At 44.7% G+C, this 140834-nt stretch overlaps 3 protein-coding genes, 1 non-coding gene and 1 pseudogene across 9 annotated transcripts; 1 reads left to right on the top strand and 4 right to left on the bottom strand.

The window, feature by feature from the left end:
- Positions 1–24549: 24549 nt before the first annotated feature.
- MPPE1 (metallophosphoesterase 1) lies at positions 24550–38746 on the top strand. Of its 5 annotated transcripts, none has more exons than XM_070420679.1 (10): positions 24661–24742; positions 28905–29300; positions 30765–30873; positions 32710–32813; positions 33674–33748; positions 35363–35471; positions 35615–35686; positions 35776–35898; positions 36473–36613; positions 37640–38746. In XM_070420679.1, the coding sequence occupies exons 2-10, from the start codon at positions 29020–29022 to the stop codon at positions 37820–37822; spliced, it is 1197 nt and encodes a 398-aa protein (XP_070276780.1). In that variant the 5' UTR covers positions 24661–24742; positions 28905–29019; the 3' UTR covers positions 37823–38746. The 5 variants fall into 5 exon arrangements, with proteins under 5 accessions (XP_070276784.1, XP_070276780.1, XP_070276783.1 ...); XM_070420681.1 differs by lacking the exon at positions 24661–24742 and adding an exon at positions 24768–25177; XM_070420680.1 differs by lacking the exon at positions 24661–24742 and adding an exon at positions 25357–25543.
- On the bottom strand, positions 36594–137781 carry GNAL (G protein subunit alpha L). 2 transcript variants are annotated; one of them, XM_070420677.1, is made up of 12 exons: positions 137316–137781; positions 113021–113093; positions 112078–112132; positions 111809–111928; positions 66078–66175; positions 48924–48978; positions 47365–47438; positions 46711–46769; positions 46254–46374; positions 44023–44153; positions 41220–41287; positions 36594–40853 (listed from the first exon to the last, which is right to left on the bottom strand). In XM_070420677.1, the coding sequence occupies exons 1-12, from the start codon at positions 137641–137643 to the stop codon at positions 40707–40709; spliced, it is 1329 nt and encodes a 442-aa protein (XP_070276778.1). In that variant the 5' UTR covers positions 137644–137781; the 3' UTR covers positions 36594–40706. The 2 variants fall into 2 exon arrangements, with proteins under 2 accessions (XP_070276778.1, XP_070276779.1); XM_070420678.1 differs by lacking the exon at positions 137316–137781 and adding an exon at positions 113293–113759.
- On the bottom strand, positions 54164–56754 carry CHMP1B (charged multivesicular body protein 1B). The gene has a single exon (XM_070420676.1). It carries the CDS (start codon positions 56617–56619, stop codon positions 56020–56022), a length of 600 nt encoding a protein of 199 aa, XP_070276777.1. The 5' UTR covers positions 56620–56754; the 3' UTR covers positions 54164–56019.
- LOC139014280 (glutamine--fructose-6-phosphate aminotransferase [isomerizing] 1 pseudogene) lies at positions 66881–77966 on the bottom strand (annotated as a pseudogene).
- Positions 115194–115297, bottom strand: LOC139014731 (U6 spliceosomal RNA). The gene has a single exon (XR_011472289.1). It is a non-coding gene; the product is annotated as a U6 spliceosomal RNA (small nuclear RNA).
- Positions 137782–140834: the final 3053 nt, after the last annotated feature.

The following is a 140834-nucleotide window of genomic DNA, read 5'->3' as shown; positions in this document are numbered from 1 at the left end:
TCGGTAATGAGGTTGACCTTTTCCACCTTGGATCCTTGAACGCTGCGGAACCCCGGTGCCACCTAAACATAAACAAACAAAAAGCATTTCCCGAGAGAGGGACACACTCCGAGGTGTCCAGGAATTTAATTTCATAAGCTGCTGTGCCTACTACTGCTTTATAAAAGATGCTGACCCACATAAAATTATTCTGCAGTGCCATGTCTGAAAGCCTAGAGAACAATGGGAGTTTGTACAGGAAACTTGATGGGGTATCTTTTACCCAATTAACCTAATGATGGGATTAAATGTTTTTAGCTTTTGTCCATGAGCACTGTACGTTAAATAAAGTTTCACAATACTCATTGTAGAGAGACTGTAGGTGTATGGTATGAGACAAAAAGAACAAGGAGGAATTAGGAATCCAGAGCTGGGTAGGGCTTTCATCTCTTCCTCTGCCTTGCCCAGTATTCTAGTCCCACAGCTCCAGGATTGCCTCAGCTCCAACCATAGACCAGTTTGGGGCAGCTGGGGGCATGCGAGTCTACACCATCATTTTTGTTCACCTTTTTCATTATTTTCAAGATAGGAAGCTGGACTTCTAAAAATATTTAATTAAGACTGTGCTCTGAAATACATGCAGTTGTTGATTTTCATGGCAGTTTTTCATTCGAGATTACCAAGCAGAATTAGAAGTCATGAAATTTCTCTTTGGCCTCTTTTCAGTTCCCCTTTCTGGTCAGCTCTCCCCTCACCCCTACTTTCCACCTGGATCAATCTGAAAGCTCAGGTGTATCTTTAGATAAACTCTTATTCCAGATCTCAGCCTATCTAAAAAATCTAGAGAGAAAGCCTTCATAACTTCTTTGTCTAACTTCCAACTATCTTAAGGCAGAGTCATGTGGTTTTTATCAGTATGATATTTGGAGCCATCCAGATTTTCTTAAGTTAAAACATTGGCTTCAGTTCTTCCTTGTGTGGATTTGAGCAAGTTACAAATATCCTCTTTGCCTCAGTTTCCTCAACTGTAAAAACATTTTTTAAAAAAATATATTTTATTGATTTTTGACAGTGAGGAAGGGAGAGTGATAGAGAGTTAGAAACACTGATGAGAGAGAAATATCGATCAGCTGCCTCCTGCACACCTCCTACTGGGGATGTGCCCGCAACCAAGGTACATGCCCTTGACTGGAATCGAACCCGGGACCTTTCAGTCCACAGGCCGACGCCCTATCCACTGAGCCAAACCGGCTAGGGCTGTAAAAACATTTTTTGGTAAGTGTTATATGGGTTAATATACATGTGCTTTGTGCTTGTGTGTTTACTAATGTTACTAAAAGCTTGCTCACCACCAATGTTGCCTCCAGGGATCAGCATACAGCATGGCACATAATAGGTGCTTAATAAATGTCTGAATCATTGAATATTGAAGTCAGCTTTTTCTAACGGATTATCCAGGTTTCTCCTGCTTCAGTGATGATTCTTCATGGCAACATAAAATATTCTTCACCACCAGTCCGTACATTGCCTCTTTAATGCAGGAAGCCACGTTAACTTTGGTAAGCCCCCAGAGTTCGGTGCCCTGCCTCAAAAGACTTCCTACCTGGGCCTGCTCACCCCTCCTCCAAGGGTGAAGCCTCGGTGGGCACGCGGGTCACCAGGAAGAGGTAGCAAGGTGCCTGCACAGGGTCCCTTGTCTCCTGTGTCTTGCCCTTTATATCCTTTTAAATCTGGGAGCCCCTCCCCTCATGTCCTTTCTGGAACAAAGCAAAGTCTAAATAAACAAAATGTCAAATGAAGTTTTTCCTTTTTTCTACCTACTTCTCTGGCTTCCCAGTTACTTTGAAATCAGTGTCCAGAGCCAAGTTGGACATTTGCTGAGCTTTTTTTTTTTCCCCCCCATCTCATTTAATCCCTCGAAGTGGGCCCAGGACCATTCTTAACCTCATATGTGGAAAGTTGGTGTCATGGACTAATTTGTGTCACCCCCAAAATTCATGTTGAACCCAAACCCCCAGGTACCTCATTATGTGACCATTATCTGGAGAGAGGCCTGTTAAAGAGACAACAGACTGACGAATCTCTGAGGGAAGCGGGGAGGGAGAGAGATTAACCAAAGAACTTATGTTGGGGTCCAACCCCAACAGGTCCAGTGGTTCCCAAAGGTGTGGACGGAGTCGGCGAAGAAGGAATGACACAGAGACAGTGTTCAGTTGATCTTTATTCTCCTGTTACATCTGTATTTATACCATTTGATTTTAATCCTATCCATTCTATTCCAAAGGTTAGGACGTTTGTTTTTTTTAAAATATATTTTATTAATTTTTTACAGAGAGGAAGGGAGAGTGATAGAGAGTTAGAAACATTGATGAGAGAGAAATATCGATCAGCTGCCTCCTGCACACCTCCTACTGGGGATGTGCCCGTAACCAAGGGACATGCCCTTGACCAGAATCGAACCTGGGACCCTTCAGTCCACAGGCCTACGCTCTATCCACTGAGCCAAACCGGTTTAGGCATGGGCGTTTGTTATCTCCATTCCAAGGTCACTACTCTATTGTTTTGTTAAGCTATAAGGAAGTAACTGAAGGAGATTATCCTAGCTTAAGCGTGATTGTTCGTAGTTAAAGTGATTAACTACCCGCCTGGCACTTAGTTAGGGGTTTTACTGATTCCCTTCCTTAGTCCTGTTAATCCCTAACTCCAGGGAAAAATCCCCACCTGGGGAAACAACCTTTCCCGGAGAGGGGACCTTGGTTAAAACACATAGCTCTAAGAAGGGGAGCAAACATATTAAGAACAGTATGCCATATACCCCAGGTCCCTTGAAACATATGCTGTGCAGATGTTTCTTCCCTGCAGCAACTGTGTCAAGCAGCAAAGATGGACCGGCTTCCGGCAAACTTACATACATAAATACATAACCCATGGACACAGACAATATTTCGGTGAAGGCCTGGGGAGAGGCAGAATAGGGGTAGAGGGGGCCCATGGGGGGGGGGGGGGGAGGGGATATCTGTAATACTTTTAACAATAAAGATACATTTTTAAAAAGGGAAAATGGATGAACCCAGTTCTATATGAATGGTGGTGTCCCTATAAGAGGACAGAATTGGACACAGTCACAGGAAGGAGGAGGAGGTCATCTGCAAGACAAGGTGGGAGGCCTCAGGAGAAGCCAAACCTGAGGACACCTGGATTTTGGACTTCTAGCCTCCAGAACTGTGAGAAAATACATTTGTGTCGCTTAAGTCCCCAGTCTGTAGTACTTTGTCCTGGCGGCTCTAACAAACTGATATAGGTGGGAGCCAGAGACGTTTGCCTCATGCATTCCTATGTTTAGGGTTATTAGGAGCTCTTCTCAGTAAAGGGCATCAGGGACTATAGATCTCCAGAACAGAACAGTAGAGGGAACCCTTCTGCCCGCAACCTGGCGGTTACTCAGAGTTACTTACGCAATAGAGTCAGGCAGCACCACAACTTCTCACAGTCAGACGGGTAACTACCAGCAAGGGCTCTGTATTTCAGTACCACCCAACACTCTGTGCACAGCCCTGCAACAAAGAACTATTCCAGGAGTCCTTGCAAGAAGCTCTGTCCCAACAGAATTGTCTCTAAAACACAGTCTCTGCGGAGTTATTTCTCCTTCTCATTTATTTCCACTGTAAAACGGAAGATGCCTTTTCCTACTCTGGAAAAAAACTCCCAAGTCACTATCTCTCATTGAGGAAAGAATTCATGTGGTGGTCATTACCTGGCCAGCTGAGTGTGACTGTACCAGATACTCCCTGAGAATTCACATGGCGCGTTGGCTTTCAGAACATTGCAACACTTTTCTGGAACTCCTATTTCTTCTTCTCTATGCCCTCCACTCACTCCTACCATGACCCCACAGTCATAGATAGGTCCTGGAGACGACGAAATTGTACTTCAATGACTGGTGCCACCTTCATTCTGTCAAACTCTAACCTGCAAGGTCTCAGTCCTACAAAATTATTTATAATATATAGATCCTACTGATACCATTGTGATAAATTGGTTATTAATAATAGGAAAGGAGCAAAGGGGAAAGCCAGACAGGATAAGTGTGGCCATTCGGGCAGCTTCACCAGGAAGCTGCAACTTTGCACTCCCTGGGAAACCACTGGTCCATTCCCTGCAGATTACTCGGGGGAGGGACTGGACATAAGGGAGATGGACACATGCACAGTGAGTTGGGGTGACATAGGGAAGGTGCCTGTCAGTCAAACGTGGGAACAGATATCATTGGCCAGAAGGGGCAGGGCCACTGCAAGCCTGTGAAAACTTGGGGATACATAATTCCCCAAACAAAGGAGCTCTTGGCTTTCGGCTGTCTTCTGGCTCCCTGGCTTTCGCCCGTGTGGCCCACAGCCATGTGGACCCCACACACAATGGACCAATGAACTGCAGTGGGAAACACAAACGAAGCTCGCCTGATCCCGAATTGGATTGTGCCCTAACATGGCGTGAAGGCTCTGGACAGCAGCTTTAACTCTTGCCCTATTAAAGTCACTGATACACTCCTTCTGTGGCAGGACAGGAAAATGGAACCTTGGAAACTCAAGGGTGTAATAAAGCTTTCGACAATACCCCATCCTCCTGTGGGGACCTCCGGAAATTCTTATTCCAGCAGCAGCACCCCAAGAAACCCACTTCCCCCAGCAACAGGCGAGAGACGAAGAGATCTCCCCACCAATAACACCACCAGAAAGGGGCCCAGGCTTCCTAAAATATTAATTCTTTCAGTATTCCCAGTTCCATGCATCGGAAACTCTTCATGATGACGCTTATTAAATGAATGATACAGAGCAGATGAAATTTCATAATCTATAGACTCAGAGGTATACAACATGCAACTAACTCCCTTTACTGGTATTTCCCCATAACTGAATTCTCTTTTTAGCTTCCCCTCCAGCATGATAACAGAAAACGCAATCAATTTATTTCCAAGACAACTCAGACATCGCAATGATTTTCAGACATTTCAAGTTTAAAATTCAATCAATTCGGGTTTGAGCTGCCCCCCTCCCCCCAGGTGGGTCCACACAAAAGGGACTGGGCCTTGGAAGAGGACATTGCCCCTGGGACCCTGCTCTGTTCTGCACTGGCAGATGCTGAGGCGAGACCTGCGGGGCCAGGCTCCTGCAGTCACCTGAGCAGCCCGGGCCATCCCGGTTGGGATACTGACTGAGCAGCATGCTGGTTTCTTCCTCAGCCCTCAAGGGCACCGCAGTTCAGGGATGAGCCCTTGCAGCAGCCCCGTGGCTTTGGGAGGCTCCCCCTGGGGGACTCCCAGCCTGGTCCTGTCAGCTTGGACGTTTTCTACTTGGCTGCTGCTCCTTCCCCAGGAGGATTACATTCACTTAATTAACAAGCTCTCAAATAATCATAATACGATTCACTTTTAATAGTGATCGTTAAAAATTGCTGTTTTGAATGAACTGAAAACTGAATCATCAAATATTAATTTTTAGGACCAAAGTCAGCTCTGAATAATTTTCCCTCTGCACACAAACGTCCTTGAGGACACAAAACAATTTGTTGACTCATACAACTTTCCCTTCCAAGCACATTTCTCTTGGGGCGATGGCTGGGGCGGAGGTGGGGGGCGGGGGGAGGGGGGCATCACTGAGACCTGAGACAGAACACAAAGTATATAGAGATGTCTCTTTTATTTCCATATAGGCCAGCTCTATCAAGGTTGTTTATAAAGTTATATTCTACAAAGTCAATCCCACTTCATGTTTATATCATCAGTACTGTTCTCGTGTCATCTGCATTCCAGAACTTAATTTGCCTTTGGTTTGGCTATCTGCAATGCTTTCTAACATTCCTAACACGTCATACAGTTCACATCGGTATACCGTTTTATTAACCTTGTGTTCTACAACACTGGATTTCGAATACTTTTATAATGAAAGGTGAAGACTTGTGGAAACAGTGCAAAAAGAGAAAGGGGGCACCGTCTATTGCTCCCTAAATCTCAGGAGAAAGAAACAAGGGGCTGCATTCTGACTCAGTATTTATTGTTAAAGTTAAGCCAGAGTATGATGCTCTAGAGCAGCGGTTCTCAACCTGTGGGTCGCGACCCCTCTGGGGGTCGAACGACCCTTTCACAGGGGTTGCCTAAGACCCTCGGAAAACACATATATAATTACATATTGTCTTTGTGATTAATCACTATGCTTTCATTATGTTCAATTTGTAACAATGAAATTGGGGGTCACCACAACATGAGGAACTGTATTAAAGGGTCGCGGCATTAGGAAGGTTGAGAACCACTGCTCTAGAGAGAATGAGACAATAATAATGGCAATCTTTCTTCAGTTCAGAGCAAAGACAGAATCAACCCTCGGGAGGGGTGGAGCACGGTCAGGGAAGGCTTCATAAGGAGGGGAGAGTCGGTGTCCACAAAGAGAAAAGGAAAGAGAGCAGAGGAAACATCCCAGGCAATGCCGAACGGATAGGCAGGAATAGATTCCACAAGCGGAACTCAGCAACTCGAGCTGCCGAGCTGTTTGGTTCCCTTATTTCAATGTTCTCAAGCAGGTGGCGTGTCCCTCAGGGGGGCTGTGGCAATGTCTGGGGAAATTCGGGAAGGGCTCCTCACATCTCTTGGAAGGAGGCCAAGGATACTGCTGCTAAACATCCCACATGCACAGGATGTCCCCCTCCGAACAAAGAAGTATTCAGCCCAAAATGTTAACAATGCTGACTTGGGGAAATCATGGTTTGCTTTACCTCTAGTCTGAGGACAAGACTGTGCAATTTTTCCAGACCTGACCACGGACAATTGCAGTTTTACTGGCAGGCCGCCCGGAGGGTGGGGTCTGCTCTCCCCATGGGAGACTGGCTACATGGCCAGTGCACACGTTTTTTGCAGTCAAGGCCTCAGACACCACACCCACCCCTCTCCCCCACCCCAGCCATGCTCTGAGGTGCAACTGCAGGCCTGCCCTAGGCTCCTCCATGCCCAGGCCTCCTTTTGTGGGGGAGGCATCTCCAATGAGACCTTTCTCAGGGCATCTGCCAAGATCACCTTGTTTGGGGGCTTGAAGACACTTTTCTCCTTTCTGACTCGCTATTCGGCACTTTTCCACTCCTGCCCTCCCCCTCAGCCTCCCCAGCCCCCAGGTCCTGGCAACTCAGCTCTTTCCAACTGGGCTCTAGACCTACTCACATTATGTAATTATTTTTTTTCTTTGTCTTTGAATTATCTTAGAATTGAGTGAACAAAAGCATGCATCAATTTTCCAGATGACAAACCCAAGAGAGGTAATTCCCAGCGGGTGATAGAATAAGGCGTAAAGGAATTGTGTGGACAGCATGGCAAAGAAATGTAACTGGGGTCAATGTAAGCGTCTCCATTTAGGCCTAAAAGCGTACCTTACAAGTGTGGAGTGGGCGCCTGCAGTTGACTAGCAGTTGTAGGGACGGGCACACCGGAATGTGATGATTCCCTGCTAATTGGAGCTGGGTCAGTTATAATGTAGTTGTATTCTGTCTGGGCTGGTCACCCAGAGTAACTTGGTCAGTTCTTGGCGTGCTCTAAAATGCTATTTCCTTGAATCTGTGATGAAAGGCATTTCAAAGTGTACCATGCACACACATGACACAAAATTTCATGAGAACCTGTACTGTCAGTTCTCCTTCTGGCCCAGGCACCCGTCTCCCATTTGCCCTCTCCAGAGGCAATGACTGTTTGCACTGCATTCTGTAGGGGTGGTCACTTTCAAACCAGAATATGAACAAGGAAACAATTGGGTTAATTGAGGATGCTTATCATCCTAGCCAGTTTGGCTCAGTGGATAGAGCGTCACCCTGCAGACCAAAGGGTTCTGGGTTCGATTCCAGTCAAGGGCACCCAACTTGGTTACAGGCTCCTCCCCAGCCTGACACTGGTTGGAACATGTGCAGGCGGCAACCAATCGATGTGTTTCTCTCACATCCATGTTTCTCCCTGTCTTTCCCTCTCCCCAAAGATCAATGGGAAAAATATCCTTGGGTGAGGATTAACAACAATAACAACAACAAAAATTAAACAAAAAAAAAGGGATGATTAACCTGGAGAAGAAAGACTTCTCAACATGGTGGAGAATGGGCTGATGTGAAGAATTCTCAGGGAGAGAGACCAGGACAGAGGTGGGTTGCGATGGCTCTAATGGAAGCCTACAGGCCCCTCACTTGCACAGGGCTCTTCAAAGTCTTCAACCTAATTTCATGTTCATAACTGTTATTATTAATTTTTTTTTTCTGAAGGAGAGCTCCTCAAATTGAGTAAGATTAGCTCCACTAATTCCCCACTCACCCCTGAGCTAGAATTAGTCTACATAACTCCTTGGGACAAAACCAGGACTAATAGTAGAAAAGATGGTAACCTGCCTTGGCCGGTTTGGCTCAGTGGATAGAGCGTTGGCCTGCAGACTGAAGGGTCCCAGGTTCAATTCCAGTCAAGGGCATGTACCTTGGTTGCACACACATCCCCAATAAGGAGGTGTGCAGGAGGCAGCTGATCGATGTTTCTCTCTCATCAGTGTTTCTAACTCTCTATCCCTCTCCCTTCCTCTCTGTAAAAAATCAATAAAAATATATATATTTTTAAAAAAGAATATACAAATCAAAAGTCTTTAAAAGGAAGGTGAAAATACTGGACTTAAAAAAATTTCTGAGTCTATAGAATAATGTTCCTTTCATTTAGTAATCAAATATATTGGGTAGCTTTTCAGTAAGCTTTATGCTCTGGGAGTTTGAAAGTCTCTCCATGAGATGAATAACACACAGAGAAAATACTTGTGTTGAGAATTGGAGGTGTTTTTATATTTGGAAGTTTTTCCCCTACATGCTCTTTAGAAAAGATGATTATTCTTTTTTTTTTTTTTTTTTTTAAAAAGATCTTTTTATTGGTTTCAGAGAGAGGAAGGGAGAGGGAGAGAGAGATAGAAACATCAATGATGAGAGAGAACCATTGATTGGCCGCTCCTGAATGCCCCACACTGGAGATCAGGCCCTCAACCCGGACACGTGCCTGGACCGGGAATCAAACCGTGACCTCCTGGTTCATAGGTCGAGGCTCAACCACTGAGCCACGCTGGCCAAGCAAGATGATTATTCTTTTATGGAAGATAGAAACAGCAACATAATACTAAGTTTCCTCCTACGAGAGCACAGCAGTCCAAACGGAGGATGCGTCTCCTTGCTGAAGCAGGGCATCGGTCCTCTCATAGCTCTTCCCCGGGGAAGAGAAGGGCTCAGATGAGGTCTTTGGGCTCATGACTGGCCCTGTGACAACTTTGGAGGCTAAAATAACATTGGTTTATCATTTGAAGGCACATTAACCAAGGGGTACGGATGCTTTAAAGAGAACAAGGCACCTGACTGGTTTGGCTCAGTGGATAGAGCATTGGCCTGGGGACTGAAGGGTCCCAGGTTCGATTCCGGTCAAGGGCATGTACCTTGGTTGCAGGGCACATCCCTAGTAGGGGGTGTGCAGGAGGCAGCTGATTGATGTTTCTCTCTCATCGATGTTTCCAACTCTATCCCTCTCCCTTCCTCTCTGTAAAAAAAATCAATAAAATATATATTTTTTTTAAAAAAAAGAGAGAACGAGGCTGCTGCTTTGCTCGGGAAAGGGGCCAGGAGGGTCAGGGCTCTTCGGGAGGAGGCAGAGGGAGAGGGCTGTCCTGACCATGGCGGGCAGCGTGGTGATGGACTTGGGCTGGTTTGAAGGTAGCAGCCTCGGCTCACAGTCCAAAGCAGACGTGACCAGGAGCAAGACGGACAGCCTGTTCTCCGGGCCATGATTCCCAGCTGGGGTCTAGTCTGTCCCAGCTGGACTTGGTTGGTCGGTTGTCAGGAGGACATTCCGAGAAAAGGGAAGTGTGTGGAAGGCCGCCTGCCCTGTTTATTGGAATTCCAACTTAGGGGAGACTTAGGGGAGTGTCGAAGGTGGTGCCCCTAATTACTCCTTGACCTTTTCAAACAAGCCTGTGCATATGCAGCCCCCGGGTGTTTACTGGAATCCTCATGCCTAATCCCTAGATGCCCTTGCCTAGAGGACAATGTAAACACATGTGTCCTCCCAAGATTACTCACCTACTGATTGTCTCTAAAGATAAAAATTCCAATAAAGGCTAACGAGGCAGGATTAGAGGCTGCCTGGCTGCTGTCAATCAGGTCTTCCCTTAGCCTTCCCGTTCACTGTGAGACTGCGTGGGAGTAATCAGTTCATCCTCCGTTCAGGGGCTACACTGGCATTTACACCCCCAGGAGGGCAATATGGACAACTCCACGAGATTTTCATTCAACTGCCTGTATTTCATGTTAAAAATGTCTTCATCAATGTCATGTCTTTTCTTCATTTTGGTGTTGAAATGTTATTTCTCCCCTGGCTGGTTTGGCCTATGGACTGAAGGGTCCCAGGTTCGATTCTGGTCAAGGACACATGCCCGGATTGTGGGCTCGATCCCCAGTAGGGGGTGTGCAGGAGGCAGCCGATCAATGATTCTCATCATTGATGTTTCTACCTCTCTCCCTCTCCCTTCCTCTCTGAAATCAATAAAAATATATTTTAAAAAATATTATTTCTGTAATAAAGTAATTGCAATGGGAGATGGCAGGGTTTTTCCCCCTGCTTACTTGGCCATATAAATGGTTGACAAATCTATGTAGGTTATCAAAATAAAATATTTTTGAGACATTGCCGGGGTATGGAAAGAAGAAGTTTGGGAACTATGGTAAAGAGCGCAGGATATATCAAGTATATCTTTCTGCTTTTTTTTCTTTCTTTTTTAAAATATATTTTTATTGATTTCAGAAAGGAAGGGAGAGGGAGAGAGAGATAGAAACATCAATGATGACAGAGAATCATTGATCGGCTGCCTCTTGCATGCCCCCTACTGGGGACTGAGCCCACAGCCCAGGCAGGTGCCCTTTGACCAGAATCGAACCTGGAACCCTTCAGTCCACAGGCTGTCGCTCTGTCCACTGAGCCAAATTGGCTAGGGCTCTGCTTTCTTGATTGTAAGAAATGTCCAAACCTGTAGTGAATTTTTATAAGTTTATTTGGGCCAAACTGTTGATAATTGCCAGGAAGCAAAAATCTCCAGGAACTGAAAAAGTGCTCCTGAGAATGGCAGTTTTGTAGCTTATTTTATAAATTAGACTCAAAGGAGAAGACGTAATGAGCACTACACGAAACCCATGGCTGGTAATGAAGTGGGTGGGAGGAAGCAAATGGGGGAAATCTCGGGGCCTGGATAAAAAGTAAAATGGAAGGACACTTCTTTTAATTAGCGGGTACAGGATCGTTAATAATTAACATTTACAGCCGAAACCGGTTTGGCTCAGTGGATAGAGCGTCGGCCTGCGGACTGAAAGGTCCCAGGTTCGATTCTGGTCAAGGGCATGTACCTGGGTTGCGGGCACATCCCAGTAGGAGATGTGCAGGAGGCAGCTGATCGGTTTCTCTCTCATCGATGTTTCTAACTCTCTATCTCTCTCCCTTCCTCTCTGTAAAAAATCAATAAAATATATGTATAAAAAAATAATTAACATTTACAGCACACAGAGATGGTACGTGGGAACAAGATAACCATGAGGGTTTGTGTGGGCTCCTGCTCTGGTGCAGGGGGTTGTGCCCTGAAGGGTCTGGATAAAGGGGATTCCTCTGACATTTCAAAGGAATGTTATCTCAGATGCAAAAAGACCACAGACCGGCTCACTTAAGGCAAAGACTGACCTGTGTCAAGGAAGCTACAGGCTTGGAATGTGACTACCCACCACGACCAGCTTTTACTTAGGAATTTTAACGTTCAGACCATCCTATGTGGTTGCTTTCGGTCTCTGAGTTTGTAAGGGCCGACATGCAGGCCTCCCTTGAGCTCGTCAGGTTTAGCATGTGGCTCCTTTTCACCCACAATAATGTGAATAATCTTGCATGGCATGAAATCCAAAAGGTCAAAAAGGGTATGCACGAAACGCCTTCCTCCCACCCCATTTTCCAGTCACCCAGTTCTCCTTCCTAAAGAAAAAACATTGTTAACTGTTTTAAACCAAACAGACTTTCTGACATCTGTGAGATCTTGGCTTGGTGGTGGTGGTGGAGTGTGTGTTTGGGGGTGGGGTGGGGGGGGAAGAGGGGGGCTTGGGAGGGGGATGGAGGGGAGGGAACAGCTGCAAGGTTCTTCCTGAGAACCACAGAGCTGGTCCCAGGGGCGGGCTGTCCAAGACAGCTGCAGAGGAGAAGGGCCCAGGGCCACCACAGTCCACGCCAGCAGCTGACACTAACCCCCGTCCCCCACCCCCATGGGTAACAGATTGGGGGCAGGCTTCAGGGCCCTTGGCCACTAAGGAGTAAGCCTCTAGGCAGTTCGGCCCAAAGGAGGGCACCGGGCCATTGTCAGTCCTGGGAAAGGGGACAGCAAGGGGCCCAAGAGGGAAGAGGGACAGCCTTTCCCCGGGAGAGCCTGCTAGGCAAGCAGCATGGGCCAGGTCTGGGAGGAAGAGAGCTGGGCCTGGTGGCGGCTGCCCCTCCAGACAGTCCTCTCCCAAGGAACTTTGGGGACATCCTCTCCCCGAGATCTGGGGTGGTACCCGCACACCCTCACCCTCAGCCTCGGGTGTATGGGGACCGTCCTCTCCCTGCCACATTGCCACAGAATAGCAAGGGGCAGACAAGAGCAGGGCTATGGCCCATGCCTCGTCCTTTTATTTGGGGTTCTTCAGGAGGGGAGATTTAAAAATAGCCTGGCTGACACCTGGCCCCTGTTGCTCAGTGGTTAGAGCCTCCCCTCCCCAGCTCCCACTCCCCCCAGGGGTCTCAGGTTCCACTCTGATCCCTACCCTGATTGGGGCGCCTGCAGGAGGCAACCAAGTGATGTGAGAGTCACATGGATGTTTCTCTTTCCCCCTCCCTTCCTCCCTTTTACTCTCTCTAAAAATCAATGGAAAAAATATCCTCGAAAGGGTGAGGACTAATAAAAACAGCCCTGCTGACGAGTGGAGAGTCATATAAAGTGCTGCTTTTTATAAAAGGCGGTGCCTGCCTGCTCCAGTGTGAGCCCGGAGACGGAGCGGGCTGGATACGGAGGGTCAGTGGGCTCCTTTGTTGACCTCTCCGGGCGCGGTCTGAAGTGGGGCAAAGGTCGCCAGTGCAAAGCAGGGCCCACGCCCTGCCCAGCCTGGTGTTTGTTCCTGAGTCTGAAGATCAGCGGAGGCCTTTCATTTGAAAGATAAAGGAGAAAACAGATTTTTCTGGGGGAGGGCGGGGGGCGGGGGTAAGAAGACAGAATTTTTAATAAGAGGATTATTTTTCCCTTGAAGAGTGTACACTTTCACGTGGGTCATCTTTTGAACTTCCCTTTGTTAAACAAGAAATTCCACCAAATGATCTGTTTCATAGATGCATCTGTCATCTGGTGTCAAATGAGGAGCTATTTTAATGCACGAGTTTTACAGTTTATTTTGAAGCTGATCATCAGGTCACAGATATCTATGGACTCCTAGATCACCCTTAGCTATGTCATTTGTGGGGTATAAAATAATAAAATTGGGTTTTGGGTCCTCAGGTGTATCATCTAGTTGGGAAGACAAAACTAGCACGAGCACGTGTGATGTCATGCACGCCACGGAAAGATTCCAAATAGCTCAGTGTTAACTGTGAAATCAGATGACCATGTGTCTAGGACTTCAGAGAAAGAACGAGATCAACGGGGGAAAAGGAATCCGGGAAATGGTCCAAGAAGAGGCCTGTTTGCGAGTTTAGATAAGGTTTCAGCAAGTGCTCGCTGGGTTACGCTGAATCAAAGCTCCAGGAATCTTTGTTGCCATCTGTAACCTGAAGGCTGGGTGTTGACCGCAGGCTATGTCCACGCGGCCGTACAACCATTAGCCAGGTTAACACACACAGTGGCACGCACACCGGAAGCTCCCCTGGGCGCCTCCCGCTCAGGTCACTACTATCCGAATAGTAACCCCATGTGTTCATTTACTTTGCTTTTGAACGTTACATAGTATTTACTCTTTGTGCCAGCCATCAAGCTATAGCCTCTCAGCTCACACCCACTGTCTAGTCCTGTGATGGCGAACCTATGACACGCGTGTCAGAGGTGACACTCGAACTCATTTTTTTGGTTGATTTTTCTTTGTTAAATGGCATTTAAATATATAAAATAAATATCAAAAATATAAGTCTTTGTTTTACTATGGTTGCAAATATAAAAAAATTTCTATATGTGACACGGCACCAGAGTTAAGTTAGGGTTTTTCAAAATGCTGACACGCCGAGCTCAAATGGTTTGCCATCACTGGTCTAGTCTCTGCCTCTGGGTGAGGGCAGGAGTGAGACCCCCAGCCCTGTGTCTGTGCCATCTGCTCCCCTAAACTCGGCCAGGAGAATCTAGAGAGAATCTGCCTTTTGAAGAAGAAGGAAGGGACTTGCTTCTTCCTGCCAGCTTCCTGTTGGCTCCCTTTTCTCCTGAGCTACGCTTCTTCCCCATCCCCATCCCTACCCTCACTCCCTACTCCCCAACCAGTGGCAATGCCTTTCCGCAGCTGCAGTTGAGTGAGTCTGTAACTTTTTAGGACTTGGGGAGCCAGACTCAGCACATCCCAAGCTGCCTGTCCCAACACAAGAGAGCTGGGCCCAGGAAGGAGGGTAGCATTCCAAGAAGAGACCTCACCCACCTCTAAGCTTCTAAATTTCAGGAATTCTAACGTTATTAGTTTGTTCCCCACCCGACGGGGAACAAACTACCTCCCCATACCTCTTTTTGGCTTGTAGTCATCTAGTTAAAATCTTTATACCTAGTTAACAATTGTTTATGTTACAGTCTCTCTATTGGAACAACTGGTGTGGTTTTGCTCTTTTTATTGGATCCTGACTGTAGAATTATTCAGGGTTAATTCTTTTGTGGCTGGCTTCTTTCATTCATCACATCAGTGAGACTGTTGTAGTATTACACGTAGCTATAGTTCATGAATTCTCACTGCTGTTTAGCACTCCACGGTGTGGCCACGCCACCATCCATTTACCCAGCTCCTGTTAGTAAATATTTAGATTTGCTGTGACTATTCTTGCACACGAGTTCTGATGCATGTGTGTATACATTTCTGTGTATCTTGGAAGGGGAATGCTTGCAATACAGGGTATGTAGATATTCAACTTTATTAGATTGTGCCATATGGTTTTACAGAATGGTTGCACCAATTACACACCCACCGGCCGTGGAATGAATGTTTCCATTGCCCACATTGTAAACAGTTCTTGACATGTCAAACTTTTAAATTTTGGCTATTCTGCTGTATGTGTGGTAGTATCTCATCGTATTACATTTATTTCTGTATAACAAATTAGCCCCAAGTTTGATGGCTTAAAAACGTTCTTACCTCTGGGTTTCTGTGAGCCACCAGTTCTTTGGGAGTGAGTTAGCTGGGCTGTTCTGCTCAGGATCTTTCACGCACTCAGCTCTTGGCAGGAGGCCTCAGTTCCTTGCCTTGTGGGCCGCTGCCTGATTGATCCCAGAGGGGGAGTGAGGGAAAGCTATAGGGCCTTGGCCAGCTGAGTCACAGAAGCCTCAGGCTTCCATCTGCTTTGTTCTTGCTGTTGGTAGACTGTCTACGGAGGGTGGGCGGGTGGAATTAGGCTCCATGTTTTGAAGGGAGAAGTCTACAGTATCCCTTATCCCTGGGGGGACATGTTCCAAGACCCCAGTGGATGCCTGAAGCCATGAATAGTACCAAACCCTATGTATACTGTACTATGTTTTTTCCTATACCTACATATCTATGATAAAGTTCGATTTATAAATTGGGCACAGTAAGAAATTAACAACATTAAATAATAATATAGAACAATTATAACAATACTAGAGGCCCGGTGCACAAAATTCATGTGGGGGGGGGGGGGGGGGAGAGGGTCCCCTCAGCCCAGCCTGTATACTCTCCAATCTGGGATCCCTCAGGGAACATCCCTCTCACACTCTGGCTCCTAACTGCTCACCTGCCTGCCTGATTGCCCCTAACTGCCCCCCCCCCCCCCCCCGCTGGCCTGGTTGCCCCAAACTGCCCCCACCCCGCCAGCCTGGTCACCCCTCACTGCCTGCCCGCTGGTCTGGTTGCCCCTTACTGCCCGCCCCCCCCCGCTGGCCTGATCACCCCCAACTGCTACCCCCTGCCGGCCTGGTCGCCCCATGTAGCCTGTTGTTCGGTCATTACTGTGAGGGCGCCCCGACCAATTTGCATATTGTCCTTTTATTAGTATAGATACTGTAATAAAAGTGATGTGAATGTGGTCTCTCTTAAAATAATATACTGTGCTCACCTTTTCATTTAAAGGAAGCACTTGACAGCTTCTCCTGGCATATCACTACTCTTAAGGCTTTGGGGCTACAATTAATTAAAATAAGAGTAACATGAACACAAGCACTGCTATACAGACAGTCGATCTGATAACCAAATAGGCTACCCAGTGACTAATGGGCGAGGAACATATATATAGCCTGGACACACTGGAAAAAAAGAGGAGTCTTGTCCCAGGTAGGACAGAGCTAGAAGGCCTGAGATTTCGTCACACTACTCAAAATGGTGTGCAATTTAAAACTTATAAACAGTTTATTCCTGGACTTTTCCATTTAATACTTTTGGATCACAATTGATCGTGGGTAACAAAAACTTCAGAAAGCAAACTCTTGGACCTGAGGCATACTGTATCAAGGAATTTGTGGACTTAACTTAAATCTGTTGCATACATTATGGTTTTCATTTATAGCTGATTACTAACAAAACTGAGACCTTCCATTTGAGTATAATCTGGTGAAATGTCCAAACCTCTTGACCATTTTTCTTTTTGTTTTTTTAAAATTTTATTTATTTATTTTAGAGATAAAGGGAGAGAGAGAAATATCAACGATGAGAGAGAATCATTGATCAGCTGCCTCCTGCACATCCCCTACTGGGGATCAAGCCTGCAACCCCAGGCATGTGCCCTGCTGGGGAATCAAACCATGACCTCCTGGTTCATAGGTTGATGCTCAACCACTGAGCCATGCCGACTGGGTCTTGTTATTGTTTTTAAAAATTAATTTGTAGAACTTCTTTGGCTATTCTGGACATAAGCTCTTTGTCAGAATTATGTGCTGACATTATCTACTCAATCGTGGGTAATTTCTCTTTTATACCTTCCAATGTTTTTTCAATTTACGTATATTACTTTTATATTTTAAAGTATCTTTGAAAACAAAGTTTTAGTGGCAGATGGACAGTGAGAGCGGTCTGCAGAGTTCAAGTATCAGTGGGCGTGAGGGAAGGAGACAGCCGGTGCTGGCAGGCAGCTAGTCACTGGGAATCAGTCACTGACCTGGACATTCCAAACTCTTGTTTCTTTGGGAACTTAAGAAGCCGTAATTAATCAGGTTCTATTTTCTGTCCCAGATTGTGGAGATGATCCCAAGGATAACCTATTATGTTCCCTCCCTTCCCAAAGAAGCTTCCCTCTTTCCCAGAGATGTAAAGACTTTCAGTTCTATTGTTTGCTTGCTCATAAAAAAGGCATAGCTCAGAGCAGCGGTCGCTAAATGGTGGTCTGTGGACCACTAGTGGTTCGTGAGGTCGAAAGGTTGGCGACCACTGGTTTAAGGAAACCTTTGGAGCAGAAGTCGCCAGCCGGTGGTCCGTGGACCACTGGTGGTCCGTGAGGTCGAAAGGTTGGCGACCGCTGGCCTAGAGCTCAAGATGTGAGTAGGAGCACTATATTTATCTGTAAGTAACTATATTTATCTGAGATCAGCAGAAACATCTCAATAATCTCTAATCAATGTCCCCTTTTCAGTGGTTTCTTTCAGAATTGGTTTATCTTTGTTGTTGTTAATTCTCACACGAGGATATTTTTCTGTTGATTCTTAGAGAGAGTGGAAGGGAGGGGGAGAGACACAGAGAGAGAAACATGGATGTGAGAGAGACACATTGATTGCTTGCCTCTCGCACGTGATCCGACTGGACGGGGGGATCCAGCCTGCAACCCAGGCATGTGCCCTTAACCAGAATCGAACTCAGGAGCCTTCAGTCTGTGGGCCAACATTCTATCCACTGAGCCAAACAGGCTAGGGCCAGAATCGGTTTAACTTTGTTATAGGAAAGCTTTGTCCATTATGAGCCCTTCACCAATTATCCTATCAGATAATAAAAATGTTTTCCGATATTCGAATTCTTGGTTCTTTGTTGTCCTTTAGGACTTAACCTAAAACTCTGTCCTGGAAGAATTCTTAATTTTTTCAAAGCCCCAAATAATGTGAACGAAATATTATCGTTGAGGTCAATGTGCGTTTTTAAACAGTTTAACAGGGGTAATAAATTAAAAAGCCTGCAGATTTTGTCTTTCCTACTTAGCGTCTCCTGGAACCCCACTGAACAATTTCTTTCCTAACCTCGCCCCTGACCTGGCCAGGATCGACGTTTTCAGCCACCACATGAAGAGGAAACCTTTTGATACTAAATGGGTCACAATGTGAGGTCTCCTCACAGCAGAGGGCCGCTTGCGCCATCTGCTGGGGACAGTGATAGACCTATTCCTTCATGAAGTAATTGGCCCGAGTCCTTAATTCACTACCTCATCAGCTTCAGTATTTCTGAGTGACAATTACATACCTTGAGACACTCTGTCTTTTATTTTTTATTTATTTTAACATATATTTTATTGATTTTTTACAGAGAGGAAGGGAGAGGGATAGAGAATTAGAAACATCGATGAGAGAGAAAAACATCGATCAGCTGCCTCCTGCACACCCCATACTGGGGATGTGCCCGAAACCAAGGTATATTACCTTGATTGGAATCGAACCTGGGACCCTTCAGTCTGCAGGCCGGTGCTCTATCCACTGAGCCAAACCAGTTAGGGCGACACTCTGTCTTTGGGATTATGTTTCAGATAAAAGCAAAGTATAATTTATCCTGGAGATAAAAATAAGTTTAACTCAAAATATGCAGTTATCCCAGCCATTACCTGTTCTGACCCCCAAAGGATGTCCTAAGGAAGGGCTAAGATAGTAGGTATAGCTGGAAAACAGCTAATTTCTTCAGAGCAATCATAGAGGTGTATTCAAGTGTTTCCACCAAAGCATTTTCTTTCCTTCCTCCCAATTTCTCCTTCCTTCCTTCCTTCCTCCCTCCCTCCCTCCCTCCCTCCCTCCCTTCCTCCCTTCCTTCCTTCCTTCCTTCCTTCCTTCCTTCCTTCCTTCCTTCCTTCCTTCCCCTTTCTCTCTCCCTCTCTCCCTCTCTCTCCCTCTCTCTCCCTCCTCCTCCTTCTTTTTCTCTCTCCCTCCTTCCCTCCCTCCCTCCCTCCCTCCCTCCCTCCCTCCCTCTCCTTTCTCTTTTCCCCCCTCCCCTTAATTAAAGAAAATGATCTGAGACTCTGCTATGCATCCAGAGCAAACACCATGAGTTAAATAGTTCTATGTATAGTCTCATATTGGCAAACTTCCCAGGCTTCAAAATCATGGCCAGACTATGATATGCACTGAGGAAACACAACTGGCAAGTAACTCGGTGATCTAGGCTCTAGGGCAGGGGTGGGCAAACTTTTTGACTCGAGGGCCACAATGGGTTCTTAAACTGGACCGGAGGGCCGGAACAAAAGCATGGATGGAGTGTTTGTGTGAACTAATATAAATTCAAAGTAAACATCATTACATAAAAGGGTACGGTCTTTTTTTTTTAAGTTTTATTCATTTCAAACGGGCCGGATCCGGCCCTCGGGCCATAGTTTGCCCACAGCTGCTCTAGGGTCTTGGTGCTGGGCTCAGGAAACCCTGTTATTAGCCATGCTGTTGGCCCTCCGCTCCCTAGAGACAGACAGGGCCAATCAAGGACCTGGCTTGGAGATTCACAACGTGGCCCTGATGACTTGCTAACAATACCAGCTATTTATCTGACCACTATTTAGCCTGCAGAAATACTGAGCCCCTGAACTCTATACTCTCAGCTGGATTCCTGCTGCCCCCCTCACCCCAGACCTTTGCCCCAAATCTGCACTCCTCTCTGTCCCCACCCCTCCCCTGAGAGCACCCTTCCTGTGTGGGGGTCTGGATGGCTGGCCTTCTCAGCCTGGCCTTCTCCGTTCCCACTCGTGGGCCCTAGCCAGACCCTGCCCATGGGTGGACTCCATTTGCTCTGTGCTCCCTCTGACTCTGAAAGAGCTGGGAAAGCTTCTCAGCTTGTAAGAACCCAAGTGATTGCATTGGACCCACTGGGATAATCCAGAATAATCTCACCTCAAGGTCCTGGACCTTCAGCACATGCACAAAGTCCCTTCTGCCATTTAAGGTGACTTATTCACAGGTCCAGAGATTAGGATGGGACATTTTGGTGTGCTGTCCCTCCAGGGAGCACGCTCATGCCTCTTCCTTCCCCCTCCTCACTTCCCCCCTCCCCGCCCAGGTGAGGTACCTTTGCCTTTCTCTCTCCTAAGCTCCAAGGGTCCTCCTTTTGCCTCTGTAACTTTTTTCCTGAGCCTACACCGCCCAGCTGGTTCACTTCTACTACATCTATAACTTTAAGTAAACTTTCCCTTACCATTTGATTTCTGAGCTCTGAATTCTTTCTTTGCTGAACTCAAGAATTGAGGTCCAATTTTGCTGCCAACACCGCCGGTGACAATAGAACGTGTTGGAGACAGAACTATTTTGTTATACAGAGGTGCTGCTCATTCCTCTTACTGTCACAGTCTCTATCTAGTTCTCTACCGATGAACATGTTGGTCTGATTCTTTTTTATTTATTTATTAAATCTTTATTGTTCAGATTATTACATTTGTTCCTCTTTTTTTCCCCCCATAACTCCCCTCCTTCCAGCTCCCACCCCACCCTCCGCCCTCACTCCCCACCCACTGTCCTCATCCATAGGTGCACGATTTTTGTCCAGTTTCTTCCCGCATCTCCCACACCCCTTTCCTCCTCAAGAATAGTCAGTCCATTCCCTTTCTATGTCCCTGATTCATTATAATCACCAGTTCATTCTGTACATCAGGTTATTTATTCACTTGATTCTTAGATTCACTTGTTGATAGATGCATATTTGTTGTTCATAATTTGTATCTTTACCTTTTTCTTCTTCTTCCTCTTCTTAAAAAGGATACCTTTCAGCATTTCATATAATACTGGTTTGGTGGTGATGAACTCCTTTAGCTTTTCCTTATCTGTGAAGCTCTTTATCTGACCTTCAATTCTGAATGATAGCTTTGCTGGGTAAAGTAATCTTGGTTGTAGGTTCTTGCTATTCATCACTTTAGATATTTCTTGCCACTCCCTTCTGGCCTGCAAAGTTTCTGTTGAGAAATCAGCTGACAGTCGTATGGGTATTCCCTTGTAGGTAATTGAGTTTCTTTCTCTTGCTGCTTTTAAGATTCTCTCTTTGTTTTTTGCTCTGGGCATTTTAATTATGATGTGTCTTGGTGTGGTCCTCTTTGGATTCCTTTTGTTTGGGGTTCTCTGCACTTCCTGGACCTGTAAGTCTATTTCTTTCACCAGGTGGGGGAAGTTTTCTGTCATTATTTCTTCAAATAGGTTTTCAATATCTTGCTCTCTCTCATCTTCTGGTACCCCTATAATTCTGATGTTGGTACGTTTGAAGCTGTCCCAGAGGCTCCTTACACTATCTTCGTATTTTTGGGTTCTTTTTTCATTTTGCTTTTCCGGTTGGGTGTTTTTTGCTTCTTCGCATTTCAAATCTTTGACTTGATTCTTGCGCTCCTCTGGTCTGCTGATGGGAGTCTGTATAATATTCTTTATTTCAGTCAGTGTATGCTTACTTTCTAGATGGTCCTTTATTACACCATCGAGGGTCTCATTAGATTTCCTGTACATCTCATCAAGTTTATCGACAGACTCTAGAAGCCTCTTGAGAGACCTCAAAAGTGTGGTTCTGAACTCAATATCCTCTCTTGATAGTTTTGCCCTGTTTCTTTGTCTCCGAATTTTTTACGCTTTCTTGGTACACCCCCTAGTGGTCTTTGTGTGCAGTCTTGTTGTAGTTAAGCCTTGATTGTTGTAGTTAATACTAGAGGGATTTGACCTCCAGGCGGACTGGCTGTGATAATCAGCTGTGTCTGCAGTGGAAGAACTTGTGTCCTCTAGGGAGGTGCTAATTTAGCCTTTGCCTGAGGCTATCCTGCAAATGCCTCTGTGCAGGGGTTGGGCGGGGCGGGTCCCACGGGATCAACAGGGCGGAGGAGGGAGCAGTTATGGCTGCTCTCAGTCTGTCCCCAGGGGCTCTGCCTCTCTGTCCCAGCAACCGCTGCAAACCTCAGAGGGACCGTAGCCAGACAGTCCCGCTTCTCCCGTTTGAGTCTGGGTCCCTAGAGACTCGCCCGGATCTGGAGCTCAGAGTCTGAGGCTCCCTCCGGATTGAAACAGTCAACCGCGCCCTCAGCCACCAGCCCACGCTGCGTGCACTCCGCACCTTAGTATTTTACTTCAGCACTGCGCCTCCTCTGAAGTTCCTAGTTGTAGAACTTCCACTCAGCCAGCCTTCCTGTGGTTCTGGGTGATGTCCATTCCGTCTTTTAGTTGTATTTTTTTTTTAATATTTTTTTATTTTATTGATTTTTCACAGAGAGGAAGGGAGAGAGATAGAGAGTCAGAAACATCGATGAGAGAGAAACATCGACCAGCTGCCTCCTGCACATCTCCCACTGGGGACGTGCCCGCAACCCAGGTACATGCCCCTGACCGGAATCGAACCCGGGACCTCCCAGTCCGCAGGCCGACGCTCTATCCACTGAGCCAAACCGGTTTCCGCTTTAGTTGTATTTTTGAAGTTGTTGTTCGAGGCAGCAAACTCCGGCGTTAACCTATGCCGCTATCTTGGTTTTTTTTTGGTCTGATTCTTTTAAACAAACAACACTGAACAAACACTCTTCTTAGGGTAAGTAACCATAAGTGACATTTCTGAGTCATAGACTGTTCCCTTTTTTGGTTTCAATAGATAGGGACAGATCTCCCTTCAAAGTGGTGGTACCAATTTTCACTCACCCCCACAGCCTCAACAAGTTCTTTGGATTCCCCAACCCCACCCACTGCCCTTGTCCAGGGACAACGCACTCAGCCTTGTGGCAACGTCTTTTAACAGGGCTCCAGTCCTCACCTGTGCATATCCACTCTGCAGTCAAAAGAGCTAATCCGGCCACTGGCTAATTAATATTTCTCAGGGGCATCCCATTGCTTTATGAATAAAATCCATGTCCTTAGAATAAACTTGAAGGCGTCTCTTGCTTTGGCCTCACCTCATTTCCAGTCCCTTCCCACATGCCCACGTGTACCATTGTCTCCAGGCATATCGCAAGCTTCCAGTTTGGTCTGGAATGTTCTTCCTGCTCCACATTCTTTCCCTATATCTGGGAAATTCCTTTCTCCTTCAAGGCTTAACAAACAAACAAGCCCACATATATTAACAACATTTTGCTAATATTGTTTTTTTTTCCCCTGGAGTATTAAAACAAATTTTAGAAATCATATAATTTGCCTGTAAACACTTTAGTATGTTTCTCTAATATTTAAAAAAACCAACAAAAAATCCAGGACCACAAGAGCATTATTATAGCAAAATTCTTTAGTTCATCTAGTATCCATTCCATGTCCAAGTGTCCCAGGCTTTTAAAAAATGTTTTTCTTTCTTTAAACACACACACACACACACACACACACACACACACACAAAAAAAAACTAGTTTATCTTAATTATAACCCAAACTAGGCCCACAAACTGCATTTGGCTAATGTGTCTGTCTCTCAAGCCTGCCTTATCACAGATCTCCTCCCACCCTCCTTCCTTTGCTTCTGATGCTATTTATTGAATAAAGAAATTGGGTCATTTGGTCTGTAGGATTTCCCACATTCTGGATCGGCTGATTGCTTCCTGGTGGGGTACCATAATATGTTCATTTGGTCACTACATTTCCTTAAGCTTGTAGTTAATTATAGGCTTAACTGGGCTTACCTTTCTTTTTCCTTTTCTTTTTTAGTTCGTGGGGATACATTAGAAGTGAGGCTGCATACTTCCTATTGCATATCAATGTGCACGTAGAGTCTGGTTGTCCCAGTTTTGGTGATGTTAACATTGTTCATCTGGACATATTTGAAAATATTACGATATTCTTAATTAATAAAGTAATTACCTTTTACTGTTTACTCACCATATGTCAGGCGTTTTGCTGGTTGCTTTATGATTTTCTCACATTGCATCTTAGTACATTAACTATACTCATAGATGTGCAAAAACATGCCAGCCCTGGTTGGTTGGAAGACTCTGAATTACTGCTCTGATCTGCAGTTTACTTCTTGTAACACAATGATTCCTGCTGACTTATTTTGAGGATTATTTGAGATAATGAATGTGAAAGAACTTTGAAAAGTAGGTGGGGCTATGCTATACTGTTACAACATTAGTAACATGAGTTAAAGGAAAACAGAAAGAAACCCCAGAATAGTCCCTGTGACCGTCTCATTTGTTCATCACACTTTTCTTGAAGGCACTTTGCCAGGCCCTGAAGTCGGACCTCCAGGAGCGCGGTGTAGCGGGCGGAAGGCAGAGGGAGCTAGCGGTCAGAGGGACAACGCCACAATGAGGCCAGAGCAACTCGCTTCCCGCGATCCGCTCCAGTGGGTGCCAGCGATCCCAAGGACAACGCCACAATGAGGCCAGAGCTACTCGCCTCCCCGAGAGGGCTGCTCCCGGGGACCCGCACACAGTCCGCCAGGTGCGCCTAGGGCCGCGGTGGTTCTTAGCCCGCGGAGCCGGCCTGCTGGAGCTCTGCAGGGAGCGCGGCTCGGCTAGACGCGGAGGGCGGAGCGCACTGCCCGCGGGAGCCGCCTCTCCCGTCCGAGCCGAGGTCGTACATTAAAGAAAGGATCACTCCAGCCTCCGCGGCTGCCTGGCTAGATCAGGGGGGCCGAGCGCGCCGTTTCCCGGCCTGGCCGGAGGCAATCTTGCGTCCTAGCGGCCTTTCCGTGCCCAAGTGACCTCTCCTCCGTGCGCTCCCTACGCTTTTCTGGGGGGTTGCTCTTGTCCTGGGCCTGCACCCGTTTGCAGCGACTTCCCAGGGGTTCGGATGAGCGGCCGGACTCAGGACTCAGCCTAGAAGACATGTAAGGATGGCAGCGGGGACCAGTCGTTGAGGAAGGAGCAGCCGCGTGTATGTGTTGTTTTTCTTTGGATCTATCGTTGGAGTTGCCAAAGGAGCCCGGACTGTGCTTCCCTCCCCCGGGGTCGCAGGCCAGCCAGCTCTGCCAGCAAAGCCAGCGGGGTCCGGAGCCCCAGTTCCAGAACGTGGGTGCCGGGCGGGCGGGCCGGGGCGGGTTTTTCCGCCTTTTGAGGTTGCAGGGGCGGGGTTCCAGGGCGCCGGTCACACGCCCGGCCACGTTGCGGAACAGGAAGCGTCGGGGATGCTCGGCGGGTTTCAGAGGACAGGGGAAATGTCGGGGTCCGGCTCGCCTTGGGTGCTGGGCTTTCCGGTCTGCATTGTGTCGTGCTGAGCGCCGGTGCAAGTGGGATTTTACAGGTATCCTCGTAACCGTGTGATAATATTTATGCTTCTAGAATCTAGGCTAATTGCTATGTCTTGTTTCTGCAAACTGGGACCTCCCTGCCCTTTTAAGGTTGCAAGTTAATCTATTAGAAAAACACACACACACCCACAGTATTAGTTATTTGCTGGGAAATCACTATTGCTTAAGTAAGGCCCGTGTTATTAAATCGTAGGGGTTTCTCACTTCTTAGTTTATGATATAGATAGAAAAAACATTTGTTTTAAAATACCATTTAAGATAGAAATTTTAACCACAAATAGCCCTTGACGACATTGTGGTAATAATATACTTAAGATAAACCAGCAAACACGAAAAAATTACAGGTCAGTGCATAGTAAACATTTAAAAAATATGTTTTTATTGATTTTTAGAGAGAGGGAGAGGGAGAGAAACGCGGATGACTGCCTCCTGCCCGCCCCCTCTCAGGGATTGAGCCCTTATCCCAGGCATGTGCACAGACTGCAATCAGCAACTGCTTTGTGCACTGGAGGAAGCTCAACCAACTGAGCCACACCGGCCAGAATGTAAACATTTTTTTAATGCTTTGGAGTGGGTGAGGGAAGGAATTTAAATATTCAACAATTTTGAAGTTAAAAATCAGTCAATAGATAAAATATTTTGCTCTCTAGTATGGATTGCAGCTACTATTCTTATGTGTTGGGCAGTACAGAACAATGCTGCACACGTGTCTTACAATTACAGGGTGGGGGGAAATTAGGTTTATAGTCCTGAGAATGGAAAACATTTTATTCTTATATTATTATTTATAGGATTATTTTTCATACGAACAAGTGTAAACCTACTTTTGCCCCATCCTGTAAAAAAAAACACACACACACATATTCGCTCAATATATAATTTAAAAGACCCATTCTTGAACAATAGCATAATATCAGTAATTTTTCTTTAGCTACGTGCTTCTCAGATTTTTTTTAAAAACTTTCATTGTTGGTTAGGCTCATTGTCTGTGTGCCACCGAGCAGCAGTCATGTACCTTCTAAGAAGTGGTGCATTTTCTACTTTAAAAAAAATAAAAAATCCTCCGCCGGCAGACTGAAAGGTCCCAGGTTCGATTCCGGTCAAGGGCATGTACCTTGGTTGCGGGCACATCCCCAGTGAGGAGTGTGCAGGAGGCAGCTGATCGATGTTTCTCTCTCATCATCGATGTTTCTAACTCTCTATCCCCCTCCCTTCCTCTCTGTAAAAAATCAATAAAATATATTTTAAAAAAAATCCTCACCTGAGGACATGTTTGGAGAGAGGAAAGGAGAGAGAAACATCCATGTGAGCTACACCGGCTGGGCTACATTCTATGGGTTTTAACAATGTATAATGACTATTATAACAATGTATATCCACTGTTATACTATCATCCTAAAAATACTTTGTGTTCTACCTGTTCATCCCCCTTCTCTTCCCTCCCAATCCCCTACCCCTGCCCCCAATCCCTGGCAATCATTGATCTTTTTACTGTCTTCATAGTCTTGCTTTTTCCAGAATGTCATATAGGAGGAATCATACAGTATGCAGGCTTTTCGCATTAGCTTCTTTCCCTTAGTAATGTGTATTTAAGGGCCTTCCATGCTTCCTTCATGACTTGATAGCTCTTTTTTTTTTTTTTTTTTTTTTTTTTTTTTTTTTTTTTTTAGCATTGAATAATAGTTTATTGTCTGGATGTAACAGTGTTTATCCATTCACCTGCTAAAGGACATCTTGGTTGCTTCCAAGTTTTGGCAATTATGAATAAACCTGCTGTACATATCTGTGTGCAGGTTTTTGTGTGGATAGAAGCTTTAAACTCATTTGGGTAAATATCAAGCAGCACAATTGCTGGGTCATAGGGTAAGTGTTTGTTTAGTTTTATAAGAAACTGCCAAATTGTGTTCCAAAGTGGCTGTACCATTTTGCATTCCCACTAACAATGAATGAGAGTTGATGTTGCCAGTCTTTTGGATTTGGGCCATTTTAATAGGTATGTAGTGACATCTTATTTTAATTTACATTTCCCCGATGACATATAATGTGGAACATCTTTTCATATACTTATTTGGAAAGGTGGCTGTTAAGGTCTTTGGCCCATTTTTAGTTTACTTTTAATTTTTATTTTTTACCCAGCTACATTGAGGGACAATTGACAAATAAAATTGTATATATTTAAAATATACAATGTGATGATTTGTGATTGTGAAATGATTACCACAATTAGGTTAATTAACACATCCATCATCTCACATAGTTAGCTTTTTTGATGTAGTGACAATACTTAAGATTTATCCTCTTACTTTTGCCCAGACTTCTGGCACTGCTCGCAGAGCTGGAGTGCTCTGTAGCCTCCAGGTCACCGTCCATTTGAAAATGCTTGTCTTGAGCATTAGCTGAGCAACCTTCAGTAGAATGCCACCTCTGTAGCCTATCCCAGGCCATCCTTTTATTAACCTTTCTCGTCAGAGGTGTCAAAAATAGATGCTTTCTTTATAGGATGCAAAGTCCATCTATGACTCAGATGAATCCATAAACATTTAAAGTTCCCTTAGAGAACCACTGCACATACATGTCTTATTACGGAAGGCCACCCAGAGTTTCAAGGCTGATATGCAGATGAAAAGCCCATATTGTGAAAGTATGTATAATCTGAATGCAGTATTCAGAGATGGTGGCTCTGTCAGACCCTGTCCCCTGAGCCCAGAGCGAGGGAAAGGCATTGCTTGGGTCTCTGAAGCACACTGTGTGTGAATGGTCACTTTTTTGTGTGGAAAGAGTGTAGAAAAATTCACACCAACACATTACAAAGGGCTTATGACCTATTGGTTTAAGGTCCTGGAGGGGTGACTCCTTTTAGGAGTCAAATTACACTTCAATAATATCTGTGGACTTTCCGTTATGTCTGCTATCTAAAGCATCCATCTGACTGATTTTTGTTTAATGATTTCCAAAGTAGTGGTAAAGTTTCATCAGCTGAGTGGGCAGCAATTCTACTAGCGTTATTCTGGCCTACCTGGTTATCAGTAATCAGACATATTATCATTGTAAGAGTAGAGGACTATTTGTTCAGTTGGGAATGTAGATCGAATTCTGACTCCTTAGTTCATTAAAAAAATTTTCCTTTTATTGACTTCAGAGAGGAAGGGAGAGGGAGAGAGAGATAGAAACATCAATGATGAGAGAGAATCATTGATTAGCAGCCTCCTGCAACCCAGGCATGTGCCCTTGACCAGAATCAAACCTGGGACCCTTCAGTCTGCAGGCCGACGCTCTACCCACTGAGCCAAACCAGCCAGGGCTCATTAGTTCTTAATGCAGAACCATAACCCAATCCTTTCCCTTTCCCTGTAGGTTCATGGCTAAGACCTGGACATCGTCTGCACCTTCCCCGGGATTCGACAGTTTCCTCGTGGTGACTCCTTGTTGGGTCTGACTCGTGGTTGCTGGCAGCTCCTGGGCCGGAGAAATGGCTGCTTTCCGATTTGGGTTTGGAAGGCTGAATTTTCATCTGTTGAAGAGAAGGAGTTTCTTGCTGTTGAAACTCATAGCTTTTGTCTGTTCCGTGCTTCTGTTTTGTGAATTTTTAATCTATTACTTAGTGATCCTTCGGTGTAATTGGCCCGAGGTGAAAACTCCAGCCCATGGTGGGGAACAAGAGACTCTCGAACCTGTCCTGAAAGCCATGTTTTTGGCCGATACCCACTTGCTTGGGGAATTAAGAGGCCACTGGCTAGACAAATTACGGAGGTAGGAGCTAACATCAGGAATCTTTCTGAAATTCTGTAGGCAAAAAGGTATAGTGCTCTCCCCACTGGCAAGGCTGAGTAGCTTCAGGATTATTCATTATTTTCCTCTCAAAGGAAAACATGGGGCAGTAGACTTCTCCTTGAGCTTACTATTTACTGAGCATCTGTTATATACAAGGAACCAGAGTCTGGAAGGGGGGTCTGGGTCTGAGTCTCATGACTTTGGACAAGTTACTAGGGCCTCTGAGCCTGTCTCTGCCTCCTCGTTTGTATCTGGGTTCACCTGAGAAACGCCTCAGGCTGTGTGAAGAACACGCCCACAGCAACGCCCAGCACATGGCTGTGGTCAGCGAAGGTACGTTTCCCTTCCCCCTGGGCGGGCGGACCCTCACAGGCACTGTAGTGCGTTTTGAGCTCGCTTGGTTTTGGTCCACTCTGGCAGCAGGAGGAGCAGAGCGGCTGTGGCTGCCTCCTGGGGGAGGATCAGCTCCTGTCTCCACCTTAGACCGGCCCAGTGCCGTCTGTCTGTTTTCCCACAGGAGGCTTTTAAGAAATTTTAATGGTGGTGAAATACACATGACATAAATGTTATCATCTTAAACATCTTTTGTTAAAATCCTCACCCGACAATTTGTTTTTATTCAGCTTTAGAGACAGAAGAAGGGGGCTTGGGGGTGGGGGGGGTGGGGGGAGAGAGAGAGAGAGAGAGAGAGAGAGAGAGACATTCATGTAGAGAGAGAATCATTGATTGATTGCCTCCTGTACTTGTCCACTGGGGATCAAACCTGTAACCTAGGTATGTGCCCTGACCAGGAATCGAACCGGCAACCTCTTGGTGTATGGGATGACGTTGCAACCAACTGACGACGACGAAACTAGGAATCAGAGAGTAGGCAACATTCTCAGGGCTTCACAGCTGGCCAGTGGGCGGAGCTGGGATGCTAAGCCGTTGCTCCTCAGGTTCCAGCTCCAGGCTCTTTACATTCACTTGCTCACCTAAAGGTGCTACTGGCGAGTGTGCTTCTCTCATTGTCTCCCCAACTCCGAAGGCAAGAAATTGAGGTTCCTTCGAGAAGTGGAAGTTAAGGCAGATGCTGTCATCTGCTCAGTGTCGTGCAGAATCAGTCTACACTGGGCAGCGTTGGCTGCACTGAGCTCTCAGATCCCTGGGGCTCTCATGACTGAGTGTTGGCTTCGTGCAGTGTGGGCCTGATCTGTGGGTACCATCGGAGGAGTCAGCCTTCGATAGGTGTGGGAGGGGCAGCCTGACTCCCCTTTGGTGCCTTTGCTCCCCACATTTAATCGGGATTCTTTCTTTGGTCCTTCCGGGCATTGGATGCGAATGCGAGGATGGGGCCAGAGAAGAAGGAGAATGGGACCATTTAGTTCCCCTTTTCAATGGCCCATAAGACAGATGTGGGCTCCACCCGAGAAACAGCCTGATGCCTTTTCCACTGGCCTCTAGGGAATGGCAGATGGAGAGAGCCTTCCAGACGGCTCTGTGGTTGTTGCAGCCGGAAGTCGTCTTCATTTTGGGAGACATCTTCGATGAAGGGAAGTGGAGCTCCCCCCAGGTAGGACCCTTCAGTCCTGGCACCCTAATCCTGTTTTCACGTCCTGTACAGGCAGCCCAGCAAATGCATGGAGCAGTGTCAGTGAGGGTTGGAAGTTTTGCTTAATACTAATATTAAAAATGTATACTCTGTCTTGAAGTTTATTAGGGTCTGTGTCTAATATCTCGAGTTAGGTTGACTAATCTCATATTTGTCTATGTAGGAAATATGCCCATTAGCCAGACATTGTTGGAATGCACATTCCCATGAACCTCTTTTTTTAAAAGAAATATATTTTATTGATTTTTTTTTTACAAAGAGAAAGGGAGATGGGGATAGAGAGTTAGAAACATGGATAAGAGAGAAACATCAATTTAGCTGCCCCCTCCACACTCCCTACAGGGGATGTGCCTGCAACCAAGGTATATGCCCTTGACTGGAATCGAACCTGGGACCCTTCAGTCTGCAGGCCGACGCTCTATCCATTGAGCCAAACCAGTTAGGGCCCCATGAACCTCTTTCAAAAGGGGGAAATTAGCAAATGGATGCTATTTCAGTTGTCACCAAATGACAGAATACACAGTGAAATGTAATTTGGCTTCACACTCTTATTTAACCACTAACTTGTAAGAACTGTGCCACATAAGTTACTTGCTACAATCCTCTTATTTCTTTTCTTCTGAGGGAGAGGTGCCGAAGGAGCCCTGAGGGCTTAGTGAGCGGCTCCTCTGCCTTCAGGGGTCCTGAGGCCTCTGTGGGGTGTTGAGGTGATGGTAAGAGAGGCTGTTCTCCCCTTAGCTGTCACTGCCTTGCTTTTTACATTTCTGGAATTAATAATTATTAAACCGAGCTCTCCTTGCTACTTAGTTAAAAAAGTTTAGTCACTAGTGGTTTTTGGAAGATATTAAAATCCATTGGTATTTCACAGGACAACCCAAAAGCTGTACAAAGAAAGTCTTGGTCCAGGTGTGATAGAAACCCAGTGTTTATAGGTTGCAATGTTTGCTATCATCTAGTTCAAAATTAAATATGAGCTAATGGAAACGCTATCTGTAAAAAGCAACTAGTTATAAAATGAGATTGGATATCATGTTGCTTTTCCAAATTAAGGGCAACATTTTATGTTTTTCTAATTTTATGTTATTCTGATTTTATAATATTCTAACTCTAAATATTATTTGTTGGAGTGGAGTCTTTGTAAATGCACTGAAGGATTCTATACAGCATATTTCCCTAGGTTGGGCCATACTTAAAACGTTTAGGATAAAGTTGATTTCTAGTCAAGTAGGTATTGTCGACCCTAGAGTTAACCACTTGATATTTTTAAGCTTAATAAAAATGAGAACTATATGAACATAATTCTCAAGATTTAATAGTTAGATTTTGTTTCTCCCCCATGTCATCAGGCCTCACTTCCTCAGCTGTGGCCACAGTGAAATGCTAAATGCTTGTCCTTGTCTTGGTGGAGATGCATGAATTTACTGAACATTTCCCAAGAGTTTGTTCTTAGAACATGTCCAGATCTGATGTGATTCCCAAGCTGGGGTCCTTGTGTCACCTTCAGGGGATATTAACAAAATAGCTGAATAAACCAAATATTTGGGGGAGAGGGTTGCCAGTTAATTTTTTAAGATGAGTATAGCATTTAATTAAATTTTGGCATCAAATTAAATAATTAAAATATTAAGTTAGTTTTGGAAAAAGAAGTTTGACATAAAATTAGACATTCTAAGTTCTACATTAGCCTTATGGACATCAGATTTGGACAGGTACACTAACTTCTCACCATCAAAATGGGGAGCCACAGAGAAGAAGAGAAGGTTCTCTGGGCCTCACAGTGACCATTTTATCCCACAGGCCTGGGCGGATGATGTGAAGAGGTTTCAGAAAATGTTCAGACACCCAGGTCACGTGCAGCTGAAGGTAGTTGTTGGCAACCATGACATTGGCTTCCACTACCAGTAAGTAGCTCACGACAGCATGGCCACAGGAGCACTCTTGCTGACTGTAATTTCGAACTTGCTACAGTTTAGGTGAAAGCCTTATTTGGACTGTGTGGAGGGAATCTGTGTAAAGTGTAAGCTCTGGAGTGTAAGCTCCAGGAGGGCCAGGGTTTTGGCCTTGGTGCATCGTACACCCTCAACAGATCTCTTAAATGAATGATTTGTGTGTGCCTTTGGGTGATTCTAACTTGAAACTTGCCTTTAATGGCCAATTATTTTCTTTGGGACTCAGAAAACAAGATGATAAAAACTTGAATAGCTAATATTTATATAGTGTTTATTATGTGCCTGCCTGTGTTAAGCACTTTATTTCCACACATTAACTCATTTAATCTTTACCCTGGTCCTATTATTTTACCCATTGTACCAGTGAGGAAGCGGAGGCCCTTGGGACTAAGTCACTTGCCATAGGCCTGACGGTTATTCAGAAGTGCATAGTGGAGCTGAGAGTTGCACCTTGATAACCTGGGGCCAACTGGAGCTCTGAACTAACAATGCTTGTCTGGGGCTCAAATCCTGAAAGGTTTTTTTTTTGTGTGTGTTCATAACTCTTAAGAGGTTTTAAAATGCCTTGTTCTGCCCCTGCCGGGTGGCTCAGTTGGTTGGGGCGTCGTTCCCTACACCAAAAGGTTGCAGGTTCAATTCCCAGTCAGGGCATGTACCTAGGTTGCTGGTTTGATCCCTGGTCAGGGCGCATATGGGAGGCGACTGATATTTTTCTCTCACGTGGTTGTTTCTCTTTAAAAATCAATGAACATATCCTAAAAAGCTTAAAATGGCTTGTTCTGAAAAATGTTTCTTTTTACAATTGAATGTAGGATGAACAGATACAGGATAAAACGATTTGAGAAAGTTTTCAACCCTGAAAGGCTGTTTTCATGGAAAGGAATTAAGTGAGTATTTGTGAATTCTTATGTCCTTTAGTCCTTGGGAACTTAATTTTTCAAAGGTGACTGCCATGCTGGGTCAGACCCATGGCCTGTTGGGCCTGGTTTACAGTCTCTGCTGAAGGTGCCTCAGATCCTCGTTGATGGTCCCCATCGGAATCACCACCCTAGTTTTCCCTGACAATCCAGTGCATTGGTTAGTCTATGACTTTGCCTGGCCACTGAGGGAATTTTATTCTTTCTGTCAGCACCATCTGTGGATGATAGAAATTTCACCAGTCCACTTTGTAAAGAAGTATTTTTTATTTGTTCAAAATTTACTTATTTCCTTTGTAAAGGATGTTCCTGTAGTTACGGTGTCCTAGGATTGGACGGCCAGTGTGCTGGCTGTGCTCTGTAGCTCTGTGCCTATCCCCCACTCCCCTCAGCCTTGAGTTTTAGATCACAGCTTCCTAACCCTTTGTCTGACCATCAGCACCAGCTCCCCCTCCACAGGGCAATCCCTTGACCCTTTCTGGTCTCTGTGTGTTTAAGCACAGTGGGCCCGATGGTACATCCACATATTCTAGCTGCGGACTAGTGGGAAGAGAAAAGGCGGGAGAGGAAGTTTTCCTTGTTTTGACCACATCCTTCCCGTGGCATCCAGGACTCTGTTGGCTTTGGCCAGAGCAGCTCATGGGCCCATCAAATGATCTGATCTGTGTGCAGCCCCCAGGGACCAGGGGTCAGTGGGTTCTCCACAGACGCCCTGGTTCCCTCCCTTTGCCTGGAGGGCAGAGTCTTCCTTTCCTGAGTCAGAATGGAGACTTGACACAGAGTTTTTTCTCCCTGAGCCTAGAGTTCAAGAAGTTTTCACTAAATACCCCGATCATATTTCAGGTCATTTGATCAGTCAGCTCCTCATCTCTAAAATTTTTTACATTTCAAGCAAACTTTATGACAGGTCCCTTCTTCATGCCCAGTTGCTATGTGTGTAGGAAATAAAAACAAATTTAATGGGAGTTTATAGAGAACAGAACTAAAGCGGGTTGCCAAGGAGAACCGTAGTTGGCTTGGTGTGGGATTATCCATACCAGTCAACTCTAACCAGCACCCCAGCCCCAACCCCCAGCCCTGCCTGTTTGCTGAGTACATGGACGTCACTGAACATTGCCCATAGTTCACATTAGGTAATAACAACATCTAACATTCACTTTCCAGCGGCAGGCCCTATTCTGTTGTATTCTTTCATTTAATTCTCACAATAAGCCGATGGCGTGGGTGGACTATTCATACCCCTGTTTTGCAGCTAAGGCACCAGGAGGCTAAGTAACTTGCCCAGGGACACATGCTGAGCTTAGTGGTATCTGTCCTGAGAGCTCCTGTACGCTTGCATTTCTCCTAAGTTCTGGGTTACAGATCCTTTCACCACGTCCTGAACTCCACTCCCCATAATGCCATTTTGTTTTCTTAATATCAACTCCCGCCTAAACACACAGACTAGTCGAGTTGAGATTTAAAGCTGCTCTGGGAGTTCCTTCATCCTGTGGCTGCCTCGCTCCATTTCCTGGGGATGATGTTGCAGGAAGACAGTACCCGGGAAGCCCCTGACTCTCCGCTTGCTCCCTCCCTCTGCCTCAGCTTTGTGATGGTCAACAGCGTCGCCCTGGAAGGGGATGGCTGCGACATTTGCTCTGAAGCAGAGGCTGAGCTCATGGACATTTCTCACAAGCTGAACTGCTCCCGAGAGGTAGGAGAGGACCTGAGGGGCACAGGTGCCTTCAGTGCTGGGTGTCCTGCGGGCACGGCGAGCGGATCTCAGCTCCCTCTCCCCTTCCTGCCATGCACCCGACACTGGGCTTGCCAGGTCACTGACTGATTTCTGACCGGCAGGGGCAGGAGCAGCGCCCCGGCCAGTGTGGGGAGGGGCCGCAGCTGCCGGCCTCGGCCCCCGTCCTTCTGCAGGTGAGGTGGGGAGAAACCGCTCCGGGTGCTGGGCAGGGCCACGCAGGGTCCCGGGAAGCCACGCTGACTCCTCTCTCAACCCCGGGCAGCATTTCCCGCTTTACCGGCGAAGCGACGCCAACTGTTCTGGGGATGACGCCGCGCCCCCTGAAGAGAAGGGCATCCCCTTTAAGGAGCGCTATGACGTGCTTTCTCGGGAGGCCTCACAAAAGGTTGGGCAGCTCGCCAGGCTCTCACGGGAGGACAGATGACCCTTGTAGTTTCGACGGAGGGACGGAGGGACGGAGGGAGGGTTCTGGCGGTATTTTAGATTTTTATGTCATGGTTTTGTTCCTCCCACCCCACACCCCCAGTAAATCCACTTCTGTTTGTTTGCTAATATCCAGTGAATGACAGTCTCAGCTATTCTGTATTCAGAAATTTCCCACCAACTTAAATGTATTTGGAAATGTAAATGGACCTTAGAGTTAAATTTTTAGGGACTTAAAATGCTCTTTCTTAATTGTATATTTATATAATGTTATTGATAATAGCATATAAACATATTTATGAGATAAATGTATTAAATATTTATGCAAACAGTGATATCGGAGAGGAGAACAGATTCTCTCTAGGAGCCTGAACTTACTTTGAATAGAATCTGAACAAACCCAAGGATTTTTAAGGGAAAATCAGAGCAGTCCCACGAAGTAGGGATTTCGGATCTAACTTTTAATGGGGTCAGCAGGGCGGCCCGGCGGGGCTCTGGGCCAGCCCTAACCGCCTGTCGCTGTCCCCTGTGCGCAGCTGCTGTGGTGGCTCCGGCCGCGCCTGATCCTGAGCGGCCACACGCACAGCGGCTGCGAGGTGCTCCACGGGGCCGGGGTCCCCGAGCTCAGCGTGCCGTCTTTCAGTTGGAGGAACAGAAACAACCCCAGTTTCATCATGGTAACGTGAACATTTATTGTCGTCTCAAAGCTTTCATAAGTATTTAAATCAACACAGTAATCAACTATCGACTGCTGCAATCTGTAAAAATATACAAGAGCCATACAGAAACTTCCCCACCCCACATGCACACTTAGCTGGATGCACTGCCCCCTGCCTGCCCCCTGCCTGCCTTTATTCCCGAGGGGCGGCGGGAGGAGCCGCTTGCAGGGTGGTTTACCCTTCAGGGACGACAGTGTCCTCGGTATGAGACTCTGTGTTTACTTTTTTAAGGGAACAGGGTCCTTACTTCATTAGCTATGTGCAGCTTCCTTGTCTTATTTTCCAAACGGGCCCAGGTGCTCTGGCAGAAAAATGCTGCAGCTCTCACACGTCGATGAACACGGTAAGCGCCCAGTCAGTCACCAGTGACTGACACTGTCCTTTCCATCCGGGAGACAGAACTGGCTGGGGCGCTTAACGTGTTGAGGTGGTTTCAATCAGCGACCACCTGATGTTGCAGCTCCTTTCTTTTGCCCTCGGGTTGCCGCATCCAGTGCCTAATGCTTTTATGCCAGGGACTTGTACTTCATGAAAAGATGGGGAAACCTCATGTTGTCAAATTCAAAGTCGTAAAGGAAAACATTCCCCACTGTCACCCCACATAGCAAATATGTCTACAAAAAAAGAAAAAGAAAGAAAGAAAGCCACTGAGATGCCTCTGGCACATGTATATCTAGGCGACAGATTGCTCATTTTAGCATCAAGAGGCATGAGAAACGGCCTCGCACTCCCGTTCCTCGGTGACCGCTGCTCTAAGTCTCCATGCCTCTCTGAGTATCTCTCAGGTGGTGGAGGAACCCCTGACTTCCTTCTCACCACCGCTTGTGTAGGCTGCAGATGTGCCTCCTTAAGTCCCAGGTGGGGAGGGCTGCTCCCTGCCTCACCTAAGGAAGCCAGGGAAGCTGCTGTGTGTGTAAGAGACTGTCGTGTGGGAGCTGTGCATGGAGTGCTCACTGCAGCATAACGTTCTTGTTTCCTTTCCAGGGCAGCCTGACGCCCACAGAGTACGCCCTGGCGAAGTGCTACCTTCCCTTGGAGGACACGGTTCTGACCACGTACTGTGCAGCAGCGGGGTTCCTGGTGGTCCTCATGTTGGTTCACCTTGGACTTGTAACCTCACCTGTTCTTTTTGGTTATAAGCTGCTCAGAAAATTTAAGACAGTGTGAAGAGCAGGAGACTTTTTGCATTTAGTAATCGATACCAAAGCCAAAGAAACTGAACTTCAGGCAGTGCTCATGGGAGATGAGACCCAAGTAGACTGTCTTGATGCACATCGCAGAAATGCTCTATCATGGATGCAAAGGACTGCAGAATAAATAGTTGATTGCACTGTTCTCATGCTATGAAAATGGAACATGTACTCTACGACAAGTCTGTTTTCTCATTTTTTTTCAAATATATGTGGAATCAAAGATTGTACAATATGTAAATGCTATTTATTAACGTCATCACTTGCATGCACTGGACAGGCTTTCCTTCCCCAGGAGGGAGCCAGCAGCCCTGCGGCACAGGGGGCTTAGGTGCGCACACACCAACCTTGGGTTCGCTTCTGTCCTCCTACGACGTTGTTCTCAAAGTCCTATATAGTATAAAGCTGTACAATGAAAATAAAAGTACAGATGACACGAGGAGGAATATATTGTCTACATAGGGTAATTTTCTCTTTTTAAAATCAGGGTAATTTTCTCTCTAGCAGGCTGAGTTGTTAAATTGGAATTTAATTCCTGTCAATGATGAAAATAAATTTGAAAAATGGATGAGAGAGTGTTTTTTCTGTATTTAAAAATAAATAGCTAGGTAATTTTAAGCCAGATTTGTTTTTGTGTGTGTGTATTTTTTCAACCAAACTTTTAAATAGGAAGTTTAGTTACAGGAGGATTGTTGAGTAATAGTAATGCATGCAACAATATATGCCTTAATTTTTTGTGGGGGTTTTTCTGTTCAGTTTTCATGTTTTACTTTGAAAGTGCAATGGAAACTGAAAATAAGTTCTGCTTTAGATGTCTCAGTTCAACTGAGAGTTTTATCAAACAGTTAAGGATGAGAGGGGAGCAGGAATTCGGTGATAATTAAATAAAATGTTTGTTGCATTGGTTGTCTATAAAGTAGTCATCCTTTCATGTTAAACTAGTAGTATTTAACATTGGATAAGTTTATAAAGGATTATAAAAATGCTAATTATATTATAGAGTAGACTTTAAAATACCAACAAATACTAGAAGACTAAAAAGGGAATTAATGAAGTAATGTAGGCTAGGCTGTCACTTCTCTGGGTTTGTACTGTTGAACTACAACTTTGGACACCGTTACAGAGTATCTCTGACCTACGGACACTACCCTCAAAGCTGCGGCTGCGGCCAGAATAGAAAACGCCTCTGCTACAGTGATTCTTGCTTTCTAGATACACTGTGCCAGAACTTTTGAGGCTGCATTTGCAAATCTTTCAAGTTTGAGAAACAGCCATATATGTTGACTTTATATTTCAAACAAAAGGTCTGTCACGTTTCTTCTTCAAAAGGCAAGTGGAAGTGCCAGCCTTGGATTCTCTTAGGAAGAATCCAAGACACAAACATTGACACCCTCTTGTCTTTTTCTTCCTATTTGTTTAAGATGGAACCTGTGGTCAAGGAAGTGGCTCAAAAGCTTTCACAGTGGGAATGGTCAACCCATTTCCACGCAGGGAACATGCAAACATCCTTAAGTAGCAAAATAATCAAGGAACATACTATCTGGAGAGAAAAAACATCTTGGACTGCTGAGTTCCCTGAAGGGAGCTTATGATGTTAGTAAGCATTATTTCTAAGATGTGGAAGATTGATGTGTACTATACATTTATATGTGTGTGTGTGTGTGTGTGTGTATATATATCTGTAATTTTTTAAAGTCAAGGAGTATTTTTCAAAGTCCTACCTTGATAAAATGTTCTAAATTCCACAGATACCATTCATTCCCTTCCTTAGAGAAGCGGCAGGTCACGTAGACACTTAGCTGTTCAGCACAATAAAAACACGTTGCTTTTACAGGTGTAGCCATAATCAAGGCACAGAGATCTACCAGGATTTTTCTTTAGTAGTTATACAAAATAATCTTACACGTTGTGGTCTGTACAGTGTAATAAACCAGCAATGAAACAACAAGAATATATGAGAGAAGACTGTTGCCCGAGCAGAGGGAAAGTCTAGAGCAGCGGTTCTCAACCTGTGGGTCGTGAGCCTTTTGGGGGTCGAATGACCCTTTCACAGGGATCGCCTAAGACCATTGGAAAACATATATAATTACATATTGTTTTTGTGATTAATCACTATGCTTTCATTATGTTCAATTTGTAATAATGAAATTGGGGGTCACCACAACATGAGGAACTGTATTAAAGGTTCGCGGCATTAGGAAGGTTGAGAACCACTGGTCTAGAGAATCATTTTCAGACGGGACACACTTCGCAGTAGTGAAGGTGGGAGGTTTTCTGCCTAAAAAGAAAAGGCTCAAAGTAGCTCTAATTCAAATGCCTGAGGCTAGCAGAGGCTCAAAATATGACTGAGAAAAGGTGTTCTTGCCACTCTGTGGCCTGGGGCCTCCTAAGTCTTGGGCTAATGCAGATCAGAAGCCGTGGCCACTTGTCCGCCTGCAGCTTCATAGAGCTAGAATCAGGGAGCTGTGGCGCCCTGCATCTCACAGTCTTGCTGGATAACTCGGGGAGAAGGGCGCTTCTCCGCCATCTCTCAAGTTTTTAATGAATGAATGAATCAATCACTGACTAGATGAATAGAAGGGGCCCCACCTAGAGACATCTCTGCAGTGTCACCCAAGTGAGAGCGGATGGTTGGCAGTGACACAAACTGGGGAGGGTGGGGAATGTCATGGTCCATGAAAACAAAAGCTTCAAACCAAACCTGAGGGGAGCAGAGGTAGCCAGAGGCTTGGTGGTCACGCCCGGGAGCCGACACAGAACAGGACAGACACTGGGCTTGGGGCTGGCGGGCAGTCTGGGAATGGGCTGTGGAGAGAAGGGCAGGGGGGAGAGGGCGCCAGGAGGCGGCCCACCTCGGCGTCTCACAAGAGTTCGTACTGCTTGAGGTGCATCCTCTGGATGATGTCGCGGCAGTCGTTGAAGACCCTGCGGATGTTCTCCGTGTCCACCGCGCAGGTGAAGTGCGGGTAGCAGTAGTGCTTGCCGTCCCCGGTAGCTGTGCTGATCCTCTGCAAAAACAGGGGTGTCTGTGCTGCGGGGCCTCCTGGCCACCTGCCCAGGGGCACATGGGACCGCAGCCCCACCCCTCATTCTCAGAGAAGAACCTGGGCAACACTTGGATCAAAGACTCAGGGCTTGGGTGTTGTCTGACAGGGAACACAGCTGAAGGGAGTGTCCAACTATTGAACACGCAGCTGCAAACCAAGGAACCTTGCCTTGCTCGGGCCACGGAAGCTTAGGATTCAGTTGAGGCAGGGCACACACGTAAAAGGCAGCCACTGGCTGGTTGGCTCAGTGGTGGTCAGCATTTGCAAACTGCAGAGAACAATAACACTCGAAGGGGGTAGGAAAACAGAGTTAATAACACTGCTTACCAAAAACAGATCCCGTATGAAGAACTTGGCTCTGGTAACTTTGGGATCTTCTCCCGCGTCTGGTGTCGCTGTAGAAATTACAAGTGGAATTTTATTTAAATAACGTGAAACAGAACTACAACGCTATGAAAACTTAAAAGGAATTACCAAGTTGGACTGCGAGCCAGGCTGGTGTGGCTCTGTGGTTGAGCATCGACCCATGAACCAAGAGGTCACTAGTTCGATACCGGTCAGGGTTGCGGGCTAGATCCCCAGCATGGGGTGTGCAGGAGGCAGGCGATCAGTGACGTTTCTCTTTCATTGATGTTTCTCTCTCTCTGTTCCTCCCCCTTCCTCTCTCTCTAAAAACCAATAAAAACATATTAAAGAAACAAGAACAAAGCTGGACTACGATATACTCATAGCATTAAAAGACACATATGGCAACCTGGCCAGCGCGCTAAATGGTTAGAGCATTGGCCTGTGCACCAAAGGGTCATGGGCTTGATTCTCAGTCAAGGGCATGTACCTGGGTTGCTGGTTTGCTCCCCGGCCTGGGCCAGGGTGCATGTGGGAGGCAACCAATCGATGTCTCTCACACTGATCTCTCTCTCTCTCTCTCTCTGGTGGTAGGGGGATAACTGCCACTCAAATAAAATGACAGCATCTCACTGAACACAGGCCATGCCCGCAGCTGCCTTCGCCGTCAGCGGTCTCTGGCGGAGAGAAGACCCCGGTCTCCAGGAGCTGGCACCAGGCCTGTGGCTGCGGCTGCAGGGGTGGATCTGCTCAGCCAGGCCACATTCCCATTCCACTAGCCTTGTTCTTAGAAAGACCCCCTCCTACTGTTCCTACCACAGACTACAGCATCTGCAGCCCCAATTAAAATCAGTGTGGTACCAGGCCAGTGTGGTTCAGTGGTCGAGCATCGACCTATGAACCAGGAGGTCACAGGTTGATTCCCGGTCAGGGCACTTGCGGGGTTGTGGGGCTCGATCCCCAGTGTAGGGCGTGCAGGAGGCCGCTGACCAATGATTCTCAGTCAAGGGCATGTACCTGGGTTTAGTAGTTATACAAATAATCTTACATGTTGTGGTCTGTACAGTGTAATAAACCAGAAATAAAACAAGAATATATGAGAGAAGATTGTTGCCCAAGCAGAGGGAAAGTCTAGAGAATCATTTTCAGACAGGACATGATGTTTCTCTCTCTCCCTATCCCTTCCTCTCAAAAAGATCAATGAAAAAAAAAAATCAACATGGCACCCACTCTGATCTAGGCCCTTCCGAGCCTTTTCCCCATTCGCATTCTGAGTTCATGGAACCAGTCGATAGCTCTGAGGCCCTAGAAGTTTATTTTCCTAAACTCCAGGCTCCAAATCAGCGTGTTCTCATCACTGTCTTCCCTTCTCGGTTACGGCCACTGTGGTCTGGGGAGCTCTGCAGGCGCTGAGTCAGCCCTGACCTGGAGGCCTGCCAGGCTTGGCCAGGGAGGTGCCAGGGCAGGCCCGGTGCAGAGGGGAGGGAGGAGTGAGCAGGGGAGGAGCACAGTGTGACTGAGGGTGTGGGGGAGGAGAGCAGTATTGCTCAGGGGTGTGGGGAGGTGCAGCTCTATTTCCTGGACAGGTCAGGACTGGCCTCAGTTTGTGGGAGATTAAGTCAATGTTGATAGGGATCTTACGCATGTTTGAGAAGTGTTTCAGAAGTCCAAAGAGTTTTCTGGAAAGTTGAGTGACCAGAATCAGGGAGCCTGGGAAGGGAGCTGCACTGACCAGATTCATAGCTGAGATGAGGGTCAGGGCCAGGGCCCAAAGGAGGGGAAAGGAAGCATGTGTCGTCCTGGGTGGACAGTGAGGTAAGCTCCACAGTGCTGACTGGATGGGTCAGGGAAGAGGGGGCTGGGGGCTGGGGAAGTTAAGGCAGAGTCAGTTGTCAGGAGACAGGAAATCAGCAACAGAGAGGGCAGCACCAGGCGTGCTCTGAACACCCCCTGGGGCGGGGGTTAGCCACCTGAGCTTGGGAAGCACACCCTTGGGCTGGCTGAGGTCCCTGCAAAGAGGCTGATGAATTTTCCCACCTTCTCAGCTGGAGTTTCTAGGAAAGTCCTTTTCATTCTGCTCGATCCAGTGTGGGATTCAAACGTAAGAAGTGGTGTGATTTTGCTGTAAACAAACCTGTCCTCCGAGACTCTGGTGGCCCAGGGTCTGCTCAGAACTGCAGAGCAGCAGCTGGAAACAGCTCTGCCGGGCAGGGCCTCCTGCCTTCGCACTGGAGTCCCGTTCCCAGGGGCACCCTAATGGGAATCACCAATGTCGTAGCCAAAGTCACCCCTCAGACAAGAGACGTAAACACGGGGCGGGAAGCCCGGGCTCCGGAGGAAAGGTCCTCACAGGCTCCACCTGAGTGACCTTGAACAAGTGGCTTTACCTCTTTCAGCCTCACTTCCCACAAGAAAACAAACAACGAAAACTCCCACATAGGGCTACTGGGAGGGTTCGGCGTGCAGGTCAATGCAAAAGGCTGACTGAGGCCCAGGTGAGGCACCAAGAGGCACAACTTACTCCAACGGATGACAGATTCATACCCAAACTGTCCTCTCTCCAACTGCACAGTTCAGGTGGAAAGTCCAACTGCAATTTTTACAAATGGAAGCCGACCCGGAAGTCTTAGGCCGCTCCTACCTTAGGGAGGGGCAGCCGTCAAGAGGAGTGATTTTCATTAACTGAGTGTCCTAGAGCCATCAGAACTGTTGGAACTATAGTTATTGGGCTACTGAACAATGAAGCCTTTTCCTTCATCGGGGGAAGCTTGTTTTGAAGCCTTACCATCCTCAGGAACAGTGTAATTTGCATACTCTGGGAAATAATCCTCAATTTTTGACTTCCCTGCCAAGACTTTCTCTGCCAGCATATCTTGTTTGTTCAAGAACAAGATGATAGAAATGGTCCGCAACCACCTGAAAAGGAGAAATAAACACACACATTGCACATCCACTCTATGGGAAAGAACAGCGAGCGCAGGAGGAACTCAGTGACGAGGGGAGCACTGCGCCTTCCTGGCGGGGATCGGCCTTAGCGCTGCCCGACAGGCCGATATCTCCATCGCGCACTCGGCCGCCAAGAAAGACATTCTTAAAATGGTAACTAAATATGGCAGCTGACTCAGCAGTTTTAGCGCCTTCTACCTTATCTTCCCTGGGGACATACACACACACACTGGTACCAAAGCTAAGGATTACTTATGTAAGAAATACACTTGGATTATTTATGGTGGGTGTAACTTACTAAAGTGTCAGAAAACTAGAAGTTACAGCGTTGTTAATAAGATACAGGACTCCTGAGCTAATCGCACAGAACATAGTTGCGGCTGGCTTGGTTTTTCCTGCCACCTCTGAGCAGGTCTGAGTTCTCCAGACTGGGCAGAATGTTCATCAGATCTAGATCTAGATCCCGGCGCTGGACAGGTCAGGCTGGGGGTGGGGTGGGGCGGGGGGCTCAGGCACCGTGGAGGTGCAGGCAGGAAAGTTCTCCGTCTCATTTCGATAGATGCTGGGAACTGGCTTAACAAGAGTTCAGTGTGCCCATCAGCAAAGCCTTTAGCAAGTCCATTCCTTCGAAGGAATCAAGCTGATGAGTAGCACACAGGAATCTTACCAGGAATTAGACACACAACCCATTCTTCCCCCACATGGAAATAGCCTTAAGGTTTCTTTCGGTTACAAAATACACAGCCCTTGCCCTGGCTGGTGTGGTTCAGCTGGTTGGACAATTCTATTCCTGGTCAGGGCACACGACTAGGTTACGGGTTTGATTCCCAGTTGGGGTGCGTGCGAGAGGCAACTGAGGTGTTTCTCTCTCTCTCTCTCTCAAATAAAAAAATATCCTCGTGTGAGGATTAAAAAGATACACAGTCCTTGTAAAAATGAATTTTTAATTATAGAAAACTTAGTAGATAGGAAAAAATAAAATGTAATTACACCAGGAACACCCAGAGACAACTATTAGAATGTTTATGTTTTGACTTTTCATTTTTTTTTCTATCCTCACACATATTTATCATGTTTATAAAAATAAGTTCAAGGTGTTTTTAGATCTGCCTTTCATTTAACAACGTTGTGGTCATTTTCCCATGTGACTGTGTGTGTGTGTCTATATCTATATCTATAATTATCTCTATTTTAATGACTCCAACATTTCTGTGTATACCCAGTGTTTCTTGACTCGTTCTTTCCCACTGTCTTAATAGTATAAAAATAAGAACAGCTGTTGAGCACTTTATTAGAGAAATATTGGCCTGATAACCTATTGGCCTTTTGCAAGGACAGCTTATGTTTCTGACCTCCATGGTGCTATTTCTCCCCAAACATTTCAGAAGACACTGATTTTTAACCCCATGTGCAGTGTTTGGTGTGTGTGTGTGCCGTTCGCTCCTGTGCAGTAGTAGCACTTTCAGACAAGGTTGTGCTTTTGAACTGTAACTGACCGTAGGGGTCACCTAGCTGTATGTGGATGCTTAAAACTGGCACTTTCTAAATTCTGAAAACCAAACCAAACCAAACCAATTTTGTACCCTAGATAATAATCTTAGGCTCTCAAAACAGAGACTTAAATTTTCTTCACAGCCCTGGCTGGTTACTCAGTGGTTAGAGCGTTGGCCCTTGCACCTAAGGGTTGTGGGTTCGATTCCCCATCAAGGGCACGTACCTGGGTTGCAGGTGTGATCCCCCGCCCCGGCAACCAATTGATCTCTCTCTCCCTCTCCCTTCCTCCCTCCCTCCTTTCCACTCTCTCTAAAAATCAATGGGAAAAAAATGTCCTTAAGTGAGGAATAATAAATTTTCTTCACAAAGCACTAGCAGAGCTCCATCAAGGAACGGTCCATGTTAAGTATGTCTGTATGTGAGATGGACTAAAAAAGCTACTTCCTGCAGTTTTTGGATTTACCGGTAAGGAACGAATGGCTATGTCTGGAGAACAATAATAAAAGTGAGCTGAGTGATACTTTTAATGAAAGAAAATTTGCAATCCAGGGGTGAGACTGAACTTATTTTTATAACCTGTTGTTCCAGATGCTTTCGAAAAGGTCCAGGGACTCTCTCAGCCTGTTGGTGTTGTTATCTTCCCGAATCACCATGTTGTAGCTACTGCAGGCTGCCACGTAGATGATGGCGGTGACATCTGAGGGGAGAAGAGAGGAAGTTAGACAGATGTCACTGGGGGTGATGATAAAGCACACATCCAACTGCTACCATTTGCAGGGTGACTGTCATTCCCAGACCGTGAGAAAGACCGGAACCAGCACTGTGTGTGCAACTAGTCCTTCAGCCACGTGCCCGGACAGGAGTCCACCCATATTAGCAAATGGCAAATGGGAGCTGGGGATACTTAAATTCCTTACTTATGAGAATCATATTTAAGGCATTTTATAGATGATCTCATGCAAAGCTACTTAAACATAGTGGCAGGAGTGAGGGGAGAATTCATCCCCTTTTCTTGAGGGTGCACAGAAATCACCGTTAAAGCACTGGATCCATTTTCTTCTCTCGTCCCTCTGGCCACCGACATCAAACATGCTGTGGAAGGAGAAGAGGACGATAATTACTTGGGGTGTGAGGACGCACCCTGTACTCTGTGCTCTTCTTCACGCTGCCCGCCTGCAGCACAGCCTGTGTGGCCTCGGCCTGTGTCACCTCGGCCTGCGCGGCCTCGGCAGCCGCGCAGGCCGCTCAGGCAGCCCCGGGACTGCACCAGGGAGCCAGCCTGGGAGTCCACAGCCAGTCGTTTCTTGGGTCACAGCTGGCCCCGTGGTCATGGGGTGGCTTGGGCTCCTCTTCTCAGGGCGGCCTGTGCGGCGCATCCCTCTGCCCGCGTTTCTGGCAGCAGTTTCTCTCCACCTGCCCCACCTGCCTGGGGTCTTTCTCATCTTCGCAGGCCTCTCCAGTCTTGGAGTCCTCCCTTCCCTACACTCACTGCATGCACCTCAGGACCACACAGTCACATTTACTTCTCCGGAAGGATGGCAATCCATTTGGCCCATGCCAAATTATTATTGTTTCCAGCACACACACACACCAATCCCGGGCCCATGCCCAGCAGGCCCCAGACAGCAGCAGGGAGGGCTTCCTGCCCACAGCCCCGCAGCAGGCCTGCTCCCAGCAACACACTTACTGAAAGTTCACTTTGTCCACTTGGAATCGGGTCTCAAAAATCCCTGATGTCAGAACTCTGCATCTGAGAAGGTCCTGGAGCAGGAAGAGAAAAGCAGACCAAGGGACACCATTGGTCTCCTTCAGAAGGGAAGCCCGGGATGCAAGCATCACGGAGCTTTTCAAATAGCGGTTTCTTCCATTGTAAGAGCAACAGCAGTGCAGTCCTTAAAACTCAGACAGATGTGCTCTCTCTCCCTCCCCGACCCCCACCCCGAGAAAGTCACAGTTAATGCATTGGTTTGGTCTTAGAGACTTGATAGCTGTGCTTTTATTTTTTTCAGGATTTTAATTTTTAATCACTGATGAGTGTAGCCACTGTTGTGCTCCTGACAACCACACCTCTCCCTTAAGGTTGTGGGCGAGATGCTGCCTGCACTCTCCTGATATTAACCGATATAACCGAGAGCCAGCTGTTCTGGGTTTAGAGCCATTTGGGTGAGAAAGCAAAGGAAGTTCAGCTGCACTCACAGATCATGGATGCTTTGGACTGGGTGCTAACAGAGTTAAGATTTCCTCTCTCCCCTGCACACTTCTCTGCTAAGATGAAAGATGACTGTGGCCGGGAGGGGATGAGAAAGCCATAATTTTATAAGCTGACATCTCTTGTACGCTTGCCAGATGTCAGGGTATTTTTTCTGATCACAAATCCATTGTGGTGTTAATGAGGCAGACACTGCAATCTCTCCGGAAGCTGGGAGGTGGTCCTCCCCTCTCAGCCTGAAGAGAGGAGCCTCATGGGGATGAATGACTTAAGGCTGGGAAGGCTCCGTGGCTCTGCCAGGTAACTGAGTGCTCGCCCACAGTCAGCCCCAGAGACAGGTGGGCTTGAGGGATGGAGAGGAGCTCAGACCTCCAGGCTGTGCAGTGCAGAGAAGAGAGCCTCCCTGAGACCCCACGGCAAGGCCCTCCGGGGACAGGGGGTGGGGGACGCAGTCACGGGAGTGTTGCAGAGGCAGTCTGAATGAAGCCCCCTAACTTCTTTGGAGCTCACTTGCTCTAGAGGCGTCCAGAGGGCGCTTAAGCTGAACAATTCATGGTTCTCCAAGTCTCTACAGATGCCTGAGGGTCAAAGGTTTGGGGGCCACGGAAGGTCCCTCTCTGCTACTTGCAAAGGGGTAATTTTCCTGGCTAAACCCCTGGAGAGTGTGCTGTGGTTTGTGACTCTGACCAGGGCCAGAAGCAGGATGGGCAGGGTTTATGAGGCGAGGGAGGCAAAGGTTTAGTTTTCTGTGGAGAGCTCCAAGAGGAATGGGAATTGCTTAGTCCTATCCCACAGATAACATTATTTTGATATTGGGAATGGAGAAATTTAGTACATTTCAGAGAGCTAAGTCTACGGGCCATTAACAGGGCATAGCAAACATACCACCTGTACATGCAGGGACAACATAATTTGCAAGAAGTAGTTATTTGAAGAAAATTTTCCTTAATCCATTTAAAGACAATCACTGACTAATACTGGCAATTTCTTTGACCTCACGAGGTTCCAACAGGTGGCTCAGCTCTGAGTTCACGTACCTGGTCTGTGGGGGTGTAGTCCACCAGGCTGACGCTGTCGATTCTCTCCAGGAAGCTGAAACGAGAGCCAGCAGTGCTCAGAAAGTCCTCAGATTCCCTTCTCCTGGGTTGTGGGTGACACTGGGACAGCCACACCAGCACGGGACAGGGCAGCAGGAGCCGAGGGAAGCTCCCATTTCCCTTCCTGCACGTGTCTGCCCAAGTAGCGTAACAGTCCTGATTGACGTAGTCATGCTACCAGAACTACCTTCTTCTACCTTCTTCCCTCTGCCTTCCCTCTTCCCTCTTGTCCAATGTTGTAGGGTGGGGGGTGAGGGACCACTCAGAAATTGGGAGGGACACAGACTTCCTTCCAAGGCTAAGCTAGTAGAGGAAGGCCATGGTGGGATGTAAATACAAAATGGGAAGTGAGAGATGTTCCTTTAGCGTAGTAAGTTCCTGATAAGGTCTGAAACCTTAGGAGTACGTGTGTGTGTATGTGTGTGTGTGTGTGTGTGCGTGCGCATGCGTGTGCAGGTTTAATCTGGGGGGCACACCTGGCAGAAGCTATAAGACTGGTCCCAGAGATCTGATATGAGACACAATAGGAGGCAGGGAGGAGTAAGCGGCAGGAAAGGAGATCACACTGCACCTGCAGGTGGTAGAAGACAGGTGCTCGCCCTCCGCTGCACCGCCCGCTCACCCTGCAGAGGCACCCTGTGCATCTTGTCTAAGACAGCACCCTTGTCCACCTCCACGCCAACCTGGCTTTATTTTTCTACAAAGTGCTTAGCACGACCTGACATGTTTTACATTCATTTGTTTATTGTCTGTTTCTTCCTACAAAACACAAGCCGCCCAGAACAGGCCTTTGTCTGGCTGGCCCAGGTGTCCCCCGGCACCTCCGAAGACCTGACCCCTGATTACTTGTCTGATGAGTGACGTTTGCTCCCCCCTCCTCCTGGAGCTGGAAGAGGTAAGCAAGCAGGTGGCTGAGAGGCCCAGCCCCCAAAGGACACGGGTGGTCAAGACCCAGGAGCTGGTGGGGACTGGTAGCTGGCGGTCAGAGGGCACCTGGGGAAAGAGAGGGCAGCGGGGCTTCAGAAGGGCAGGGGAGCGTGAGGAGAGGGAGTGGGCTCAGTGGCCCAGGTTCTCCTGGCCGTGGGTGCCCCCGTGGCCAGGGCGAGGCTCCTACACTGAGGAGAGTGTATGTGACGTAGACAGGGACAGGGTCGGGCTCCCCTGCCTGTCCAACACTGGAAGGTTTGGGCACCATCACTGGGTATGTGAAGAAAAGCAAAGATCGGGCCTTCTCCTAAGCCCTTGTACTTGGGGCATTCTGCATAGCACAGAGGTGCTATCTCCCATCTCTGCTCGATCCCCCACCAGCACCCCACCAGCCTGCACTGCAGGTCTTAAGATGCTTTCAGCACGGGCAAGAGGGAGGCCACAGACACAGCAAGACCACTTAACTGTCGTGGTCACCTTCACTCCTCGCTAAGGACAGTCCCAGTGTCCTGCTGCGGGGATGGCATGTTGGTGCCCCTCCATCCATGCGCCCTTGATTTGGCACAAGGCCCGGCTGCCCCAGGACCAAGACCTACCTCAGAGCTGCAACAAGAGGCAACCAACTCTGTGGCAGGGGAGCCACCGACAGGATGTGGGGAGGGGCTAGGGTGGATCTGCTGGTGTTAGAGATATCCGTTCAGAGACAAAAGGCTGTGAGGGCAGTGTCCCAACTGAGGCCATTTCAGCTGGAAGCCAGGGCCAGGCCCACGCAAGGGGAAGCAGCTGTGGGGGGAGGTGCCTGTGACTGCACTGGCTGCTGCGGGAGGAGGTGGCAGTGTCACTGAGCGGCCAGAGGGACCCTGATCTGCCTGTGGCCCTTCCGGGAGGTGCTGCTCCACGCATACCAGGGGTAGATGAATTGGCCTGGCGTGCGGGGCTGGTGCCTGAGATGGAGCAGTTTGGACAGAGTACAAACAACTGAGGAAATGCCACAGGAGGGGACCGCCTGGGAGCTGGAGAAACAGGTTTGAAAACCACAATGCAGTTTGGCTAAGTGCTTGCTGGTCTTGAATTTGGTGAAGTACGCACTGAGTGCCTGGCCGTCTAGCAGGAAAGGAGTCAAAAGATTCTGTGATGGAGGAAGAGGTTTCTGCCCCTGCAAAGGGAGCTCTGGACTGTAGCCCAGACCTCCAGGAGGGTCTCGGATGGGGAGCTGAGCTGTTCCCTGCCCCTAACCCCAGCCCATGGGCTACAATAACTTGATTCAGAAAGGATCCGTTCTCCTGGCTGGAGATGGATAATCTGACATGTGACACAGAAACCAATAGTCTCTGATTAAAAGGGCTGGAAGGAACTGAAAATTAAACGAAACATGAAGCCTCTGGTTATAGAGTTTAGGAAGCAACCAATTTCTATCAGGATGCAGAGGGGGTGGAGGGAGGTGGGTGACTCGATTAACATGTTAATAAGTAGTATAAGTAGAAACAATGGAATATGGCTAAAAAAATACATGAAAAGGTTCTGATGGATGGGGGAGTACCTTCCTGAATGCTGCTAAAAATACATGGTTCTGAGATGTCGATGACAAAGGCATCAACAAAGATGTCAAGTTCTTTTCCCATCCTCAGACTCCAGGATGGGTATTCGAGTTTTTTCCAGCTCTGATGCTTAACCATCTAAGGGAGCTCTGAGAAGCATCAATGAACATTTCCAAGAGCATCTCCTGAATTGTTACTGGTGCTGACTGGTGTTCTGAGTGCATAGGTTTCAAGTTTGTGCAATAAAATAAAAAGTGAAAATTCCTCCGGCATGTGAATGCATCCCCAGTTCTTTGAGACACTCTCTGAGGAATAAAGGAATAAAATAAGAATCTATAAATTTCTGCCACATTTTGCCTAGGTCTTTGGTTCAACCCACATATTTCTCAGCATGTTGTAGAAGTACTTCATATCAGGGCTCCTAAGATAATACAGGGCGTCCCCAAAAATGTATACACACACTCTGAATAATTATAAAGGCAGTTTTATTAAAATACATTTCATTTTCAAAATTGAGCTATCAGCTGTTAAAGTGTGTATGCACTTCTGTGGGGCACCCTGTAAATAGAGATGAGTTTTAAGGGTCTTACTAATTATACACAGAATTTCACATGACTACATTTTACAGCTTACATTGTCTTCTTAAATATGCCACCAGATTAAAGAATCCCCCTTATAGACCATCCATTCACACTAGATACATAGTTGTAAGGCAATACCGAATTACAACTGTAAAACATCACCCGCATATGGGCACTATGAAAAAGCAGTTAGCCCCAGCTGGTTTGGCTCAGTGGATAGAGCGTCGGTCTGCAGACTGAAGGGTCCCAGGTTCGGTTCCCAAGGGCACAGGCCGGGGTTGCGGGCTCAATCCCCCCCAGTAGGGGGCATGCAGGAGGCAGTCGGTCAACGATTCTCTCTCATCACTGATGTTTCTCTCTATCCCTCTCCCTTCCTCTCTGAAATCAATAAAAATATATTCAAAAAAGTAGTTAAAAAGCATTTTATTTAGATCTTCTTCCATTTTCTGCTACAGCTGAGGATATTTATGTTTGCAGAAGTGTTTTTATTCCCATCATTTAGATCTTCTTTCTGTTTGATATTGGTTCAAAATAGCAATTCATTGTTTATTTCTCATCTATTTCTGCTCCTCTTCTAAAATAACTTAAAAGTCACAGAGTTCTTATGCCCATGGAATTGATCATGAAAAGGGATAAGGAAGGGATCATGAAGAGATAATTTATTTAAAAATCATTTACTTTCAACATATACATTTATTTAAATATATTTAATATTATCTCTGTGAAAAATTTACCAAGTTGGAACTCTGTCAAGGTAAGTAAAAACCTTTTCTCAGTGTTATTGAAATTGATTTCAAGATACTTATTTTCATGATATAAAAATACTATGGAGTGACAAAGAGCAGCAGGGTTAAGATCCACGCTGCTTATATAACCACGCAGAAACCCTATTTTGTTTAATCTGACCTTTTCTCCTTTTTTCCACCCTTTTTGATTAAAACTGGCCTCCTCCAAAACTCTGACTTAGCCACTGTCCTCTCCCTTGAACAAGCGCCCCCCCCCCCCCCGCCTCCCCCTTAATCATTGAGCCCTCAGAACAAGGCTCTGGTTGGCATCAAACAAAATGGAACATCCCACTGACTAAACCCTGGGGAAACCAGCCAGAATGATGCCATGGCTGACATCAGGACCAGATGCAATGACCAATTACCCACTACCCTAGCAGGAGCCAACTGAGCACCGGACCACACCAGGTCCAGCAATCATGACCAAGAGAAACACTGTCCTGTTCCACATGGTTGTAGAGAAACCATCCAGCCGTAGAAACATGAACCTAGGTAAACCAGGCAGGCATGTTATTAATGCCAGTCAGGTGATTAAAACAATGACAGGGGCTTGCCCATCAGTTTGTTCAATGCCAAATGGCTAGTGGCTTTTTGTCAAAAGTACTCAAAGTCTTGAGTTTTGGATTTTGGCTACAGAAATGCCTCCAAGAGGGTGTTGTGCATATTGCAAAGGAAGAATCTAGAACAGAAAGTCCCTTGCTTCTGCTTCACAATGTGAGATTGTCTGACTGACTCTGAGACTATGCTCAGTTAATAAGGTTTAGACTGGTACTTATTTTAGGTGTCTCTTTTCCAAATCAAAGACAGCTGGGTAGGTACACAGTGTCCAACAGTCACAGCATGTCTCTATCTAAAAGGTACACATATGCATTAACATTCCTTCAAGAAGAAATAGCTTTAGTAAGCAAGTTCTCCAATAGCGCACATGTAATTGAACTGAAATAATCTAAATTGTTCATAAATAAATGAAAAGTATATTCTAAATCCATGTTAGAAACTGTATATTGAAGGCAGGAAAGTAAAAAGGAGAAATAAAGAGTAAAAACTATTAGTAGTTGCATGGGAGATTAACTATTTCCTTGGTATGTTTGAGTTGGGTCCTTTTGAAAATTGTATCTGTTGCCTGGAAAAGTTTCAATGTGAGGGAGAATCTTGTTGCCTTTAATAAACTATCACAATAAAGAAGTAATAGCTAGAAATAGGCTTCTAGAAACGTGCATGAAAATTCCATGCTACCTGAACAGACATTCAGGTAGTGAGTTTGGAAAAATACCAGGCTTTCTGAACCAAACCTACCTCTGAATTATTGTTCTTAAATACTCTTAAACAGAATGCACACTTACATGTAGTAACATGCAGTTTAAGATGATTTATTTGACAAACTTCTGTGGTTTACACTTCAATATTTCATCAACTGCAAAAATAAGGAAATTCATGGGTCTAATATGCTTTCAAAATAATACTTATGGTTCCTAAAAATTTACATCCATATAGTTTAAAATGAACATATTTTAAGAAAGTTCAAGCTTATTCAAGCATTGTTTAATCTCACAAAATAGATGAATATTGTTGGGAATATTTCTATTACAAAAGGGTCATCAATTTACCAAAGGACTCAACACTAAGCTATTTTCAAAGTTTTAATTATTTGTTCCAGTCTAAAGAGGGGTTACAACTCATGCTGAACTCACACAGTCGCCTCTGTGCAACCAGGTGGATGAGAGGAGACATCAGAAGGAGGGCGTTCTACAGAGATGTGGCACAGACAACGGACAGGTGTCCCTTAGAGAAGACTTCAGAACAACCACCAGTCAGATATAAAGACACTTAAATTTAAGGGGCGCTTCTCCTCTTCATATACGTGCTGTTTTCTCCCCTTAACCACATTCAGTCACACTGGAAAACATGTCATTAACAGTGAATCCTTCAAAGGGTCTGGGAGAGTCCCTATAGTTACCTTCTGAAACACTGGTTTTCTCTGTTTGAGAAATATTCCAGTGAAGGAAAGGAGGGATTTAAAATATCTGTAAGTATTCAAGTTAGATTAACAGACTTGTCAAGGCAAAAGCAAACTGGTATTCTTCATGTTTTGAGGCTAAGAAGGTTTTGGCTACAGGATTTCCTTTTCTGCTAGAAAATACACCCTGCTCTTCCAGAAGGATGGAAGGCAGCACAGGTGAGTCCTAGCCTCAGAGGGTCAAGCACGCTGTCCCATCCTGCATCTCCCCCCCCCCGCCCCCCACTTCGTTCTGGCTGCGTGGCTAAGTAAAACATTCCAACTTACATTTCCAAAGTTTTTAAGGAATTGTCTTAAGAACAACATAATAGATGCAAATAACTAGAACTTAAAATGCTGTTCTAATTTTAACTCTATTTTTGGTTGTTAAAATCAAAACAAAACCCACAAACACACAGTCTCAGGGTTTTCTCAAACCAATCTGCAGTTCTTTGGCAATGTTAGGGTAAGTAATGTGGCTGCCATGCTAATTAACATTTTATAAGAAACGTAATTAAAGTGTTGAGATAGGAAAATAACTAGAAATGTTAGAGAAGCTCATCTGAAAGAAACTGTCATATGTTAAACCTTGTAAATCTTTAAAAAAATTTACAGAATGTAAACAGTAAAAGCGTATTATGCAAGGATGTCCTAAGGTAATTTTAATATAAGTTATGAAACAGATTAACAGTCAACTGTAGTCTTATTTTGATGGCAAAAAAAACCCCAAAGGATACACAGAAATGGCACTGTCCATTAAATAAGTCGAATGAGGTGTTGATAACCCTGCCATCAAAGTAATCACTCTCCTCTTTTCATGTACCGCATGTCAATTTTATATATTATCAACAATGACACTACATTCAAAATAAACTTCGATTTTGATAGTTCAGGCAGAAAACGGAATACACAGGAACTAGAGATTTGATCAGGTTTTTGAGGAAGACTCATCTACGCCAAGTTAACGAGTCCTGTTAAAAGGCAGCTATAAAAATACACATTATCACAAGATAGACAGAACTTTAAAATCCAGTTAAGGGTGGAGAGAGCCTGGAATTTCTTAATGTACCCGAGCGCGCTGTGAACCCGAAGGCGGAAGCATCGAAGAGCGTTCAGCATTCAAAGGCTGTAGTGTGCAACCTCTCCCCGGCATCCGGAGTGCGTTTCAGACGCGGCCGCCGACGGGAGACCCCAGCGGGAGCTCCGCGGTTACACCTGGTCTCGCAGGCGGGCCAGCCGCTGGGACAGCTCGTCCTGCTCCGCCGAGGCCACGCTCGTGCCCACCGAGTCGGTCTGGCCCTGCGGCAGCTCCATGTTGAGGTCCAGGCCGGCCTCGTCCGCCATCTCCTGGAGCAGCATGTCCACTTGGCCCTGGGGCGTGGTCAGCGTGGTCGTGCTGCTCATCGTGTCTTCCATCTGCTGCGTCTGGACGTCCAGCGTCTCAAACTGGTGCTCGAACTTGTCCATCAGGGCGGAGATCTTCTCCAGGTTCATGGTTTTCAACGTCGCGTCCATCGACTTCACCACCCCGGCCATGGACTTGGTCACCTTGCCCATCGTCACGGCCGTCTGGACCCTGGCGGCCACCGCGTCCACCCGCGCACTCATCCTCAGGAAGTTCACCCCCTGGTTCTTCTGGCGGATGGCGTTCTCCGCGTGGATCTTCGCGACTTCCATGTTGCCTTTCTGAATGGCCTTTTTGATTTTGGCCTTTTCGGCCTTTTCCTCCTTGTCGCATTTCTTGGCGCTGCGGCTCAGCTCCTTGGCCGCGAACTTCAGGTTGAACAGGTGCTTCTCCATGTTGGACATTGTCGGGCGGCTCCTCGGGGTGGGCGGCCGGGCGGGCGGTCGCTGAAGGGAGGCGGCGAGGAGGTCCGCTCGGGGTTGCCGCTCCTTTGTTTTGGTCCTACTTCCTGTTTTTGCTACGCGGCGCAGGCGATGACGTCAGAGCTCGGCGCCGGAGGTGGGGCCCGTGGGGCGGAGGCACTGGGGGCGGGGCCTGTGGGAGGGACCTTAAGGCGGGACGCCCCCTAGCGAGGAGCTCAGACCTGACTCAACGGATGGGCTGGCTGACTAGGGCACTTTCTGCGCTGAGTTCTGACCCGTTTTTTTTTTTTTTTTTAAATAATATATTTTATTGATTCTTTACAGAGAGGAAGGGAGAGGGGTAGAGAGTTAGAAACATCGATGAGAGCGTGAAATATCCATCAGCTGCCTCCAGCACACTCCCCACTGGGGATGTGCCCGCAACCAAGGTACATGCCCTGGACGGGAATCGAACCCGGGACTCTTCAGTCCGCAGGCCCGACGCTCTATCCACTGAGCCAAACCGGTCAGGGCATGCCCCGTTTTCTAAGTATATAAATAAGCAGATTCACGAAAAGCCGTGTTCACACACCCACTTTCTTAGGCATATGTCTGCTGAAATGTGCAGGATGTGTCTAGAGCTGCCGGTAAAAAGTGTCCCAACTCTAAGCGTGTCAGGCCTCCAGGTGTCTGGGCAGAGGGCTAAAATCCAGCCGTCAGCTAGGTCTGCAGACCAAAGCTTTCTCTCTTTGCACGGGTAACTTCCACTTTCGGAGGGGAACCTGAAACCATGGATTGCTAATACATGAAACTACAAAACAAAAGATGTGTTATTGTCCCGCCTCGCAATCTCTGATTACGGTTTGGGCTGCAGTCCTGTGATATCATTTTTATTTATTTCACCAATGGCTGAAAATACCTTCAAAATCACGGACCACCACATTTTTACCATAGCTGGGAGTTCGGTTTATTGGTGAGTTGCCAGCAGCTATCATCCAAATATCTTTCTGTGATTTCATAATAAAACACACACACCATCATTTGCCAACACTATTCTATCTGTTTGATGTTTCATAAATATCCAAGGAACTTCACTCATATTTAAGTTTGACAGGCTAAATTGTCGTTTTAAATTATGCAGGCAGAGAACAGTGAAGTATCGGGACCCACACCCACGGTCATACATCAAAAACTGTCACTATGTATTATACCCTTAAAAATGCAGGCTTTAAATGGCAGCAATGAGCTGTAGCTTTTTTCTTTTAGAAAGATTGCTCAGATACAGCAATAACAAAATATAAGAAGGTCCAACCTGCCGAATGAGATAGGTCGAAAATGATTAGTGAGAGCTCATTCTGTTTAGAGATCATTTTAATCCAGAGTCTCCCCATCCCTGTGTGCCTCCTGTGATAACCTGCCAAGTGTCTTGCACCACAAATTAAAGATGTGCTGGTGTTACGTGCATTTTCCTAAAACGGCTCTGATTAGATCACTCTCTTGCTCCAAACCTGGGCAGAAAGGCTGAACTACTCTATGTGGCATATTGGGTCCCCATCCTCTCATTTCTTTCCCTCCCCTATGCTCCAGTTAAACCAGAATGAAGCTTGTAAATTGAGTATCATTTGATCAGGTGGAGAATGAGAATTGAAGCTCCACCCTCTGCTGCCTGGGCTTCCATCCCATTCATCTCTGCCTATTGCCCCTCCTCAAAAGCCACCTTCTCCACGAAGCCTCCCAGGGCCCCTGCCTCTGTGGTGCCATTGTACCCGGCAGCTCTGCCAGAGCATACAGGGCAGACTGCAGAGACAGGGTACCTACTGTAACATGAACCTTCTCCCCAGTGGGCAGCAAGTTTTCTGCACACAGCAGGCACTGCATCCAATAAGGTTTTGCTGAACTGAATTGTGATTGGCAGGGATAGGGCATTACCCTCATTAGCAGCTTAGCCAAGATTACTTTTTTCCCTGAAGTAGACTCTTTCCTCACATGTGACATTTCTAGAAACAACAACAACAATAATAATAATAATAAAAACAATAAAGAGAAGAAATCTGTTTGAAGTGGGGCTAGAGGGCCTATGCCTCCTTCTCTGCTCAACCCCATCTTACCTTCCCTTTCTTTTGGGTCCCTGGCTTGCAGTTAGCAAACCAGTTCCTTAACCATGTTCCATGTTCTACAGTTTGCTTAATGACAAATTCTCATTAGGTGAGAGCGTTTACAATATAATCATGAGAGACTGTGATAGATTATGAGCACAATGACAACTAACATTTATTAAGTACTGATGAGCCAGGCATTATTCTGGACACTTTATATGAATTAACTCATCTCATCCCCATAAACCTTAGGAGATAGACACTATCAACACCTCCAATTTACAGGTTAGGAAACCGAAGCACAGAGAGCTAAGCAACGGGCCTGGGACCACCCACCTGCTGAGTGTTAGAAATAGGGTTTCATAGATATACTGGGAACCAATAGTAAAAAAACAATGGGGATTCCAATAAGTTAACAAAAACAAAAGACCAGTCATCTTTGAATTAAAATAAGTCGATTTACCAGTTTTCTTCTGAGAAGATTGAGAAGTTGCCTTGACTGCCAGGTTGATATGACCTAAGTAAGGTTGCTAAAAGAAGTTAACATCCCCTGAAACTATGTTCATTGAATAATGGAATAACCGCAGGTCTCCCCTTCAGCCTGGTCACAGTCTAGAGCAGGGTGGGGAAGCTTTTTTCTGCCAAGGGCTATTTGGATAGTCATAACATCATTCGTGGGCCATACAAAATTATCAACTTAAAATTAGCTGCTATATTTGGTCAAGCATTTAACTAACTCACCCCTAATGCCTTGGCAGGGCCAGACCAAATGATTTTGGGGGCTTTATACGGCCCTTGGGATGGATATTCCCACCCCTGGATTAGTGTGAGGATCAATTTGTTAACTCATATAATGTGCATAGAATAGCACCCCCACATGGTAAGTTTCAATAATGACAAGCTATTTTGCAGCTACCATTTGAAGCTTAGACATACAGGACACACCTCTTAAGGTATTCGCAAGCTGTTCACTTTGCTAATAGTAGTAGTGGTTCTCGATGAATTCCCTGGGTTCCTTGTGTTTCAAAGGATTCAGCGAACACTGGAAAGAACTGTAAAAAAAAGCCCCTCTCACACACCAATGTCTTAAATGCCATGTTGCAATTTGTGGGGAACCACCAATGGGTTAATTTGTGCTGCTGTTTCTGACTTTTCCTTAGACTTCTTATCACATCTCTACATATGTATATTTTCCTCCCCTCTACATTTTATTATGAAAAAGTTCAAACATGCAACACATTTGAAATCATTTTATAGTGAACGCTTGAATACCCACCATCTAGATTCTGCCATTACCATTTTACTATATTTAAAAACCCCCACATATCTATCCATGTATCTATCTTATTTTTGATGCATTTCAAGGAAATTGTAGACACTGGTATACTTCCTTCTACATATTTCAGCTTGCGGATCTTTATCTAGACATCAATATTTGTTTATAGTTTTTTTAAAAAATATATTTTATTGATTTTTTACAGAGAGGAAGGGAGAGAGATAGAGAGTCAGAAACATCGATGAGAGAGAAACATGGATCAGCCGCCTCCTGCACATCCGGGATGTGCGCGCAACCCAGGTACATGCCCTTGACCGGAATTGAACCTGGGACCCCTCAGTCCGCAGGCCAACGCTCTATCCACTGAGCCAAACCGGTTTCGGCTGTTTATAGTTTTTTAAAATGTAAAATTTAGATCCAAATACACACAAATCTTAAGTGTACATTTGCTGAGTTTTGACACCTGCGTGTATCTGTGTAACCCAAACTGTCAAGATACTATGCACATATTTCGTCTTCTTGCAGATGTGCTGTCTGGAAGGAAGGTTGTAGCAGAGCACTGGCCACTGTTTAGATGGCGCAGCATCTGTCCCCAGTATAATTGGGAAGGGAGGTCCCTGAAGGCACAGAGGATGCAGCACGCTGCTTCACCAAAGGCCATCCCAAGCTCTCACCACACAGTACCTGTCACATCATCAAAGGTGAAAATGTGACACATTTCCACACTAGACAGTATTGTGTCTTTAAAAATTTAAGCATCTTTCGGACTTCACATTTATGTTAGCTACTGTAAGAAGTTGTTAGAGGCTATTAATTCAGCTTGGAAGAAAATTTCTTATAGTTCTCCTTTTCACATTTCTGTATAATTTAACTTAAAATGTTTCCTGTGATTACAGGGCAAACAAAGAAAACAAACAAACAAACAATCCAGTTTTTGCTACCATTTGCTACTACTCATCTACATAAACCAGAATATGTCCATACACCCAACCCCAGCAGGAAAAAACTGGATGTTGAGCCTACTGCAAAACTCAACTGTCATCTATGAATATTGAAATTCAATGTTTTTTTTATTCAAAATGGCTACACAGAACTTATAAGAAGTACATGTGATTGATGTGAACATCTATCACATTTAATTCTAAAAAAATACAACTTTGGTATGATATATTTATTCTAAGAAAATATCACTTTGACTTGGTATTTGATGTAGACTGCATTTAGTCCTGTGGCTACAAACTTTGGAAACTGGCCCTAGTTTTTAAACTGGGCCCTACGGAGCCTGGTGTGTCTTGGGGCCAGCTGAGGGGCCACAGAGGAGTCCGGGAGGGGCTAAGGGCCATTAGTTGGGCTCTTCACCACCACTGACCCCTCCTCACTATTGTTACCCAACACAGAATACTGTTTGACAAAGGGTCTCACTTCTAAGAAATAAGTGGAAAAATATAGCTCTAAGGTAGAAAATTATTATTATTATTATTATTTTACCATGTATAGTTCAAGGGCCTGATTTTCACAGCCTTCAAAATGAACCTAACAATACCTAGTAAATGGGCAACAGCATCAGAAACTAGTGCAAGGGGCAAGGACTTAGAGCCCCAGCTAGTCCTAGGGTCCTGTCTTCTGTAGGAAGTTTGAGGATTCGATGAGGTGTCCCATAGGAAACCATTGGGATTTTTCCACTCAAGGGAGTAGTTTTTCTGAAAGATTTAAATAATCCACGTACACAGTGTGAGATAATAGAAAAAAAAATATATCTGCCCCTGTCTCCTGGCACAGAGCTCCTGAAACTCTTGTAACCTCCAAAGTTATAAGAGCACTAGAAGCATCTTTTTTCTATTGTTTGGTCTTTGACTGCAGTTCCTGACACAGAGCTCCTAAGTCCTTTGGAATGTCCTGAATAATAGAGGTCTTGTTTGTTCTGGTCAGGTGACTCTGGGTGGTCTCCTGGAGCCATCCAGGGCTGGTCACCAAAAGGACCAAGCCATGATTCCAGGCCCACCCCCAGTCTCCAGGCACGAGACAGGGGGCTGGAAATGGACGTAGTGAGGGATCATGTTTACACGACAAAGTGTCCATAAAAATTCCAACAGTACAGGGTTTGGAGAGCTTCCAGGTTGGTGAATGCACACATGCACCTGAGGGCTAATACACCCCAGCTCCTGGGCTCCAGACCCCCCATCCCCAGGCCTCCCCTATGTATCTCTTCTTCTGGCTGTTCATCTGTATCCTTTAATAAACTGGCAGACATAAGCAAGTGTTTTCCTGAATTCTGTGAGCTGTTCTAGCAAATAATCAAACCCAAAGGGGAGGAGATCATGGGAACCTCTGATCTGTAGCCAAGTTGAACAGAAGCTGTGGGTAACCTGGGGACCTACTATGTGCAAGTGGCCTCTGAAGTGGGGCAACCAGATGGGACTGAGCCCTTAACCTCTGGGTCTGACCTTGTCTCCAGTAGATAGTGTCAGAATTGAGTTAAATTGCAGGACAACCAACTGGTGTCACAGAGAATTGCATGGTGGGGAAAAAATCCCCCCTCGCATCTGGAGTTAGAGTGCTATGAGCATGGCAGTCCTGGGAGAGTAAAGGAGAGACACACAGGAGGACAAGTGCAGGTTTCCTACTCACATAGGAAACATTGGTGCTAAGCAAACCCTCTCAGAAATTCCTTCTGAGGATGAGGGTTTACAAACGAGCATGGGAGACACAGATAACCAGGGGCTGACCGACTTACACTGAGATAGCTGGTCTACCTACTTTGCCCTGCCACTAAGTTTATTCTTCATATCTATAAAAAGTATACTGCACTGCCCATAAACAGGAACATTTCCAACTCCACAGATCGAGAAAATAAAACAGAAAATAAAGGTCAAATGAGAGTTCAGAAGAACGTGTATGTGTACCCAGACAGTTGATTATATATTTAATGAATTCAATAGTACATGGTAGTTTCTCTAACTTTAAAATGACCTGCAAAAAATAAAAGCCAACTTTGAAGTTCAAATTTCATTTTTTGCTAATAATTTCCTGATTGTCCTGAAAGCTTAGATTCAAGGACTTGAGAGCCATGAGCTCCAAGTCAGTACTAGAGAGAGGTTACACGTAGTTGCCAGGACTCCTGACCGATCGCAAAGGCAAACAGGAGACGGAGCGGAAAACCACTTTACCTTTCTCACTGCTTTTTTCTTTTTTTTCTAGGACATTCTCTGCCTTTAAGAATATTCTAAAAGCAATTATTCAAATGGATGTACCCCTAGAGAGGCTCTTAGCATGTACGTAAACACATTGGTGCAAAACATAAGAACCTATACTCTCAGCTGCAGAGCTTCAGGTTACATTAAGCAAAGTCTGATTTTATAAACCCGCTCTTAAGATCCAATTTTCTCTCTCCCAAAATAGCTGTTTCCATGGCTACATAATCATTTATTATTAGGACTTAGAGGAAATGCATTTTGGGGGATAATGCAGTAGAGATTGTTTTTAAGGTTTCCAGTGGAAAGTGGGGAACTGTGTATCAAATATAATCTCTGGTCATTTGCACAGCTTGCTTGATGCTTCAAATGCACCCATTTTTACCAAAAGTACAATACGTACTGAAAGCTCGGTTATAGTAACTGTTCCACACGCCGCTAGCCATGTCAGTCCTGGTGTGGGAGACTGCAGTCCGGCTGCCCTGGCCTTAACACAGCCTCTGGTCAGGGCCATGCAAATGGCCATTGACTGGGCCAGTGTGATGGGGTGGGGAACAAGGCTAGATGGGAACAGGCTGCCTGGCTGCTAACAAAACTGATCTCCTCTGCTTCCTCTGGGATCAGCAGCAAGGGATGAGAAGAGCAAACAGGAAAAGTGAAGTCAAAATACTTAGCCAGCAGGAACAGAAAAGCAGCTCCCTATAGTGCCGCAGACTCACTAGTGGCCTCTGGGAGACTTAGAGCAAATTTCCCTTTCTCTGAAGCTGCCTGAGCAAATGTCCACTCCTTGCATGCCAAATAGCACAACATAGGTCTTCATGGCCTTTTCATCTGCATAGCATAGGCCCTTCATCACCGGGGAGCTCCCACTCCCACGTGCATGCGTTTGCAGGCTTGGAGAGCGGCAAGTGTCTGGCTGGTTGAGGATGAAGAAGCAGGTCCTATCAATGCATGCTTAGACTTTCATCTATAGATGACAAGAGGACCCCTGTTTCCACGAGGAGACTGCCCTGCTGGCCAGGCTTGACCAGTGTTCCCGTTACTTTTCCTGCTCTGCTTCTTCCTTCCCTGTTATCTTTCTTTTTTCAGATTGAGATATAACTCACATAATACAATTTCACATAACATAACAATCACCATTTTGAAGTATACAATTCAGTGGTCTTTAGTAAATTCACAAGTTTGTGCAAACATCACTACTATCCAATTCCAGAACATTCTCCACTATCCCTAAAAGAAACCCTGTACTGTTAGTAGTCACTCTCAGTGATCCCACCCTCAAACCCCTGGCAACCACTAATTTACTTTCTCTTTTTTTAAAGATATGTTTTTATTGATTTCAATGAAGAGAGGGGAAGGGAGAGGAAGAGAAAGACAGAGACATCAGTGATAAGAGAAAAACATTGATAGGCTGCCTTCTGCACACCCCCTACTGGGGACTGAGCCCGCAACCTGGGCATGTGCCCTCACCGGGAATACAACTGTAACCTCCTGGCTAATAGTTTGATGCTCAACCACTGAGCGCTCCCCTTAGATATCATGTTGGCGTCTCAAACTTAACTTTTCCAAATCAGAGCTTGATACCTTCCTCTGTTCTCCCATAAACAACATCTCCCAGGTTTTTCCATCTCCATAAATGGCTCCATGCCCCACTGCTTTATCATCCTTTACCCCTGCCCCCTTTCCACTGCCGCCCTCACCCAATCTACCTCCTACCTCTGTCCCTTCAGCACTCAAGGCCCAAGGCTCACCTCTATGGCCACCACCTGACCCAAGGAACCTCATTCAGGTCTCTGCCTCCTTTTGTTAAGTCTCCGTACAGCAGCCAGAGTGACCCTGAGAACCTCATTCATAGAGCTGCTGGGTACTCATTGCATTTGGAAGATCCAAGTTCCTTGGCAAGCACTTGGAAGGGTCTGGCCACAGCGACCTCTCTCAGCTGTTTATGGCCACCCTTCCATCACCTATCTGCTCCCAGACTGGCTTCCTGTCAGTGCCTGGGACACACCCAGTGCCTCCTCCTTGGGCCCTGCCATTGGCCCCTCTCAGTGCCTGTCACATGGTGATGGTGCCCGAGCTCCTAAGGATGAGAAAGGGCTGCTGGTGGCCACACAACTGCTTTCTCCTTGAAATGAAATGTACAGCATAGTTCCATTAGCTGGTTCCAAATACTGTGAATTCCCAGATTTTATGCTTATGGAATCCCTTTAACATGTATGGATTTTTAAAGTTTACAGACTAAAAATATAAAAGTGCTGATTTCTTGCTGCCCAAAGAGTCATATAAAACAATTAGTTGAACACAGTTTTTGTTATCAAACTAGCAAATGTATCTAGAACTTCTTGATTAACATTTTCCTGGGGGACCATTACTCTCTAATAGTCATAGAATGAATCTAAAATACCAAGGAATTTCAGGGAAAGCAATCAGTCAGCCTTGGCACCAGAGTCTTTTCCTTATTTCTATTTCTCTTCATTACATTTCTCACCAAATATTTACTTATCATCGATTTCATCTACTCTCAGGGTCCTAATTCACTTCTGTGTATCACTTTTTGGGGTCCCTGCTACAAAATTAAACTATAATAATGAATATCCTATTACATTATAATTTACACTATGCCTGTAACCCTATAGAAGTCAACATAAATAGAACAGAAAACAATGGTCAGGATAAAAATAATACCACATGCGTCTGATTCCTCCCCAGAACACTGATTCCTACTGGATTTCAATTTTCCATCGCCTACATGTACCTCATTTTGAAAGCTGATTTCTGTAGTGAGACGTTAATTATTTGTCCCTAGCGTTCGAGAGACGTCAGTGACGCTGGGAGGGCAGCACCCCTGTGGTGCAATCCTAGCCTCAAAGAGGCCTGGGCCTGACGAGGCAGACTTACTATTGTGCGCAGTCGATCAGTTGGTATTCGTTTGACCTCTCAAAGCACGCCTTCACGCCTTCATCATCCCAAAGTTTCTTCACATGATCAAAGAACTCCTAAAATTTGAAAAAGTTACAAATGAGAGAATGCATGTGTTATATAATCTTTCAAAAAGTCAAAAGTAAAAAGAAACTGCTCCCCGAAGTTTGCAGGTAGCGCATGAATTATTTTCCTTGTGGAAGTCTACTTGACACACGGGAAAATGCCCAGATCTTGAGTTCCGTGTGATGAAAAATGGATGCATGTATGTCATCATCATGCAAATTAACCTGTCAAACACCCCTATCATTCCAGGAAGTTCTCCAAAATAAAAATTGCAAGTTAAAAGTTAATGACATTCATTAACCAGAAATATACTTAGCTAATAATTTTAAAGTTCTTAGTATTCAATAACTTTACTAGTGGCACTGCCACTTTAGCAATGAGAACACATGCCTATTATAAGTTCTGCTACTTAAGAAAGAGATTTAAAAATCACACTTTTTGGGGATAGTAATTTATTGCTTTTTTTGCATTAAAAAAACAAAACTATGAGTTAATTGTGAACTGTGATTGTTGGTTCACTCAAACCTGTGTGGACACAAGTGCTCAATTCCATCCACTGTGATAGCAGCATCCTTTGGCACACTTTCCTTATCGCAAAGTAAAAGGTGGCTTTAGGAATTCATGTTGCTGAATTTACCCAAAGTAACTTAATACTGTCATGGAAGCAAATGGCTATATATTAGTTGCTAAATATAAATTTTCAATAAAACACTTTGTTAGAATATTGACATCTCTTTCACACCAGTCTTTTGCCCCTTACGGCAACCACCCAAGTTTACAGTATAGTTATCAAAGTTGACTTCCTCTCATTGTGTTCACAACTGACTCTGGCTGCTCAAAAATTTCCTTCTGCATAAATGGACTGAAGTTGCCCTTCATGATCTGCTGGAGTTTGCACAGCCCTTCCAGGGCGATCACCTGCCATTCATTTAATTCAATGGGTAGAAAGATGGCCACCCACCACCTCGGCCAAATCATCATCTTCAAGAAAGATGACACGAGTGGGGTGTTCTATGACAGCACTTGCATCAGAAGCAAAGTAATACCCCACCGCTTTTTCTTCAACAGGGAAAAGGCAAGTTGTGCTGTCCACACTGGAGAGACTGCAGCTTCCTTTCTCATCTTTGCCTGTTCTGTTGAGTACTGGAATTTGATGAGCAGAGAGTTTATGTTCACTTCGGACACCAACCAACAGAGGGCCATCTCATCTCCTGCCAATTGCTTGGCCAGGAAAATGAACACCTTTAAATACAAGTGCAAAAGCACCTTCCAATTGTTGGATAACTCTCTCCACCGAGGTAGTAAAACTGGTATCTCCCCTTTCCCGGTTGTCATACACGTATTTAAGGAGCTTGGCAATTGTCTTTGTATCTGTTTCAGCTTCAACATCATAGCCTTTGCTTTCCAAAAAACGGTTTCAAGTGTTTGTAGTTGGTGACGATTCCATTGCAAATAACAAGAAGTTCATTATTTTTACCAGAGCGCTGGGGATGGCCATTGAGAGGACTGGGCTCACCATGTGCCGCCCAACGGGTATGAGCTATTCCAAAGTGCGCATCGAATTCTATATCCAAATCCATAGTCTGTTTGTGAACTTCTTCACCCAGTGCTGTTGCTTTCCTTTCTTCTTAATGAGCTGGCTTTTGCAGGCATTGGCTTCCCAATCTTTGTCACTGCCTTCATCAGCTCCCACACTAGCAGAATCATATCTGTACTCCAATATCCGAAGGCCTTTGATTAGGGCCTCCAAGATTTCTCCTCTTGTGTGAGGGACATGGTGGTTTAAGTAAGCAGGAAGCACGATCCTAAAGGCAAGTGTTGAGTGGCTGGCAAGGTCGGGAGCGCATGCAAACCTTTGGGGCTATCAGAGGGCTTAGGGGACAATTATTTATTCATTCACCAGTTGATGGACATTTGGGTTATTTCTAGTTTTTTTTTTATTTGTTAGAAACTACTTTAAAAATATATATATTTTTACTGATTTCAGAGAAGAAAGGAGAGGGAGAGAGAGATAGAAACATCAATGATGAGAGAGAATCACTGATCAGCAGCCTCCTGCACGCTCCCTACTGGGGATTGATACCTGATTGGGAATAGAACTGTGACCTCTTGGTTCATAGGTCGACACTCAACCTAGCTGGGAGGGTTATTTCTAGTTTTTGACTGTTATGAATAGTGCCGTTAGGAATATTTGTGCAACAGTCTTTGTATGGACTTTTATTTTCATTTCTCTTGGGTTTATACCTAGGAGTGGAATTGCTGGGTAAATGGTAAGTGAATGTTTAACTTTAAAAAACTGCTAAATTGTTTTCCAAATTGGCTATTCTATTTTACATGGTCAAGGGCAATGTCTAGGGGCTCTAATTTTTCTACATCCTCACCAATACTTGGTTTTTATCAGTCTTCTTAATTTTAATTACTCTAGTGGGTGTGTAGTGACATCTAATTATGGTTTCAGATTTGCATTTCTCTAATGAGGTTGGATATCTTTTCATGTAATTGTTGGCTGCTTGCATATCTTCTTTTGAAGTGTCTGTTCAAATATTTTGCCCATTTAAAAAATTGGGTTGTATGTCTTGTTAGTTTCAATTGTTTTTAAGAAAGTTAAATTACAGTTGACATTCACTATTATTTTATATTAGTTTCATAGTGGTTAAATATTTATATAATTTACTAAGTGATACTCCGGATAAGTCTAGTACCCACCTGACACCATACATAGTTATTACAATATTATTGACTATATTCCCCATGCTATACTTTACATCTCCATTGAATTTTATTCTTTTATAAGAATGAGAGACTTAAAAAATTGTTTGATTCAATTCCTTTGTCAACTATAGGTCTTTGAAATATTTTCTCCCAAACTGTACCTTGCATTTTAATTTTCTTAAGCATTTTTTTGTTGAGCAAAGTTTTTAATTTTGCTGATGTCCAATTAATCAATTTTTTCCTTTTAGCATTTATGCTTTTTTATGTTTTCTAAAAAATGTTTGCTTAGCCCAAAGGCAAAAATATTCCTTGAAGTTTTCTTCTAAAAGTTTTATAGTACTTACATTTAGGTCTAAGATCCATTTGAGTTAATTTTGGGGGCTGGTATGAGGAAAAGGTCAAGTTTTACCTTTTTCCATAAAGATATGCAACTTCCTCAGCAGATTTATTGAAAAGACTATTCTTTCTCCATTGAGTTACCTTAATACTGTTGTTGAAACTGACCATACACATGTGGGTCTGTTCCTGGACTCTTAATTCTGTCCCACTGATCTATGTTTATCCCTATGCCATACTGTCTTGATTATTAAAACTTGATACTATTTTTTTAATTAAAATTTTCAATTGATTTCAGAGGGGAAGGGAGAGGGAGAGAGAGATAGAAATATCAAGAGAGAATCATTGACTGGCTGCCTCTTGCACACCCCACACTGGGCATCGAGCCCGCAACCTGGGCATATGCCCTGACTGATACTTGATAAGTGACCCCCTGGTTTATAGATCGATACTCAACCACTGAGCTACGCTAGCCAGGTGGTAGTAAGTCTTAAAATTAGTAATGTTAAGTCCTCCAACTCTGTTCTTTTACAACATCATTTTGGCCGTTTTAGGTCTTTTGAATTTCCACATACATTTTAGGATTAGCTTGTCAATTTCTATTTAAAAAGGCTGCTGGTGTTTTGATTGAAATTGCCCATTTAAAAAATTTATAGATCAGTTTGGGGAGAATTGCCATCTTAAACGAGTTTTCTAATTCATTAACAAGACATATCTAGTTATTTATGTCTTATTTAAATTCTCTCAATAATGTTTTGCCATTTTTAGTGTTAGATATTTCACGTAACTTGTTACATTTTTTTCTAAGTAGCTTTTTTGGATGTTATTTTAAATGTACATGTTTTTTAAATTTCATTTTTGGATTTTTTTCATTGTTAGTACATAGAAATACAGTTGATTTCTGCATTTGAACTTGTGTCCTGCAACCTATTTCATCTCACTTATGAGTTCCAGTAGCTTTCAATTCCTTCCAGTGCAGCCGTGTATAGAAACAGTTACTGACATAGCTCTGGCCTCTCTCTGCTTCTTTCCCCAAAGCACGCCCCACGAGGCCGGGGCAGGATCAGAACTCCCTGTAGTTTCAAAGGCAGGAGGATTGAGCCAAGGGACCTCCACTGCCACCATGGCAAGGTTTCATGGTTTTTGTTGCTCTTACACTTTTCTTAAAGGTACAATAAGATTTATCTAGCGATTCTATCTTTTGTTTCTAAATTATAATCTCATGAAACAACTGGGATAAGTATTAAGTTTTAGTAATCAGATCCATCATGACCCAGAGCAGAGAATTAAATAAATCTCCTCTATAGTGATGGGAACATAATTTTCCTTAAGTACTATTTTTCAAAATAAATTACTGTCTTAGCTTTTGCTTTCCCCCTCCACAATACGCCCACTCTTACACCGAAGATTCTTGCTGTAAAAGTCTAATTCTCTGAGGAAACTGTGCCCTTGGAGCATGCCGAAGACACTCCCCAGAGAAACTGATTTGTGTGGGAACAGAAACAAATAATTAGGTATTTTCATTAGGGATTCAAAGAATCACGACTTTAGCCTTTGCTTCCAGACAAGGCTCTGTCAAGTTATCTGACACAAATTCTCTTTGGAACATCAAGCTTGAGTTACATAACACTTCATGGTATTTTTCCTGGTCTTCTTAGTCACTCTGTCTTGCTTTATGTGCTGAGAGGTAAAATGGAGAGAGGAGCCCCTCTTTTTGGGAAGAAGTTTAGATGGAAAGCAAATGTCTTTAGAAGTGAGTTTGCTCTAGTCCCACTGACAATGACATATTTCTTTTGGAAAATTTTAGCGAAAAACAATAATAAAGGTGTCTAAGAGGAGTCATACAACAGTATGTAGGGTTTGGGCATGGGTGCTGGTATTTGAGTGCCTGGGCTCGGACCCGAGCTGGGAAAACCTGACTGCTGAGCTTCCCTTTTCTCCTTGCTCCACGGGGTGTAACTTCTTCCAGGCAGAGGCTGGCTGAGACTCACCAGTACTTGGTGGACGGGGAGAGGAGCACGTGTGAGGGGTAAGGGACGGAAGGACACAAAGAAGGGGTGGCTGGAAAGACAAAACAAGCAGGACGGGGTTGACATCAGGGAGGGCAAGCTCAGACTCAAGATGGTCAAGACTGCGGTGACCAACAGTGTGATTTGCTGGTGGTGGTGGTGGTGGTGGAGGGTCTAGGGCAGCCGTGGGCAAACTACGGCCCGCGGGCCAGATCTGGCCCGTTTGAAATGAATAAAACTGAAGAAAAAAAAAGACCGTACCCTTTTATGTAATGATGTTTACTTTGAATTTATATTAGTTCACACAAACACTCCATCCATGCTTTTGTTCTGGCCCTCCGGTCCAGTTTAAGAACCCATTGTGACCCTCGAGTCAAAAAGTTTGCCCACCCCTGGTCTAGGGGCATCCTTCAGCTCTGGACCCGACTCAGTAGTTTTGGGACAACTGTGGCAAGGCCTGCAGGATGCCAACAGGCCAAGAGAGAAACACATGGTGAGGGAACAGAAGTCATGTGTAGGCTTGAGAACCAAGTTCTAGAAACATCTACAGAACACCTGGCGGCATAAGGCATTATGCTCGATGCTGGGTATAGGAGAGAGGATGCAGGGTTTCTGAACCTGAGGACAGGGATGTGCTCCAGTCAGGCAGGTGGCGGTGTGGCTGTGCAAAGAACCTACAACTCGGACAGGCACAGAGGGACGCCGCTGTCAGTGGTTGACTTTTAGCAGCGTGCTTCCGGTTCCTGGACTTGCCCTGGCCTTTCAGATCTTTCCAGAAAGGCCCCCAAGCTCATGTGACTTGTCTAGACACACTCTTAACAGCTGGTGAGGGAGTGAAGCTAGATGGATAAAATGCAGCAGGTGACTATAAAAAAGGGAAGAGAGGCGAATACTTATATGTTTGCTACAACTTAAAAAAAAATTGCCTTGACAGCCATGTGCTATAAGCTGAGCCTCCAAATCCTTTGCCCAGGGAGAGGGTGCCAAAGACTGTCACTGGGGCCGACAGCTCACCCCTTCAAGGCAGCTGGGAGGAGTGGGGGATGTGGAGGAGGGACAGGGAGAAGCCAGGAGTGATGATGGGGGGTGCAGGCCCACCACCCCTGTTATATTAATGAACAGCTACACATATGGCCAGAACCTTAAAATTAGCTGATGATGTCCTCATGGGGATGGACATCGTGTGGGGTTTTGCTCTGTGAACTTGTAGCCCCACATTCTGCGTCACCAGACGGGCAAGAGCCTTCTCCGGAGAGTAACAAACAGCTACGGAAGTATGAGGTGATCAAATCTCCATGTAGATATAAAATAAAAGGCTGCAAAGGCAACCACTGGGTTCCTTAGCATTTCTGCAGCAGCCCTGAGTCTGGCAACAGGCAACTGACATAAAAGGGAGAGGAAATTGTCCAAAAAACCCCAAACACTTGGCAGTTTCATACTTATGTGTTTGTATGAGATAATCTTTAAGGTTTCTCCCAGTTCTGAGACTCTCCAATTTTAAGTTTTATATCTTCTCTTTCTTTTCATTTTGTATGTAATGATTTAACAGAGATATAATTCATAGACCGTACAACTCACCCATTTAAAGTGCACAGTTCAGTGGTGTTTAGCCTTTTCGTCGAGTTGTACACTCATCACACAATCACATTGAGAACATCAGCCTCAGAGGAAACGCCACACCATCGGCAGTCCCTGCTCATCCTGCCCTCCCTCAGCCTCTGGCAACCATGAGTCACTTCCTGGCTCTGCCTATTCTGGACATTTCACATAAATGAAATCATATAATACCTGGCCTCTGTGTCTGGCTTCTTTCACTCAGCATGCTTACCCAGGCATCATTTGACGGACATGGGGTTGTTTGTACCGTTTGGTTATTGTAAACAGGGCTGCTATGAACATTTGTGTATGAGTTTTTGTGTGACATATGTTTTAGTTCTCTGGGCATATGCTAGGAATGAGCCTCCTTCATTTCCCAAGAGAAATGTCTGGAACTGTTTTATAAGAGTTGGAATTTCTGATTCAACATGCTTAATTCATTTCAACATTCAACAACTTTATTAAATACCTAGTTATTTATCCTAATGGATGGATCGTGTGGCAGATGGTTCATCTTATCTAGCTTTTGAATGAATTTCAGATTTAAATTTGAACACAGATAGACCTGACATTCTTGGAATTCTAGACAAGTAAGAAAGCCTCAAAGACAACCTTGCGGCCCAGCACCTCCTCCCCACCCACCCACCCCCTTGCTCTTCTGCTCAAGCAAGAGACAATGGCCCTCTCCTGAGCTCACATCAGGCCGCCTGCGCTGGAACAAGAGATATGTATGAAAAGGCAGAGCTTATAGTGGCCAAGTGAATGTTTGGAAAAAGGCGTCTGGGGTGGTGGGAGTGGTTATTCCTTCCACACTTTACACAGTGGACTCAATCAAAGCAAGGGGCCTCATCCATTGATTCATTCGCAAATATTGAGGGCGGGAGTGGGTAAGACTTGTGAGGCGGCAGTTAAAAAACTGGTTCTAGGACCCCTATGGATAGTAAATCTGCAGATGCTCAAGTCCCTTATATAGCCTAAGCATATACTACTCTTATGTATTAAAATCATCTTTAGGTTACTTATACTACCTAACACAATGTAAATGCTAAGTGAATAGTTATACAGTGGGGCCTTGACTTACGAGTGTCCGACTAACGAGTTTTTCGAGATACGAGCCTTCTCTCGGCCGATTTTTTGGTTTGAGTTGCGAGCTAAAATTCGGGTTACGAGCCAGCTTCAGATACCCCACCGCTAGTTGGCCCAGCGAACGTCACAGTGAACGCCACAACATCAGCCCAGCATCATGTGTCTCACTCGTTCACTTTATGATTTGACATACGAGTAATTTGAGTTACGAGCTCCGTCCCGGAACGAATTAAACTCGTAAGTCAAGGCCCCACTGTACTCTATTGTTTAGGGAATAATGACAAGAAAAACAAGTCTGTGCATGTCCAGTACAGATTCAACCTGACCACTGTAGGCCAAACTACATAGTACACATCAGCAACAATGAAACATTTTTTTCAAATATTTTTTATTCCTGATTGGTTGAATCTGCAGGTAAGGAACCTATGGATATACAGGGTCGACTGGACTAGTGATTCTCAAATTGATGTCTCCAACTCAGAACCCTCTCCTAAATTCTGGATTTGGATATCCAATTGCCTGCCTAACATGAATTCTAACAGGCAACTGCAACTCAGGAAGTCCAAAATGAAACTCCTAATTTTCTCCCTAAAACTAGCTCTATGTGGTCTTCTCCAGTCAATGGCAACACCACCACTCAGTTACTCAGCCGCAAAATCCTGGAGTCATCTTTGACCCCCCTCTTTGTCTCACACCCACCATGTGATCCACGAAGTCCTCTTGGCTGTACTTTCAGAGCACACCCAGATTTTGACCATGTTGAAGCCATCATCTAGGACTGGCAGTTGCTGCCACAGATGCCCAACTGGCCTCTGTTTCCACCTTTCGTACCATAGTCTGTTCAACTCGGGAGCCAGTGAATCTTTGAAAACATAAGTCAGAGCACATTACAACTGGGCTCAGAACAATCCAGTGCTAACCACCACGTGTCCATTGATGGACGAGTGGATGAACAAGATATGGTACGTATATCCATACCGGGGAATATTATTCAGCCCTAAAAAAGAAAGAAATTCTGACACATGCTGCTGTATGGATGCACCTTGAAGCCATTATACTCAGTGAAATAAGTCAGCCACAGAAGGACAAATACTGCATGACTTCACTTATATGAGGGACCTAGAGTAGTCAGGTCCACAGAGACAGAAAGTAGAATGGTGGTGGCCAAGGGCTGGGGGGAGGAGGAATGGGGAGTTAGTGTTTAATGGATACAGAGTTCCAGTTTGGGATGATGAAAATGTACTGAAGATGGACAACATGAATGCACTTAAGACCACAGAATTGTGCACCTAAAAATAGTTAAGAAGTTAAGTTTTATGTTATGCATATTGTACCACAATAAATAAGAGTTTCATAGGAAAACAGCAATCCAATGCTTCCCATCTCAGAGTAAAATCCAAAGTCCCCCATTACCTGCCTCCCTGACCTCCCCCCACCCCCCGCAACCTCTCCCTGTCTTTGCCTGGCTCGTTCTACTGCAGACACGCTGCCTGGGTGTCCCTGCAACATGGTATCTTGGGGCACTGCTCCTGCTCCTGCTTCTGCCTGGCCACTCCTTCAGGTCTCTGCCCAAATGCCATGTTATTCTTGACAACCATATATAAAATAGCAACGCCAACTGCCACCCTTCAGTCCCTATTCCCTTTTATGCTTTTCACCCTCTCCCCCAGCTATCAGTAAGTGGTATCCTTATTCATGCAGTGATAAGGTTGTGATCTTATTTGCCCCACGGAATGCAAGCTCCGTGAGGGGCTTTGTCTCTTCTGTCTGCTGCTGTGTGCACAGCATCTAGAATTACACCTGGCAGGTAAACATTCAATGGCTAGCTATTTTTGAATTGGACGAATTCTGTGAATGGATGGGAAGAAGAAGAGTGAGGAGAAGAAAGAAAAATGTACAGTGAGTGAAAATCCAGTACATGTGGGGGGCAGGGGCAGTGGAGGTGGAATTCAGCCCTATCATTGAGGTACAAGTAGAATCCACGAGTAACAAGGATAGAAAACGTCCTTCAAACCAGTTCAGTTATTCCAATAAGAACTAAAAGCAACTTCTGGGGGCTACCCAGGACATAAAGAAACCCCATACACAGAATGGTTTCAGTTCTTATGCTCCCAGTCTTGTAGGGCCGGATAATACAATCAGTGGGCAGCAACAGGATTTTAGGGGGAAGTCCATAAGAAGCATGATTTTTATTTATCAGTTTTTTGCTAGCTTGACTTTAAATCATCAAGAAAATGATATTTTCTTGGCAACTGACCTATCAAGAGGGAATAAATCCAGGGATCTGACAGATTACAGGAAGAAGAAATACTTTTCTTGTAATCTTTAGCCACAACCCAACTTTCTTCCTACCACAAGAAAAGTGTTCCTAAATTTTCAGGGAAACAGGTAACCAAGTTCGTATTTGAAAAACCTTTGACAACATAAACCCTGTTATGCTGGTTATGTACCGCTCTGGTGATTACTGTGACGATTCTAAGGACCTGCCCGGGACCCTCACCTGAGCAACGTCTCCTCTACCACGGAACACTTCCTCAAAAGCACCTGGTACTTAGAGAAGGTGGCGCAGGGCGCTCCGGCATTTCTCGTCTAATGAGCATCCTAACTCAGCATGGCCAGAGGCGAACTCCTGATCCCTTCAAACCTGCCCTACCTATGGCCTTCACATCTCGGCTGATGCCAACTTGGTTTTTCTAGTTGCACAGACCAAGCCATGAAGTCATCTTAATGCTTCTCTTTCTCTCTCAGGACACACCTAATCCATCAGGTATGTATCTAAACCAGTGGTTGCCACCCGGTGGTCCGTGAGGTCCGAAAGGTTGGCGACTGCTGGTCTGTATCCAGGGTTGACGCTCTCCCCACCTGCACGGTTCTCTCAGCACCCAGATGCCTGCACCAGCCTCCTAACCGGCCTCCCTGGTTCCACCCTGCAGTGCTCCTGGAACTGCTGCCAGGATGGTGCTTCGGCGGTGCAGGTGAGCACAGGCCATGCTGTGTTCAGTACCTCCTATGGGCCCTACTCACTCAGAGTCCCTTTCTGTAGTGACTACAGAGTCCTCTTTCTGTGGGGCTCCTCTCTCCCTGACTTCGCTAGCACCATGTCATCATTTTCCTCCTACTCACTGCTCCAGCCACACTGGCCTCCCGCTGTTCTCTGACCCCCCCCTGGGTGCCCCACCCGTGGCAGCGCCTGGGCACTGCTGTCCGGCTGCCTGAACTACCTGTTCTGATCCCGCTGTGCTCACTGCTTTACACCTTCAGGGCTCTCCTTAACCCCCTTCTCAGTGAGACACTCTCTGGCCATCCCCGTAAAACTGCAGTCCCCTCCTCCATTGAGGCCCCTCTGCCTGCCCTGCGTTTCCTAAAATACTCTGTATTTAATTTATTCACTATGCTCCATGCCATCGCTATATTCCTCGGTAGACTACAAGCCCCACAAGGGCAGGGATCTTCATGCTTTGTTCCCTGGAGTATATCAAAGAACTTACTAGACCTTAACACATACTAAGAGCCCAATAAATCTTTGTTTCATGAGCAAATGGATGAATGAACTTTTCTGGGAAGTCCTCTTTGCTCACTTTGCCTTCTGCCCACTTTATTGCCCTTGTTCACCTCCATGCCAAATGTATGCTCATTAACAGAGTTGAGCATTCGTACATGTTATTTGTTAGCAACTCTGAATCGATGGGAAACTGGTTTGTATCTACATGTGGGTTTTATATTTAAACTAGAGGGCCAGTGCATGAATTGGGGGGGGGGGTCCCTCAGCCTGGCCTGTGCCCTCTCATAGTCCGGGAGCCCCGCAATTGATCACCCTAAAGAGGTAGGCCCTGCCCACCCATCTGGGGCTTCTCAATGGATTGCCCCAAAGAGGGAGGCCATGCCCACCCGGCTGGGTCTCTGTAATTGATTGCTGTGCAGAGGGAGGCCTGAGCCTCCCTCTGCGGGGCCCCCCGACCCCTGACCAATCGCACTGCACCACCTTGGCTGGCCTGGTGCCAGTGCATGTCATAGCGTGGTCGTCCGGAAGGTCATCCGGACGGTCATTCTGCTGTTTGGTCATTCGGTTAATTTGCATATTATGCTTTAATATAGATATTCAAAGGCATGTTTGTTCTGGTTCTGCTTCATGAATATTTTAAAAAGTGACTTTTCTGGAGTCCAAGAACACCATTATCCTCAGAAAGTCATAACTAATCATGTTATGGTTACTGTATTGACCAGCACATGCAAAAGAGCTTCCTTTTTGACAAACCTCTCCCACAGAAGAGCCTTGCCTCGCTGCACCCCTGGCCCTTTCCTGGTCTGACTTGTGACTGTCACCACTGTTGCTGATGCAGCTCCCTGTGTGCTCTGAGGATCTGAACCCATAGCCCTGTAATTTGACAAAGAACAAGTTCTACATGGGTCTGCGGTCTGAGGGATATTCTACCAAGGCAGTAACCTCTTCCTTCCCTTGGCTTCTGCCAGGATTTATGCCTCTCCTTCCTCACCAAATGCTGTCTCTATTGGACTGCAAACTGCCTCCTGCCACTTACACACTTCCCCAGAATATCCATCAAGAACCCGTTATTTCCCAATGATGACTCATGATCCAAGGATAATAAGCAACACAGATGTTCAAATATCCTCTCAATTTACACTTCCATGAGGCCGATCACATTAGCCCCACATGATCCTTAAATAATCAGCCTCACTGAGGGGACTGGGGGACACCTGCTGTTTGTCATGTTATCCATCCAGCCATCCATCCGCCCACCCCCCACCTGCCTACCTATCTACCTCTTGTTTATTTATCATGTATATATTTATGTTTGAAATAAATATATGGGGATAAGAATGTACACACACACACACACACACACACACACACACACACACACTTTTTCACTGTACCGGCCGTGCGTACTTAGACATGCATGGCTTAATCTTTGAGACAAGCATATGCTACTGGCAGGATCAACCAGGTAGTTTCACTCACACACACACTTTTAATAGTTGTTAAGGCTGTTGATACACAAGGGAAAAATCAGAACATGGGATACTGGATTTGATTTTAAAAAGAAGGCAAATAATAATACATGTGATAATACCACTTTAGTTTCACGGTCTGTGGAGATACATGAAAAAAGAAAGGAAAGGGGACAGAGAGGGGAACAGAGTCTCACATGGGGGAGAGACAGTGTCGAGTGAAGAAAAGGGGAAGACAGGAGAAAGGACAGAGGCAAAGAGAAAGACAGGGACACAAGAGAGACAGAGGGTCCCACATACCCAGCAACAAGGAAACAGTGGGTCATTCTGTAAATTGTATCATTTCAGACAATACTACTGAAACCTTAAAACTCCCCCCTCCCCCCCTTTTTTTTTTACAAAAACTATGTGCAACAGTAATGACTTTGAGTGGTCAGTTGCTAACAACTGAAGGCTACAACCTGCCTGGGCTGGGTGGGGACCTTAGTATTCACCGTGTCATTGTATGAAGCCAGTGAAACATTCTCATTGTGGAAATAACAGGACATTTATTTAAACATAAATGAGCAGTTAAAAGATGTCACACAAGACATTTAAAAACGATGCTGTTTGCACCTGTCCTAAGAAGACCCTAGTACTCAGAGCAAGAACTCCGGTGCTCTCGGCTGGAGCGATGGTATCTTTCCCTAAGCGCATGCTCAGGTGTACCGATCACCTGGGGCCTGGGGACACAGGCTTGGGATCTTGGGGCTCATTAGTTTGAGGAGTAATTTCCAAAGGTGATGTTACAAAGGGTATATTCATTTAAAACATGTTACACTACTTAAGTGCTTAATGATCTGACATCCACATTTGGTTTTAAACATTTCATTTTATGATATAAACATTGCTAAATAAGAGAGAATGCATCTCAAATCCATACAGGCATTTGGCAACTATCAAAGTTATAATCAAAATATAGTATTTATTTATTTAAGTATAGTTGGTATGCGATACATTATTTTTGGGTGTACAATATAGTTATTTGACTTTGTGATCACCACACTAAGGCTAGTAATCATCTGTCACCATGCAAATTTATCACAATCAAAACATACAATTCTGAATGTCAGCAAATCATTATATATACATGTTGTAAATATAAATATAATTCATTCATCTTTGAGGAACTGGATTAGTGTTTGCCTTCCATTGTAAAGGTAAGAGAAGACTGGAGAAAACTTAAATAGTAACTACTTTAAAGAAGAAAGGATGGGCCTGGAGAGCATCATGCTAAGCGAAATAAGCCAGTAGGAGAAAGATAAATATCACAAGATCTCACTCATTTGTGGAATATAATGAACAACATAAACTGATGAACAAAAATAGAGCCAGAGGAAAAAAATATTTTAGAATATAATAGAAGTAATTGTTATTTGCAGATTTTTAATATTTTCTACAACTTTTGTGATATTATACTATGTTAGTACAGTTTTGGTAATATTATATTTAAAATCTTTTTTTCTTGAAATATTAATGTTTATTGCATGTAACATTATTGTATTTAAAATAGTTTTTCTTTTTTTTTAAAATATATTTTATTGATTTTTTACAGAGAGGACGGGAGAGAGATAGAGAGTTAGAAACATTGATGAGAGAGAAACATCGACCAGCTGCCTCCTGCACATCTCCTACTGGGTATGTGCCCACAACCAAGGTACATGCCCTTGACCGGAATCGAACCTGGGACCTTTCAGTCCGCAGGCCGACGCTCCATCCACTGAGCCAAACCGGTTTCGGCTAAAATAGTTTTTCTTGATATATTAATGTTTATTGCATGTAACATTATTATATTTAAAATAGTTTTTCTTGAAATATTAATGTTTATTGCATGTAACATTATTATATTTAAAATAGTTTTTCTTGAGATATTAATGTTTATTGCATGTAACATTATTATATTTAAAATTGTTTTTCTTGAAATAGTAATGTTTATTGCACAGAAAAAAATAAATAAAATTTGATTTACATTAAAAAAAAAAAAAGGAAGAGAATTATTGGCTGGTTAGGGGAAGGGCCTATTGAGGTCCAACTCAAAAAGCTGAACTTCCATCGGGTTTGCTGAATGAGAAGTGCAAGAAGCCCTCCTGTGACATTCTATTATCCACCCCAAAGGTCTCAGCCTCTCTCAGAAATGTCACACGGACCCAAAGGTGTGAGTGTCACAAGCCTGTTTTACATGTTTGTTGTTGAAGACTGTATTAGCTCATTATAGATTTGTTATAGGAAAGTATTTGTTATACTTTCCTATACAAATCATACAGGGTGGGGCAAAAGTAGGTTTAGAGATGTAGTATTATTTATTTACTAGAGGCCCAGTGCACAAAAATTCGTGCACTCAGAGGAGTCACTCAGCCTGGCCTGTGCCCTCTCGAAGTCTGGGACCCCTCGGGGGATGTCCACCTGCTGGCTTAGGCCCCCTCCCTGGGGGATCGGGCCTAAGCTGGCAGTCAGACATCCTTCTGGCAGCCTGGGAGCCCTCGGGGGATGTCCGATTAATGGGGGAGCAGACCTAAGCCATTAGTCTGACATCCTTAGCACTGCTGTAGAGGTGGGAGAGGCTCCTGTCACCGCCGCTGTGCTGGCCAGCCATGAGCCAGCTTCTGGCTGAGCAGTGCTCCCCCTGTGGAAGCACATTGACCACCAGGGGGCAGCTCCTGCGTTGAGTGTCTGCCCCCTGGTGGTCAATGCGCATCATAGCGACCGGTCATTCCTGGTTGTTCTGCCGTAACGGTCAATTTGAATATTACCCTTTTATTATATAGGATTATTGTATTATTTTCCATACAAACAACTGTAAGCCTATTTTTGCCCCACCCTGTATATTTCTTGTAGAAAATTTAACTTACTTGGGTTATAACATTTACCCCAGTGCTGTGTGATTCATTCGCTAACTCTTTCTCTCCCTCCAGCTCTATGTAATATTTGTTCACAGCTGGTCCAAAACACTGGGCCTTTGTGCTTTGCCTTTCTCTGAGTGGGCCTGTTTCCAAAAACTATGTATCCGATTCTGACAGCATCAATTGTAAACTCCACAGGAAGCTTGTGTCTTTGACAGCACTGTCCAAAAGCATTATGAAGCATATTAAACAATTAAGTCATTCAAGAAATGAAACCTTGTATACTGTAAAGAAAACATTTTTTGACTGCAAAGAGTTAAAATTAGGTCAGTCCAAAAAAGTGATGTAATATAAATCAAAAGCCTTAAGGATGATATCTCTTTAAGCAGTTCTAGTAGGAATTTATCTGAAGAGGAAAGCAAAAGCCAGAGAGATGTAAAAAGCTACCAGGTCTATGCAGTATTATATATAACTAGAGGCCTGGTGCATGAAATTTGTACACTGGTGGGGTCCCTAGGCCTGGCCAGCAATCAGAGCCTATCGGGGCTGTCTCAACCCAGTCCCAATCGAGGCCAGGCTGGCTGGGGCCTTCTGGCTGCCAGCTGCTAGCTGCCAGACAGGACCTGCGAGATGGGAGGAGGGATGGGAGGAGGGACCGCGGAGGTTTGCCGGCTGGGGGGAGGGACCAGGGGAGGTTGACTGGCCATGGGAGAGTGTCTGTGGGAGTGCACTAACCACCAGGAGGCAGCTCCTGCATTGAGCGTCTGCCCTCTGGTGGTCAGTGCATGTCATAGCGATTGGTCGACCAGTTGTTCCAATTGTTCTGGTTGTTCGGTCGTAATGGTCGCTTAGGCTTTTATATAGATAGATAGCAAAACCCTGAATGTCTACAATAGGCAGTTTGTTAATGAGTAATAGGATACCATATGATGAATACTATGTAGCCATTAAAACTCAGGTTTGTAGAAGCATATTTATTAAGTGAAAAAAATTTGGAGTAAGTTTAGAAGGCAGGGTGTAAATCAGTAACTAAGATCCCAATGCAATAAAAATGGGTATGCTTGCCTAGAAGATGCTGGAAGAATATCACCAACGGTTTGTAGTGTTTATCTCGGGGGTGTGGGACTACAGAAGGATTTTATTTTCTTTCATGATACTTTTCTATATTAAAAAATAAAAAATTCTACAATTAAACCTGTGTACTGTTGTCACTTTAAGTAACATGTTGTTGGTGCTGGGGGTCAGTTATCACTGGCTTCCTGCTTATATGCTCATCTCTAAATAGGTGACATGGCAGAATTAGTTAATGGGATAGAAGAAAATGGTTATTTTCCCTCTGAGGCAATAATATTCTCCATTCAGGGGACTGATTTGGTGTCTGTTAGGTGATGAAGCTTAGAAGAACCTCATAGTTGAGGCCTCCATGCCTGCAGGAACCAGCTGCCACCATCCTGGTCACCTGAAGCTAATGGAATGGAAACTGTTTTATTTTACCCCTCACCCACGGGTGAGAACATTTATCCGTAGAGAAGGCTGTTCTCCTCACTGAAACCTGATGAGATCCAAAGAACCCACGTGAAATTCAGGTCTTCAACAGAGGGCCATGCTTCTCGGCCATGGGACAAAGTGTCAGGAGCAATAGGCCAGGCCGGTAGCAGATTCAGCTGCTATCCAGGTGGCCAGATGCACAGAGAGAGGGCCTAAGCATCATAGTTTCAAGGAAATAGCTAACAAAATCTAAACTTTTCTCATAATGGAATTGATATTATTTTAAGTACAAAGCCTTTCATTATATCTGCTCTCATGTCACTGTCCTTAAATCTGTAGTTTAGCATTAATAATACTTGGTAAAAATATGCACGTTATTGATAAATTATTTTAATCTATATTGCACTAAACATAAATTTGAAAAAGTTATTTTTTCCTGAGATGGGCACAAACATTGTTAGATGCTTCTTTATGTATGACTTAGAATTTTTTTAAAATTGAAATGAAATTCACTTAATACTAGAGGCCCGGTGCATGAAAATTCATGCACTGGAGGGGGGTCCCAGCCTGCCCCGTCACAGTCTGGGAGCCCTCAGGGGCAGGAGGCGACCCGGCGATCAGGGAAAGGTGACTCCCCCATCACACCTCTGCTGCTGCCACTGCCGGCAGCGCAAGCCTCGGCCGGCCCGGGTTACCTGAGCTTCGGGCGGCCCTGGGTGGCTAGGCAGCCGCTATCTGAGGCTTGCCTGTACCTTGGGCCGGCCCTGGCTGGCTGGGGGACTGAGGGCAGGTCCGGCTGCACTGTGTGCCTGCCGCACCCCCTGTCTGGGCTGAAAGTACTGGGGGACTCCGGCAGGGCTGAGGGGACTGGGCACCGCCATCTTTGTGATGGTGTGATGGTCAATTTGCATATTCCCTCTTTATTAGATAGGATAAAATTAATCACCTTAAAGTGTGCCAGCATCATGAATATAGTCACAGAATTGTAACCACCACTTCTACTTCATTCCAAAACATTTTCATTGGTCCAAGAGAAAATCTCATGCCCATTGAATAGTAAACCTCCATTCTTTCCTCCCTCAATAGTGGGTAACCATTGACCTGCTTTCTGTCTCCATGGATTTGCCTATCCTGAATATTTTACATAACTGGGATCACACAATACTTGGTCTGTGTGTCTCGTTTCTTTCACTTCGCATAATGTCTTCAAGCTTCACCCATACTTTAGCACATAAGCACTTTATTCCTTTTTTGTGGCTGAGTAATATTCCACTGTATTATATACCACATTTTGTTTATCTATTCATCCGTTGGTGGACATTTGGATTTTCCCCACATTTTGGCTATTGTGAATAGTGCTGCTATCAATATCAGTCTACAGATATCTGCTCAATTCCCTGCTTTCAATGACTTTGGAACTGCTGAGTCATAGGATAGTTTTATGTCTAACTTTTTGAGAAAACACCAAACTGTTTTCCACAGTGGTTGCACCATTTTATATTCCCACCAGCAGTAGATGAGGCTTCCAATTTTTCCATATTCTTACCAACACTTGTTATTTTTAGTTTTTTAAAATAAAAATTATAGCCATCCTAGTAGGTGTAAAGTGATATTTGTGGTTCTGATTTGCATTTCCTTCATGGCTAATGATGCTCAGCATCTTTTCAAGTCCTTGTCGTCCAGCTGCATTTCTCCTATGGAGAGTTTATCTATTCAAGCCCTTTGCTCATCTTCAAATTGAGCTGCTTGTCTCTCTGTTCTTCGGTTGTAAGAGTTCTTTATATATTCTGGATACGAGGCCTTTATCTGATACATGATTTGTAAATATTTCTCCCATTCTATGGGTTGTCTTTCACTTTCTTGATAATGTCCTTTGATGCACAAAAGTTTAAAATTTTGATAAAGTCCATTTTATTTGATTTTGTTCTTGTTGCTTAAGCTTTTGGTGTCATATCCAAGAAATCCAAGGTCATGAAGATTTATCCCTATTTTCTTCTAAGAGCTTTATAGTTTTAGTTCTTATAGTTAGGTCACTGATCCATTTTGAGTTAATATTTTTATAGAGGGTGAGGGTATGAATGTTATTTAGAGTTAGTTTGATCTGGATTATTTTTCAAATTCACATGAATTTTTGTTGGAAAATGACTATTTCAATGCTAATACAAGTTGTTACTACATAAACATAAAACAGGGATTACTTGGCCCTGCCAAGGTAGCTCAGTTGGTTAGAATGTTGTCCTGATACCTAAGGTTGTGAATTCAATCCCCAGTCAGCACACACAAGAATCAACCAATGAAGGCATAAATAAGTAGAACAACAAACTGATGTCTGCCTGTCTGTCTCTCTCAAATAAATTAAAAAATTTTTAAATAAAATAAAACAAGTATTACCTCTCTCTCACAACTTGTTATCAATGCTCAAGTGTTCCTGAGTACCAACAACCAATCAATCAATCAATCAACAAATACACCAGCCTTGTGCTTGGTACCATGGAGGGATTGAGGAGACCTTAGTGAATGAGAAAAAGGTGGTCCCTATCCTCAAGTAGTTTGTACTTTTCCAGATTTTGTGCCCAGGACAAGGCAAGGTGCTGGGGAGATGGGCCACAAGTATAAACAATTCCTGTTCTCAAGAAGTTAACACTTTAGTAAGGAGACCATGGCTAAGATAGACCAAATATTAGAACATGCTAAAGGGCACTGAGTACTGAATATAATATGGTAACTAAAACTATGGTGCCAACTGGGAAAACCACAGGAAGTGAAAGCTGCAGGAATTTGGGAAAAGGCCAGATCAGTCCATTTCAAAACAGATTGGAAAGGTCTCCAAAGGAGGGGGCTTAAACTCAAAGAATCAGCAGGACACGGAGAATGAACACAACAATCAGGAGACTCTGAACAGACTGGCTTAACTGAGTGGGAGAGACCGATACCAGAAAGCCATGAGGCGATGGTGCCTCAGTGGAAGCCCTGGGAGCTCTGCACACTCGGGTTACTGTAGAGATGGTCACTGGAAAGCAACTTGAGTCCCAAGTCCTCTGTCTCACACATGCTCCTTTGTATCCTCGTAACTAACCCAGTGGAGCAGGAAGCTCCATAAACCACGTTGCTGCTGCAGGAGTCTGGGTGCTTGTAGGTGATTATGCCTATCAGCCAACCTGCTATTCTCTAACGTTTTATCTGAATGTATCACACGCACTAGTAGGTTACGTGTGTGTGTGTGTGTGTGTGTGTGTGTGTGTACTATATGAGCTTAGTGTCTTAATATTAAATAGTGTGGAGTTGGTTACAGTTTCTTTGTTTTTTTAAATATATTTTTATTGATTTCAGAGAAGAAGGGAGAGGGAGAGAGAGATAGAAACATCAATGATGAGAGAGAATCATCGATCAGCTGCCTCCTGCACATCTCCCATTGGGGATTGAGCCTGCAACCCAAGCATGTGCCCTTGACTGGAATCGAACCTGGGACCCTTCAGTCTGCAGGCTGATGCTCTATTCACAGAGCCAAACCAGCTAGGGCACAGTTTCTTTTTCTTTTTAAAAGCTTTTACAATGTTTTACTAAGAAAAACACCCAGGAGAGAAATCAGCTCATTTATTTCAAACAAACAAGCACGATCTCTTGATAATCAACCTTCTGTTTAGAAGGCAAAAAAAGTCCCTATGGCTTCTCTGAGCTCCCCTCCCGCCTGGATGGCTCTACGGTGCAACAAGGGAGTGGTTCTGCTGTGGCTACAGAATAACACCCAGCTGTCCCGCTTCTGTGGCTGGCAGCGACGGCACAAACGGACAGGGAATTTCAAAGCGACTGTGGCCACTAGATCTCTTTAGAACTGCAGCATCGCTTTCATGGAAACCCGCATTAGGACCCTAGCTTATGAGTCCATGCAAGTTCCCCAACAGGGAGCTGTCTCTCACGGCTACTCGAGACATCTCGGAGAGCCTCGCCTTTCAGATCAGAATGTCTTGCTCTGGAAGTTCTGAGGAGTAGTTTATTTCTTTTACTGAGCACTGAAGTAGTTTTGATAGAAAAATCAACAGGGTGCAAGACACAGAATTTTACACCATGTTAAATGCCAAAGGGTTCTCAGAGACAAAAAAAAAAAAAAAATCAAACATGTTAACAGACTCATCCCACCCCAGCATGTACCTGACCCCCTCTATAATGTTAAGAATTAAAGTAGGTTTTACAAACTCTTGGTGATCTGCAGAAACAATGAGGTCCCTCTCCAGTGTGAATGCAATACTATCATAAACAACAGCCCCCAAGGACACAGTGATGTTAGAGTGCTGGGAGCTGGGGATCACATAGGCACTAATGAACGCCCTGGAGAATTCTCCTGTCACAGCAGAGGTGTGGCGAGGTCCCAGGGAGGCACATGGCACAAGCCAGGGCTCCGGGCATTCCCATCCCTCCCCCCCTCTACCCCCGCCAAGACCCAGCACTCAGCTCCTCATCAGAGGAATGCTTGAGCGAATTATATTCAAACTGTTAAAATAATTCTCCTACTTTAATCTTTACCTTGCATATACCTGGTATCTCATAATTTTCAAAAAGAATACTTTTCCTGGGACATTGAAAGGCTCTAGAAAACCGAAGCCTGGAACTTCCCTAGAATTTTCTTTTCATTTTCAAGATCAATGACCTGAGCCTTCCCTTTTTTTTTTTTTGAATTTATGTATTTATTTATGTACTTATTTAATTGAGGGAAAATCGACATAACATTATATTAATTTCAGGTGTACAGCATACTGATTCAATACTAATGTCCCTATTTCAAATGAGCCTTTCTTTCTCCATGCACTCCCACACAGCCCAAGTATTCAGGTTTGTAATGTACTTCAAACAAGATATTTACTTGGAAACACGGCAGCATCTGGGGGTTACAGGCCACATCTTCAAACACTGGCATTTCATAACAAGGCCATTTTCTAGCTTCTGGATCTAAACTTTTCATATATTTTCTCAAAGTCAGAAGAGCATTATTTGTATAAGCAGCATGTAAAACTCAGTGTCAATTTGATTGTTTCCAAATTACGGTAGCAACTGCCAACATAAAAGTGGAGGTAAAATATAAGTAAGCTATAAGGAGAAACACAGATACTTTACTTAAAAAAATCCACTTAGAAAAGGATATTTTTGCTTATGTTTGGAAGCCACAGATGCATAATTGTATTATTTGATGGGTGGGAAATTGGTTGTGTATAGTCTTCCCCACCAAATATGCTTCGCAGGTGCCGTAACTTTGTGTTACCTGTACATGGAGCCCCCAGGGGAGCTAAGAAGCTGTGAAAAGAAATGCAGAAAGTGGGACTGCAAACCATCTTCAGGCAATGCTGACACGGAGGGGAACCTTGCTGGTGCCAGAGTTTCTAACAATTTACGCTTCTGCTATCACCCACTGTGCACCCAGCTTCAATGCATGTGAAAGAACAGGACAGTTGCTGTTTCTCATGGGTTCCTCAGTTTTTCCTGGGACTAGTGTTGACCAACTTCTTGGCATTCCAAAGCAGTGCCCTAGGACTTATGCTGCTGGACTTATGCCCGTAGCACTTAACCGCGCTCCAACTGGCCCTCTGCGCTTCAGCAGGTCCGGCTGGCTTGAGAGCAAATGACAGGCTGACAAAAGCAATGGACCTGCTCCAGGGAGCTGGGGCCCAGCTCTTGGTGGGGCAGGGCCTGAACGCAGACAGGTCTACCGGTGGTATTTGTGGTACAGGGTCCTCTTGATAACCAATCCTTTACATTTAGTTTATCCTACACATTCTGCTTTTAGGCAATAATACTGTTGAGGACTTTTAATGAATCAAGATTTATTCTGAATTGTAAATATAGAAAAGTTCATTTATTACTATGCTGGGAACTGTAACTGTAGCTACGTTGTAAGCCAGGACGTTTGTCCTGGTGACCACTCACAGGTAACCAGAAAGTTCCAGCTCGCCTCAGCACTGACAGGCACAGCGGGTGTTCTGTCATTACTGCCAACCTTGAGGGCGCACAGAAACCTCTGGGAGCTTTTGAAACGGACGGATTCCTCAGAGCTTCCCCTAGAACTCCCGAGTGAAGCCTCCGAGGGCGGCTTAGGGCTCTTGCTCGAACAGCCTCCCAGGTGATGTTGAAGCGCAGCCCGACCTGGGAATAACCCACTGAGCCCTCGGCCGAGAAGCTCTCAGAGCTGCCTGAGATCTGGAAGACCCGACTATGGGGATGGCTCCAGGTCCGATCACAGATTCGCTTATTGGGGACAGGAGGAAATAAAAAGGGAATTTTGCGGAAGGAAGTAGAAAACTGGCAATGTCAATGGAGCCAGGTGCTAAATCCACTTTGTGCCTTTCTTTAGCTCAGTGGTTCTCAACCTTCTGGTCCTTTAAATACAGTTCCTCATGTTGTGACCCAACCATAAAATTATTTTTGTTGCTACTTCATAACGGTAATGTTGCTACTGTTATGAATCGTAATGTAAGTATCTGATATGCAGGATGGTCTTAGGCGACCCCTGTGAAAAGGTCGTTCGACTGCCAAAGGGGTCGCGACCCACAGGTTGAGAACCCCTGCTAGCTGGTCCAAAGCAGGTTGCCATGATCCTATTAAGCAGATACTCCCTAAATACACATGAAAACTTCACTTAGTAAAATTCACCAAGCCAGAGAGATCTCAAATACAGGCAATCCTCCATCCATCCAATCAGGTTTATGGTTTTTAGTTAAACGATGGCTGAAATGTTCTACATCCACCCCTTATAGGTCAATGATGCAAAGATTCAGTACTGATACAATCAGATGATGCTGTAAATGCTGAGAACAGCTTCAGCCCATCGCACTGAAGGTCAGATTGTTGCTCCCAGGCACAAGAGCTGTTGCCAAAAAAGCGATGTTATTGGCAGAGACTTTAGCTCTAATATAGGTACATTTTAAGGAGACATAAAATTCATTGTCTTGAAATTTGTACAGAATAGGCTTTTGCTATTGTCAGATTCTTATTTTTTCTTTATATTGTTGTCAAGGGAAGTGGAGACAATTTTAAACTAGCATTTTGTTCAATCTTGTGGCCTCTTGATTTTTAGTTTTCCATGAGTGTTGGCCTGACCTTCCTAATTAGACCATCAGCCCTAGAGCAGGGATTATTCAAAAACCTTTTTCATCCCTCTGTGAACCCCTACCCCAAGTCCTTGAATATGGCTGAGCTAAGCGAACATATGCTGAATAGTTTCATAAGCGTGGGATGTATAAAGGTGAGGTAAATTAATAGAAAGTATGAAATGATGTTCATAAAAACATAAAAAGATTTAAATGAAATTTTGAGAAAACCTAGCCCACTACACTTCTTTCATCACAGGTAAAAGAATCATTACCACATACTATTTCTCATTCAGCTCTGATCCCCAAATTGGATTTGTTTTCAGTGGAAGGAAGTTCTAGAGCCCAAAGGGATAGGAAAAATCAATGAGTTTTCATTCGCCTTTCATATCCTCCTCTGTATTTCAGTTATTTGGGGTCTTTGAGTAAAACTGCTCTGTGAGGACCTCATCCTAGTCAGCACGGTCTCTCCTCGAGCTGTATTCCCCTTGAGAATGGGCACTGCATGCTAGCACACGGGATTTTAAGCTGCAGTGAGCACACCAAAGGCCAATGAGGTAAACTACCTTTCCTCCTGATTTCTGAAAGTCAGAGTTCCTCACCCTGATTCTGATAATACACTTCACAGGCAGGAATAACAAAGGAGGGGCAGGCCCACTTTTCTTCTCTCTCCTTTTCAGAACAGGGAACAGTCATTTTCTTTCACTTTAATAATTTTCTCCCTTCAGAGAGGAATTCAAATGTCGTTCACTTGCCAGGAGAGTGGGAGGAGGTGGGTGGAAATCGTTAAAAACCTTCAATAACAGCTTGACATAGAACGAGCTGGAGGAGCTGGCGCTGTAACCCATTCAGAGCCAAAGACAATTTTTCATATTTGACACAGAACGAGCTGGAGGGGGAGAATTAAATCAGGTATCTGGTCAGAATGAGCCCTTATGGCCTCACACACACCAACCTGGACCCAATTTAGGGTAGACACATTGCAAAAAAAAAAAAATACAAAACCCTGAACGGAACAAAGCGATCTGCTTTTAAATTCATTGGCACTGACTTATTTTTATTTTTTTATTCTCTGTTGTTGAAAGTTTTATACATATGTCTCCTTTTTTCCCCCATTGACCTCTACCTGGACACTGACTTCTTTTAACGTAAGATAATTAATTGTATGCCAGAGAGAGACAACAAGAACCCTTAGGAAGATGGATGGGGTGCTCTCTGGGACCACGTTCCGAGGGCCAGCCCTCACTGGAGGCGCTGGGCCGGGGCTAGGGGAGAGGTGCGCTCGTCCTGGGCGCCAGCACCAGCAGACCCAGGCGCGGCTCAGCATCCATGCTTCCTCTAATCCTTAGGGCTTTAACATTTATATTTTCCATTTGTTCTCCTTGTTGGGAGGCTCGAGGCATACAAGCTAACTACAAAGCAGCCCACACCCCATCAACCCTACGACACCCACCCCACGTCTCCAGTGGCTCCCTAAGGGATGCCATCATGGGGAATGGGCAGAACCCACGTCCATCCACCAACTTATTTTAAACTCTCAGGTACACTCTCACCTTTTGGCTCTCTAGACTAAATTTCTTAATTCCACGGGGGCAAAATCTTGCTAAAAAAAACACCCTAAAACTGTCTAGAGGACGTTACTAGATTGAAGCAGGGGAAGAAATGGCAGAGAGGGGACGAAAACTGAGAGTGGGACTGATAAAAAATATGAATCACAAGCATTCCATACTTTGGAGAAACTAAAAATGTTACGATAGCTGGAACTTTCTCCCTTCAAATACTATTGTGCTAATTGTCTTCTCACTCCTAGTTTTAAATAGTAGCGACTGAGTAATGCCCCTTGTTGATTAGCCTTTTCCATCTCGAATTCTTTGTATACCATGAATCACGTATTTCCTCCCACTTTTCTGACTTCCTGTGTACAGGACACCAAGGCCCACGCAGCCTTCTCTCAATTCAACATGCACAGTGAGTCCCTTTACGGCTCAGAAACCAGGTACTGGCTTTGCCCCCCAATTCCACTGAGGCTGAAAAAGAATTATTTTTTTTCATGTATCCTATTCAGATTCATAATACAGTGCTTTTAAACACACAGACCAGAGCCAATTCCTTGGCTCAGAGTAAAATGCTAATTTGTGTGTTTTCAGTGAATTACTAAATGCCCTAAAAAGTACATGCATAGAAGACAGCGAAAAGAACAAAGTTACTCAATCTTCCTCTTCGTGAGCAATACATAATCATGTGGCTCTTTTTGGACAAAGGTGTCAATAATGTTTAAAAAGCAGAGGGTTAGGCTTAGCACAGCTTTTGGATGTCTTTGTGAAGGGGTGGTGAGGTAAGGTCTTGCAGCTGCACCTCCTGCATCTCCTGTACACACAGAGAACACAGCCGTCTGCACCACCACCTATAAATGTAGGAAAAAGCTATGCGGTTGAATTCAGTCCCAATGTCAGGCCAAGGTGAACGACACAGGAGACTTAGATACAGTCAGCTGGATAGGGTTCATGCCCATTCGCATGGACACCTTACCCAGTGACCTGAAGACTGAAAAGCATTGCAGAGAAGGTCCTATGAGAGCAAGAGGTTCTCGTCGGCACCTGGGGGGGGGGGGGGGGAGGGCAGAGACTAGTGTGCCTGGACCCTTGAGGGGGAAGCATGGTTGGTAGGCCCAGGCAGTGGCCACTCCTCCGTGAATGCCTCCCTCCAGCTAACAGGGGCTGGGAGGGCCAGGTGGACAGGAGGATTCCAGTGGGGCTCAGAGAAGCACAATGAACAGCCACAAATAGTGCTTCTCACCTGGCCCTGCCCCTGTCAGTATCACTCACGCTGAGGCTGGTTAAGAAGAAATCATTATTTCCTTTGCCCACATCCTCTGCTTCAGCCCTGCCTGTCTGACACGGCAGCCACTAGCGACAGGTGGCTTTTGAGCAGCTGACACGCTGTTTGCTGAAATTGAGATGTGGCTGTGTATGTAGAATACACACTGGATTCAAAAACCAGTGATAAAAAGGATTATAGGATATCTCATTAATAATTTCTAGGAATTGCACATTGAAATAATGTTTTGGATATACAGGAGTAGGCAAAAGTAGGTTTATAGTTATGAGTATTATAACTATACAATATGCCCACACAGTCCTTTCAATATCAATAAACAGAGTTTATTCTTGTATTATTACTTACTAATTATTGTATTATTTATTTGTATTACAATTGTGGACCTACTTTTGCCCATCCCTGTACTGTGTTAAGTAAAATATATTATTATATTTTACTTTTTTTTTTTTTACTTTTCAAATACGTGACCACTAGAAAATATAAACTTACACTCGCATTTGTGGCTCACATACTGGTAGTTCTATTTTCTGTGCTTGGTCAGTGCTGGTCTAGAAAATGCATTCATTACAAAGGGCTGCCCACAGCTCCATGAATGGATGCAGTCACTGTGAGGTCAGCAGATCTTGGCTTTGCAAACATGCAACAAAGGTCCCACTACCATGCCCATCTCGAGAGGAACCGGCTGGCCCACTGAGGGCTGCTGCTTGGGAAGGACAGGGCTGCACTCTGCACTTGGGCAGCCGGGCCCCAGGAGCAGCCTTCCTTCCACCACCATTTCTGTGGAACAGGGAGAGTTTAAAAAATACTTTTAAAACAACCGGGATATATACATTCATAATAAACAAGCAATGGGAGAGGCACCCACCTCTGGAATTCTAGTCTGATTAACTGCTGGGATGTGATAAAACTCACAGAATGACGGTTTGTTACTTTTACAGACATTGATTGATCTTCTATCATGTCTTCTGCATAATGGGACTCTGTCTTCATGGAGGTAATGCCCTCAGGAACTGTGTGCCAGCGGATCTTAAAGCACTGTCATCTATCACAATAAAGCTCAAAAAAATTCTTAGATTTATGGTTCTCTTTATTGTGTCTAATGCCCACACAGTCCTTTCACTATCACCTATGCAAAATCTTCCTTTAAGAGAGGGCAGAACACAAAGAAGAATATATGTTAATACATTAGAAAACTCGAATTTCTTTTTAATGGGGACTGCAGGTGGATAAAATTGGATAATGACCCATGGCCACCATTGGTCCTCTTCTGGTTTATTTTATTATTTATTTGTTTAATAATACAATGAACACCATGAACCCCCTCCTCCACTAGACATGGCCAATAACTGACTTTTACCTACGTGTTCATGCGTGTTCCCTCTCTGCCTCCTCTCCTCTGTCCTGTGATGATCGTTCTCTTCTCTTTAAGAAATTTTTTTTTTTATCAAAGATATATGTTTGCTGAAATAATACAGTGTTTAGTTTTCTTGTTTTTGAACTGTACAGAAGGGTATTAGATTACATATACCTTTCCAACACTTGAGTTTTTTCATTCAACATTAAAATACTGAGAAATCCATCCATGTTGTGGTGTGGTATAATTCATTCCTTGTCACTGTTTATACCTCATTGTGTGGGTATTCCACATTTCTCTATCCATTGTCCTGTTAGTGGGCATTTGTGTTATTTCTAACACAATGTTACTCATCAACACAGCCTTCTGGTCCCCCTAATTATGTATACAACACAAAGCAGTCTATCATTCTCACAGAATGTAAGGTTTATCTTCAAAGAACTCAATAATTAATTCGTTCATTATGTAAAATGATGTTTTTAAAGAATTATGCAATTAGTCAAGGAAATGTCTACAACTGCTCTTTTCTTTTTGGAAGCAATATGATGTTTAATTTTTCCATAAAATGCTGTGTTTTCTCCGTTCTTGATGTAGTACTGCTTTAAGAATAGATTTTTGGCCGAAACCGGTTTGGCTCAGTGGATAGAGCGTCAGCCTGTGGACTGAAAGGTCCCAGGTTCGATTCCGGTCAAGGGCATGTACCTTGGTTGTGGGTACATCCCCAGTAGGAGATGTGCAGGAGGCAGCTGATTGATGTTTCTCTCATCGATGTATCTAACTCTCTATCTTTCTCCCTTCCTCTCTGTAAAAAATCAATAAAATATTTATTTAAAAAAAAAAAAAGAATAGATTTTTGAGGGTGTGGGGTGTATGGAAGGAGGATGCTATCACATTAAATGTGCATATCTATTATAAGATACATGGCAATTTCAGAAATTCTGTATTATTTAAGGTTGCATAGTAAGGCTTTCTCAATCCTAGGCTGGGCTCCCTGGCTGGAGACACGAAAGAATTTTGAGTCGTTCAGAGCTGTAGTTCAATGGTCAGGTGTTCCAAAATCCATGTTTTTATGTGTAAGTCAGGGAATGCTTTATTTGAATGACCACACACATGGCATGTTGAATACAGAGTCAAAGTTGATTAAAAAGTATTTCCCCTACATTTAAATTCTTAATTTGAAAAAGCTATAAAAACCACTGGTATGTTTTAGTCATTTACTGGTTGATATTTAAAATTTAACTTGTAGAATACAGAATATCAATCCTGTAGTCACAGGCTCTGAGTGGGTTAAAATGCAAAGACACCTGGTAGGGGTAGCTATTAGTAGACTGTGTTCAGTCATTTACACCTTGTTTATTTATAGCTTCCTAAGTAACAGGTTAGCAATGAAGTATGTCAAAGTCTGTGTTTTTTCCAATTTGCATTGTAATTCAAGTCCCTTTCTGTGTCTAGTATTTGAACTTGGCCAACACTAATAACTCACATTAAGCATGTTTTTTTTTAACTTATCAAGTTTTTAGAATGCGTTCTAATTCATTTTTCAGAGCAAGTCCTTTAGGTAGGCCTTACTATTCCTATTTTACAAAGGCAAGGTGGCAAAGGTTGTGTCTGGCTGAAATTGACTCAACTCTTTTGAATCTGGGGCTCATTCCACTGCACTACACTTTACTGGGGCCAATTAGAATGGTTTTGAAAAGCTGTTTGGATAGAGGACCCATCCTCCAATTTACAGCTAAAAGATTTTTATTTTAAAGAGGCGAAAAGGTTCCTGCAACAAATAGGTAAGCACTTATTTTTTGAAGACCTTAAGTATTTAAATATCCAGAGTTAACACATCTTAAATTTGACAAAAACTTATCTTTTTGTAAATATTAGGGGCATAAAGAAGGCCTTATGTATTACAATTCAAGTATATAAACAGAATTCATAAGAGACCATGAATGTGACAATGCAAAATTCCTTTCCTGCAGGGAGTGGTTTCAAATCCCTATAGAATAATTTTAAGTAACAGCACATGAAAAGAAATTAAAAGATTAAAAATAGAAACTTAACACAGAGATATGTTTATACCACACCCAAGAAATGTAACAAAAACCATCTGAGACCCTAAGAAAGAATCCTATACAATAAAAGCCTAATATGCAAATCGACCGAACAGTGGAGCGACCGGTTGCTATGAGGCACACTGACCACCAGAGGGCAGACTCTCAATGGTGGAGCTGCCCCCAGCCCGCAGGCCCCAGGCCAGTCAAGGCAGGTGCCAGCGGGGCCCCCCGATTGCTGGTTGCCCCACAAATTGGCCCTGATTGCCAGCCAGGCCTAGGTACCTTACCCATGCACGAATTTCGTGCATTGGGCCTCTAGTCTCTCTATATAAAAGCTTAATATGCTAAGTGTCCGACTGTTTGACCATTAGACCAGTCACTATGATGCGCACTGACCACCAGGGGGCAGATACTCCAACTGCTGGGGTCCAGTGGATGGGGACTGGGCGAGAAGGGCCGGACATGCCCTGGAGACCTCTCATGGTCCCTTCCTGGCTGGCCAATCTCCTTCAGTCCCTCCCCCGCTTCTAAAATATTTCTTCTAATTAATTTCTTTTCAATGTGCACGAATACGTGCACTGGGCCTCTAGTAATAATATAAAATCCAAAGCTGTAAAAAGGTACTAACTGAGCTAATGTACTAGGTTCTGATGGTATATATAGCACAATAGCAACAAATTACTAAAGATATCTCTCATTGGCTTAGTAAGCTGCACAACCCTTCTTCAGGGGAGTGGAAAAAATAATCCCAGGTTACTATTTTCCATCTTGATTTTTCTTAATGACACACAATTAGGTTTTTACAATATGATGCAAGGAAATGAATAACACTGCAAGAGTATTCAAGTGAAATTGGCTGACTTTAGCAAAAGTTTAGTGGATAAACTATCCTTTGGGGCAGGGACTCTGGTTCACTGTCATTTTCCAGTTTCCTGGCTACCCTAAAGCTCACCTTTGAGGTGTTCAGAAAATTCTACTTGAATGAATGAATGATCCAATCATTCCCATACTTCTATTTCCAACTCCTGCATTTCTGCACCTGAAAGAAGTGAGTGACTACTAGATCTGATTGTTTGCACAATAGCTGGAGGAAGATCCCAGTGAAATAAGAGAACACCCTGATATTCCAGGTAATTTCCCTTTTCAGGCTGTTCCAGGAAGCTGAGCCTCTGCCTCACAAGCTCCTGCCAGCAGGTCCCTCTCTGTAAGGAAGTTTATCCATTAACTCATGGGATGACTGTTATTCCATCCTGCCGCCATCATCAATATCAACATAGGTGTAATGTGCAGTTATGATTTATAGTATGGATACCACATATTTGCAACCTATGGGAAGAAATCTAATAATGGCAATTTTAGGTGCAATGATAAACTATTAGGGAGGTACAGATTTGGTATCTAGAAAAGTTGCATTCATCATAACTACTCGTCATAATCACTTGCCTTCTGTTTGGCAACACCAAGAGACCCATTCTCCAACCCACAGTGTGCTTTTCTCCACTCCACTCACTGTACTGTGACTGGACCAGGAAGAGTTGGTTCCTCCATGACGTCTACATACTGTCTCTAGTTCTTTCAGCAGTCTCCAATTGTTCCTACTGGTATATATCTCCCATGAAGAGAACAGATAAGAACAGGTTCTTGAGAAAAGCAATTTTTACTTCCTTTTCTTTCTTTCTTGTTAATCCTCACCTGAGGATATTTTTCCATTGATTTTTAGAGAGAGTGGAAGGAAGAGGGAGAGGCAGAGAAACATTGATGTGAGAGAGACACATTGATTGGTTGCTTCCTGCACACACTCCGACCAGGGCCAGGGAACCTGCAACCAAAATACATGCCTCTGACTGGAATTGAACTCAGGACTCTTCCATCAGAGAGCCGATGCTCTATTCACTGAGCCAAACCAGCGAGGGCCGATTTTTACTTTCTATATGAATTTTATCAATGTACCTATTGCACCGATGAAGTAATACTTAAGTCATAATTCTACTGGTTCTCTGGGCTGAACAGCCTTTCAGAGATCCCTTGCCTCATGATGCAATAACAGCCCCAGATATTGAGTGATGTTTCTCAAGATTCTGTTGCTGGTGCACACCAAGGGGAGGAGAAGGTAACTCTTTTTGCAGTGTTTTTCTGTAACATCATACTGCCTCTGCAGATGTGACTACAACCTCTGAGGACTTGAATATGATCTAGTGGATGCTCAATCAGTTTGCAGTTAGCATTATTTTTTTAAGAAAAACACACACAGAAAACAAAACAGAAAACAGAACTAAATAGGTCTTAATATGAACACATAAATAACCTTGTCTATAAAACGATCAATGGGTTATGGTTCAGATATTCCAGTAAATTTAACTCTTCCTTGATATTCATCTATGGTCATCTGTTCCAAGGATGAAAATCATAGTGGGTCAAAAAGAAAACTTAAAAAAAAAAAACTGATTTGAGAAAGAGGAAGAGGGAGAGAAAGAAACATTGATTTGTTGTTTCACTTATTTATGCATTCATTGGTTTATTCTTGTATGAACCCTGACCAGAGATTGAACCCTCAACCTTAGTGTATCGGAATGTGCTCTAACCAACTGAGCTACCCAGCCAGGGCCAAAACTTCTTAAGGTTGAAAACGTTTTAACTGTCATTCCATTCGGCTTCAATAGTCACTATTCACTGAATATATGTGATGGGTGGTTATGAGATTCTCTTCCCAAATAGCATGTTTGTAGGCAACACAGTAACCTGTGGGAAGCAAGCTAGTAATGAGAATTTTAGGTACCAAACAAGGTGGCAGGAAGGTATAGAGATTTGGGGGCCCAGCGGGCAGCAGAGTGAGGGCATGAAAAGTGGAGCCCAGGGTCATATTCTGGACCGGAACCCACCATGACTAGCTGTGTGGCCTTCATCTCTGCGTGCAGTCTCCTCATCTGTAAGACAAGGACACTAACGGTCTCCCCTGCTGGGGTGTTGTGAGGACTAAGTGAGCCCTCTGGGAAGGGGGAAGTCCATGCCAACCTTGAGAACATATGTGGGTGCCCATCCAGTTTACCTACATGATTTTGATTAAACAACTTGCAAAAAAGAGCGTGAAAAAGGCATTAAAAAAAAGTCAAAGTGCTTATTATATCAAAGGCAGAGGGTAGGCTATTCTCTCATCTCATGACACTGTAGGAGGGAAGCCTCTTTTCCTCAGCATGCTCTGCAGTCCAACTGCACTGTTCAGATGAAGATGCAGCTTAGAAGATTACTCTCTCCCTCTGCGTATAAGCCTTTTGTAAAGTTTTCATGACAGGCAGCATGTGTTTGCTGTATTCTGAACATACGGCACAATAACATGAAATCCTGTTACCCAGGCCTTCACAAGCAGGGAAGGCACAGTATTGGCACCGTTCCTGAAGTAGGTCAGCTGGAACAACAGTGGGAATTTACAATGATTTTAGGTTGTATGTTTGAAAGCGGGAAGTTCTCACTGAACTTCATGTCATGTGACACGTGAGTAGTAAGAATACTGGTCCTGGAAGAAAGGGATGTCACTTCTAGTCATGATTGTGCCCTTAGTGTGCTGTGACCTTGGACAAATCCCACCAACGCCTGGGATTCTTGCTCCTCATTTGTAAAATCGCTCTAACATTCTCTGAACATATCCACACACATCATAAACTTATTTTTTAAAAGAGGACCAAGTGAAAGAGAGTGATAAAAAATGTATTTGCACCCTAACCAGTTTGGCTCAGTGGATAGAGCATCGGCCTGAGGACTCAAGAGTCCCAGGTTCGATTCTGGTCAAGGGCATGTACCTTGGCTGCAGGCACATCCCCAGTGGGGAGTGTGCAGGAGGCAGCTGATCAGTGTTTCTCTCATCGATGTTTCTAACTCTCTATCCCTCTTCCTTCCTCTCTGTAAAAAATCAATAAAATATATTAAAAAATGTATTTGGACTTCTGATTCCTAATGTTGAGGAAGAGTTAAATGGCTTTTTATGTCGATACAACCTTTATGATTTATTTATGTTTGGGGCTACATTTTTGGGTTGATCTCCTGGTATGCACAAATGACTATTTAGCATGAAGGGTAGAGAAGTTTAACAAATGGGAAACCGGTGCACAGAATGCAATAACAAATCCTAGTAATGAGTAGAAGGTAAATTTTTAACAAAAAAACTTTGAAGCCTGGCCGATGTGGCTCAGTGGTCCTTAGTTCTTATTGCTCTGCTGCTGAAAATAGTGCCCTCCCAGAAGCCCACTACCAGGTGTTATCACAAAGCCTTGGGTCTGAGCACTATAGTCCTTACAGATTTTCTCCTCTGAATGGCTACAGTTTCTAGTCTATCCCACACAAGTTAGCATTAATAAAGTACCTATTTTATTATTCATTAATTATATATTACTTATTACACATATCATGTTACATACAGCTTGTGTCTTCACTAACTCATAACTTTCTTAGTCTAGAATTCACAACTTAGGCTTTCTTTGTCCTAAGTACCGGATAAATACCTGACTGTAGCACATATTTCTTGAGCACAACTGTACTCATGCATTGCTCAACGATGGGGATACACTCTGAGAAATGCAATTTCGTCATTGTGAGGACATCAGAGTGTACAATTACACAAATCTAGATGGTAGCCTACTGCACACCTAGGCTATACGGTTATAGCCTATTACTCCTAGGCTACAAACCTGTACAGCATGTTACTGTACTAACATTGTAGGCAACTGTAATGCAATGGTAAGTTTATGTATATCTGAACATATCTCAACATAGAAAAGGTACAGTAAAAATATGGAATAAAAGATAAGAAATGATATACCTGCATGGGGCACTGACCATGAATGGGGCTTGCAGGACTGGAAGTTACTCTGGGTGAGTCAGTGAGTGAGTGGTGAGCAAATGTGAAGGCCTAGGACATTACAGCCCACTACTGTAGACTTAATAATAAAGTCTTCTTTCTTCAATAAATTAACCTTAGCTTACCATAACTTTATAACTTTTAAATTTTTTAAAACTTTTTGACTCTTTTGTAATAATAGTTTAAATATAAACATATTGTGCAGCTATACAAACTATTTTTCTTTATATCCTTATTCTATAAGCTTTATTCTATTAAAAATTTTTTAACTTAAAAATCTTTTTGTTAAAAACTAACACACACACACACACACACACACACACACACCCAAATTAACCTAGACTGCACAGGGTCAGAATCATCAGGATCCCTGTCTTTCACTTCCACGTCTTGTCCCACTGGAAGGTCTTCAGGGGCAGTGCATGCATGGAGCTGTCATCACCTATGATCACAATGCCTTCTTCTGGAACCTTCTGAAGGGCCTTCCGGAGGTTCTTGTTGAGGAGGTTTTGCTCTATTCAGAAATATGTCCATGGAGTTTGCTTGGTTTGTTTCACAGGTTTGTTTATAAGCAGATAATGCACCATGAACATTCCTCTTTATTAATGAAAACCTTTTAAACTTTTTTTGGGTTAATCCTCATCTGAGGGTATTTTTCCATTGATTTTTAGGGAGAGTGGAAGAGAGAGGGAAAGACAGAGAGAAACATTGATGTGAGAGAAACACATTGATTGGTTGCTTCCTGCACACACCCCGACCGGGGCCCAGGCTAGGGAAGAGCCTGCAACTAAGGTACATGCGCTTGACCAGAATTGAACCTAGTACCCTTTGGTCTGCAGGCTGATGCTCTATCCACTGAGCCAAACCGGCTAGGGTAACCTTTCGAACTTTTTAACGAGCTTGTTGAAGTCTGCAAAAGCTTCAACTAAACCCTTCACTGTGGTGGTGGTGGTGGTGGGGAGGGGGCGGTGTCTTCTTTTTCTTCTCTTAGTTTCCATTTCTCTTGCCTCTTCTTCAGTTATGTGTTCCTATTCAGTTCCAATAACTTCTCATTAGTCAATTCCTCAGGAACCACTTCTAGGAGCTCTTCAGTGTCACCTTTACCCACACCCAGGTTAGTTATTTGGCATCTCACCCACAATATTGTTGATTTTTGAAACTTCTTCATTCTTGGCAAATCCTTTGAAGTCAACAATGAACCTCTTGAGTTTCTACCAAATGCCATTCCTACACTCCTTGCTGACATCACCTGAAGCCCAAGCAAGGTAACTGATGCAATCATAGATGTTGTAATCCTCCCAGAATTGCATCAGTATCTTCTCAGTGTCTTCCTCAGCTGTAGCAATAGACTGGGCAAAGGTCCTCCTCGGGTCGTAGGCCTTAACAGTTGCTATAACTCCTTGGTCCATCGATTGGAGCAAAGAGATGGCATTTAGAGTGAGAAATACCACTTTGATATTAGGGGAAAAAAACCACCAATAAAAGGAGGATTGTCCAGGAGGATTACCAACAATAAGCAACATCTTGAAAGGTGTGTTATTCTCCAAACAGTACTTCTCCATTTCGCTGGTCTTGCAATTTATTTTATTATTATTATTTTTTTAAATCCTCACCCGAGGATATTTTTTCCATTGATTTTTTTAGAGAGAGTGGAAGAGAGAGGGAAAGACAGAAACATCGATGTGAGAGAAACACATTGATTGGTTGCCTTCTGCACGCACCCCGACCAGTGCCCTTGACCTCAGTGGATAGAGTGTTAGCCTGCAGACTGAAGGATCCACTGAGCCAAACCAGCCAGGGTTGGTCTTGCAATTCAGGAGGGCATCTTGGAAGAGGAGCTGGGTCATCCATGACCTCTTATTGCTCCTGTAGAACACTGCCAGTGTGTGCTCACTGATATACTTGAAGGGTCCGGGGTTCTCACTGTGTCAGATCACATAGGGCTTTTATTTAGCCAGCAACACTGACCCAAAGCAAGACTGCTGTCCTGTCCTTGAAGCCTTGAAACCTGGCATTGACTTAGCCTCCTTCTGGATGAAGGTCCTTTCAGGCATCCATTTCCAGAACAGGGAGGTTTTATCCATACTGAATATTTGCTCTGGCAGGTAACATTCCTCCACAAACAGCTTATCTGGAGTTTCCAAAACTTCTTCAGCTGCCTTCACATCAGCACTGGTAGACGAAACACTCACTCTCATGTTATATAATGAATAAACGACTCTTGAATTGTTCAAACCACCCAGAACTATCAGGTAGCTCGCCATCATAGTTGGGTTTTCTTTCAAGATTACATACTTTTTGTTTAGGGCAGTGGTCGGCAAACTGTGGCTTGAGAGCCACATGCGGCTCTTTGGGCCCTTGAGTGTGGCCACGAAGTTTCAATCGCACTGTACGTGCGCGCTCACACGTGGTATTTTGTGGAAGAGCCACACTCAAGGGGCCGCAGTTTGCCAACCACTGGTTTAGGGTGTGATCATCACGGTGCTGACAGGGCCACACTTCTCTGTCTGGTCTTCAATCTAGATCATTAGAAGTTCCTTCAGGTCTTGATATACGTCCTTCTCGAATTTCTGTTAGTATCATTCCCTCTAATGAAGTAGGTCCTTTAACAGCTTCCATCACTTTGATATTGTTCTTCAAGATCGTAGCTATGGTAGAATGGAACATGTCTGACTGGCGAGTAATAACCATTGCTAATTTTCCACCTTTGCAATCCTTGATCACTTTTAATTTCGTTTCCAGGTCAATCACTCAACATGGCCTCTTGCTGGCAACATTAGCAGTGGATATTGTATGCTTAGGGACAATGATGAACAAAACAATAAGAGATTAAATCAAGCACAAGAGAAATTAAGCAATCAAGGGACGCGGTAACATGAGATGTATGAGGCTGCTGCTGATATAACATGGCATACTGTTTTACAGCAAACTTCTTTAATAAGTAGAAATAGTACATCTAATAAAGAGTATAGCATAGTAAATACATAAACCAGTAACATAATTGCACTTTTACACGACTGGTAGTACAGTAGTTTGTTTACACCAGCATCATCGCAAACCAGCATTATGTGAGTAATGCGTTGTGCTAGGGTGTTATGGCAGCAACGACATCACTAGGCGCTAGGAAATTTTCAGCTCCATTATAATCTTACGGTACCACTGTCACATAAGCCGTCCACTGTTGACCAAAACATTGTTATGCAGATCATGACTGTACATGCCACGCAAGTAGGAGATGGTTTCTACCCTCAATAAATGTATGTTTACTGGCAAAACGCAACATGCCTAACCATGATGTGAGCTTTAAATAAGAACTGGCATAAAAGTTAAACATTTGAAATCATGACACATCATCTCCTTTCTAAGTAAGTCAAGCTTGTTAACTGGAGGGACTTAAACTCACTCAGTATTAATTGAGTACTTACTAAGTGCTGAAGATTGACATTAAGGACAAATATAGAACATGCAAACTGTATTCTTGAGAATTTTAACTTTTTAGGCAGAGGACATTTTATTTATTTTTTATTTTTTTATTTTTTTATTTTTTTAAATATATTTTATTGATCCTTCACAGAGAGGAAGGGAGAGAGACAGAGAGTCAGAAACATCGACGAGAGAGAAACATCGACCAGCTGCCCCCCGCACATCTCCCACTGGGGATGTGCCCGCAACCCAGGCACATGCCCTTGACCGGAATCGAACCCGGGACCCCCCAGTCCGCAGGCCGACGCTCCATCCACCGAGCCAAACCGGCATCGGCTAGGCAGAGGACATTTTAAAAACCAGCAGGTGGGTTTTGAAGGTGGTAAGAGCAAGAACTGCTGGGAAGGAGGGGCAGCATATGATGTGCAGACGGAGGTAAGCATGTCACACAGCAGGGAAGCCAGGGTTTTTTTCTTGGGTAGAAATTTCAAACTACGTCTGTGAAAGAAAAATAAGTGTGGGAGGGGCAGAATGTCTTAAAGCCAAGACGGAAGAATGCAGGATGGGTATAGAATGACCAGGAAACTTGTGTGAGAAAGATGACATGTGGCACAGACCTAAGTGGTTAGCAGTGGTTCGCAACCTTCCTAATGCCGCGACCCTTTAATACAGTTCCTCATGTTGTGGTGACCCTCAATTTCATTGTTACAAATTGAACATAATTAAAGCATAGTGATGAATCACAAAAACAATATGTAATTATATATGTGTTTTCCGATGGTCTTAGGCGACCCCTGTGAAAGGATTGTTCAACCCCCAAAGGGGTTGCGACCCACAGGTTGAGAACCGCTGGGTTAGAGAAACAGATTATTAGCCATGCAGAACCCAAAGGACAAATGCTCTCCAAGGGTCCTGCTTGAGTTAACGGCATAATTTTGATTTCCCTCAGAGTGATGAAGTCTGTAGCTTCTATACTGCAAAACATCAATATTTAACGAGTGTCTCATACAATCCTTCTATAGTTTCATAATCAAGTACTCTGGCATTTGTCTAGGCACCAAAATGATTTCTATACAATTTATTTTAATGTAAAATTTTACTTGAAAAATGTTTACTTAGCAATTCAGGCTAGATATTTTCTCCATACTAATAAGATGAACTGTAATGGCATTTTATAATTGATGATTCATCATGAGCTAAAAATATGATTAAAAAATTGCTCGTGTGCCACATTGATTGTCTCGGGGGACAAGATCTGGTGCCTGGGGTCAGGAGGAGTAAGAAAGAGACGTTTCACTCTTCTGTGTCTTTTGGATTTTGTGCCATAAACGAATACTTCTTATTCAAACAAATTCACAGACAAAGTTAAAATTCTCAAGAATACAGTTTGCATGTTGTATATTTGTCCTTAATGTCAATCTTCAGCACTTAGTAAGTACTCAATTAATACTGAGTGAGTTTAAGTCCCTCCAGTTAACAAGCTTGACTTACTTAGAAAGGAGATGATGTGTCATGATTTCAACCTTAAAAAAATAAAATTGCTTTGTGTTGTGAGAATGTTATGCACAAAGTTGACTTAATTCAATCTATATGCCACAATAAAGGACAGAATAAAAAAAGTATGGAGGTTATTTCCAGAGGCGAAGAAAAAGCTCACACATTCACGGATGACATTCTCATGTAAAAGTCATTATTCTGCCTCTTAAAACCTCAGTGTACCTTTCTCACAAACCACATGCGTCAGCTCATTTAAATCTTATTTTGACGTGAGTAGCCTACTGCTCCTTCCATCATTTCCCAAGAGAGCCCTGAAAATTCAAAATGCTTTCTCTCAGAGTCATGTAAAAATGGCAATGATAAGGACACAATGCTCTCATACTAAGGTACTTTTGATGTCATATTCTTCTGAAAACAGCCACGTGTTCTTATAAGTGAACTTCTACTTTGGTAAACCAAGTAATAAACCTTCGATACATCCAAATTTGAGGTGAACCATGACAACAAAAACCTTGACAACACACCTTCAAAGGATTTGAAGTTTCAATAACATCTTATCTAAGAAATTAAGAAAAAATATGTTGCCTTACGTTGTGACCAATCAAAAATATTTTCCATAAGAAAAAAAACACTTTAGGGAAGAGGGTTGGCTCAGACTTCTTGGTGTGTTGGTGTAGACGAGAAGTTGCTGCTCTGGCTAATCCTCCAATGATGCTCTTTTTAGTATGTGAAAAGCAGCATCATGGTCCACCCTCTATTTAGTTTTCACTACAGTATTTAGAAATCGTCACAAGAATTGACAAAAGCTTCCCACCTTAAATATTTATTATGGATAAAATTTATTAGTGTGCTAAAACTAAAGTGTAAATATTTTGATAAAAAATATAGTCAGTCTCAAAAAAAATACAGTCTCAATGGACATTCCTAAAATGCATTTATGTATCACAAAGGGGAAAAGAGAAGAGAAACATGGGAGATAGCACCTCACTAAGTGATCAGAGTTAATGCCCCCAATTCCCTAGGAAGGACACAGGCCATTTCTGTGTTTTTGAGGCCAAGGTACTAACCACATCTAGTCATGATGCATTAGATGAACCACAGTAAGCACATCTCACAAAATAAATGTTTGGTCAATATAATAAAAAAATAAAATAAAGAAAGGCTGAGGTATTGTTCTAGAGTAAAGGGGAATTAGAAATTAAATGTACTACTTGATTCTAGATTGGATTACTGCCATGATAATCACCTGAGACTATTTTCACGGGTAGATTCACTGGATGGAAAGACTAGTGAAGGGTGTTCTGGGTAAAGTCCAGTCCAGAGCCAAGATGTTCTGGATGGATACATGAGAAGAAACTATAAAGTGGCAACTAATTCATTCATGATACCACCCCATCTAAGCTGCTCCATTAACTTTCATCTGGATTGCTATCTGCAGTGATAAACAGATTCCATATTTAACCATTCGGATTTCATCTAAAGGCTTCTCAGACCAGCACAGACCTGGCCTAAGAGGTCTGTGAAGTCGGGCCCCTGGCGCCCTCTCGAACCTTCCCCAGCAACCCTTAGCTGGATAAGCACTCTCTATGCTGGCCTTCCTTCTGGTACAACTAAAGTTTCATAGAATTAAATTGAAATTCGAATGGAGAGCAAATGGGAGAGCAAAAGAACAAAAGAGAAATCTGACACCGAAAGACCTTCAAGGATTTCATCTCAAAAAGTACTAGATTTAGTAAATTAGTGCTATGTTTACCATAAAAAATTCTTGGTTTAGTTCTGCTGTTATGATTTTTACAATATACATTTTTTAAGTAAAAGTTAATTTTCTCCAAATGTAGCAAGTAATATGAATATATGTCAGAGATTTGTCTTAGGATCATCAAAATATCAATCCAAGAGCTATTTAATAATATAAGTGAAATGAATATTTTAGAGCACCAGGTAATAAATGTTACTGAAAATGTGTGCATATCCAATAAAAATAGCACTTCAGAAGCAAAGTTATATATTTAGATATTAATTTCCTCATTTATATAAGTACTAGAGGCCCAGTGCACAAAAATTTGTGCACTCGGGGGGGGGGGGGGCGTCCCTCAGCCTGGCCTATGCCCTCTTGCAGTCTGGGACCCCTCGGAGGATGTTCACCTGCTGGCTTAGGCCTGCTCCCTGGGGATCAGGCCCAAGCTGGCAGTCAGACATCCCTCTGGCAGCCCGGCAGCCCTCAGGGGATGTCCACTTACCAGGAGGGAGCAGACCTAAGCTGCAGTCTGACATCCTTAGTGCTGCTGAGGAGGTGGGAGAGGCTCCCACCACCACCACTGTGCTGGCAGCCATCAGCCTGGCTTGTGGCTGAGGAGGGCTCCCCCTGTGGGAGTGCACTGACCACCAGGGAACAGCTCCTGCATTGAGCATCTGACCCTGGTGGTCAGTATGTGTCATAGTGACCAGTCATTCCCAGTCGTTCTGCTGTTAGGGTCAATTTGCATATTACCCTCTTATTATATCGGATAGAGGCCTGGTGCACGGGTGGGGGCCGGCTAGTTTGTCCTGAAGGGTGTTCTGGATCAGGGTGGGGGTCCCGCTGGGGTGCCTGGCCAGCCTGGGTGAGGGGCTGATGGCTGTTTGCAGGCTGGTCACACCCCCTTTAGGGTATGGGGTCCCCACTGGGGTGCCTGGCCAGTCTGGGTGAGGGGCTGAGGGCCGTTTTCAGGCTGGCCAAGCCCCCTGGCGATGGAAGCTCCCGGCCTCTCCTTTTTTTTTTTTTTTATTCTGGGATTTATTTACCTTCTATAATTGAAACTTTGTAGCCTTGAGTGGAGCTCAGAGCCGGCCAGGGTGGGTGGGAAGCTTGGCTTCCTCCATTGCCAGAGGCAATCCAAGCCTCTTGCTCGCTCCAGCTCCATGGCCATGGTCGGCTGAAAGCAGGTGTCTGGGGTTTATTTATCTTCTATAATTGAAACTTTGTTGCCTTGAGTGGAGCTCAGAGCTGGCCGCGGCAGGCGGGAAGCTTGGCTTCCTTCATCATTGGGGCAACCAAGCCTCCTGCTTGCTACAGCTCCGTGGCTGCTGGCCGCGATCTTGGTTGGGTTAATTTGCATATAGTCACTCTGATTGGCTGGTGGGCATGGCTTAGGGCATAGCAAAGGTATGGTCAATTAGCATCTTTGTCTTTTATTAGTGTGGATAGGCTCTTTTATCAACATAATCTCATTTGAAAAGGACAGAGACACAGATGACAATAGAATGTTAGGCTTAAAAACTACCAAAAAAATATTACCTCTGAAAGACCATTATAATTACACTAGAGGCCTGATGCAAGAAATTCATGCAAGGGGCTCGGCCCTCGCAGCCCTATCTTCTTCAGGAAGGTCGTTCAGCTGTCTGGTCTAATTAGCATATTACACTTTTATTATTATAGATTTGCATCTTCAGGTTCCCAATTCTCTTTTATTAATTTTGATTCTAATAACTATTTTTAAGCAGCTGTAACATATCTATATGAAAATACATGTGTGCACAGGAAATGGTTTCTCAAGTTTATTTTTTAAAATTAATAATATGATTTAACTTAATCAACATGTTCACAAATTAGGTGCTTTGGATTCCATAGAAATCCACTTGAGAGTTACTGTTTCTGAACTTCAGATTAAATATGGAATATGTTTATCCTGTGTGAGTTTGTCATGAACAAGAAAGAAAATGGGTGACTGATTAATACACCTTAGTTCTAATTTCTCATTATATGCCAAGAATAACTTTTTCCTACATCAGAACCATATATAAGATGTTTTATGATTACTTTTAGGTGAACACGACAGGGCAAAATTGAGAACATAAATATGTGTTTATAAATGTGTAAATCTGAAGCTGAATGGGCATGCCACTCCAGATTTCAGCTAGGACCTTGTGATTTGGGGTGACGTGACTGCCGCATTACATAAAATGCCACAGGGTGCTGGAGGACATCCCACAGCTCTAGCTGGCTGAAGCACTGCTTTGGCGCTACCTATCCCCCTGGCCCCCACATCATCCCCTTTATTCCCCCTCCAAGCCATCCAATCAATTAAAGACACAGTTCAGTGAAAAACAGTGGGCTCTGCTCTGCCAGATACCTTATCTCTTTTTCTAGCCATTTTGCTACCCCTGAATCCTTTTTAAAAATTCTAGAGATCTCACTGGCTACATTGGAATGCTTATCAGAAACAATAATCCCATTATAGGATGCAAATAAAAGCTAAAAAAAAAGTAATTCTTATTTGCCATCCCAATCCAGAGCCCACAGGACAACAGTGTTGTGCTGAAGAGAAGGGCAGGGCTGAGCAGGTGCACGCTGCCCGAACTTCAGTAAGAGCAGGGCAGGACCTATCTATTGTACCTGCTGGTTTCTGCACCAGCTTCCCTTGGAAGAGAGGATTCTGAGAATGAAAAATGTCTCAAGACCACCATGCCAGGCAGTAAAAACTTTGAAATACTGCTATTGATGGGTACACATACACAGCACAAACATATGCTTTTTTTTTTAGCACAACTGTAACAAAAATGATTTTCTGAGAAATTTACCAAATATATTTTTCTATGAAACATGCTTGATCTACTTGCCAAACAATATTATAAAGAAATGTTTATTCCAAAACAAGAGAAAACTAATATTCATATCATCCTTTTAAAGCAATACTACCATCCAAGTGATTAGGAAAGCAGTCCTAAATCTGCAGATGTAAAATGAACTACATTTTCCTATAATGTAGTAAACGTTCAGAAGTAATACACGTTATTATTTACAGCATGCATTCTCTTCTCATTTGATCTGAAGGACACATCCCTTAAAAGTAAACTGAATTCTGTTCTACTTTTCCCTCAGAGGCAATCACATATCAGAGAGTACTTCTCTCTACTTGTGGAATTTCTACTTACTTATTCTCTTGGAAACTGTTTGTTAATTTAGAAATACAGATAAGAAAATGTTCTATAGGTTTTTCTTAAAGGTATGCTGTCTTCCTGGTTATCAATCTCACCAATACATTTATAAAAGCATTTTTTATAATTGTATTGTTTTTAATATTTTAACCAATGTTAATATTTTGATACAGAGGAAAACATTTCTTTTAAGCAGAGCTAGATTTTTGAAGTTAACCATGAATTAATGTTAATATTGATTCTCAGTAAGCCACCTCATTAAAAATGGTTCTGCCCTGGCCGGTGCGGCTCCGTTGGTTGGAGCCTCATCCTGTACACCAAAAGGCTGTGGGTTCGATTCCTGGTCACAGCACATACTTAGGTTGAAGGCTTGCTCCCCCGTCGGGGCTCGTAAGGGAGGTAACTAGTTGATGTTTCTCTCTCACATCGATGTTTTTTGTCTCTCTCTCTCCCCCTGTCTCCCTGTCTCTGTTTCTCTCTAAAAATCAGTAAACATATCTTCAGGTGAGGTAAAAAAAAAAGGTTCCATCTTGCACCACTTAAATTATTTCAGGAAGGATTTACATACCTGGGAATATTCAAAGTCAGTGATAGGGGCTATACTCTTGATGTAGTCTGATCGAAATTGATTTTCTGGGTTGGCCAGTGGAACTGGAGGTATTATAGTACTCATCGCCGAAATAATTGTCTAAAACGAAATAAAGAACAATATATTTGTGGATGAATGTAACACAGGCTCCATGTATGATAAGCTAATGTATAATTTCTGTCTACTTAGTTGTAGAGAGCAGAGTACTTAACTTTTCTAGCAAGCAGCCATTAAGTAAAAGTCCTTACCACAATAGCATCTTTAACATTTTTCCGGATGTCCAGGATTTTCTGCTTCTTTTCCCTGTATTAAAAGAGAATTGTTATTAATTTAATTTGTCATCAGCACTGATTTGATTGAATTGGGTGGAACTTTAAATTTCCAGCTGCAGCCCCTGGCTAGACTGGTTTTCCTAGAGGTCAACACCAACCCCAAGAACAACAGTTTTTGTCGGCAAAGTTTTTATCTGGGAAAGGAAAACATGCCCCTTTTCTAGTTTGTACTCTAAACAAACTTGGATGCACACAATACAATCTATAGCTTTACACAACCACACATGTCGCACAAAACATGGCAAGCCTGTCATGAACACTGCATATAAAGACTATACAGCTACACCTGCAAATATATTTGATTTGAATCTATCCATGTGTTGATAGGTATGAATTAAAATAGATGCAGACAAATGATATAGAGAAAAGAATATATTTACATGTTGGTTAAGTGTTTTCAGAGCAGTACCAAGAATGCAGATCAATACCTCAAGAATGCTTAATAAATCATATTTTGTTAAGCAAGTTATTTTTTTACCTAGAGAAAGGATTTACCTAAATATACCAAATTCAACAATACACTCTTACACTGAGTGGCCAGATTATTATGACCACCCATCAGTACTTCATTGACACTTCCAAAAATACTGAATATTGAAAACTTCCTAAGCAAATACTCTCAAGGTTTTATTATTATTATTATTATTTGCATAACTAATTCACTTCATTGTACTGATGGGGTGGTCATAATAATCGGGCCGGTCATAATAATCTGGTCACTCAGTGTATACTTTTCTCCCTAAAAGGTGTATTCAGTGATTAATTCAACTGCCTAGAGAAAGCACTTTAGGGAAGGTTGGGAAAGAAGTGACAGTTGGCACACAGTTTTGAAGCAAAACTGAAATTGATCATTTCTTACTCGGGATTAAATCCATTGACGTGCAGGATCCTCATTTGTTTGACGATAGTGCTTTTCCCAGACTCACCAGCCCCTGCAAAACAAACAAATAAAAAGAATGCTGAGATCTGTAGCCCGACGCCCTTGCCATCCTTCACACCAACCCACACTGAGCAATTATCCTCTCCAACGGCAGGCATTTTCAAGTCCAGGCCAGCGCTGGGCTGGCACAGCCGGCCAGGGTCGCGGGCTGTGCGCTCCGGGCCTGGCAGCCGCCGCCCCTCCCGCCTTACCCAGTAGAAGCAGGCGGTGGGTCGCTTTGTAAGCCAGGCGCTCCTTCTGCAACTGCTTCTCGATCTTTTTGTTGGCCTCGCGCCTTTCCTTTTCATCGACGCCCTGGTCTTCTGTTGTCTTGCTGTTGCCCAAACAGCCCATGCCTGCCCGCTCGACTGGACGCCAGGCACGGTTAGGAATTTGCCCCCAAAGCAATTAGGGAGCAGTGGATGTGCGTGGATCCTGCGGTGGCCTCTCTCCCCAGCTGCTGAAAGAGATGGCCCGGTCTCTCGGTGTGTCCGGATCGGAACCGGCGGTCTGCTCCCTCCCCGCTGCCCACCGCAAACTCCTAACCAGAAAGGATGCAGGGAAGACGCACGGAGTCCGACGCCTGTGGGGATGGTTTCGTTTTGGACGCGTGGCAGTGAACGGATTAAAGATAACTATCCAGGACGATCTGCTGGGTAAACGGCACACAGGGAACGGAGAAAGGGGCACGGACCGCCGAGCTCCGCGGGAGCAGCCGGATGGCTCGCCCAGGTCCCCTCGCCCAGCTCCGCTGAGCTCAGCCTCCGGACGGGACCCACCAGCTGAGCTCAGCCTCCGGACGGGACCCCCGAGGGCCGTGCGCTCAGCCCAGCGCGCCCGCAGGCTGGTGGCCGCGTGCAGCGGGAGGGACGGAGTGCGCTTCTAGACCCCGCAGGGCGACTGTGGGCACCGACCCGCCACGCTGCCCCTGGGGGCACAGGGACCTACGCTGCCTCCCGGTATGAGCTCCTCCGCGCAGGGAAGGGAGGCTGGCCCGCGGGAGGGGAGGGGAGGGGAGGGCGGCAGGTAGGCTGGCCCGGGGTATGGGAGGGACGCTAGCGCTCACTGTGCTGCAGGGGCGGGAGCTGACCTCTCAGGGCCCGGCCGTGGGAGGCTCACCCTCGTGGGGTCCCGACCGCTGCCAGGTGGCTGTCTCGCACCCCGAGCCCAGGAGAGTGGGTGGACGAGCGCGCGCTCCCCTCAGACACTTCAGATGCCGCCTGCTCATAGGCAGGGAGGCCGCGGGATCATGCATATTCTATCAGGGAGGAGGATCTGCGAGGGCTCCCCGGGCACCGCCTTTGTTCCCCGCACTTTCTAGACGATTCCTGCACACCCACGCCGCCCCCCTGCCTCTCGTCCTTAGCCCCAGTCCCCGGCGCTCCTCGGCAGTCCTCTCATAGCTGTACTCCTTTCTAGAGGGCACTCTGGCCTCCAACTTGGCATTGTAGTCAAGGACCAAAGGAGGGCAGGAGGCAGACTGTGTCCTCATGGACTGTGGCGGTGAGATAGGCCCCTCCACTCCTGCTATAGCAGCTCCAGGGGCGCCAGCCACCCTGCACTAGCCTGGCTGCACTGGGGGGAGGAGGAGAAAGAGGTGACTGGGTGCTGTGGAGACCACTGCCCTGTGCGTTGTTGTTGCAAGCTGATGGCCTCCAGGCTCCAGGGGCCCGGGCACTGCACAGGATTCTTTCACTGCCCTCGATAGAGGGGGGTGGGGGTGGGAGTGGGGCTCCCTGCCAGGCTGCCCCTGCGCCCAGGGGCATGGCAGTCTTCACCTGTCAATGTGTTCCCTCTCCTCTGAGCTCCCCTCTTTCTTCAAACTCTTTCCTATTGGCTTGTTCCCTTCAAGTGCACAAATACCTTCAACTCTGTCCCATGTAAAACCAACCGCACCTCCTTCATTGCAAGTCGCTGGTTAGTTCCACCACTTTCCTCCTGCCCACCACTGCCAGGAGTTAAAGGGAATGTGCGGCCCTTGTCCGCCTCACCTATTCATACCTCAGCCTCTGGCGGCCCAACCCCCTGCACTGGAAATACTCTCACCATGATCACTCGTGGTGTCCCAGGGGCTAAACGTCACCCGTGAACTTTGGTTTTTGAGTTTGTGTTTTAAAGTGTGGAACTCTTCGTGAATTTGCGAGTCATCCCTCAGCTGGGGCCATGCTAATCTTCTCTGTGTCGTCATGAACTTTGGTCTTGACTTCCTTTGACCTCTCTGTGGGGCTGGCTCTGTCTGTCCTTGAGAAGCTCCTGTCCTCCCACTCCCACCAGATGGTCTTTTTGATTTCCCGCCTGTCCTGGGGCTGGTGAATCTCCACTCCTCCACCGGGTGGAGGCACCTAGGACCCACAACAGCCTCTGCCCCCTGGTGGGGCTGACTGCATCCTGCATACTGTGTTCACACACCTCTATGTCCATATCAGCTCTCCAGCCCAGCTCACACCCTGACTGTCCAACCAGAACCTGGAAGTCATTCCTGACTCATTTTCCTTCTTGTCAGCCCAAGTAGGATCTTGTTGATCTGTGTCCTGAATATCTGTCTTATCCTTTCCACCCCATCTGCCACTGCCATGGTCTTAGGTCCCTAATCTAACCTGGATTTCGGCAGAAGGTGAGACAAGGTATATAAAAATAGCATAGTGTAGTGGAATGTTTATAAGGATTTGTCAGTTTTTTAAATGCCAAGATTTATATGAATTGTTAGTGGGAAGAGAAGGGGACAAAACAAATCTCATGAAAACAAAGGGAGAATTAAGTTAGAACCCAGAAGCCACACTTTTAAGGCAGCCTGATATTTAGTTTCCCTAAAAATATAGCAAAATGTTTCCACTTGTTAAAAACTAGGAATTAGGGTTAAATATAACTTTGTGTATGTTGAATTTTATATGATTACATGAACAGACCTAATAGAACAGGTCTGCCTATATGACCTACAGTGTGTCCCAAAATATAGACTGATAAACACTCTAAAATATAAAAGCAATGTCCTTATACAGTGATACAGCATTTCTTAAAAGAAATGCAAAGTCGACCTTTTCCTAGTCCTATCTTTATCTGGGAAACTGACCCTCATTTGTGTTTCCAACCATGGGATCAGCATTCAAAATTCCAGCTGGTTCTCCTAGAGCAGGGGGAGCGGAGCTGTAGGTAGAGCACTAAGCGCAGCCAGGAGCTGCTGGCAATGCAAGCATCTGTTGCCAGGCAACGGCCGCAGCAGCAGCAGCAGCAGCAGCAGCAGCAGCACCACCACCACCACACACCACCACCATCACCACCACCACCACCACCACCACCACCACACACCCACCTGCAGAGATGAAGGGCTGCCCTGCAGCAGCCAGGTGCCAGCAGAGGGGTAGAGGTGCCGGTTAAGGAAATGCTGGGGCTGCAAAGTAGGCGAGGGAGGGCCCTGGTCCCATCAGGGAGAACTGGGAAGGTACAAAGTTTGGGGCAAAAAAGGGCAAAAGATAAAGTGATGTTTTCCTCACTCTTGTTGATGTTTAAGACAGACAGGGTGTCCCTGAAATCTCAGTGCATTTGAAAGTTTAATTACATTTCTTTTATATTCCTTAGTTTTGTGAATTTTGAATACTGTAATGATTTTTAAATTTGGCTTTGTTTCAGTCTCTCTGACTGGATAGCAAATATATATATAAAAATTGCACCTGTTCTCTGGTCTGAACTCTAGTCTATGATGGCAATAAAAATTTGTTTCTCGCCATAGAAGTTTAACAACTGGATTAAATATTCAGAGAGACTGTTTGATTCATGACAGGCCCAGATCTAGGAGATGCTGAGCCGCTTGGAAAAAAGACTAGAGTGCTAGGTAGCACAAGATAGTGGAGAGTTGAATTTAATTTTTAAAAATCAATACTTAAAAAGTTTAATAGTCTTTCAATAGCATTTTATACTTTAGAGATTGATAAAGGTTAAAACTGCACTAAGACTTTTGGAACAGTACATAAAAAATTTTAAAAGAAGAGGAACAAAATAGTTTAGGAAAGATGAAGAGTCACAAATTCCGTGCAATGGCAATGCTCCAAGAATCCAAAGCTGCAGCCAGTTTTGCAGCGAACTTGGCGGCACCAGCTGGGTGACTGCTCCGCACACGGCCCTCATTCCAGTTTGTGCCATTTTAGACAACTGCTGTTGTCCTATCTCTTTTCTTTCTCAGTATCTTGGTGGAACCAACCTGTGTAGAACTATTTCCATTCTTAACAGCAGAGCCCCCTCCATGACCTAATCACAATACATGTTAAAAGTACTGTGGTTATTTTTTTCCATTTTTATAGAAAAGCGGGGAAACATTCCCCTTTTGTGCATAATACTCTGCAATCAAATGTCTTACCACTTATTGAAATATTTGTCTCCTTTTCCCCCCTCCTTACTCAGACAGCCAAAGTAATATTAAATAGCTTTTGGAAGTATCATCCATAAAGGGTAGTAATTCAGTCTTGTTCTTGACAAAAATGACAGCTTTAAAAACTAAAATAGCAGCCAATCATAAGGGAAGGTATGCTGCCTCTGATTCCACCCCGTGTCCCAAAACCCAGGACAGAAATATCCTCTCTGGCACACACAACTCAGTGTCACAGGCAGGAGTTCCTTACAGCATGAAAACAATAGGTGGGAGGCCACTGAATGATAAGACAACAAAACCCCCATGAAACAGAACAGGGAATCCACAAACAGAATGAAGCTCAAAAAAATCTGTGAAAGCCACCAAACTGGGTCAGATTATGAGACAGAAATGAAATAATGGGCCCAAGGACCAGAGGAGTGAAAATTAGCATTTAACCTGCGAAGGTGAGCATCTCTATTTGTTTAATTCGGTTCTTTAACTTCAAATAGCCTAACAAAATATTGGACTATAGCAGAAATTCAAACACATGTTTAATTCTTATGCCTCACATGCTGACGTGAAGTTTCAAAAAGAGTCTAACCAATTTTAAAGATATTTATTTATTTTTTTACTAATTAAAAAACATCAGATGAAATGAAATGTAAAAACTGTGAGCAAACCCCCCAAACATAAATGCAGTTTAAATCTTAGGGGAAATTTTATGATAAAAAATAGTTTCAGCGCTTAGTTCTAAATATCTTGAGTTTTATAGTCCCCAAATAACTACATTCACTAACATTTTCTTATAAAGCGAATCAGACTCGACAAAGTCCCCCAAGTTGGAGCAAAGAGAAAGACAAGCAACCTGGTATGCATTTTAAATGCTTAGCAGTGTTCTCCTGGTATCACGGAGGTGCCCGTGTGGGATGGCAGAGCTGCCAGAAACGTGATGACAGGAATTCAGTCTTCACACACGGATCCGATGTTAGACTTCAGCAATGCCCGCCTGCCTCACAATTATTTTCATATTTTAGGCAAATCATGTAGCAGTTTGCTGTAAGGATAGTTCAGAGAAACCCATTTTGTATCTACCCAATGTAGATCCATATCATTGAACATGTTTACTTCTACCCACTGGCCATCATCTAAGAGTTATACTACAAAGCAGACAAGAAAACTCTAAAACCGATGTTTAAAGCTCTCGAGCAGTTGGGGAAGTAAGAATAGCACACTGCAGTCATTCAGGGGACAATGTGTGAGACTGACTATGAGCCAAGGGCTGAAAGGTGTGGCAGGACCTCTAAGGGGGATGCGAGGGTTCACGGAATTGGGACAAGCTTCAACAAGGAGGTGGATGGAGGTGTGTCCTGAAGAATGAGGGGGGTTGGATCACGTAGAAAGAAGGAAGAACTGCAAGGTTAAAGGCGATGGAAAGGGAATTGGTATTGCACAGGAGGGAGACGGGCCGACAATAAGAACTGTCACAGAGGTAGGGTGAAGCAGGCGAGCCACGGGAAATATATATTCTTGGTATGGAAGTTTTTCTCAAGCTATAAGCGCTCACACGAAGTGTGTAGCTTAGTAATTAACTGCATGGGTTGTTGAGCAAGAGATGCATGCGCTCAAACCCCATGTTATTCTCAGTTTCTTTCTCTGTAAATGGGTGAGGATAATGGCACTCTCCTCATAGTAATGTGGTGAGAATTATTCAGAATCAATTCCTCTGTCACAGTGCCTGGTGAGTAGCGAGCTCTCAAAAGATGTAGTAATTATTATTTTTATTCAACATTAATTTAATAAATACATATCCATTTTATTCTTCTATATTACCCCTTTTTGAGGAGCTTCTGATTTTTTCTACTAGGTGGGCATGTGAACAATGAGCTATAGTATAGGCAACAAAGATTTGTTCAATATCTACCTAACCTCAGCGGAGCAAAGTACTAGCTGCTAGCTGGGAACATAAAGGCAACGAGACATGTTAGAAAAACGACAAAAAACACACAAGTAATAGATGAATTGATAAACAAAGCGTGGTCTATACATGCAATGGGATATTATTCAGCGTTAAAAAGGAAATTCTGACACATGCTACAACATGGATGAACTCTAAGACAATGTGCTAAGTGAAACAAGTCAGTCACAGAAGGACAAATACTGTATGATTCCACTTATATGAGGGACCTAGAGAAGTTAAATTCATAGAGACAGAGAGTAGAACGGTGGCTGCCAGGGGCTGTGGGTAGGAGGGAAGGAAGAGTTAGTGTTTAATGGGTACAGTGTTTCAGTTTGGGGGAGGAACAAGTTCTGTGGATGGATGGAGGCAATGGTTGCACAACACTGGGAATGTAATTAATGCCACAGAACTGTACACTTAAAAATGGTTCAAATGGCAAATTTTGTTTTGCATATTTTAGCACAATACAAACAACAAAAAATTCATATGTCAATCACGGCAATTATAGTTTCCTGCCAGCAGGTGGCAATGTAAAGCCTGAGGGACAGATGAAGGGACTGAAGGATGTTTTCAAACCAGTGCATTTTCGAAGACTTTATAAAATAAGGAATCCGGCCCCTTATTTGTCATGTGTTGTACATATTCCCCCTCTTCCATTTGTTTAATTTCTTTAGGTCTTGTTTATAGCATTTCTTTCGATAAAAAAGTTTTAAAAATTTAATGTAAACATGTTTAACACTATTTCTCTTTATGGTTTTTGGGTTTTATTATCTGACTGGAGAAGGTTTCCACATTTTATTTTTGATTTGGCAGATTTGTTTCCCACATTTTAAAGAAATTTATTCATATTTGTTTAAAAAGATCAATGCATTTTCATTCATTCACCACAGAGCATTCTTTGAATACCCCCCGTCCCTACCCAGCCTTGAGATGACAGTAATGAAGTAGACACTGTCCCTGTTCTCAAGAAGCTTAACAGTCTAGTAGGAAGGGTCAGACAAGCAATCTAGTTCTCTTGAGTTCAACAGAACACACAGTGGGAGCACACAGAGGTGTGTGTGTAAAATTATAGAAGTGAAGAAAAGTATGTTTTTTTCCTTTCCTTTCCCAGAGAAATGTATGCTAACCTTTGTAAGCTACCACCCATCTTAATTTTAAGACACCAAAAGGTGCTTTATTTCCAGCATCTCATTGAGCATCACTACAGCTACATGATGCACATTATTATTCACATTTCGAAGATAAGGCTGCTTGTCTGAAGGTCACATAGGGGCCTAAAAGGGGTGGAGTGTGTTGGATCTCAAAGCCCATGCCCTTTCCAGAAGGAACCTCAAGGCTCTTACAGATGGAAAAAAAAAAAAAAAAATCACACCCTGCTCTCTTCCACTAGTTTCAAAAGGAAAAATCAAACAAGCTCACCTCTTTTCTAACTCAGTTAGGCAGATTAATCTGCATATAATGACTGATGAATTATATGTGTTCTGTTAACTCTTTGCCCAGTTGCCTTAGCAACTGGTTTCTTTTAGAATGTGGCTTAGTTACAGAGTTTAAAGCAACAGTGTGCCTTATAATAGAATGTCAAATTGTACGTGAAATTAAACAGAACCTAAATTTTATCGCAGGTGGGAACTATGCACCTTTCTCAGGTTGGAGTGGCTCTTCCTAAAACGTGCAGGGCTGCTGACAAAACACAAGGGGCACAGAGCCTAGTGTCTGTCTACCTTTGTCATTACATGGTTTGTTTAGACTTGTCATTAAGTAGGAACCATTTGATGGGTTTAAGTTACAGACAAATTAAAGATTGACATTCCATGGGGCGTCTCTGATTGCAGGCAAATCCCACTCCATCTTAAATGTATTAGAGCCAGGAGAGCCACAGAGGAAGAAGGGGCATGCAAATACGGAAGGCAAGGAAGAGCCTGTGCGGTGGACTGAGATCGTAGTGACTGGTATAAACCCGTGATCTCTAAAACATGTCTGTATACGCTCACAATACGTGCACAGAGAAATGGCCTGTTCCAGGGCAGGGTCAGGGCAACTCCAAGACCAACCTAGAACCCTGTTCTGCCAGAAAGTAAGAAAGCGCTTAAAGAATGTTGGGGGCCTGTCACAGGAACACAAGAGCCAGCCTGAAGGGGCTCTTATTTGGCCAACTCTGGAATGATTTGAGCGCCAGAATATTTTAGTATGGCAATTAATTCTACACCACTGAAAAATACAGGCATCGCACATGTCCATGCCAATCACAAGTAGGTAAAAGGGTGGCACCGAACGCAGGATTCAGCGATGGAGGCTACACTTAGGGGAACACTTTCATGAGGAACAGGACATCCCCATGGTCTCCCCACTGACTGCATATCAGCTGCAAAGAAAAAAATAATAACCACACAGCGGAGGAACTGGACAAAAGTTTGGGTCATCAAAATAACAGCATTGCCAGGGGAGGGTCTGGACATCGCCTGCTTCAGATGGAGACCCTGAAAAGACACACATCATCCATGTAGTGTTCTGGCAAGGGAGGCATAACCTGAACTCGATCAGATGAAACATCGGGCAAACCTAAAATTTAAAAAACAAAAATGAGGGGACTATTCTTCAAAAATGGCTATATTACAAAAACAAACAAAAGACTGGAAATGCTCTAGGTTAGGGGAACTAAAGAGAGACCAAACCCTAGACTGGATCCTGGACTGCAGGGGGGAAAATGCTAAAAAACAAGTAATTGAGTCAATTGATAAAATTGGAAAACAGGTGGTAAATTAATATATTTATTATATCAATGCTAAACTCACTGAAGCTGCTAACTGTACCTTGGTTATGTAAGAGAATACCCCTATTCTTTTTTAAGAATATATTTTTATTGATTTCAGAGAGGAAGAGAGGAGAGAGAGAGAGAGAGAGAGAGAGAGAGAGAGAGAGAGAAACATCAATGATAAGAATCACTGATTGGCTCCCTCCTGCACACCCCTGACCGGGAATCGAACTGCTACCCCTGGTTCATAGGTCGACACTCAACCACTGAGCCACACCGGCCGGGCCCAAATAAAGTGTTTTTAAAGTACCTTATCTTTCCTTGATTTTATAGGATCTTACAAACAAACAAACAAACAAACAAACAAAAAATGCTCAAAACTCTACATTCTCTCGTGTTGTTTTCTTTCATATGAGACTGAAATGTTCGCATGCAGGAGGCTTTTTAAAAAAGAGATTGCATTATGGAAAGATTCAAACATATGCAAAAGTAGAGAGAACAGTGTAACGGACCCATGGACCCTTCACCCAGCGTCAGCAGTCAACTCGTGGCTCATCCTGTTTCATCAATTCCTCACCCCTCTGCCTTCTCCTGTATTATCCAAAGCATAGTGCAGACATCATACCACCCACACAGACATCACCCCACCCACACAGTATCTGAAAAATAGAGGCTCTTTTAAAATAATACAATTGCAATGCCATTATTGTACCTGAAATCACTGACAATAATTGCTTAGCATCATCAAATAGGCAGTCAGTGTGTGAGAAGGCTCCTGACAGCGGGCTCTAAAAGGGGGCCTGGTTGTAGTCAGAGGCCCCAAACTACTTTCAAGTTCTGATGTCTCAAGGACCTCTGCACATCGATCCCCTCACTAATCCCAAACTGGCAATTACTGCTACCAGATACTGATGAGGTACTGGCGATATGAAGAATGTGGCTCCTGATGTTCTCGGATTGGGTGTATTGGAACAGAAATGAAAAATACATCCAAGACTTAAAAAAAAACCACCACCGCCAAACTTCAGATGCACAGAGTAGGAGACTGACGGAATCTTTATGGATCCCTTGCTGATTTGATGCCAGGAATTTGGACCTTTCTTTGTCATCACCCCTTTCCTTTAAAAGCTGAGCGTAGAATAAAGTAGGATAAAAAGAAACGTTTGATTACTTCCAATCTAGTTAATCATGTTTTCATTACACATGCAAATTGTCAAGCCCTGGCTACATGTACACAGAGCCTGCTGCCCCCTGAGGCATTTGGGCCACACCACCGCGCTTTCAGCCCTTGAGCTCCGGTGATGATGGTTTTAACCTAATCCAGTCTGTGGCATGTGATCCTTACATGTAAAGGAAGGGTACTGTTCTTCCCTAATTCCCCAACTCTGCCAGGAAACCACTGATCCTCGGGAAGGACGGATTCATCTGAACTGAGAGCTGTCATCACGCACCTTAACCCGTGCATGGTGAGACAGGAAGCTCTAAAGTCCCCCCAAAACAATCGTGAAAACGATAAAATCAACACTCCTGCAAACCTCCCCGCAACATGGCACAGTGAAAGACACTCCCTAACACAGCAGTTAGCGAGCAGTCAGAACCAGTTCTTCACCTTCAGTTCCTTCAGTCCCTCACCTTCTTACCGGCCTGGTAGTTGGATGTCATTTGTGTGGATTTTATCACCGAGCTCCCCCCGTGTTTACGGAGTGCGGATGACAGGCGGGACTGTCCCAAGGAGTCAAGGACTCACACAGATGGGCTGTGGCTTCTGTTAAGGATTCCACTCTTCATCTCAAGGACTCGAGAGGTTGAGGCATTGTCAGACGCAGGGCCGTGACACGGGTAGTTTTGGTTTCAAAGTAATTCTGTTATGTGAACTGATCCCAGGCAGGACAAAACTAGAAATGGGTGGCAGTTAAGAGGCATTGAGCCTTCTTGGGGACAGAGATGATGGGAACAGTTTTGCAGAATAGACTCACGAATGGTGCATAACCTGTCCAGGAATGTACAGTCTCATGGACACACAAGTCCTGGGCTTGGGTTTTCTTTAACACGGAATAACATATTCCCAGAGTAGAAAAAAAAGGGACACACCAGAGAGGAAACAGGACTCTGGTGCTGCTTCAACTCCTACTGCGGAACGCTGCGGTGTGCTGCCCAGGCCCCATAGTGCTCCCCTCCCCACGCACACCCCTGGCATGGCTTTCATCAGAAGGCAGGCCCCTTCAACTTCCCTTTGAAGCAAGGGGATAGAGGGAATTGCCCAGAAATCACCATTCGCACCGAGGAGCTTAGTGAGTGCAAGTTTCCCCTCTAACAGTACAGGAGTCAGGGTGGCAGCCACCTCCAGGTTTCCGGTACTCACTCTGTCCCTGGAGCACAGTTGGGCAATTACAAGAAGCCTCCCTTCTCATCGCCAGCAATGCAGAGTCAGCCCAGCTTTCCTGTGCGGCGGCACCCCCTGGTGTCTGGTTTGAGGAATAAACCCAACCAGAGCACAGCAGGATTCCCATGTTCCCATTTCTGTTTTGTCAATGATTATTTCCGATTTCTTTTAGGCCAGATTCTGCCAGGTGGTGTGGAGGATACAGAGAAGAATCGGAATGGACATGACCTTCATCTATAATAATAAAAGCGTAATATGCAAATCGACCCAACGGCTGAACAGTGGAACGACTGTCAGGACGACCTTCCAGATGAAGCTGCTGCCTTGGTCGGCCGAGGCAGCCGGGGCTGTGAGGGCTTACTCTTGCATGAATTTCATACATCGGGCCTCTAGTAGAATATATAATCTGATAATAGATTTAAGTTAACCTTTAAGTATCTACGATATAAGATAAAAAGGTGTTATCTAATTTTGTAAGCATATTGCATATAGATAGATATATACACACACTCTAGAAAAACTTTATAGCCTTGTTATGTGCAATAGAAACCTAGTATTCTTTCAAGCCAAATTGTGAAATGCAGTGTTATTTGGATGGTGCATCATTAATGAACTTCAGAATGAGAGAGAGATGTGAACAGTTTCTTCTGGTTCTGTTGATACTACATCCCCATATAAGGTCCTTTGAAGAGTTTATATGCATATAAACATTATATGTATATACTAGAGGCCTGATGCATGAAATTTGCACACTCGGGGGAGAAGATGGGGGCGAGGGGTCGGGGGGGAGTCCTTCAGCCCAGCCTCTTGCAGTCCTGGAGCCCTCAGGGGATGTCCGTCAGTTGGACATCTTTAGTGCTGCCGGGGAGGTAGGAAAGGCTCCCACCACCGCTGCTGCACTTGCCAGTCATGAGCCTGGCTTCTGGCTGAGGGGAAGCACACTGACCACCAGGGGGCAGCTCCTGCAATGAGTGTCTGCCCCCTGGTGGTCAGTGCACTTCATAGCGATCGGTCGTTCTGCTGTTTGGTCAATTTGCATATTAGCCTTTTATTATATAGGATCACATCAATTGTGATGTCATAAGATAGAAATTATATATATAAAAGCCTAAGTGACTGTCCGACCGGTAGCTATGACGCGCACTGACCACCAGGGGGCAGACACTCAACACAGAGCTGCTGAGCTCTGGTGACCTGGCAGCTGTGGTTCTTGGGTGACGCACCGGAACCAGAGAGGAGAGAGCCTGATTCTGAGGTGTGTCACCTGAGAACTGCCCTCTCGCAATTTGGGACCCCTTGGGGGATGTCGGAGAGCCGGTTCAGCCCAATCCCCACAGGCCAGGCCAAGGGATCCCACCGGTGCACAAATCCATGCACCAGGCCTCTAGTATATATATATTTGTGCTAATAAGGTTTTCAATACACTCAACACCCAACACAGTGTCTGGCACATTATACATCTTTTTTTAAAATTTAAATTATTTATTGTTTAAAGTATTACATGAGTCTCCCTTTTCCCCCACTGACCTCTCCCCAGCTACCCCACTCCCCAGTACTTGCCCTCACCCCCCTATTGTCTGTGTCCATTGGTTATGCTCATATGCATGCATACAAGTCCTTTGGTTGGTCTCTTACCCCCTCACATTCCGCCTTCCCTCATAGGTTGGACAGTCTGTTTGATTCTTCTATGACTCTGGTTCTATTTTTGTTCATCAGTTTATGTTGTTCATTATATTCCATAAATGAGTGAGATCATGTGATATTTATCTTTCTCTGACTGGCTTATTTCACTTAGCATAATGCTCTCCAGTCCCATCCATGCTGTTGCAAATGGTAAAAGTTCCTTTTTTTTTATAGCGGTGTTGTATTCCATTGTGTAGATCTACCGCAGTTTTTTAATCCACTCATCTGCTGATGGGCACTTAGGCTGTTTCCAAATCTTAGCTATTGTAAATTGTGCTGCTATGAACATAGGGGTATATATATCCTTTTTGACTGGTGGTTCTGGTTTCTTGGGATATATTCCTAGAAGTGGGATTACTGGGTCAAATGGGAGTTCCATTTTTATTTTTTTGAGGAAACGCCATACTGTTCTCCACAGTGGCTGCACCAGTCTGCATTCCCACCAGCAGTGCAAGAGGGTTCTTTTTACTCCGCATCCTCGCCAGCACTTGTCGTTTGTTGATTTGTTGATGATAGCCATTCTGACAGGCGTGAGATGGTATTTCATTGTTGTTTTGATTTCACAAAATAATATATTATGTTAAATAAAAATCAGCTTTACATTTAGTTTTACAGAAATGATGTAAAATATATTTCCTGAAGTAGAATTATTAGCATTTCAGGTTCTGATAGTAGAAGGAAGCTGCAAGGAAGGAAGAACAAGAGAAAGAGTATAATGGGCAAAGCTTTCTGGACGTCAAACCATCAGTTTACATTTCGAAGCTGACAGGTTTCCCATTATGGTTTGCTGTCGTTGAAGCTTTCGGATACACCTTGCCCATGGCTAGGTTATTTACAAAGATTAAAATGCTAAAATGGAAATAAGTGCAACTTAATTCCCAATTTAAATTTCCATTATTTGTGGAAAATTAAAAAGCAAAAGATAAAAAGGTGTTATATGGGAAGTACATACGAGGTGAGAAGAGACCGCCAAGAGAGGGATCACGAAGGATTTCAAAGAGGAGATGACACTCCAGGTGGCCTTTACAATATGGGCAGGACCTGGCCATTTAGGGATGCAGGGGGCAGGTTCCGGGGGCAGAGGACCAGGTGAGGCTGAGGAGCAGCAAGCAGAGGGCACAGAGAGGATGTCTGGTGGGTTCACAGGGGAGTGGTTCATGACAAGAGGGTCAAAACTTCCAGTTACAAAAGAAACAAGTCCTGAGCATGTAATGTACAGCACAGTGACCACGGTTAATAATGCTAAATTGTATATTGGAAAGTTGCTTAGAGAGGAAATTTAAAAATTCTTATCACAAGAAAAAAAATTTTCTTTGGTAACTGTGTGGTGACGAATGTTAACTAAACTTACTGTGGTGATCATTTTGTAATATGTACAAATATTGAACCATTATGCTGCACACCTGAATATAATAGAAAGTTATATGTCAATTATACTTCAATAAAAAAACCCACAAAACAAAGTAACCTCCAAAAAAAGAAGAGTTTGCTACCTTAACCCTGCACCCTTGATCTAGAGCACCCACCCACCTGCAGGGACACAAAAGGGCAGGGTGGGCACCCCCAGCATGGACACTTGGCTCGGAGGACCCGCCTTCGCTTATCACCATTCTGATCTTATTGTGACATCCATTTATTTACCGAAAAACTTTCCCTCACGAGCCATGCAGGACCCTGGCGACCGAGCGGAAAACACGAAGGATGAGGTCCTTGGATGCAGGAGCTTACTGGATTCAGACACTAAGCAAACACAGGAATGAAGACATGATTGCAAAATACGTTAAGTTCCATGAAGCAGAGAGGAGTTACCCAGGGAAAGAGTAAAATGGGCATCAGGGAAGGCCTCTACGAAGAGAACGTGACAAGTGAGCTGAGATGTGAAGAATAAGATGGAGTTGGTGCAGGTAAACGGAAAGAGAAGTTCTCCAGGCAGAGGGGGAGAGGTACAGAAAGAGAGGGACAGAGAGAGAGACAGAGAAAGTGCCCCTGGCCTGGCAGTTACGGGTGGCACCCCATCTAAGGAAAAAGGGGGGGGAGGGGCAAACAATCAGCCGGTCAACAAGAGGCTTCAAACCACCCAGCTTCCGGCAGAGAGGCATGCTTTCTGTCCAACCGCTCAGGGAAAACGTGCCATTCCTCTGGGTTAGATGACGAGATGGTCAACAAGAAGCAGGAATCTGCGATCCCACAAGCATCACACCTCAGTGTCATTGCCAGGATCTTAGAAATATGGCTTAACTATCTTCTCTGCTGACAAACACCAAATTACGAACAGAAAAACCAAATAAATGGCAAATAAGAAATTCGACGCAGAGGTCTCTCCCATCAGTGGTTCTGACATTTCTCGATGATACTCTATCGATACTCTATCTGCCTCGTGGCCCACCCACGCCAACGTGTTCCAGCTCCGAGAGCTTCACATGACGCCTCTGATTACTCCCAGGAGGGGACTCAGTCCTTCATCCCCGGGCTCCCAGGGAAACGACCTGCCTTCAAAATGCACGTGCCTTGAGCCTGCAAGGTTGACTGGTGTTATGCATCATGCAACCGCTGTCTCAGACAGGAACCCAGGGATATTTTCATTTGCTTGCCTCGCTAAGGAACAAATATCTTTGTTTTTGTCTGTTTCACCACTGTAAGGAAAAACAATAAAAGCATGAAGAAATCAATAAAGATGAATGCTGAAATTAAGCTCAAATGATTTCAGAATATATTAAATAAATGTTTCTGAAAAAGCAACTTTGAGGTTTGGCGCAAGAACAAACACCAGTTAGGAACCATTTTAAGCGCTCACTTGAGCTGTCCAGCTCAGAACTGTTACGAGACGCCGAAGGCTCCTTCCATGGGGCTCCTGTGCACTGTTCTGCAGGATGCACAGCGGTCCACGCGGAGTTCCACGGCACCCACCGGCTGGGAACACGCGAGTGCTCTGCACCCCTGTGAGCCCATCAACACTGGCTCCCCCTCACCCCATTACGACATTAGTACTGCATCCAAGCCCAAATGGGAGCGGTTTCTTCTGAGAAAATACCATTAGACCACAAGAGGGAAGTGGATCTGAATATTGAATAAACATTCTCCATTAGGCGCGGCAAAGTCTTCAGACTAACTGTATCCCTGCATGCTTTTTAGTTGTTCGCAGCACTTATCAATAGTTGATGTTCAGTATGTTGTTACATTAAAAAGTAATTTTGAAATAAAGTATTAGTTAAAGTAATTTCTGAGGTAAGGAATTACGGAACTGCCCCTTGTTGGTACAGGAAGGAAAGAAAGACATTAAACAGCTGTTTTATCCCGTGGCATTTTACTGGTTCTTTTCAGCACACTGAATTTCTTTTTCTTTAAAATTTATAATTTTAGAGAGAGAGAGGAAGGGAGAGAGGGAAAGAGAGAGAGAGAGAGAGAGAGGGAGAGAGAAAGAGGGAAAGGAGGGAGGGAGGGAGAGAGCGAGAGAGAGAGAGAGAGAGAGAGAGAGAGAGAGATTTGTTGTTCCACTTATTTATGCATTCATTGGTTGCTTATTGTATGTGCCCTGATTGGCAATGGAACCCACAATCTTGGTGTATCAGGACAATGTTTCAAGAACTGAGTTACCTGGCCAGGGCCACACTGAATTTCTTTGTACAATGAAAACTATAGTCACCCCGCCCCCCCCACACACAGAGGATACCCAGAATCCACAGGAAGGTCGCATAAGTCAATTAGGGCACATTTGGACTTTGAACAAATGGGCTTTCCTCAGATGCAGAATTTTGATGCAACTATGGAAAAAGTGCCGAGTGTGCCTCCTTTTGTTTGCTTTAAGTGGAACCTTAGAGCCAGGGATTAATTTTTTAGAGCATTTTTAGGGTCACAGTAAAATTGAGCAGAAAGTACAGAGATTTCCCATCTATTCCGGGCCCCACTCCCATGCACTCCTATGATCAACTTCCCCCACCAGAGAGGTGCATTTGTTACCATCGACGACCCTACGTTGGCACATCATCATCACCCAGAGTTCACAGTTTACAGTCTGTTCACTCCTGGTGCTGTACGCTCTGCGGGTCTGGACAAATGTATAGACATGTATCTACCATTACAATACAATACAGAGTAGGTTCACTGTCCCCCAGATTCCCTGGGCTTTGCCTGCTCATTCTTAGTAAGAGAATTTTAAAACAATAGGGGACAGTTTTCACCTGACTCCAAAACATAGAGTTACTGCTTTAGCTTATAGGGTCTAGTCTTCCTCTCTATTGCAGTTAAAGAGTTTGTTTCCCATTTGGAACAGGATTAGCTTTTTTTAAGATTGTGTGACCTCTTGTTACCATTTAGTTTACAATTCGGAGTATTGGTATCAGAGTGAGAACTGGTTTAGCTGAATATAGGATTCAGAGATCATGCCAATTTATTGAGTGGTTTCCATGTGCTAATCTCTATGTTAAGTAAATTTATATACATCGTTTCCATTCATTTCACTTAATCCTCTCAGTAAGCATGAGGCTTTGGGGTTATGATTGAAATAGAGTTGAAGCTCAGAAAGGTTTACTTATGTTCACAGAGCTGGCAAATGGGGGTGCTGGCATTTCAAACGAAGTCTACTTGACTCCAATGCCATTCATGTTCTTAACCACCACGCCCCTGTGCATCTTTTACTGGGCCATAAATAGATCCCCAAATTTTGAGTATTTATAAAATGGTCATATATTCCAGTGACACCCTTAACCACCAATAGCTGACATCCAGCTTGAGCCCATTTTCAGGGCGAGTACTAATCATCTGTATAAACGTAAATGAGCTTGCAAGTGCTAGGGACTGGACTGTGTCCCCTCAAAACCCATATTGAAGTGCTGTATTTGGAGACGGTCTTTGGGAGGTAGTTAAAATTAAATGAGGCCATAAGGGTGGGGCCTCCTTATGACTGGCTCTCAGACTATGATTGGCCTCCCCAACCCTAGGGAGTGATGTCCTAATAATAATGAGAGACCAGAGCTCCCTCTTTCTACTATGTGAGGACACACGAGAAGGTGGCTGTCTTCCATCTTAGACTTCCCAGGCTCTGGAACTGTGAGAAAGTAGCTGTCTGCTGCTTAAGCCACGCAGTGTGTGGTGCTGAGCTGACTAAGAGACAAGTCAAGGAGAGCAGCTTTGAATAGGGCTCTGAACTTTGGATGCTTTGACAGGCCAAAGGACAACCTGAATTCCTGGGATGAAATTCGACTTCACAGAAACAAAGGCAGCTTCAAGTCTATAAAACTGTATAAATAGTATATGCAATAGAGTGACACAGGAGTTTTGACTAAAACACAACAACCACACTGCATCCTCTTCCGAGGCTGGGAGGAAGTGCTATGCTTCTGTGACTCTGGAAAAACTACGGCTCGGCCAGAGTGCCTGGGATTTCTACGCATTTGAACAGCCATGATGCTTCAGCAGGCCGTGGCCCATGAGGGCAGCAGATTGGTGAGGATGTGTCCCGGACGTCACGTTCAAGTCTACCACACACCTCAACGACTGCCCTGGTCACTGAACGCACTGCCACTCAGAAAAAAAAGACAAAAGAAAATTGAAAAATAAAATAAAATAAAGTGTTCAAAACCTTACCGTGGAGAATATTTTTTCTTTCTTTCTTCCTTTTTTTGGTGACTGTACCAAGAACTTCCGCTTAGAGAAACTGAAGACACAAATGAAAGCCATGCCAGCATTCTGTTTTACAGGGTGGGGCAAAAGTAGGTTTACAGTTGAGAGTACACAAAATACAGTTGATTCTTTTGTTGTTGTTAATCCTCACTCTAGGATATTTTTTCCATTGATTCTTAGAGAGAGTAGAAGGGAGTGGGGAGGAAGAGAGAGAGAGAAACATGGATGTGAGAGAGGCACAGTGACTCTGCCTCCCGCATGCACCCCAACTGGGGCTGGGGAACCTGCAACCCAGGTACATGCCATTGACTGGGAGTCAAATCCTGGACCCTTTGGTGCATGGGCCGATGCTCCACCACTGAGCCAGGGCACAGTGGCCAGGGCACAGTTTATCCTTGTATTTTTATTTATTAATTATGGTATTATTTTCCCTATGAACAGTTGTAAACCTACTTTTGCCTCACCTTGCATACTAATAGCCCAATACAGAAAAAAAGCAGTAACTGTTCCAAACAGATTTCTTCCTTTTCAAAACATGTACTGATGGCAGAGAAGTACCAAACACACAAAAAAACAACAGGAAATAACTGAATGAAGCAAAAAACACAAACCCTACACACAACTGGCATTTTAAATTTGAATGATCTGGTGAAAGGATAATATCAAATGAACAGTTAGGGGGCACATGATGACTTTTCCCCAATCGGAAAGTGCTGAACAGGGAATTGACATCGTCAACAAAAAGATGTGGAAGAAAAATCAATGGCATCGACTATGAGCTCAGTGGCAGAAAATTCACTTGAAGACGGATGAATGTAGCTTTGCTTACAGTCTGTGTTTGGATAAATATTTTGATCTCACACCCAGCCTTGTCAATTGTGCTTTTAATTGCGATTGGCTGGTCTGCTGTTGGGAGTCTGTATAATATTTTTTATTTCAGTCAGTGTATGCTTAATTTCTAGTTGGTCCTTTATCACAACATCGAGGGTCTCATTAGATTTCTTGAGGATCTCACTACATTTATCGGCAGTCTCACCAGTCTTTTCGAGGGTCTTACTAAATTTATCTGCGGCTTCTAGACAGTTCTTGAAAGACCTTAAAAGTGTGGTTTTGAACTCTATGTCCAGCAGTTTGCTTTCCTCCATTTCTGTCATTTGTGTCCTGTTTCTTTGTCTCCACATTTTTTATGTTTTCTTGGTGCACCCCCTAGTGGTCTTTGTGCACAGTTTTGTTGTAGTTAATCCTTGATTGTTGTAGGTAACGCTCAGGGGGATTTGACCTCCAGGCCAACTGGCTGTGAGAATCAGCTGTGTCTGCAGTGGGAGAATTTCTGTCCTCTAGGGAGGTGCTAATCTAGCCTTTGCCTGAGGCTATCCAGCGAATGCCTCTGTGCAAGGCTTGGGCAGGGCGGGTCCCAGGGGATCAACAGGGTGGGCGGAGCGAGCAGTTATGGCTGCTCTCAGTCCTGTCCTCAGAGGCTCTGCTTCTCAGTGTCCCAGCAATTGCTGCAAGTACCTCAGAGAGAAAGCTGCCCTCAAGTTCCGACCGATGCCAGACAGTCCCGCTTCTCCCGTTTGAGTCTGGGTCCCCAGAGACTCGCCCGGAACTGGAGCTCAGAGCCTGAGACTCCCTCCCGATTGAAAAAGACAACCGCGCCCTCAGCCGCCAGCCTACTCCGCACGCACCTCTGGACTTTGTATTTTACTTCCGCACCTCGACTCCTCTGAGTCTCGGTATGCTTTTCTCTTTCCTTCTAGTTGTAGAATTTCCACTCAGCCAGCCTTCCTGTGGTTCTGGGTGATGTCCGTTCCGTCTTTTAGTTGTATTTTTGAAGTAGTTGTTCGAGGCAGCAATCTCCGGTGTTTACCTATGCCGCCATCTTGGTTTCTCCTGTGCTTTTAATTGGCGCTGACCCAGGGCCGCTGTCCCTGGAGCTCAGCCCACAGCCTGAAGCAATGTCCGTGTGGCTTAACACATTGAGGACAGATCACGAGAATTCTTGCTTCATATTACACAGGGTTTTACAAAGTATCATACTTTAAAAAGATATTAGCTTGTAAGAACATGTAATAAATAACTTCAAAATGCAATAGGTATTTAATTTTAAAGCATCCCTTTAACATTTATGTAAAATGTTTTTTGTACTCGTTCAATAGAAAGTTATCTGGCCACTAGGTAAAGATAGCAATAAAACTACTGGTCTGCAATGTGTTAAGATAGATCAGAATTAAGATGCGGCCTGTTGGACTGCATCAGTCACTTAGATTGTGTTTCAGTAGTTTGAGTCAATGCTTAAGAATAAGTAGGTTTCAAATGAAAATGGGCATTTTTATCTTATTTTGGAAAATCAGAAGACCTGACAACACTGGGCCTGCATCCTCACAAGGCAACAATGGGATGAAGCGAGAACGCACTGTCCCTTTTAGAACAGAGAATACAGTCTCTCATATGAGTCGTGGACCGAATTGTGTCAAGAGAGACATCACCAGAAACCAATCCCACTAGACCTCAATCTTGGACTTAAAAGCCTTCAGAACTGGGAGAAAACAAATGTCTTGTTTAAGTCACTCAGACCGAGGCATTTTGTTATGGCAGCTGAAGCTGACCGATACACAACTCATGCTCCGGATGTGAGAGTTATCTGAGAATTCCGCCCCATGCTCCACCCTCCACATGCACTGGCCTGCCATTTCTCCAAGCACATTCCCTCCCTGTTCCTATTGCATGGCTCTAGTTCCAACGTCACGATCCCTTCTGAACTGGCTGCCTTTCTAACTGGAACCTGCATTTTATCTCCACCCTAGTGGACTTTACCAGCCACCCCATGCCTGAAAGAATGCTCCTTCTGCAAATTAAAATGGGGGACAATATTACTCTCGCCATGAAGCCCTCACTGCCATGGTGGCTCAGACTCTTGTTCTCTTAGCCCTGTGTGGGGTACCCAGGTCTTAGTCCTGAGACACCGACTTGGAAGATGGGACTAGTCTACGACTAATGGGGGTGGAGTTAGGAGGGACCTTGAAGCAAGTCTGTCCTTCCCGAACCTATGAGTTGTCTGTCCCCCAATGCACATTTCCAGATAAATGAGTGAATGGGATCAGTGAGCAAGATGGCAGCCGAAGCAAGCACTTAAGGTCTGTAAGTCAGGCTTCTGGCTCAGAGATTTGCAGCTAGACTTGTTCTAAATCCTAACAACAACCAAGAACCTTTCTGTGTTTAATTTTAAATAAGCACAAAAGCTAATAAATAATGTCCACCTGATATAACAGTATGTGTTTTACCGATGATGACATTGGGTGGAAGATACAAACCCTCCCCCTCCCCCCCGCCCCCGGAAAGTGTGAGCCATGTGATTTATTGTCATTTCAGCTATGATGTTGCTATACAAGCTATATTAGGCTATAAGATGTCTTTAAAGAGGAGAGTCTTCCAACATGTGTCATAAGAAGTTGGCTCTGCCGAAACTGGTTTGGCTCAGTGGATAGAGCGTCGGTCTGCGGACCGAAAGGTCCCAGGTTCGATTCCGGTCAAGGGCATGTACCTTGGTTGCAGGCACATCCCCAGTGGGAGATATGCAGGAGGCAGCTGATCGATGTTTCTCTCTCATCGATATTTCTAACTCTCTATCTCTCTCCATTCCTCTCTGTAAAAAATCAATAAAATATATTTTAAAAAAAGAAGTTGGCTCTTTGGAGCTCACTGGTCCATTCTTTTTTTAAAAAAATTTAATTTTATTGATTTTTAGAGAGACAGAGGGAGGGGGAGACAGAGAGAGGGAGAGAGAGAGGAACAACGATTTGTTGTTCCACTTATTTATGCATTCATTGGTTGCTTCTTGTATGCGCAACCAAGGATCGAACCTACAACCCTGGCATATCAGGACGATGCTCTAACCGACTGAGCTTCCCCAACAGGGCTCATATGCCCCAGTTTGCTTTCACATTTCCTTTTTCTCTTTTAAAACACCTGCTGAACTGCACAATCCCATCAAAACATTATGTCACTGCAACTCGACCTTATTTACTTTATTCTCTTATTTCTGGAGACCACAATCCTCTCCTATTTGAGTCATTTTAATCTGAGGCATTTAAAAAATTTGGCTGGAATAATTTTCAATTAATTTCTTTTTAGAAAAACATATAGGCAGGGATGTCTGAAAATCTATTTTACCCTCACACACAAACGGGGGTTCACTGAGGTATGAGATTCTAGGATGATAATTCTGTGTTTCCAGACCTCTGAGGACATTGCTCCGTCACATTCTAGAAGTCAGCACTGCGGATGAGAGCTCTGCTTCTGATCGGATCTGCTGCTCTTTTCAGGCAACCTGCTTGCTTATTTTTGTCCCCCCCCCCCCCCCAATTAATTTTATCTTAGAAATTCAGATATTTCATCAGGATACAGCAGCTAGGTTTGCTTTGTTTTAATCATAGCTCTTGCTGTGGGAGAGCCGTTTCAAACTGAAGACTCGTTTTCTAGATCTTAAATCAAAGTCACATTTATTTATAAGCAGGGATCTTACTCAAATCATGGAATAGCTTCTTTCCCTATACACAGCAGAGTACAGAACTGAATAATTCTTCTTCTTTATATCCACCTCACAAAATTCGGGCCAAAAGCCCACCTTATTTTTCATTTTTATTCTTTTGCCTTAAAACCTAAAAGGCAACAAGTAGCACCAGGAATTCAAGATCTTTTCTTCGACTCCCCAGTGGAGCGGATGCCAATGTTCTTCCGTTAACTTGTGGAGGGACTGTTACGCTTGCTGCGTAGAAGCTCTAAGAATACACTAGCGAACCATGGAGTTGAATACTTTAGGACGCTGGTGATTTGGTGCCCCCTTTCTCGCATGCAGGTAACTCAGCGAGCAGCTGTGGGGGGCCTGCTCCTGGGAGGAGCAAACGTTCCCAGAGCGCCCGCCCGGGCTGGACTCATTCATAAGACAGAGTGCCGTCCCTTCCGCGGCCGAAGTTATTGCTCCAAAGGGAGCAGGCCACGCCCACCGCGGACCCTGCTATTGGGCTGCGACTGGAGCAGAGGCTTTGCGGGAAGCTACACGGGCTTACACACCTCCCCTCCTTCGTGTCCTCAAAGTGCAGCATGACTGCACCGCTGCAGGAAAGGAGATGCTCGAGCCGGCCACCCCCGTGGGTCACGGAGCGTGGCAATCAGTCAATCCGGGGAGAAAATCCCCAGCGGAGCTCATCCATTAGTAACAAGTGAACCGCTGGCCCCACCCGCAAGGCGTAGAAAAGAGCAAAACCTCGGGGCAGGGTGCTCTCGGCCGGGTCGCCGAAGTAAATATTGTCGGGCAAGAATCGTTCCGCGCAGGATTTGAGGCTGACAAACCGCTCGGTATCCCACGTCCCCGCCCCCCGGCGCGGGGAGGACGCCGCGCGAGCCCGGGCAGCCGCGCCGGTCCCCGCTTTCTTCCTCCTCGCCCCCACCCCGCCCCGAGCTCGCGCGCCCGGGCGCTCCGGCGCCGACGGTACCTACCCAGCAGCAGCAGCCGGTGCGTCTGCTGCAGGTCCCGCTTCTGCTCGCGGAGCATGCGGTCGATGCTCCTGCTGACTTTCCTCGCCTCCCGCTCGGCTTCGCGCTCCTCCGCGCGCAGCGGGTCCGGGCGCCGCCTCCACTCCTTCTTCGGGGTGGCCTGGGGCCGCGCGCCTGCCGGGCCCCCGCCGGCGCCCCGAGGGGGCGGGGTCTGGGCCACGGCTCCCCCTGCAGCCGGGGTCGGGGCGGGGGTCGGGGTCCCGGCCGGGCCGGGCGGGGCGTCCTCCGGGTCCCCGAAGAGCAGCGGCCGCAGGCTGTAGCACAGACCCATGTGGGCGCGGCGGGCGCGGGGCGGCTGCGCGGGGCTCAGGCCGGGCCCTCGGCTCGGGGGCTGGAGGGGGCTGCACCTGGGTCCAGGGCACGGGCGCAGGGGTCCCGGGCCGAGGACCGCGGCCCCTCACGGCCCGGGAGGGCCATTCTGCATTGTCCGCCGGGCGCAGGGGCGGCCGCCGCCCGGGCTGCAGATCACCTGACAGCGCCGGAGCCGGCCGCCGACGGCTGCCCCCGAGCCCGGCCCCCCTTACCGTAAATGCCGCTGCCCCAGCGGCGCGCGGTACCGTAAATGCGGCCGAAAGGGCCGACCCCGTTACCGTAATCACCGCAGCCTGGGCAGGTCCGCGTTACTGTAAGTGCCGCTGACCGGGCATCTCCAGCCTCGCCTCCCGGGCCGGCCCCCAAGGCCGAGTGGAGCGCCGCGCGTGCGGGTCTGCGGTACCGTAAACACCGCCTCCCCAGCCCGGCGCGCAGCTGCGGACGATGCGGCAGTGGCGGTGGTGGGGCTGCGGCCACCCCGGGCTGCCATGGCGGCGCTTAAGAAAGCCAGCGTGGCTTTGATCGTGGGGCAGGCGAAGGGGCAGACACTGGCTTTAAGAACCCGCATTCCTGAATACACCACCCGCAGAGCTCTCCGCGCCTGGCCGCTCCCTTTTCCAGCTTTCGTCACAGGCACACGTGGCCGCGCAGTTTTGATCCCCGCCTTAATACCGTTATACCTTTGATCTCGACCATAATCTCCAAATCATTGTCAACAATGACCATACTAATCAAAGAATTGGAAATGAGCACATGTAATCGTCATATATTATTTGTATTTGCTAAAACAAGAATATGAAACTTCACCTGTAGCCCGCTTTTTAAATCTCCAATATGTTTGGTGCAGAGAGCAGAGGTGCATTCAGACTGGTCCCTCTTTTCTGGTCCTCTGGACACAACCCCCCAGAGACCCCCACTTCCTGGTTATCTCCCACTTCACGTCCATCATCTTACAGAGCTTTTGTAATCGCTTTTAAGAATTCTGCTATAAACTGTGTTCCTTAATTTTGAGCAAAATGACATGGAGTAAAATGACTGAAAGTTAAGTCTATTTAATATAAATCCCATTAATACAGGAGATAGGGCTGTTTAACGAAAAATAGTATGTCACACAGTTACACTGTTTCAGTCGCACTGTTCGATTAAATTTTTAAATAAAGAAATTGGAGACCCATAATTCATATTCATTTTAAGGTCTTGTTAATAACATACGATTATATCATACTAGAGGTCCGGTGCATGAAAATTCATGTGGGGTGGGGGAAGGAGAGGGTGTTCCTCAACCTGGCCTGCCCCCTCTCACAGTCCAGGAGCCTTCAGGGGATGTCCTACTGGAGGCTTCTGGGAGTGGGCCTAAGCCGAAGTCTGGCCTGGCTTATCAGGGGAAGCCACCCCCATCACCCCACTGTGCCTGCCTTGGCTTTGTCCCGAAGGACCTCCGGAAGGACATTCGGCTGTCTGGTATAATTAGCATATTATGCTTTTATTATTATAGATAATGTTTTGGTCTTAACATTATCTCCAAATTTTTGCCAAAATTATGCTGTACTTTTAGATCTTTGAATCTAAAGGAGGACTATAGCAAACCTAACTTGGGAAAACAGAAGTTACTAAACATCACTGTCATTTTCACTATTCAGTCATGCACCCATCTCCGTTTATCCATTAATTAATTAATTAATTAATTAATTTTTTAAAAATATATTTTATTGATTTTTTACAGAGAGGAAGGGAGAGAGATAGAGAGTTAGAAACATCGATGAGAGAGAAACATCGATCAGCTGCCTCCTGCACATCTCCTACTGGGGATGTCCCTGCAACCCAGGTACATGCCCTTGACCGGAATCGAACCCGGGACCTTTCAGTCCGCAGGCCGACGCTCTATCCACTGAGCCAAACCGGTTTCGGCTATCCATTAATTTATTTAATATTTATCAAGCACCTACAATGTACTAGGCATTCTGGTTGGTACTGGATGAGACAAAAGAAACAGGTCTTTGTGGAATTTATACACTGGTAAGGTAGAACTATGTTCAGCGATAGAAATGCAAATTGCTACAAAAAAGTGGCCCCATAAAGAAAACTCCAGGTACAGATGACTTTACTGATGAATTCTATAAAACATACAAGGAAGATAGTAATACCAATTTTATATAAACTCTTTCAGAATATAGAGGAAGGAAAAACAAAACTCAATGACTTGCCGGAAGCCAACACATCTTTTATACAAAAATCTGACACATAAAATATAAAGCCAGGAAATTTTAGGCCAATATTGCTCCTAAGTATAGATGCAGTAAAGCTTTAAAAATATTAGCCAACAATGTAGGAAAATAGTATGTCCTGATCAAGTGAGATTTACCCCCAAAATGCAAGGTTGATTTAACATTTGATAACCAGTGTAATTCACCACATTAACATGTTAAAGAAAAATGGTATAATCACCTCAATAGATGCAGTGAAGCATCCTATCTAATAATAGACAAACAGGGTAATTGACCGTACCTTCTCTACACCTCCCATGGGCTAATCAGCACGATATGCAAATTAACCACCAACAAAGATGGCGGTTAATTTGCATACGGTGCGAAGCGGTGGAGCGAAGACTGAAGGTGGCTCTGGCCGGAGCAGTGAGGGCTTTGAAGGCAGCTCTGGCCGGAGCGAAGGCCTGGGTCCTGGGTGCTGGAGGAAAACCGGTGCCAGCAGCCAGGGGAAGGGAAGGCCTATTGCACGAATCTTTTCGTGCAACAGGCCTCTAGTTTGAAATAATTTAACATCTGTTTATGAAAAAAACCTAACTCTTAGCAAACCAGGAATAGAACTAAACTGATAATGGAACATTCATTAAAATCCTAGAGCTAGCTCTAACAGGTTTGGCTCAGTGGATAGAGTGTCGACCTGCAGACTGAGGGGTCCCGGGTTCGATTCTGGTCAAGGGATTGGTTGCAGGCACATCCCTAGTAGGGGGTGTGCAGGAGGCAGCTCATAGATGTTTCTCTCTCATTGATGTTTCTAACTATCCTTCTCCCTTCCTCTCTGTAAAAAATCAATAAAATATATTTTTAAAAAAATCCTAGAGCTAACATCATAATGGTGAAACACTGAAGACATCCTTTCCTGACATTGGTCACAAGGCTATGATGTCTGCTC

Source organism: Myotis yumanensis, unplaced genomic scaffold, assembly GCF_028538775.1.
Source record: "Myotis yumanensis isolate MYYU_CA2020_CCGP unplaced genomic scaffold, mMyoYum1.0.hap1 SCAF_7, whole genome shotgun sequence".
NCBI lineage: Eukaryota > Metazoa > Chordata > Mammalia > Chiroptera > Vespertilionidae > Myotis > Myotis yumanensis.
The sequence above is the reverse complement of the archived record's forward strand: the minus strand, read 5'-3'. Positions and strand labels throughout refer to the sequence as shown.

Bases quoted from the DNA above. Each gene is read 5' to 3' on its own strand.
- MPPE1 (XM_070420679.1), top strand. From the start codon at position 29,020: ATGGCTGCTTTCCGATTTGGGTTTGGAAGGCTGAATTTTCATCTGTTG. The intron at 30,874-32,709 runs GTAGGACCCTTC...TTTATCCCACAG, and splicing joins GGAAGTGGAGCTCCCCCCAG to GCCTGGGCGGATGATGTGAA. The intron at 35,899-36,472 runs GTTGGGCAGCTC...CCCTGTGCGCAG, and splicing joins CTCGGGAGGCCTCACAAAAG to CTGCTGTGGTGGCTCCGGCC.
- CHMP1B (XM_070420676.1), bottom strand. From the start codon at position 56,619: ATGTCCAACATGGAGAAGCACCTGTTCAACCTGAAGTTCGCGGCCAAG.
- GNAL (XM_070420677.1), bottom strand. From the start codon at position 137,643: ATGGGTCTGTGCTACAGCCTGCGGCCGCTGCTCTTCGGGGACCCGGAG. The intron at 111,929-112,077 runs GTAAGGACTTTT...ATTTCGTTTTAG, and splicing joins ATGTTAAAGATGCTATTGTG to ACAATTATTTCGGCGATGAG. The intron at 46,770-47,364 runs GTAAGTGTGTTG...CTCCTTCCACAG, and splicing joins GTGGACAAAGTGAACTTTCA to CATGTTTGATGTCGGTGGCC.